The 144179-nt window shown below is 41.0% G+C and overlaps 2 protein-coding genes, 1 non-coding gene and 1 pseudogene across 7 annotated transcripts; 2 read left to right on the top strand and 2 right to left on the bottom strand.

Annotated features, from left to right (window-relative positions):
* The first annotated feature begins 24272 nt into the window (after positions 1-24272).
* On the top strand, positions 24273-67369 carry LOC134730551 (collagen alpha-1(I) chain-like). Its single transcript, XM_063605090.1, has 4 exons — positions 24273-24455; positions 24554-25263; positions 66536-66658; positions 67022-67369. The coding sequence occupies exons 1-4, from the start codon at positions 24273-24275 to the stop codon at positions 67068-67070; spliced, it is 1065 nt and encodes a 354-aa protein (XP_063461160.1). The 3' UTR covers positions 67071-67369.
* On the top strand, positions 24393-139872 carry FKBP5 (FKBP prolyl isomerase 5). 5 transcript variants are annotated; one of them, XM_055113507.2, is made up of 13 exons: positions 24402-24553; positions 32968-33219; positions 34314-34430; positions 70540-70663; positions 76198-76342; positions 93099-93241; positions 94170-94284; positions 115903-116059; positions 122115-122205; positions 126236-126319; positions 133250-133435; positions 136229-136468; positions 137521-139872. In XM_055113507.2, exons 4-13 carry the CDS (start codon positions 70559-70561, stop codon positions 137626-137628), a joined length of 1374 nt encoding a protein of 457 aa, XP_054969482.1. In that variant the 5' UTR covers positions 24402-24553; positions 32968-33219; positions 34314-34430; positions 70540-70558; the 3' UTR covers positions 137629-139872. The 5 variants fall into 5 exon arrangements, with proteins under 5 accessions (XP_034817819.1, XP_054969482.1, XP_054969484.1 ...); XM_055113509.2 differs by lacking the exons at positions 32968-33219; positions 34314-34430 and adding an exon at positions 70040-70111 and having other exon boundaries at positions 24418-24553; XM_034961928.3 differs by lacking the exons at positions 32968-33219; positions 34314-34430 and having other exon boundaries at positions 24393-24553.
* LOC112440264 (small nucleolar RNA SNORA40) lies at positions 61445-61572 on the bottom strand. The gene has a single exon (XR_003028439.1). It is a non-coding gene; the product is annotated as a small nucleolar RNA SNORA40 (small nucleolar RNA).
* LOC129397954 (large ribosomal subunit protein eL36-like) lies at positions 104569-110006 on the bottom strand (annotated as a pseudogene).
* Positions 139873-144179: the final 4307 nt, after the last annotated feature.

Here is a 144179-nt window from a genome sequence, read left to right as displayed (position 1 = left end):
AATTGAGCATTTAAGTCTGGGAGAAAGCTCACATGAGAATCCCCAGGGCAGGAGCGTTTGCTGCTCCTTGGGCCCCCACCCGCCAGCTAGCAGCTTCAGCCTCCTACACTGACTTCTGAGAGGTGCTGTGACTTAGAGCATATGTCACAGCTGTGCTGCTTGCTAGAAGGGTAGGTCTTTTAAAACCTCTGTGCCTTCATTTCCTTAACTGTCAAAGGGTGGTAGTGTCTACCTCATAAGGTTGTTGTTGGAGATTAAATTAGTGAAGGCACCTGAGACCATCTAGACCACCAGCTTCATTAAGTGCCTAGTAGACATTAGCTAATATTGTCACTGGAGCCAACGGTCTTCATAATGAGGCAAAATTCCTTTGGGCTGTCCCTCTTCTAGGCCACAGGATTTGGCCTTGGCTGCTGCCTCATTCTAGTCCTAAGATTCCCCCAACAAGTGTGGTTCCCATTGACCTGAGCCACATCCTCCTCACTCACCACATGCCCCAAGGAGTCACTCCCCTCTTTTTGCCCCACCCACTTATGCCCACTCTACTAATACTGGCTTCATGTTATAAGATTTTTTTCTTTCTTTCTTCTTCTTCTTCTTTTTTTTTTTTTTTTTTTTTAGAGACCAGATCTTGCATTGTCGCCTGGGCTGGAGTGCAGTAGTGTGATCACGGCTCACTGCAGCCTTAACCTCCAGGGCTCAAGTGATCCTCCCACCTCAGCCTCCCAAGTAGCTGGGACTACAGGCACCCACCACCACACCTGGCTTTGGGATAAAATTAGTTTTGCTTTCTGCCCACAGGACCTGAACAGGAAAGCAAAACTGTGATGAAGGTTTACTAAGTAGTTTTGGGGAGTGCCCAGGCCACAGGGCCAGCTTCAGTTCTAGGGTCAGCCCAGTTCCTGCCATCAGAAGTGAGTCTCAGAAGACAAGGCATTGGTGCCTCAGCATCTCCCTGAGGGTAGCCAGCTTACCACCCTGCATGTTGCCAGGCTTGGGAGATACCTGTTGGCGGTTTGCATGACAGGGTGAAAGCAGCATCTAGCTACGCAATGACAGTCCTTGGATCTCTGAGAACTAGGCTGGGATGGTAGACAAATCTGGCTCCTTGCTGTGAAGGGGCAGGTAGTGAGAGAATTGGCTTACAAAACAAAGCCTGGGCCCTTTCCTAGTGCCAGGCCCAACTAGCTCTTCCTTAGCAAACCATAAGGGTCTCAATGCTTCTCTTCGAACTTCCAGGCGTATCTCCCTGGAAGATACCTACCACCCCTTACCCTCCTTACCCCCTTCTGGGGCTTTCTCCTGACACCTCCCATTCTGCAAAAGCCTTCTCTAAGATTCCCCTGTAAAATGGAAACAAACAAACACCTCTGTGGCAAGGGTTGAGATGATGGAGTTGGCCTTAATAGTTAGAAATTCCAGGTGACAGGCTTAATTCACTTTGGTGCAGGGGATAAAGGGAAAAAAGAGAGCGGGTAACAAACAATTATTCGCAAGCTATTTTCTAGAAAATACAGACAGGCCAGGTGTGGTGGCTCATGCCTATAATCCCAGCACTTTGGGAGGCTGAGGCGGGAGGATTGCTTGAGCCCAGAAGTTTGAGGCCAGCCTGGGCGACATAGGGACACGCTGTTTCTACTTTTTTTTTTTTTTTTTTAATTAGCCCAGTGTGATTGTACACACCTGTAGTCCCAGCAACTCGGGAGGCTTAAGTAGGAGGATCATGAGCCAGGAGTTCAAGGTTACAGTGAACTATGATTGCACCACTGCACTCTAGCCTGGGCGATAGAGCGAGACTGTCTCAAAAAACAAAAACAAAAAAGCAGACAGAAGTAGAAACATAATGTACCAGACTAGTAAGTACACACACACACTGTGTGTTTTAAATCAACTTTACATGCGCATAATTTACATACGATAAAATGCACCCATTTAAGTGTAGTTTGATGAGTTTTGACAAATGTTTACCTGTGTAATGTCTATCACAATATAGATTAATTCCTCCACTCTAAAAGTTTCCCTGTTTCTTTTTCTTTTCTTTCTTTCCTTTCCTCTCCTCTCCTCTCCTTTTTTTTTGAAGTGGAGTCTTGCTCTGTTGCCCAGGCTGGAGCACAGTGGCATGGCCTCAGCTCACTGTAGCCTTCACCTTCCAGGTTCGAGCAATTCTCCTGCCTCAGCCTCCTGAGTAGCTGGGATTACAGGCACCCGCCACCAAGCCCAGCTAATTTTTGTAGTTTTAGTAGAGACAGGGTTTCACCATGTTGGCCAGGCTGGTCTTGAACCCCTGACCTCAGGTGATGCACCCACCTTGGCCTCCCAAACTGTTAGGATTACAGCATGACCCACAGCTCCCGGCCTTCTTTTTTTTTTTTTTCTTTTGAGACAGGGACTTTGTCGCCCAGGCTGGAGTGCAGTGGCGAGATCATGGCTCACTGCAGCCTCGACTTCCCAGACTCAAGTGATCCTCTCACTTCAGCCTCCCAAGTAGCTGGGACTACAGGTGCGAGCCACCACTCTTGGCTTTTTTTTCTTTTTGTAGAAACAGAGTTTCACCATGTTGCCCAAGCTGGTCTTGACTTCGCGGACTCAAGCCATCTGCCTACCTCAGCCTCCCAAAGTGATGGGATTACGGGCATGAGCCACTGCACCGGCTGTGTTTGTTTCTTTTTGCAATCAATCGCTACCTGGCCCAAGCAAGGGCCCATCCCTACCCGGTCCAGTCTGCTTTCTATCAGTATAGATTAGATTTATATTTTCTAGAATTTTACATAAATGGAGTCACACAGTATATACTCTTTTGTATCTTGGCTTCTTTTGCTCAACATAATGTTTATAAGATTTGTTCGTGTTTTTGCACGTATTAAGTAGTGTGTTCCTTTTTATTGCTGTATTGTATTCCACTAGATGGTTATACCACAGTTTGTTTATTCATTCTCCTGTTGATGGACATTATGGTTGTTTGTCGTTTTGGGCTATTATGAAAAAGTTGCTGTGAACACTCTTCTACAGCTCCTTTTGAGGACACATGTTTTTATTTGTCTAGGGAGCAGAATTGCTGAGTCGTATGGCAAATGTGTGTATGCTTAACTTCAAAAGAAACTGATAAACTGTGTTCCAAAGTGACTGTATGTTCTCACCAGCAAAGTATGAGAGTTCCAACTGTTCCACATTTTGACCAGCTCTTGGTATCATTGGCTTTTTATTTTTCACACCTTTTTTTTTTTGAGACAAGATCTCACTCTGTCGCCCAGGTTGGAGTGTAGTTGTGCAATCATGACTCACTATAGCCTCAACCTCCCTGGGCTCAGGTGATCCTCCCACTGAGTAGCTGGAAGTGCAGGCACACACCACCATGCCCAGTTAATTGTTTTATGTTTTGTAGAGACTGGGTTTCCTATGTTACCCAGGCTGGTCTCGAACTCCTGGGCTCAAGCAATCCTCCTACCTCAGCCTCCCAAAGAGCTGGGATTACAGGCATGAACCACTGCGCCCAGTCCTATGTTTTGAATTTCTGGTTAGGTGCAGAGGATCTCTCGCTGAAGCACACAGATGCTGCCCTGCTACCTTTTCTGAAGCTACTCTTCCTGCCCCTTGGTCTTCCACAACTGCTCTGAGCATCCTTCTGTTTCTGCATGTGCTAGGATCATTTCCTGGAATTCTCATCTTTTGGGCCTTAGCACAAATGTTGCCTCCTCAGAGGTCTTCCCTCACTACCCTCTCTAATGGAATTCTCAAGACTTTTTATCACATTACCCTGTTTGTCCCGTGAGAACATCAGCTCCATGAACAAACATCTCTTGTCTGTTTTTTTTTTTTTTACCTAAAAGCAGTGCTTTAAAGATCATAGATGCTCAATATATATTGCTGAATGGACTTGCAAGTCTAAAGTGTATGTTCAACATATTGACCTTTGGGGTCCTGGGAATGAAAGCGTTTGCATGACATCAAATCAGAAATATTTAAAGCATAAGTTATTTTTATTGTCTGGGACTGTTCTATTTTGCATGTAAATATCTTAAAATCCTGCAAATATAGAAAACAAGAAAGAAAAGAAAAAACAACCATAGTTTCATCAAACTATGTTGATTTCTAAAAAATCAAATTGTTATGGTTTAGAAATACAAATCATTTTTTAATTATTTTAAAACTGATTTTTAAAAGTTCACTTTTGAATAAGTTATATTTGCACATGGTGAAAAATTCAAACAGTATATACTTCTGGAAAATGTTGCCCATATGCAAACATAGTTATATCTTTCTGCACTTTTTCCAAAAATAGTATCATACTGTATGCATTGCTTGCACCTTGCTTTTGCATTTAACAATTTATCTTAGAAATCATTCCACATCATTATATGTGATATGGTTTGGACCCACTAGGAGGTAATTGAATCATGGGGGCAGGTCTTTCCCATGCTGTTCTCATAATAGTAAATAAGTCTCACGAGATCCAATGGTTCTGTAAGGGGGGGTTTTCCTGCGCAAGCACTCTTCGCCTGCCAATATCCATGTAAGATGTGATTTGCTCCTCCTTGCCTTCCGTCATGATTGTGAGGCCTCCCCAGCTATGCAGAACTGTAAGTCCAATTAAACTTATTTCTTTAGTAACTTGCCCAGTCTCAGGTATGTCTTTATCAGCAGCGTGAAAACAGACTAATATAGTATCTATCAGTTAAGATTAGGTTTGGCTGCTAGTGAAAGAAAATTAAAAATATCAGTGTCTTGCAAAATTAGACATTGATTTCTCTCTCTAATGAAGTCCAAAGGTAAGTGGCCAGGCAATACCAGGATTCCATAATTATCAGGGACCTAGGATCCTTCTGTCATTTTTATGCCATCTTCAACATGGGGCTTCTACCTCATGTTTCAAGATGGCTGTCTGAGCTCCTGCCATTACATCTGCATCTATCCAGCAAAACAAACAAACAAACAAACAAAAACATTAACAAGAACACAGGGGCACACCTACCAGCAAAGGAGGCTGGGAAATTTATTCTTTATTCCAAATAGCCATATACCCAGCTCAAAAATCAGAGGGGAAGAGAAGAATGGATACTGGGGCACAACTAACAATCTCTGTTACAAGTATACATAGATTTGCCTCATTAAAAAAAAAACGCTATATAGAATTCCATTGTACAAGGCCAGGCGCGATGGCTCATGCTTGTAATCCCAGCACTTTGGGAGGCCAAGGTGGGTAGATCACCTGAGGTCAGGAGTTTGAGACCAGCCTGGCCAACATGGTGAAACCCCACCTCTACTATATATACAAAAATTACCCAGGCATGGTGGTGCACACCCATCCCAGCTACTCAGGAGGCTGAGGCAGGAGAATCTCTTGAACCTGAGAGGTGGAGGTTGCAATGAGCTGAGATCACACCACTGCACTCCAGCCTGGGTGACAGAGGGAGACTCTGTCTCAAGAAAAAGAATTCCATTGTACGAATGTACCATTATTTATTTAACCAGTTGGCAGACCTTAAGTTATTTATACTCAGTACAAATGATGCTGCAAGGAACTAGATCTTTATACCTACCTACTTCCTTGGCATATATGGGAATATTTCTGCAGGAAAAATTCCTAGAAGTGGAATTATTAGGTAAAAGACTGTGTTAGTTATTGCCAAATTTCCCTCTGAAGAAGTTTCATCAATCTTTGCTCTTACCAATAATATTTTCCCACACCTTGACCGACCTACTGTATTACAGAACTGTAGGAGTCTTCTAGGGAGAAAATGATGTATCTTTCTGACAGGTATAACATGGTCTTTGTTTACATTTTTCTTATCACAAGTTAGGTCAGAAGTCATGAGATCATATCCTTTGCCAGAACATGGAGCTGGAGGCCATTATCTTTAGCAAACTAATGCAAGAACAGAAAACCAAATACCACATGTTCTCACATGTACGTAGGAGCTAAATGATGAGAACACATGGACACAAAGAGGGGAACAACAGATACTGGGGCTTACTTGAGGGTGGAGGGTGGGAGGAGAGAGAAGGGAGAGGATCAGAAAAAATAACTCTTGGGTGCTAACTTAGTACCTGGATGACAAAATAATCTGTACAACAAACTCCCTTAACATGAGTTCACCTATATTACAAACCTGCACATGTACCCCTGAACCTAAAATAAAAGTTAAAAAAACAAGTTAGGTCAAAAGTCTTTTCATGGCCGGGCGCAGTGGCTCACGCCTGTAATCCCAGCACTTTGGGAGGCCGAGGCGGGCGGATTGCCTGAGGTCAGGAGTTCGAGACCAGCCCAATCATGGAGAAACCCCGTCTCTACTAAAAATACAAAAAAAAAAAATTAGCCGGCCGTGGTGGTGCATGCCTGTAATCCCAGCTACTCGGGAGGCTGAGGCAGGAGAATTGCTTGAAACTGGAGGCAGAGGTTGTGGTGAGCCGAGATTGCGTCATTGCACTCCAGCCTGGGCAATAAGAGTGAAACTCCGTCTCAAAAAAAAAAAAAAGTCTTCTCATACTTACCAGTGATCTGAATTATGAAAGCAGTTCAAGTATCTGGTAATACAATTAAAACAATATAAAGAGAAATACAGTAAAAACGAGTCCTTTTTCCTCCCTAGATTCCCAGTCCCATCCCCTTAGTCATAACCACCATTAAGAGTTTCTTGCATATCTTTCCATAAAGTTCCACTGGAACTTTAATTACATTTAACTATACATATAAGATTTTTTAAAAGTAGAAGTGGGAGTATCCATTATACTCTGTTCTATGCTTTGCTTTTTCACCTAATATATTTTATAGATTTTTCTATGTAAGCACATAGATACATACCATATTCTTTTAAATTGTTGCATATGTTGAATGGCAAAGCCATAATTTAGTAAAACAATCCCTTGCTACTGATGATCAAATTGTCTTTAGTTTCTTGCTGTTACAAATACTGCAGAGAACATCGTTGTATATATAGTTTGGCCAACATGTAGGAGTACAGTTATAGAATGAATTCCTGGAAGTGGAATATTAGGTCATTGAGTATGTGGGTTTTAAAATTTGATAAACATTGCTAAATTGTCTGACAAAGAGGTTACACAATCTTCACTCCCACAAATGAAAATGGCTTTGCCCTGTTTCCCACATCCTTACCTATACTGTATATTATCAAACTTTTAAATCAAGTAGATACAAATGGCATATCATTATATTAAATTGCATAATTTTCATTATGAGTGAGGTGCAGTATCCTCTTATGTATTTCTTTTTTCTTTTTCTTTTCTTTTCTTTTTTTTTTTTTTTTTGAGACAGAGTTTCACTCTTGTTGCCCAGGCTGGAGTGCAATGGCACAATCTTGGCTCACTGCAACCTCCGCCTCCTAGGTTCAAGTGATTCTCCTGCCTCAGCCTCCGGATTAGCTGGGATTACAGGCATGCGCCACCATGCACAGCTAATTTTTGTATTGTTAGTAGAGACAGAGTTTTACCATATTAGCCAGGCTGGTCTTGAACTCCTAACCTCAGGTGATCTGCCCGTCTCGGCCTCCCAAAGTGCTGGGATTATAGGCATGAGCCACTGCGCCTGGCCCCTCTTATGTATTTCTAAACTATTTGTTTGTTTGAGACAGAGTCTGGCTCTGTTGCCTAGGCTGGAGTGCAATGGTGCAATCTCAGCTCACTACAAGCTCCGCCTCCCAGTTCAAGTGATTCTCCTGCCTCAGCCTACCGAGTAGCTGGGATTACAGGTGCAAGCCACCACACCTGGATAATTTTTGTATTTTTAGTAGAGACGGGGTTGTGCCATGTTGGCAAGGCTGGTCTCTAACTCCTGGCCTCAAGTGATCCATGTGCCTGGGCCTCCCAAAGTGTTGGGATTACAGGTGTGAGCCACTGCATCTAGCCAACATTTTCCCTTATATTATCTTTATAGTTTCATCTTTTACCTTCAAATCTTTGATTCATCTGGAGTATTTTTGTTGTAAGAAATGAGGTAAGGACCTAGCTCCCCTCACCCTCCTCACCCCCAGATAGCTAATCAGTTTTTCCACCATTAGTAGTGAATACTTAAATGTTTCCTCACTGCTCTGAAATGTCCATAGGTAGTTAGAACTATTTCTATATTTTATATTATTTCATTTGCATGATTTAATTAAAATATATTTGCAGGCCGGGCACAGTGGCTCATGCCTGTAATCCCAGCACTTTGGGAGGCCGAAGTGGGCAGATCATGAGGTCAGGAGTTCGAGACCAGCCTGACCAACATGGTGTAACCCCATCTCTACTAAAAATACAAAAATTAGCCGAGCATGGTGGTGTGTGCCTGTAATCCCAGCTACTCAGGAGGCTGAGGCAGGAGAATTGCTTGAACCTGGGAGGCAGAGGTTGCAGTGAGCCAACATCATGCCATTGCACTCCAGCCTGGGTGACAGAGTGAGACACTGTCTCCAAAAAAAAAAAAAAAAGTATATATATATATATAATATATATATATATATTTGTACATATATATATTTGCATTTCACATGGCAGAATCAAATTGTTTGTTGTTGTTGTTGTTGTTGTTGTTGTTGTTTTTGAGACGGAGTCTTGCTCTGTTGCCCAGGCTGGAGTGCAGTGGCGCGATGTCGGCTCATTGCAAGCTCCACCTCCCAGGTTCACGCCATTCTCTTGCCTCAGCCTCCTGAGTAGCTGGGACTATAGGCACCTGCCACCACGCCCGGCTAATTTTTTGTATTTTTAGTAGAGATGGGGTTTCACCGTGTTACCCAGGATGGTCTCGATTTCCTGACCTCGTGATCCGCCCGCCTCGGCCTCCCAAAGTGCTGGGATTATAGGTGTGAGCCACCGCGCCCGGCCAGCAGAATCAAATGGTTTTAGTGACAGTTTTGTACTATGTTATCATCTCTGGTAGGGCTATAATTCTTTTTCAGAATTTTCATAGCAGTCTTTACATGCTAACTTTTCCAAATGAATTTTAGAATCAGTTTGTCAAGGCAAAAAAAAAATCATATTGTCATTGGGATTGCAAACAGTAAGTATTTTTGTACCTCAGTCTACAAAAATATACAATTTATAAACAAAGGCCTATATGTGATATATGGTATCTATAAATCCCAAAAAACATGTTGACAAGCTATCAGGCTTTCTCCCGAGGCTCCCAGTGATCTTGGTGTCTCAAAGCAGCTTCTGCAACTGGGAGATTGTCTTAGGAGCTAAATCCAGCCACCCAGATATATTCCTGGTTTTTGAGCAATAAAGATGGAAAACCATTCTTTCCTCTTGAGGTGTCACCGGATCATCAGAAATGGTACAACCAAGTGAAGGCAGCAGGTGCCACAGTGGAGTTCAGCACCTTAGGAAGAACAGAAAGAAGCAGCTTCAGATCTGGCAGTGGTCATCCTGGGAACCACAGTGGCCAACAGACTTCTCTGGGCTCTCAATTACTTGTCTGTGAGTCTGCGGGCCTGGAGCTCCTTTCTAGATACCTGCCCCCACTTCTCTATAGAAGTATAAACTGCAGTGTGGAGGGGAGAGAAATTTCTCAAGTTTGCACAACTATTTAGTGAAAGATCAGAGACCAGAAACCAGGTGTATCATTAGTGGATCTTACAAGCAACAGAGTCTTATCTGACTAGACTGAGCAGAAAGGGGGCTTATTTCAGGTTGTTAGGTAACTCACAGAATCGTTGGGAGGGAGGAGAGAGACAGATTCCAGGCTAAGCTTCCAGGGGTAGTGTCTACAATCACATTGCAGAGAAAATGGCTGCTACCACCATTGCTGAACACTGATGCTGAGAACTTAATGTTAGCACAGCCACTCCTGCCTCCAGCACCAATGCCAAATTTGACTTCAGGAACTTGACCTTACAACCCCTGGGGAACCACTTCTGTTGCCATTGTGACCACCAAGCCTCCTGCTGTGCACTTCAGAATTGAAGTCTTTCTTGGGTGTGTGATTGGTAGAACTGGGTCACATGTCAATGTTCTAGCTGCAAGGGAGGCTGGGAATCTGAGTTCTGACTTCTAGTTTGAGAGGCAAAACCCATAATAGAGGAATTTCCCCAAGTATAGAAAGGCCAATTAGAATTGGACTAATACTTCAAAGACAACTACATATGCTAGACAAATATCTTTAAATATTTTAAAATTGATAAATAATATTAGTACATATTTATGGGGTACATGTGATATTTTGTTACATGCATGGAATGTATAATGATCAAATCAGGGTATTTAGGATATCAATCACCTTGAGTATCATTTCTGTGTGTTGGGATTTAACTTTTATTTTTATTTTTTTTGAGATGGAGTCATGTTCTGTCGGCCAGGCTGGACAGCAGCTTGATCTCAGCCCACTACAACCTCTGCCTCCCGGGTTCAAGTGATTCTTGTGCCTCAGCCTCCCGAGTAGCTGGGATTACAAGTGCCCACTACCACACCTGGCTAATTTTTTTTTTTTTGAGATGGAGTCTTGCTCTTGTTGCCCAGGCTGGAGTGCAGTGGCATGATCTCGGCTCATTGCAACCTCCACCTCCCAGTCTCAAGCAATTCTCCTGCCTCAGCCTCCCAAGTAGCTGGGATTACAGGTGCCTGCCATCACACCCAGCTAATTTTTGTATTTTTGATAGAGACAGGGTTTCGCCATGTTGGCCAGGCTGGTCTTGAACTCCTGACCTCAGGTGATCTGCCCGCCTTGGCCTCCCAAAGTGCTGAAATTACAGGCATGAGTCACGGCACCCAGCCTGAATTTAACTTTGAAAAAACCTTTTTTTTTGATAAAATACAAATTTTTAAATGTATTATTCCTTTAGTTTCATATCAAATAAATCTTTGTTTAACGCAAAGTCACAGAGATTTTCTATGTGTTCTAATAATGTTAGAGCTTTTGGTTTTGCATGTAGGTCAGGATCCATTTTTAGTTAATTTTTCTATGTGGTGTGAGATACAAATCAGTTTATATGGCTGGGCGCGGTGGCTCACGCCTGTAATCCTAGCACTTTGGAAGGCCGAGGCAGGCGGATCACGAGGTCAGGAGATCGAGACCATCCTGGCTAACACGGTGAAACCTCATCTCTAGTAAAAATACAAAAAATTAGCCGGGCGTGGTGGCGGGCGCCTGTAGTCCCAGCTACTCGGGAAGTTGAGGCAGTAGAATGGCGTGAATCTGGGAGGTGGAGGTTGCAGTGAGCCGAGATTGTGCCACTGCACTCCAGCCTGGGGGACAGAGCAAGACTCCGTCTCAAAAAAAAAAAAAAATCAAAGTTTATATTTTGCATGCCATTATCCAGTTGTTTTAGCACCATTTGTCAAAAAACTATCTTTTCTTTTCTGTCTTTTTTTTTTTTAACCTTTATTGTAGGTTCGGGGTACATGTGAAGGTTTATTACATAGGTAAACTCATGTCACAGGGGTTTGTTGTAGAGATTATTTAATCATTCAGGAATTACGATTTAAATCTTAAATGCATCAAAAACCTAATGAGATAGTGAGGAGTTATTGGACCAAGACAGAGGAAAATGTAGGAGTCCAGAGAGGTTAGGGTTGCCAGATAAAAATACAACATTCCGGCCAGGCATGGTGGCTCACGCCTGTAATCCCAGCACTTTAGGAGGCCAGGATGGGCGGATCACTTGAGGTCAGGAGTTCCAGACCAGCCAGGCCAACAAGGTGAAACCCCATCTCTACTAAAAATACACAAATTAGCTGGGTGTGGTGGCGCACACTTGTAATCCCAGCTACTTGGGAGGCTGAGGTATGAGAATCGCTTGAGCCTGGGAGGCAGAGGTTGCAGTGAGCCGAAATCATGCCATTGCACTCCAGCCTGGGTGACAGAGTGAGACTCCACCTAAGAAAAAAAAAAATATGGCATTCCTGGCCAGGTGTGGTGGCTCACACCTGTAATCCCAACACTTTGGGAGGCTGAGGTGGGAGGTGTGCTTGAGCCCAGGAGTTCGAGACCAGCCTGGGCAACATAGTGAGACCCTGTCTCTACAAAAAATAAACAAAATTAGTAGGGCATCGTGGTGCATATCTGTAGTCCCAGGTACTCAGGAGGCTGAGGTGGGAGGATTGCTTGAGCAAGGGAGGTTGAGGCTGCAGTGAGCTGAGATTGCACCACTGCACTCCAGCCTTGCAACAGAGTGAGACCCTGTCTCAAAAAACAAGCAAACAAACAAACAAAAACACAGCACTCCTAGTTAAATTCTTATCTGAATTTCAGATAATGGATAATTTTTCAGTGTGTGTCCCAGTTAAATTTGAATTTCAGATAAACACTGAATACTTTTTTCATATGCAAATTATGTTCCTGCAATATTTGGGATATACTTATACTAAAAAAAGTATTTGTTGCTTATCTGAAATTAAAATTTAACTGGACATCCTATTTTTAAATTTATTTATTTATTTATTTTTTAATTTATTTTTTAGATGGAGTCTTGGTCTGTTGCCCAGGCTGGAGTGCAGTGGCTTGATCTTGGCTCACTGCAGCCTCCGCCTCCTGGGTTCAAGTGATTCTCCTGCCTCAGCCTCCAGAGTAGCTGGGATTACAGGTGTGCACCACCATGCCCGGCTAATTTGTTGTATTTTTAGTAGAGACAGGGTTTCGCCATATTGGTCAGGCTGGTCTCGAACTCCTGACCTCAGGTGATCTGCCCACCTCGGCCTCCCAAAGTGCTGGGATTGCAGGCGTGAGCCACCGTGCCTGGCCTTTTTTATTTATTAAATGTGGCAACTCTACCAGAGAGGTGAGCCCAGCACTCGGACCTGCTTTTGCCCAAGTGCATTTGCCAATCTGAAGGAGCCATTGGAGAGGCTGAGCCATACCTTTGAAAGCTTCTTGGGATTAAGGGTATGAATTTGGAGTTCGGGGCCTACCAAGGTGGATACCCTGACAAATCACTCTTGTGATAGACTGAGCCATGGCTATGGGTATTCATATCCTGTGTATCCCTTGATTCTGGGCTGCTCTGTGACCTGCTTTAATTAATAGAATATAGTGGTAGTGATGTTGTGCCACTTCTGGCTTAAGCCTTAAGAAGGCAGCTTCATATAAAAATTAGCCAAGTGTGGTGGCACATGCTTGTAGTCCCAGCTACTTGGGAGGCTGAGGCAGGAGAATCGCTTGAACCCAGGAGGCAAAGATTGCAGTGAGCCGAGATTGCACCACTGCATTCCAGCCTGGACGACAGAGCGAGACTGTCTCAGAAAAAAATAAATAAAATAAAAAAGAAGTGGCAGGCACATAGCAGCCACAGGTCCGTAGCAATTCTGAAATCCAGCTGGACACAATTCCTTAGTTAGGTCCCTGTTCTTCAGGGTAGTTGCATTTTTTTTCTTTTGGACAGAGTCTCACTCTGTCGCCCAGACTGGAGTGCAGTGGCGCAATTTCAGCTCACTACAGTCTCTGCCTCCTGGGTTCAAGCTATTCTCCTGCCTCAGCCTCCCGAGTAGCTGGGATTACAGGCATGCACCACCACACCTGGCTAATTTTTGTATTTTTAGTAGAGATAGGGTTTCGCCATGTTGACCAGGCCGGTCTTGAACTCCTGACCTCAGGTGATCTGCCCGCATCGGCCTCCCAAAGTGATAAGATAACAGGCGTGAGCCACCGTGCCTGGCTATTTCCTCCTTTTTAGTAAGTGTCAATTATAATTTTCTCTTCCCTGCCTCACCATTGTGTGTGGGGAGTGGATAACTTGTCTCTTAAGTTCAAAGATCTTCAGATCGAGAGCAGCATCCATTGAAATTGAAGCCTCATTCGTACTTGGCTTTAATTTAGATGAGGAAAGTATGGACGTCAAGCTCAATACTAGCACATTAATGGGGTGAGACTTTGGGGGGAATTAAGGAGCAGTGAGTGTATTGTACATGTAAGAGCAAGTGAATCATTAGGAGACAGAAGATGGACTGTGATAGAGAGTAACCTTGGTCGTCCCCAGATAACTGTGTATCTGAATATTCACACCATTGTTAGTTCCCTCCCCTTGAACCTGGACTGGGCTGTAACGTGTTTTAACTAAGAGAATGTGGTAGAAGTGATGCTGTGTCAGTTACAGATGTAAACCTTAAGAAGGCCTGACAATTTCCATATTTGCCCTGTGGAGGAAGCCAGACACCATGTTCAGAAGTCCAATCACCTTGAGACCAACACGCTGTGAGAAACCCAACCTAGCTTCATGGAGAGCCCATGTGGAGAAGAGCTGGAGACCCTTGCCAACAACACAGCTAGGGTCTTACTTGCCTTCCGTGTGAGTAAGGTCAGTTTGGAAGTGGATCATTCAGCCCTGTTCAAGCTGCCCCAACCGTTGCCACATAGACTAGAGACGAGCTGTCCCTGCCAAATTCTGTTCAAATTGCAGAATCATGAGCAAATGATGTGGTTTGGATTTGTGTCCCCACCAAATCTCATGTCGAATTGTAATCCCCAGTGTTACAGGTGGGACCTAGTGGGAGGTGATTGGATCATAGGGGTGGATTTCTCATGCATGGTTTAGGCACTATTCCCTTGGTGCTGTTCTTGTGATAGTGAGTGAGTTCTTGTGAGATCTGGTTGTTTAAAAACGTGTTGCACCTCCCCGCTCGCTCTCTCTCTTGCTCCTGCCATGTGAGAGGCCTCGATCCCCTTTTGCCTTCTGCCATGATTAGAAGCAGAAGCAGAAATCACTATGCTTCCTGTACAGCCTGCAGAGCCACAAGCCAATTAAACCTCTTTTATTTTTCATTTATTTATTTATTTATTTATTGTTTTTTGAGATGGAGTCTTACTCTCTCAGGCTGGAATGCAGTGGCACAATCTTGGCTCATTGCAACCTCTGCCTCCCAGGTTCAAGCGATTCTCCTGCCTCAGCCACCCGAGAAGCTGGGATTACGGGCTCCTGCCACCAAGCCCGGCTAATTTTTGCATTTTTAGTAGAGACAGGATTTCACCATATTAGCCAGGCTGGTCTCCAATTCCTGACCTCAGGTGATCTGCCGCCTAGGTTTCCCAAAGTGTTGGGAATACGGGCGTGAGCCACCGCGCCCGGCCTTATTTATTTATTTATTTATTTTAAGATGGAGTTTCGCTCTTGTTGCCCGGGCTGGAGTGCAGTGGTGCGACCTCCACTCCCTGCAACCTTCACCTCCCAGGTTCAAGCGATTCTCCTGCCTCAGCCTCCCGAGTAGCTGGGATTACAGGCATGCGGCACCACACCTGGCTAATTTTGTATTTTTAATAGAGACGGTGTTTCACCATGCTGGTCAGGCTGGTCTTGAACCCCTGACATCAGGTGATTCACCCACCTTGGCCTCCCAAAGTGCTGGGATTACAGGCGTGAGCCAACACACCCAGCCACCTCTTTTCTTTATAAATTACCCAGTCTCAAGTATTTTATAGCAATGTGAGAATGGACAAATAACAGTGAGTAAATATGATAGTTGTTGCTTAAAGCCAGGAGTAAGCAAACTATGACCCATGGCTGGTTATTTATTCTTTTATTTTTATTAACAGCTTTATTGAGATATAATTCACATACCATACAGTTCACCCACTTAAAGTGTACAGCACAATGGTTTTTAGTATATTCACATATGTGTGCAACCATTACCATGGTCAACTTTATAATAATTTCTCAAAAAGAAATTCTGTATTCTTTACCTATCACCTTCCCATCCTCCCCTCTCCTACACCTCCAGCCTTAAGAAATCTATGTATTGTTACCTGTCTTCCCTGTTCTGGACATTCCATATGAATGTAATCATATAATATGAGATATTTTGTGACCGACTACTTTCATTTATTATGTTTTCAAGGTTCATACATGTTGTAGCATCTATTAGTACTTCATTCTTTTTTTTTTTTTTTTTTTTTTTTTGAGACAGAGTTTCACTCTCGTTGCCCAGGCTGGAGTGCAATGGTGCCATCTTGGCTCACTGCAACCTCCACCTCCTGGGTTCAAGCGATTCTCCTGCCTCAGCTTCCTGAGTAGCTGGGATTACAGGCATGGGCCACCATGCCCGGCTAATTTTGTATTTTTAGTAGAGATGGAGTTTCTCCATGTCGGTCAGGCTGGTCTTGAACTCCCGACCTCAGGTGATCTGTCTGCCTCGGCCTCCCAAAGTGCTGGGATTACAGGCGTAAGCCACTGCTCCCGGCCTTACTTCATTCTTTTTTTATGGCCAAACAGTGTTCCATTGTGTGTTCACATTTTGTTTATCTATTCATTAATTATTAGACATTTGAATTGGGCCCACCTTTTGGCTATCATGAATAATGCTGATATATACATTGGTATCCAAGTATCTGTTTGAGTTCCTGCTTTTAATTCTTTTGGATAAATACCTACGAGTGGAATTACTGGAATATATGGTAATTTTATATTGAAAATTTTAGGATTGCCAAACTGTTTTCCACAGAGGCCATACCATTTTACATTCCCACCAGCAATGCATGAAAATTCCAGTTTCTCCATATTCTCACCAATGCTTGGCACCCTTGTCAAAAATCAGTTGACCACAGATGAGTGAGATTATTTCTGGACTTTCAATTCTATTCCATTTCTCTATAAGTCTATCCTTTTCCAGTACCACACTGCATTGATTATTGCTGCTTTGCAGTAAGTTTTGAAATCAGGAAATATGAACCCTCCTACTTTGTTTTTCTTCTTAAACATTGTTTTGGCTATTCTTGGTCTAATGCAATTCCATATGAATTTTAAAATCAGCTTGTCAATTTCTATAAAATAGTCATCTCAGATTCTGATGGGGATTGCATTATATCAAAAGATCAATTTGGGAAGAATTGGCATTTTTAACAACGTTAAGTCTACTTAACATTACTTAATCCATAAACATTAACATTACTTAATCCATAAACATAGGATGTTTTTCCAATTTTTTTTTTTTTTGAGACAGAGTCTGGCTCTGTTGCCCAGGCTGGAGTACAGTGGCATGATCTCAGTTTACTGCAGCCTCCAACATCTGGTCTCAAGCAATCCTCCCACCTCAGCCTCCTGAGTAGCTGGGACTACAGTTGCATGCCACCATGCTGGGCTAATTTTTTGTAGAGCCAGTGTCTTGCCATGTTGTCCAGGTTGGTCTTGAACTCCTGGACTCAAGCGCTCCTTCCACCTGCCTCCCAAAGTGCTGGGATTACAGGCAGGAGCCACCGTGCCTGGCCAGTTTTTCCAATTATTTAGATGGTCTTTAATTTCTTTTTTAAAAAACCTCTGCATACATTCCACTAAAGACTGTCTTTTTTTTTTTTTTTTTTTTTTTTTGAGACAGAGTCTCACACTGTCGCCCAGGCTGGAGTGCAGTGGCACGATCTCGGTTCACTGCAGCTCCGCCTCCTGGGTTCACTCCATTCTCCTGCCTCAGCCTCCCTAGTAGCTAGGACTACAGGTGCCTGCCACCATGCCTAGCTAATTTTTTTGTATTTTCTGTAGAGACAGGGTTTCACCGTGTTAGCCAGGATGGTCTCAATCTCCTGACCTCATGATCCTCCCACCTTAGCCTCCCAAAGTGCTGGGATTACAGGTGTGAGCCACCATGCCCAGCCTAAAGACTGTCTTTAATTTCTTTCAACAATGTTTGTTGTTTTCTAAGTTTACACTTCTTTCATTAAATGTATTCCAATAAAATGTATTTTCTTCTTTTTGATGCTATCATAAATGAAATTGTTTTCTTAATTTCATCTTTGGATTGCTCATTGCAAGTATGTAGAAATACAATTGATTTTTGTTATTTATCTTGTATCCTGCAACCTTGCTGAATTTGTTTGTTAGTTCTAATAGTTTTTTAGTAGATTCCTTAAGATTTTCCATATACAAGGTTGTGTGTCTGTGAAGAGATAGTTTTATGTCTTCCTTTCTAGTTGGATTCCTTTAATTTGTATTTCTTGCCTAATTGCCCTGGATAGAACCTCCAGTATAACATTAAATAGAAGTGGTTGGAATGACTGTGTGTGGTGGCTTATGCCTGTAATCCCAGCACTTTGGGAGGCCAAGGCAGGTGGATCACTTGAGGTCAGGAGTTTGAGACCAGCCTGGCCAACATGGTGAAACCCAGTCTCTACTAAAAAATACAAAAGATTAGTCAGGCGTTGTGGCGTGCACCTGTAATTTCAGCTACTTGGGAGGCTGAGGCATGAGAATCCCTTGAACCCAGGAGGCAGAGGTTGCAGTGAGCTGAGATCAAGCCACTGCACTCCAGCCTGGGTGACAGAGCGAGACTCTGTCTTGAAAAAACAAAACAAAAATAAATAGAAGTGGTTGAAATGGACATTCTTCTCTTATCCTTGTCTTATTTCCTGGGGAAAGCATCCATTCTCTCACCGTTAAGTATGATATTGGCTGTAGGTTTCTCATAGATGCCCTTTATCAGGTTGAAGACGGCTGCGTGTTTTTGTAAATAAAGTTTTGTTGGGACACAGACATGCCATTTGTTTATTTATTATATGCTGCTTTGTGCTATATGGCTGCTTTGTGCTATAATGACAGAGTTGAGTAGTTGTGACAAAGACTATATTGCTTGCAAGTCTAAACTATATACTATCTGGTCCTTAAAAAAGTTGGCTGGACATCGTTTTAAGCCACTAAATTTTGGAATAGTTTGCTATGAAGCAATACATAACTAAAAAACCCCCAATCTTAGACTGGGACCCCAAAGAACTGCACAACTGAGTAAAGGGGAACCGTAAAAAACACACACTAAAAAGAAAACAAAACAAAAATGCTTCCATAGACTGTAGTCCAGCTTTGAGTCATCAGATGACTCAGAAAATCTGGAGCCCTGAAATTGAGTTAAGATGATCCCAGACTGCTGGTGCCCCTAGATGCCTGGTAGCAGCAAATGGAAATATTTCCCAGAGGAAGATATTACTATTGTTACTTAAAATGATTTTTTAAAATACAATGTCCAAAACATAACCAGGTATATGGTGACATGAGAATGAATCACTAAAAACTGATAATGGGGCAGGGAGCGGTGGCTCACACTTATAATCCCAGCACTTTGGAAGGCCGAGGCAAGAGGATCACTTGAAGCCAGGAGTTCGAGACCAGCCTGGTCTCTGCAAATAGTGAGACCTGTCTCTACAAATAAAAAAAATTAACCAGACATGTTGGCACACACCTGTAGTCCCAGTTACTTGGGGGGCTGAAGTGGGAAAATCGCTTGAGCCTAGGTGGTCAAGGCTGCAGTGAGCCATGATCACGCCACCGCACTCCAGCCTAGGTGACAGAGTGAGACCCTGTCTTGAAAATGAAAACAAAAATAGAAACTGGTTGGGTGCAGTGGCTCACACCTGTAATCCCAGTATTCTGGGAGGCCAAGGCAGTAGGATCCTTTGGGCCCTGGAGTTCAAGACCAGCCTGGGCAACATAGAGAGACTCTGTCACTATTTTTTTTTAAAGTAAAAAGCAAAAACAATATTTGACAATGGAAGCAGATTCACAGGAACTCCAGATTAGAATTATCAGTTATAGACCATAAAACAACAATACTATGTTTAAGGATGGATAAGACAAGCCTGAAATTTATAGCAGGGCACTGGGAAATACATGAAGTGGCATAGCAGATTTGAAAAAGAACCAAATAGAGGCCAGGCACAGTGGCTCACACCTGTAATCCCAGCACTTTGGGAGGCCGAGGCGGGCAGATCACCTGAGGTCAGGAGTTCAAGACCAGCCTGGCCAACATGGCGAAACCCTGTCCCTACTAAAAATAAAAAAAATTAGCTGGGCGTGGTGGCATGTGCCTTGTAATCCCAGCTACTTGGGAGGTTGAGGCAGGGGAATTGCTTGAACCTGGGAAGCGGAGGTTGCAGTGAGCTGAGATTGTGCCACTGCACTCCAGCCTGGGCAACAGAGCAAGACTCTGTCTCAAAAAAAGAAAGGAAAGAAAGAAAGAAGGGAGGGAGGGCCAAATAGAAATTCTAGACTTAAAGAGTAGAATAACTGGCCGGGCGCAGTGGCTCACACCTGTAATCCCAGCACTTTGGGAGGCCGAGGCGGGCGGATCTGGAGGTCAGGCGATTGAGACCATCCTGGCTAACATGGTGAAACCCCGTCTCTACTAAAAATACAAAAAAATTAGCTGGGCGTGGTGGCGGGCACCTGTAGTCTCAGCTACTTGGGAGGCTGAAGCAGGAGAATGGTGTGAACCTGGAAGGCGGAGCTTGCAGTGAGCTGAGATCGCGCCACTGCACTCCAGCCTGGGCAACAGAGCCAGGATCCATCTCAAAAAAAAAAAAAAAAAAGAGAGAGAGAAAAGAAAAAGAATAGAATAACCAAATGGAGCTCAATGGTTGGGTTTAAGATGAGATTTTTTTTTTTTTTTTTTTTTAGCTGAAAAGAGACTGAGTGAGCTGAAAATAGAAGAAACTTATTAGGACAAAGCATAGAAGGATAAAAGACAGAAAATACAGAATAAAGGGATGAAGTAAGAAGGTTGAATGTGTTTCAACTGGAGCCCCAGAAAGAAAGAAGAAAAAGGACAGAAATCGTATTTGAACATATAATGTCTGAGAATTGTTCAAAACTGAGGAAAAACTATTCAAAGGTGATAGGCAGCCATGAAATGACAGATATCCATTCTACCGTGTATTCTCTTCTTTTTTTTTTTTTTTTTTTTTTTTTGAGACAGAGTCTCACTCTGTCACCCAGGCTGGAGTGCAGTGGTGCAATCTTGGCTCACTGCAACTTCCACCGTCTGGGTTCAGGCAATTCTCATGCCTCAGCCTCCCAAGTAGCAGGGACTACAGGCGCACGCCCAGCTAATTTTTGTATTTTTAGTAGAGACGGGGTTTCACCATGTTGGCCAGGCTGGTCTCGAACTCCTGACCTCAGGTGATCCGCCCACCTCAGCCTCCCAAAGTGCTGGGATTATAGGCATGAACCACCACGCCTGGCATACTCTGACTCTCAAAAACCTTAATGTACAAAGCTGCCTTTAAAAGGATTCTGAAACCAAGATGAAGGTAGCTCGGTAGTAGTTGGAACAGGGCTTGCCTGGGCTGAGTTCAAGTACAAGCTCTGCTACTTCCTAGCTGTGCCACCTGGAGAAAGTTGCCAAACTTCAATTTTTTCAAGTAATAAATGAAAATAAAGAGTAACACTGGCCTACCCCATTGTGAGAATCAAATGATAAGTTCGGGCAAGGTGGCTCACACCTGTAATCTTGACAGTTTAGGAGGCCAAGGTGGGAGGGTCTCTTGAGCCCAGGGGTTCCAGGCCAGCCTGGGTAATAGAGTGAGCCCTTGTCTCTAAAAGAAAAAGGAAGACAGAAAAAGAGAATCAAATGATAAAATGCATGTGAATGAGTCTAGTGAATGCGAAGTGCTTTTAAAATGAGATGTGGTTTGAGCAGTTCCACAAGCATGCCCAGGGTCACTACCAGTGACAGGCAGGACTGGCCATATAATTTGCAGGGCCCAGTGAAAAATGAGAGTGCAGGGCCCTTTGTTGAGAAAGTACTAAGAATTTCAAGACGGCGGCAGCAGAGCATTAGACCCAGCACAGGGCTCTTCTAAGTACACGGCCCTGTGTACTACACAGGTCACATACCCATGGAGCTGGTCTTAGGTACAGACCCTGCAAAGAACCGTACTGTGCCTTAGGAAAGGGCTGCTCATCCCACATCCAGGTATCTGCAGCCATAGCCCATGTCATCTTTGAATTCTGAAGGGCAGTAGTGTTTAGGGAAAATGCAAGCACATGTGTTTCCAAATGCCAAGGAAGGCAAGTGCAGTGATCAGAGTGGTTTTCTGGGAGAGTGGGTGGGGCTAGCAAGGCTGCCATTGGAACTGTGGAACTGACTGTTCTCCACAGACTCTGGCCTAGAAAAAAAAAGAACCGTGTAGCTGTATCTACAGGGCCTGTTGTTGTTGCTGCGGTGTATTACAACACAGCCTGGCAGCCTCCCCTGCCTTTCTGTCTTCCTCCTGGAAGAGCCTGGTCCCAGACATGTGACACGTCCACACAGCCCTCTGCAGATTTGCCCACACTGCTCCTCACTGTTCCCTCAATTATTAGGCTTTTCCAGGTCTGCATGCTTTTTGCTCACGCTGTCCCCTCCTGCCTGGGAGTCCCTTTCCTCCTTGTCCACACCCCTCTGTCTGGCAAACACCTACTTCATCTTCTAAGATTCAGCTCTACTGTCAGGTGACCTCTTCAATGACGCCTTCCCTGCCTCTCGTAGGAAGAGCTGATTCCTCTTTCCTTGGCGCCTTCCACTGTGCCCTATGCAGACATCTGTCACAACCCCTGTAACATGAAGAGGAGAACTGACATGTTACGTGTATGTCACTGTCTCCTAATGAAGCCCTTGAGGGTTGGGACATATATACCCTGATAGCATAGAGCTTAATATGTGCTGTTATTTTTATTTTATTTTATTTATTTATTATTATTTTTTTTGAGATGGAGTTTTGCTCTTGTTGCCCAGGCTGGAGTGCAATGGTGCCATCTCGGCTCACTGCAACCTCCGCCTCCCGGGTTCAAGCGATTCTTCTGCCTCAGCCTCCCGAGTAGCTGGGATTACAGGCATGCGTCACCATGCCTGGCTAATTTCGTATTTTTAGTAAAGATGGGGTTTCTCCATGTTGGTCAGGCTGGTCTCGAACTCCCGACCTCAGGTGATCCGCCCACCTCTGTCTCCCAAAGTGCTAGGATTACAGGTGTGAACCACTGTGCCCTGCCTAATATGTGCTATTATTAAGCATAGTAGATGCTTAATCAATTGGTATTAGTATGCAGAGGAATTTTGATCAACTTTTTCTGCGTTAATGAACAAATACATTGTTTCAGTGACTCCCCTCGGCAACTGGTAAACAGGGAAGCTTCTAGGCACTGAGGATAGACAAATGACTGAGACAGAACCCCTGCCCTCGAGGCGGTTTCAGTCTTGGCTTTATTTGTCTTTTCTGCAGACATCATCACCCTTTTTTTTTTTTAGAATGGAGTCTCGCTCTTGTTGCCCAGGCTGGAGTGCAATGGTGCGATCTCGGCTCACTGCAACCTCTGTTCAAGCAATTCTCCTGCGTCAGCCTCCTGAATAGCTGGGATTACAGGCATGCGCCACCATGCCCGGCTAATTTTTTAAAATTATTTTTAGTAGAGACGGGGTTTCTCCATGTTGGTCAGGCTCGTCTCGAACTCCCGACCTCAGGTGATCCGCCCATCTCGGCCTCCCAAAGTGCTGGGATTACAGGCGTAAGCCACCGCGCCCGGCGCCCAGACATCATCTCTTGAAGGCAGCATGGCGATTTCTGGACGAGGCTCTTCATAAATGTTTGAATGCAGTATAGTGCAAAGAGAGCAGGTTTGGAGCCAGGAGACATGAGTTCTAATCTGGCTATGGGATATTAGGTTTCCATAGGTAACTATTAGGTCCCACGTGTAACTAGCTATGGGACATCAGGTTTCTGTTTCCTTAAAAATGAGAGAGTTGATTAGAGATTCCCTAAGGCCCAGGTGCAGCTCCTGCATCTCTATGGGAGTAACTCAGAGGTAGCCATCTGGTTGGCAGTCTACCTTTCGGAGTTGGCGGAAGAACTCAGCCGTTTTGTTTTTGTTTTTGTTTTGAGATGGAGTCTTGCTCTGTCACCAGGCTGGAGTGCAGTGGCGTGATCTCGACTCACTACAACCTCTGCCTCCCAGGTTCAAGCGATTCTCCTACCTCAGCCTCCCGAGTAGCTGGGACGGCGCGCGCCACCAAGCCCAGCTAATTTTTGTATTTTTAGTAGAGACGGGGGTTCACCATGTTGGCTAGGATGGTCTCGATCTCTTGACCTCGTGGTCCGCCCACCTCGGCCTTCCAAAGTGCTGGGATTACAGGCGTGAGCCACCCCACCCGGCCGAACTCAGCCGTAAGGCCTCTTCCTGTTTTAATCTCCTGGGATCTCCTGCTTGAAAGGTAGCAAGCCAAGAGAAAGTATGGTCTTTACAGTCACTGGGTGTCCAGAGGGAGGTGATATCTGCTAAATTGGTTCTCGAGGTGGGATTTCCCCAGTCCCGACTGGGCATCTTAGACTTAATGGGGTTGCTTCCTAGGGCTAAGCTGGCCAGCTGACCTAACAAACAGCCTGGCCTGCCCCTCTCCAGCCTCTAGGTAGGCCCTGTGGACAGATAGGAGGGGCAGTGCCTTCAGAGAGACGATACAGATGGGAAGTCAACTAGCTTGCTTAGGCATTAATTTCTCGGGAGGTAAGAGATGTGAGGGGGTGTCAGTTTCCACCATCCCTTCTCTATGGCCCCCACAAAGGGCAAGGGCCAGACACGTGGGCTGGCGTGGGGAGGTGGAGGAGCAAATGATGGGGGCGGGGCCTCATTTGCATGGACGGCGCGCGGCCACCAATCCGGACAGGCGGATCGACAGCCCGCGCGCCTTTTGGGGGCGGACTGACAGCCCCGGGGCCCTATGGAAGGCGGGTCCTGCGGCCGGCTGGGGCGGGACGGCGCCGGGCGCTGCCCCGGGGATTCGGGCCGGCTCGCGGGCGCTGCCAGTCTCGGGCGGCGGTGTCCGGCGCGCGGGCGGCCTGCTGGGCGGGCTGAAGGGTTAGCGGAGCACGGGCAAGGCGGAGAGTGACGGAGTCGGCGAGCCCCCGCGGCGACAGGTACCGGCGCCATGGCCGCGGAGATGGGGCGGCCGGCCGCGGCGCACCGGGAGCCGAACGCCCTCCTTCCAGGTCCCGCCGCGGCCGCACTCGCTGCCTCAGCTCCCACCCCCACGCGGCTTCGCAGCCCAGGAGCCGCGTGTCGCGGGGGAGCGGGGTCCGGAAGCCTCGAGGGGAGCGCGCGGGAGGCCTCGGCCCCACTGCGGCGCTCCTCGCCGCGCCCCAGGGGCCGCGGGGCCGGTGCTCCCCGCGGGAGGCGCGGAGACTAGTGGCCGCGGGCGCCGCTCTCCGCCCCCGCCGGCCTCTCCCGGCAGAGGCGAGGCGGGTCGCGCCCGCCCGTCCTCACTGGGCTTTTGTTTCCCGCCCGGGATGACAGGTCCCGCTCCGCCTCCGGTCTCTGGCGCCCGGCTCTCCCCGGACAGGCGGCCGGACCCTCAGCCGGCACCGCTGCGGGCGGGAGCCAAACTTCGCTTTCGGGTCCGGGCGCCGGGACAACCGGACCCCAGGGCGAGCCGAGCGCCGGGACGCCGCGGGCGCGGGGCGGATTCGCCCACCTGGCGGGGCTGTGAAGGGGATGGTGGCGGGGTGGCCGCGCTCCAGGTGTGGACGGGCGGTCCCCGCCTTCACCTGCCGCCTCGGGACAAGCGTTGGGGAACCGCATCGCCGCTGTCGGCCGCTTGTGGAGGAGTCCGCGCAGCGCCGTCTAACAGGTGATCCGCGTCACTCCCAGGCCATACCGAAGCGGCTGAACGCTGTGCCAGGGCTCCTTATGCTCTTCTGTTCTGGGACGTGAAAACGCCTTCCGCCTTATTGGTCGTCCAAAAAGGTGCACCGGTCACAGTATAAGAGTCAAAAACCAGTATTACCAAAAAGACACTACGAGCGTCAGGGTGTAGAGTGGCTTTCTTCGATTAACGAACCGGCAGGACCATCGTAGTCTCTAAAATCGGGTTCTGCAGTGGTGGCGAAAGCGTAGTAAGTTTCAAGTTGTAAGCGGAGATGCAGAATTGTAGATACCCTTCAGTGTGGTTCAGGACAGTGTGTTCAGCGTTTGGCCGCCGTTCAGTAAATTCTGCATGAAGCAGTTTGAGCTCGTGGTTTTGGATTTACTTTTCAGGAGTATGTTTTCCAGTGGAATAAGGCTTACTACTGAATGGGAGCTTTCTTTGCCTCTCTGAGTGTAGACAGGAGTGTTTATTTTCATTGTCTTCCCATTTTGTTAGATTGTGGACAAGGGAAAAGTTAAAGCATATTTTGGTTAAGTATTTTTAATAGTCTGGGATTCTATCCACCTCCTCCATAAGGGTTTTTACTTTAGAGAATTATAAAGTAATTCTCTAAAGGGAGCTGCTTCTCTTGGTGTTTGAATCAAAAGCCAAGAATCGACTTGAAAAAAATTCTTATTCTGGTGGGAAATTTTTATTGTCATACTTTCACTTCACCATTTTCTGTTTGTCTCTCCCCCAGCTGACCTCTGCCTGACAGTCTGCAATTATGGCCCTGACCAATTTAGAGATTCTATACAAATGACATTTTTTAAACGAGGGTTATTAATACTCATTATTTGTGAGAAACACTTTATTTAGTTACCCAGTTTTTTTCTTCTAATGTGTCTTGGTTGATATCTGTATTAGGTAAGATTTATACTTCGGAGATTAAGTTTAAGTTAAGAACAAAGTTGCTAATCTTGATTTAATTATGCTAGTTTATTATTCATTGAATGGTCATTTTACTTATTTGCCAAGGTAATTACAGTTAGCTAATAGCTGATAAGAGTTCGCCATTGAACCATCAACTCTTGAACCAATAATTGTGACTATTTTAGATTAAAAAGAATATAGTGGTCTTTATTGTTTTATTTCTCCATAACAAGCTATGAGGTCTTTGTATGTTTCTGAGTCTTTAATTCTTTTAGTTATGGGAATTTTGGGTGAATTTCTTTTTTAAAACATATTTTTAATCAGTTCAAATGAAAAACTTAAAATATTGCATTAGGCAACTTATTAAATCTTTGGTTTTCTGTTTATTCTTGGAAAATAATGCATATTTTGGGTTCAGTTTAGTTTCCTAAAGGCTTCTCTGCTTAGGATGAATTAGTCTGGAGAAGAAAGAACATCCTGTTTGTATACCTGTAGAAGAAGTTACTGCTGTTAAAAGCTAAGTTGGCTTTTTGATGCTTAGTGTGGATAGGTTGAACAATAATTCATCCTCACGTTCGGAGGGCTTATTCTATGTAAATAGTTGTAAGGAACTGGATAAGACTGTAGCTTCCATTATTTTTTATCTTTTATATAATTGCTCTTTAGTGTACTTAAATATATAAAATACTATTAATAATTAGTTGTTTATTGTCCTTATTCTGTGATGATGTATGTATATATACCACATACAGTAAAGTTGCATTTCATAAATTTATTTACATATAAGTGTATTTTAGTATTTTAACTATAAAAGTTAAAGTTTTATTAACTTTAGGTTTAATTAAAAGCCCATTTTAAAATTTAGTTTTTAGATATTTTAATTACTGATTTTTCTCTACTTTAACTTGTAATAGATGATATCATAAAATTATCAACTACAATTTCAGTTTCAAAAATTAAGCATAAGTTGAATTCTCAAATCCACACAATAAACATTGGGAGTGTTTTTAAAGCCATTTACCCTCAGGTATAACTCCTTTTGAGTTTGGAGGTGATAGTAAGCATTTTTAAATAAATGAAGCTACAGAAAACAAGGGCTTACATTAAAACAACTAATTTTGAGGCTAGATCAAATGCCACTATTATAGACATTAGTTTTGCTTTTTTTTTTTTTTTTTTTTTTTTTTTTTGAGATGGTGTTTTGCTCTTGTTGCCCAGGCTGGAGTGCAAGGGCGCACTCTCGGCTCATTGCAACCTCTGCCTCCCGGGTTCAAGCGATTCTCCTGCCTCAGCCTCCTGAGTAGCTGGCACTACAGGCCTGCGCCACCATGTCCGGCTAATTTTTGTATTTTTAGTAGAGACGGGGTTTTGCCGTGTTGGCCAGGCTGGTCTCGAACTCCTGACCTCAGGTGATCCACCCGCCTCAGCCTCCCAAAGTGCTGGTATTACAGGCGTGAGCCATCGCGCCTAGCCTAGTATTGCTTTATTTAACAGTAATATGCTTGCTGTACCTGGCATGAAGAATTCCTCTAAAGACCATTAATTAAAATAAGTTTTCATAATTCCTAAAGAATAATCTATATTATACATATTGGCACACTAAATTTTGTAATTCATGTTTAACAAATATCTGCATTTTATAATTCTGAAACTATTTGAACTTTACAACTTAGCTGATTAGTAGATTTTGTTTTTTAAGTATTTTATATTTCTAAATTTTTCTGCAGTACATTTTAGTGCATTTTAAAATTCTGACATCATATCCCCAAAAGTATAAAGAAAATTAAATCTACATTCAGTAGCGACTGGGTGGTGGTGGTATGTATGTCACATAACTATTGATTTAAAACAATAACCACTTAAGTGTAATTTAATTTGCAAATGAGATGTTTATTTACTATGTAAAAGACAGTACTGCCAAATGAGACTGGCTAAAATAATTTACAGTGGGGCCATATGTACTAGCAGGTTACTAACAGATTAATAAGGATATTTTAACAATATTTAGAACACTAAAATTCCACTACTCAAAATAATTTGTACTTCTTATAGTAGTTTGAGAACCTACATTTTATGCTTAATTTAGTATTTACTTCTAGTCTTTTTTTTTTTTGAGTCGGGGTCTTGCTTTATTGCCCAGGCTGGAGTGCTGTGGTGTCATCATGGCTCACTGCAGACTTCCCAGGCTCAAGAGATCCTCCTGCCCAATCTCCTGGTCTCAAGTGATCCTCCCATCTCAGCCTCCCAAGTAGCTGGGGTTACAGGCACACACCACCACACCTGGCTAATTTTTAAAACTTTTAATTTTTAGTAGAGATAAGGTCTCACTATGTTGCCCAGGCTGGTGTCCCACTCCTGAGCTCAAGTGATCCTCCTGCTTTGGCCTCCCAAAGTGCTGGGATTATAAGTGCGAGCCACAGTGCCAGGCCTACTTATAGCCTCTTGGAAAACATTTGGTTAATGAAAGTGAAGGTCCACCAGAGGGAGTGTGGGGTCTATATATTTGTTGTATTTGTTTTTTACCCTTGGTCTGGAATCAAAACATTTAAAAAATAAGAATAAAATTTTATTTTAGTTCTCTAAAACAATCAGTCAAAAGATATTGAAAATTGTGATTGTAGTTGTTTGGAATTGCTGTCATTTTTGTTATCAAAATCAAGGCTTAATCAAGGCTGTTTTTCTTCTTAGAAAAAGGTGGCAAGGTGCAGTGACTCACGCCTGTAATGCCAGCACTTTGGGAGGCCAAGGCGCGTGGATTGCTTGAGCCCAGGAATTTGAGACCAGCCTGGGAAACATGGTGAAACCTCCTCTCTACAAAAGTACAAAAGTTAGCCAGGTGTGGTGGAGTACACCTGTAGTCCCAGCTACTTGGGAGGCTGAGGTGGGAGGATCACTTGAGCCTGGGAGGTCGAGGCTGCAGTGAGCGGTGATTAAGCCATTGTACTCCAGCCTGGACAACAGAGTGAGACCCTGCCTTAAAAAAAAAAAAAAAGATACAATTACTGGAAAAATGAAAATGATGTATTTTCAAAGTGAAATAATGGGTTTTTAAGTAAACAGTCACACATCTGTGAAAGCTAAGGAATGTCCAAATTCTTTATTTTATTATTATTATTTTTTGAGACAGGGTCTTGCTCTGTTGCTCAGGCTGGAGTGCAGCGGTACAGTCTCCGCTCACTGCAACCTCCATTGGTTCAAGCGATTCTTCCTGCCTCAGCCTCCTGAGTAGCTGGGATTACAGGTACACACCACCACGCCCAGCTAATTTTTGTGTTTTTGGTAGAGACGAGGTTTTGCCATGTTGGCCAGGGCCAGGCTGGTCTTAAACTCCTGACCTTAGGTGATCCGCCTGCCTCGACCTCCCAAAGTGCTGGGATTACAGGTGTGAGCCACCATGCCCAGCCTAGGAATGTCCAAATTCTGATAATGTTTTATAAGATTAAAAATATAGGCCAGGCCAGGAGGTCAGGAGTTGGAGACCAGCCTGGCCAACATGGCAAAACCCCATCTCTACTAAAAAAAAAGAAAAAAATTAGCCAGTCATGGCAGTGCATGCCCTTAGTCCCAACTACTCAAGAGGCTGAGGCAAGCAAATTACTTGAACCTGGGAGGTGGAGGTTGGAATGAGCTGAGATTGCGCCACTACACTCCAGCCTGGGCAACACGGTGAAACTCCATCTCAATAAAAAAAAAAGTATATATATATGCCAGGCATGATGTCTCACACCTGTAATCTCAACACCTCAACACTTTGGGAAGCCAAGGCAGGAGGGTTGCTTGAGCCCAGGAGTTAGAGACCAGCCTGGGCAACATAGTAAGACCCCATTTCTACAAAAAATATAAAGTTCTCCAGGTGTGGTAGCTTGTATCTGTGATCCCAGCACTTTGGAAGGGTGAAGCAAGAGAATCACTTGAGCCCAGGAGTTCAGTGCTGCAGTGAGCCACCATACTCCAGCCTGGGGGACAGAGCAAGACCCAGTCTCAAATATATATATATATATATATATATATATACACACACACACACACATATATACGTATATATATACATATATACGTATGTGTATATATATACGTATATATATACACACACACACTTTTTTTTAAAGAAAGAGCTTGGGATATATATTTCTATACTTTTTTTAAGAAAAAGATTGGAAGAGACATATATATACACACACACAGATACATACATACATTTTAAAGAGATTGACGTATGTTTTTAACCTTTTTTTAAAAAAGAAATGGGATATATATATATATATATACTTTTTTTTCTTTTTTTTTTTTTTAAAGAGATTGTTTCTTGCTCTGTCACCCAGGCTGAAGTGTGGTGGCTAACTGCAGCCTCGACACAAACTCCTGGGCTCAAGCAATCCTCTTGTCTCAGCCTCCCAAAGTGCTGGGATCCCAGGCCCAAGCCACCATGCCTGGCTTAAAAATGTAGTACATTTGAATTGTATCCTTTTGAAATTGTTCATTTTTTGGAAAGAAGAATAAGAGATGAAGAAAAATCAGACTGGAAGAGGGTTGTTTTTTCCCTTTTGTAGTTGCAAATCCTAAGTGGGCAGTTGTAAATTTCTAGAATCATTTGTAGCATTCTGTTTTAATCTTGGCAATTTAAAGATGTTATAAATGAGGAGTCCCCAGAAAATGGTCATTTCATTATCAAAAGCAGGGTTGCAAATTTCAGACTGATCTTTTCAAAAGTTAGATTTGTACTTGTTTCTCAGTGTTCCTATCTCTGGAAACTAAAGAACCTCCTCCATTGTTAGCTGAAAATTGCACAGTGAATTTGAAAGTCAAGATGTCCCAGTCATGGACATAATGCTGCGATAGGTTACTTTTTGGAATGGAGAAAACATCTTAGAGATTGAGTCTGCATCAGAATATATTCTGAATGAGCATGGAATGTTCTTTACCCATGTTAGATATTAATTAATTAAGTTTTTCCATGTTTAACTTTTTTAAAAAAGCAAGACAATAAAAACAGTCTTGTAATCTGAACACATATTTTGGGTTTTGTTGCTAGCATAAAAATTATTACCTAGTGGATGGTAACACTGTTTTGAAATTCTAGCTTGGAGGAGATGTTTGTTACAAGAGAAAAGGTGTTTCACTGAAACCTAACAGGGTAATTTACATGGAGAGATACTTGTTTCTCTTTTGAGTTATTGTTAGGTTAAGACATAAACTTAGAAAAATTGAGATGCTCATCTTTCCCATCTTAGATTTACTTTCACTATGAACTTTATAAATTCTTTTTTTTGAGACAGAGTCTCACTCTGTCGCCCAGACTGGAGTGCAGTGGCGTGATCAGAATTATTCAAGCTTATGTATGTGTGTGTATTACACATATATTACACATATGTATAAATATCAAATATCTTTTTTACATTATATATAATGGTATATATGGTTGCTATATGTTTTATGTGTGTATAGCAGTATCTATCTATACTGCCTTATTTCCCAGGCATATTTATATGCGAAACTTTTTTTCAGTGAAATCTTATTGTACCAAGAGGAATAAGTATATATGCCCACAAAAAGACTGGGTCATAGCAGCTTTTTTCACAGTAGGAATAAACTACTGATTCACATAGCAACATAGATGAATCTCAGAAATACTGTTCATAGCAAGAGAAGCCAGGCACAGATGAGTATGTATAAGTGTTTATGATGCCATTTATGAAAAATACAAGAACAGGCAAAACTAAGGTATGGTGATAGAAATCAGGACAGTGGTTGCCTCTGGGTAGGGGTTGTGGTTGACTGGAAAGGAGCACAAGGAAACTTTCTGGCATGATGGAAATATTCTGTAGCTTGACTTGGGTGATGGCAATTCAGTTATATACTTTTTGGGTAACTTCGTTTTCATGTAATTTTTAACTTACAGAAAAGTTGCAAGACTAGTACAAAGAGCTTCCGTATACCTTTATCCAGTTTTGCCAATTGTTATATACATTTACTCAAACATATTGATTCAAACTTAAGATTTTATAGTATGTAAATTTTACTTTAATAAAGGAAAGAAAGCTAAAAAACGTGTTGAAAATTAGGATGATCTTGTTATCTAAAAAACATGAAATACCTCAGTTAGGAATTAACCAGTGGTTTAATAATGATGAGAAAAAGAATCGTTGACTGTCTTTTGTCTTCATGTATATGTATTTATACTGCTTTTCACTAAAGACTCATGACATGTTTCTGTTAGAAGAAACAGGATCCTCAAAACGATTCAAGGTAGAACTGCCTACAAGGAAAACCTGCTTTATTTTGTTATCCTACACATGTCACCTAGGGAATGTGACTGAAACCTAGCAATAGCTTTCTGGGAATTGGAAGTTGTGACTGTTTCTGTTAAAAGAGTTGTATACCTACAATGTGCTAGCTGTTGCAAAGACATGAACAGTTTTTACTATCCTAGAACTTAGCCAAAGAAGAGGAGGCATACAAATCTGGTTGTTGTTTTTGGGTGGTGCTATTTTTCATAGGCAGGAAAGACATTGGTGTTTGTAAACTAAACTATTCTTGATCATTGGTAAGTGGTAAATCTGTCACTGTCTACTAGATTTAATGTTCCCACAGCCTCAATAGTGTGATTTGATTTAGATTAAATCAATTTAAATCATAGCTTAAACAATAATGGCTAAAAAAATTCGACTTTCCAATTCTACTTATTTTATGTAATTTTTAGTATGTGTTCATTACAATTTAGTATTAGGCATAATTAATGGATATTGGTTCTTTTTGTTTTTTCTTTTGAAACAGGGTCTAATTCTGTTGCCCAGTCTGGAGTGCAGTAGTGCGATCATAGCTCACTGCAGCCTGGAACTCCTGGGCTCAAATGATTCTCCTGCCTCAGTTTCCTGAGTGGCTGGGACTATAGGCATGCACCACCATGTCTGGCTAATTAAAGAAAAATTGTAGAGACAGAGTCTTGCTGTGTTGCTCAGGCTGGTCTTGAACTTCTGGCCTCAAGTGATCCTCCCACCTTGGCCTCCCAAAGTGTTAGGACTGCAGGTATAAGCCACTGTGCCTGGCCTGGTTCATTTTTTTAAATCTTTTTTTTTTCCATCTACATCAGAAAGTTGTTTTATTTGGTCATATAGTCGAGTAGAAGATGTTTGAAGTAACTGGAGGGCTAACCAGATGCTTCAATAAATTAATCATTGATATTCAAGATAAACATTTATTTTGCCTTTACTTATGAAAATAATAAAGTTATGTGACCTATATATTTTTATTTATAAGTTTTTAAATTTAATATATTTTTATTTCAATAGCTTTGGAGTACAAGTGGTTTTTGGTTACATGGATGAATTATATCATGGTGAATTCTGAGATTTTAGTGCATCTGTTACCTGAGTAATACACATTTTACCCAATATGTAGTTTTTTATTCCTTTCCCCTGCCCTCTTCTGAGTCTGTAGAATCCATTATATCACTCTGTATGCCTTTGTGTACTCATAGCTTATCTCCCACTTATAGGTGAGAACATGCAGTATTTGGTTTTCCATTCCTGAGTTAGTTCACTTAGAATAATGTATCCAGCTTTATCAAAGTTGTTGTAAAAGACATTATTTCATTCCTTTTTTATGGCTGAGTAGTATTCCATTGTGTGTGTATGCCATGTTTTCTTTACTCATTTAACCTATATATTTTTCAACAAAAACATAATTCTTTGAAGAATGACAGATGTCTGATATCAATCAACATGGATAAAAGGACTAACTTCTTCCATGTAATAAACATGTTCATATTTCTCTGAAATGACAGAATAGGCCTTTTCCCCTTTTATGGTCCATTTCACTATGGTGTTTAATTGATCAGTCGAGAATGAAGAAAACATTATTTGAAAAGTATCTGCCAGAATTTTGTTTAGAATGGTCAGCCTTAACTGAAGATAGGATTTAAAAAGTATACCTGTAAGTAGACCTTTTTAGACTTTTTATTATGAAAGTTGCATACATACACAGAATCGTAGAGAATTGTCTAATGAAGTTCCATATACCTCCTCTCCAGATTCTTTAATGAACCTCCATGTACCCATTCCCCAGATTCATTAATTACTGACATTTTGGTTATTTGTATTTCATATATTTTTTTGAGACAGGGTCCTACTTGTTGCTCAGGTTGAAATGCAGTGGTGAAATCACAGCATGCTGCAGCCTTGACCTCCTAAGTACAAACAGTCCTCCCACCTCAGCCTCCACAGTAGCTGGGATTACAGGTATGCATCACCATGACCAGCTAATTTTAAAGTTTTTTTGTAGAGCCACAGTCTCACTATGTTGCTCAGGCTGGTCTTAAAATCCTGGGCTCAAGCTGTCTTCTTGCCTTGGCCTCCCAGAGTGTTAGGATTACAGGCATGAGCCACTGTGTCCAGCCATGTGCTTTTTTAAACTGTTAAATTCTCACAGAGATCATAAAACAGTGGTAGTATTGGTGTACCAATTTTTTTTCTGAGTTTTTTCCCGAAATTTTGTTATAAGTAGAGAAACATAAAAAACATTGTGTTTTAGCTCAGAGATTGACTTTGGACAAATGGTAATTATGAAACTGTTTTTGTCTTTAGCTTCTTTTTGTCAGTTCATAGCCTGGAAAAGAAAAAGAAGGATTAATTTTTATGCTTTTCATTAGAATAAATTAGTTTAAGTGCTTCGTATCTGTAGAATAAGGTACTGTTCATCTGGAAAGTTTGGTTAGTGTAATATCTTAGGAATGCAATTCCTAAGATACTGGAATTGTCTAAATGTTCTTCTTTTGCCTTTTCTTTCTCTAAAACCTTCATCATTGCAGTGCTTTAACTGCCACCTCTTTTTTAGGCCCCAAACCTACATCACTGTTTAAACTTGAGGTCTCAATATTCGTCTATGTCTTGAAATGAAATGTATTTAAATACCATCTCTGTAGCAGCTGTATACCAACATGACCCCTCCCCACTCCCTCCAGCCAAAACACTTCTCTTCCTGACTTCGCTCTTCAGCTGTTAATGACTCCACTATTCTTATTGGTCATTTTGACTTTTCCTTCTTAAACTCAGTGAGTCACTAAATTCTTTTGTTTCTAACTTTATGTCTCTTTATCTTTTTGTCCTTTTGATTTTCACTACACTTGTCCTAATTTGGTTAATGTGGTAAAGCAGGATGTTATCCCGAGTCTATAATGAACTTCATACATATCAAAATTAAGATATGCCCTCGATGTAAAATAGGACACTTTCTTCCCTTCCAGAGAAGGCCTCAGTGTGGGGGCGCGTGCCTGTAGTCCCAGCTACTCAAGAGGCTGAGGTGGGAGGGTCACTTGAACCCAGGAGGTTGAGGCTGCAATGAGCCATGATCATGCCACTGCACTCCAGTCTGGATGACAGAGAGAGCCTCTGTTTTTAAAAATTAAATTAAAAAAAAAAGGCTTCAGTCAGCCTTTAGGCAGACACATCATTTTTAAGACCTAGGTAATAATTATATTTAAACCAAGGTGATATGGAAGATTGCCAAATCACTCAGCTCAAATAACCTGGTGAATAGTGGTGGCTGGCAGTGCCCATGATTTTTCAAGGAGTTTGAGCAGCAGACTTTCTTAGACCACAGATTGTGGCCCAGGATGAATTCTCCCCAGCCCGGAATACCTGCAAGTGCTTTGTAGTAGGGGAAATGCTGAACTGAGTATATATAACACATTTTCAGGACTTTCTAGTGTTTTTACGGGAGAAAGTACAGGTCTTTTCTTTGGGTTTATTTGAAGACTCTTATCCCATGTCTCATATTTCCTGACCAAGATAGTTCCCTTTAAAAATCCACCTTTGCTGGGCCGGGCGTGGTGGCTCATGCCTGTAATCCCAGCACTTTGGGAGGCTGAGGCGGGCGGATCACGAGGTCAGGAGATCGAGACCACTCTGGCTAACACGGTGAAACCCCATCTCTACTAAAAATACAAAAAATTAGCCGGGTGTGGTGGCGGGCGCCTGTAGTCCCAGCTACCTGGGAGGCTGAGGCAGGAGAATGGAGTGAACCCGGGAGGCGGAACTTGCAGTGAGCCGAGATCGCGCCACTGCACTCCAGCCTGGGCGACAGAGGGAGACCACGTCTTAAAACAAAACAACACAACAAAACAAAACAAAAATCCACCTTCGCTGAAAATGACGTGACACTCTATTTCATTACTCTGCCTTCTCTTTGCAGGCTTCTGGAATTGGTTTGTCAGAAAGCTAGGAGCTTGAGCTTAGTTGGGAGGAGAGAAAATAGAAATGAGATTATAAGTGATCTCCTTTGTTCTTCCCACTAGCAGTTGTCTAGCTTCCAGGGGTCTTGGGCCTGATTCCTTTCCAAATGGGTGGTAGTTTTTCCTTGTTTTTGGTCAGTTTATGGAGATTTCTTTCTTATTTCTGCCCTTTTGGGAAATGTTAAAATTTCCTCCTGGTACAAACCAAGACCCAGTTTAAGTAATTACTGACTTTGGGGATAAGAGAATGAAATACTATATTGCCCTAGATAATTGAGAACATCTGATTATTTTCTCTGATGGAACTACAGATAATATAGGGATTTGGAAATGCTTATGCAGAAAATAATTTAATGATTATTAAGGGTGGAAAAAAAAGAAAAATAAACCATTCCTAGGAAGCCTGGTATGGTAGGACTAGACACTGGAATGAGATTCAGGAGTGTTGCCACTAAGTTGCTGTATGATCTTGGGCGTGTTAAAATTACTTAACCATTCCGAGCCTTTATTTATAAAATGAGTGGGTTGGATTTTAGGTAGTATCTTAAGGTCCCTCTGCAGTTCCGAAATTCTAAGATGAGTGGTTTCTCAGGAAAAAAAACTAATTTATATGCTGTTCCTAGTTAATGATTTTTCAGGGGCTGTTTCTCATACATATTTTTCTGTTTCCGATAGCGGTTAGGAGAAGAAATAATTAAAGGTGTCAGCGTTTGTAAAGTGGATTTAGATTTATTTATGTTTCTCCACTGAATTTATCCTGGACCCTTACTTTCACCTTCTATTAATATTTGTATCCACTCTCCTGCTTTTCTTGCCTTTTCTTTTTCTATTTGCTTTACACTATGACGTCAAATCCCTCTTTTTCTCTTCTTGCTGCTGCTTTTGTCCAGCTGTCCTTCATTACCCATATTTCATTATGACTGTGGAATTTATCAAATAGGCCCTTGAGTCTAAGCTATTACTGATTTAAATTCAGATGTCCCAATAGTTGTTAGGATTAATAGGACCCTTCTACTCTGTTATACAGCAACTGGAGAGAGGAGTCCTAGGGTTAGAGGGGGTGGGCAAGCCTGAGGGTAGAAGGAATGGTGTAGAAGAGAATTCCAAGGATTGTTTTGATTTTGCCCCTAAAATATAAGTTAAAATCCTAAGTTTCGATGATGATGACTTTTGCACTGATAAAAGTTTGATCCTGAAGTCATAATGGACTGTGAGAGTTTCTTGAAGGCAGAGCTGAACTTCTAATTCTGAATCCACAGCATTCAGTAATGCTGAAGTATTGCTGCTGCTAAGTGCAAGTTGAATTAAATTGTTAGGATTGATGCTTTCTTCCCTCAAGGTGTTTTGTGGTAGGCTGGGGATTAAGAGTATGGTATAGACTTGTTTTTTTGAGACGGAGTGTTTCTCTGTCACCCAGGCTGGAGTGCAGTGGCGTGATCTCGGCTCACTGAAACCTCTGTCTCCCAGGTTCAAGCGATTCTCTTGCCTCAGCCTCCTGAGTAGCTGGGATTACAGGCATGTGCCACCACGCCCAGCTAATGTTTGCATTTTTAGTAGAGACGGGGTTTCACCATGTTGGTCAGGCTGGTCTCGAACTCCTGACTTTGTGATCCACCCGCCTCGGCCTCCCAAAATGCTATATCTGTAGAATCCGTAGAATCCGGGATTACAGGCGTGAGCCACCACACCCAGCCTAGAGTATGGTATAGACTCGTGTAAGACTTCAGTGAATCTTATCACTACCACTTTGTGGTATGGGATAAGATACTTATTTTCTGTAAGTCTCAGTTTCCTCAACTATAACATGCGAGAGGGACAAAATGAGCACTTACCTCAAGGTTGTTGTGAGGATTAAATGAGACAATACATGTAAAGCACTTAGCTCAGCGCCTAGTATGTCTTCACTAAATATTAAATACTATTGTAGTTTCATTAATAAGTACTGCTGTGTTCCAGATATTTATTAAGTTCTGCTAGGTTCTAAGTAGGGTTAACAAAATGAACAGGACATGATCCTGCTCTCAGAAAAGACAGAACATATGCACAAAAGATAATTAACAACCTAGATCCAATGGTAAGTGGCAAAGGAGTGGTTTACTTAAGGGCTCAAGAGGCTAAGCAAATGAGAACTTCAGGAAGGTGACAGAACTTGATCTCAGCTTTGAAGGACTAATTAGCAAGTTGACAGTCTCCTTGGAGCCAGACTGCTTGTGTTTGAATCCTAGTTCTGCTACTGTGTCATCTTAAGCAAGTGACGTGATCTCTCGCCTAGGATTGTTGAGAGAATTAAATGAGTTAATACATGTAAAACACTTAGAATGGTTCCGTAAACATTGTTAGAGCTTGATAAATTATTATTAATAAGTTGAGAGAAGGGAGAATGCATTTCAGATAGAACATTGAGTGATAATGAAGGGGAGATACTCTAGGTTTGTTTGAAATGATGAAGCCAAATTGGTTAGAGGGATAGCTTGTTGGAAAATAGTGGATGAATATGTCGGGGCACAGTTATGAATAAGTAAGCCAAGAAGTGTGACATCTTTTCCATATGTACTGAGGGAACTTGGAAAGACTCTTGGGTTATTTGTCAACTCTTATGTGTTACAGATAATTTCCAAGTCTGTATCTCCAGCATTTCTACCTTCCTTGATTTCAAAATAACTGAAACTTCTATTCAAGCTAATTTTGATAGTAAAGCTCATAATCTTCTAAACTGGGCCATTATGCTTCTTTATTTGCTCATTTATTTTTGTAAATGTTTTTGGCTTTCTCTTTTTCTCTGTATTCTAGTTGTTTACATAATCCTCACTCCTTTTCTCCAAAGTTTAGTGGCTTTCTGCTAGTGTTTCCTCTCTGTCTTCAAAACCCCAGTCTAGATCCTAAATCATCAAGCCATAAGGTGGAAAGGACCAGAGAGAGGGAGAAAGGGAAGAAGGAAGGGAACCATCCTCTAGTCCAGCCATCTTGTTTTACAGATGAGGAAATTGAGGTTCAGAGGAAGTAGAGGCATATGCTCAAGATCCACAGCTACCGAATGAGCAGGGCTGCCCCTTTCAGGACTAGATGAAGGCTGTTTTATACTCTCATCTCAGTGTGATTCTCAGCTATCTGGGTGGGAATTATAGTAGTACAATAAATAAATTTTCTGTTATTACTATTAAGCACCAAGACAAAAAATAGTTTTATTACCAGGAACTATATGATAATAATTCAACCTTATTAATAAGCCCATGATTGTATTTCTCAGATGAGCCTCACTATTCTTAATACTTAAAACCAAGTCTCCAAAATCTGCTTTGAGAAGAGGGTTTCTTGCTTTCATTTTTAGAGTTGTAAATTATAAATATAATAGTATTATAAACATAAATAGTATTCTCAAAAGAGTGGACTTTTTGTTTCTGTTTTCTTCTTTTTTTTTTCTTTTGAGACAGGGTCTTGCTCTGTTGCCCAGGCTGGAGTGCAGTGGCATGATCAAAGCTCCTTCCCAGGCTCAAGCGTTCTTCCCACCTCAGCCTCCCAAGTAGTTGGGACTAAAGGTGCACACCACCGCACCTGGCTAATTTTTAAATTTTCTGTAGAGATGGGGTCTCACTCTGTTGCCTAGGCTGGTCTCGAACTCCTGGCCTCAAGTGATCTGCCTGCCCTGGCCTCCCAAAGTGCTGGGATTACAGGCAGGAGCCACGGCACCCAGCCAATCTCTTAGATTTTAATATATGCCACACACAACACATAATGGTATGTTATGTATTCAAGCATTTTCTTCTACATTGTTTTTCTACCTAGATGTAATGTGTTAGAAGGTATAAAGCCCTAAGCTTAGCGTCTGGCCATACCAGTTGCTCAATAAATATTCTCTTCCCTTTTTACAGGGCTGGTAATTTTTTCTCTTATATAATGTTAATTCCCAATCACCAATTCACTATCACATCACTGCCTTTTCTTCCCTGGAAACGTATGTTTAAATACATTTGCCCTCTCTGCATTTTGAACATTTGCATAATGTACAAGTACTTTTTTTCTTTTTTTTTTTTTTGAGACGGAGTCTCTCTCTGTTGCCCAGGCTGGAGTGCAGTGGCGCGATCTCGGCTCACTGCAAGCTCCGCCTCTCAGGTTCACGCCATTCTCCTGCCTCAGCCCCCCGACTAGCTTGGGCTACAGGCGCCTGCCACTACGCCAGCTAATTTTTTGTATTTTTTTTTTTAGTAGAGACAAGTTTTCACCGTGTTAGCCAGAATGGTCTCAATCTCCTGACCTTGTGATCCGCCCGCCTCAGCCTCCCAAAGTGCTGGGATTACAGGCGTGAGCCACCGCCTCCAGCCACAAATACTTTTTAGTCGCCATAAGCATAATCAAGAAATCATTTTGCAAATGGTAAGCTTTTCATGTTGTGTATTCTTTCCCATGATTAGAGAAGTAAAAAGTGGCCTGGGTTGCATAAAGATGTCGTAGACCTCTGCAATCTGCCACATTATTTCTTTAAAAAAAAAAAAAAAGCAAGCTTCTGGACTAGATTGATTTTTACTGAAATATTAATTTTTCTTTATTATTTTTAAACACTGAAGTTGAATTGTATAATTCACAAATGCCTATACAAAACTTTTTTCCATGTCCTCAATACTTTGTATCAGATTATTTATATTTCTCATGGTTTGGTTTCTTTTTCTTGTCTTCATTTTTCTGAAGGTAAAAGGGGATTTTTCCCCCCTTTTCTGATCTGTAACTTGTTTTGTATTTGGATGATTACCCTTTATAACAAATTTTATCTTCTAATTATGCTATTAAGAGAGAAGATAGTGGCCGGTCACGGTCGCTCACGCCTGTAATCCCAGCACTTTGGGAGGCCGAGGTGGGCGGATCATGAGGTCAGGAGATCGAGACCATCCTGGCTAACACAATGAAACCCAGTCTCTACTAAAAATACAAAAAATTAGCTGGGCGTGGTGGCGTAAGCCTGTAGTCTCAGCTGCTGGGGAGGCTGAGGCAGGAAAATGGCGTGAACCCGGGAGGCGGAGCTTGCAGTGAGCCGAGATCGCGCCACTGCACTCCAGCCTGGGAGACAGAGTGAGACTCCGTCTCAAAAAAAAAAAAAAATTCTTCTAAATTAGATTTTAGGGTTCTTTTGAGGGCTGAGTTTGTGTGTGTAGGTTTCTCTTAGCCCCTTCATATATTGTGTTGGAACTTCTGTTTCTATTTTTTGAATGTTTTCTTATGTTGAATTATTTTATTGCTGTTTGAAAAAAATATGTTAAAACTGTATTTATGGGTGGTTGCTAGCCTTTTAAATTTACATAGTAATAAATTTTGCTGTTAACTTCATTCTTAGAATATGAAGTTTTTTGTACTTTAACTTCTTTAGGTATTTACCCTGCAATTCTGATACCTTGAGAGAGAAAGGGATAATTGACTTTTTCACTTTCATTTTATAGATACTATTTGGCTACCTTGTTCCTTCCCTTTATTTTCATTTTATTTGTGTCTCCTAAAAGTGGGGACCTTTTAATATAATGTTAGGCGCTTTATAGGCTGTCTTTTCTTTTATAAAATGTGTTCATTTCACTTTTCCATTTTTAATATGACTATATTCTAGATTTTCTGTAATTCATGATATATTTTTTAAGATTTTGGCTAGATTTGTCAGTTTGGATTGTAGTTTCTTTTAACCTGTTTTTGTTTGTTTATTTGTTTATTTATTTATTTATTTATTTATTTATTTATTGAGACAGGATTGCACTCTCTTACCCAGGCTGGAGTGCAGTGGTGCGATCTCAGCTCACTGCAACCTCTTCCTCCCTGGCTCAAGCAATCCTTCCACCTCAGCCACCCAAGTAGGTGGGACTACAGGTGTGCACCACCATGCCCAACTAACTTTTCTATTTTTTGTGGAGACAGGGTTTGGTTTTACCATTTTGCCCAGGCTGGTCTCAAACTCCTGGGTTCAAGGGATCGTCTCACTTTGGCCTCAGAAAGTGCTGGGATTACAGGCATGAGCCACTGCACCTGGCTTATTAATTTCATTAATACTTTGCTTTTACCTCCATTTAACAAACTTTGGTATTACCATATATGAGATATTTTCATGTGTATGTGTGCATTTATATTTTTTAAATATGTGACTGAGTTTTTTCCCTTTTTCTTAGATTCCTAGACTATTTCAATATTTTTATACCTGTTGTCTACTCTGCAGCTAATGACACAGATAGCAGTATATGAGTTTTTCTTTTCTTTTCTTTTCTTTCTTTTTTTTTTTTTGAGATGGAGTCTTGCTTTGTTTCCCAGGCTGGAGTGCAGTGGCATGATCTTTTCTCACTGCAACCTCCGCCTCCCAGGTTCAAGCGATTCTTGTGCCTCAGCCTCCCGAGTAGCTGGGGTTACAGGTGCCCACCACCACACCCGGCTAATTTTTTTTTGTATTTTTAGTAGAGTCGGGGTTTCACCATATTGGCCAGGGCGAACTCCTAACCTCAAGTGATCCACCCGCCTCAGCCTCCCAAAGTGTTAGGATCACAGGCATGAGCCACTGTGCCCGCTGAGAATTTAATACACTTTATGTAAGTTAATTTTTTATGATAGTTATCTAGCTTTGCCAGACCAATTTTGTTAGTAAATTTAAAACATTAAAAAATTTTGAATCCTCCTAATTCCGTGTCTCTAATTTAGTAATTTTAAGTTTTGATCCTTGTTTCATTCTATCATTCTTTTATTTAAAAAAATTGTCATTGGCTTTTCTAAAAGTGAATCATGAATCATGTGAAATAATTAACTCTAAAACAGCAAAGATACCTTTTAGAACCTTCATTTTTTATAAATTGCATTAACAAGTTATGCAGTGATGTGAAGATACAAACTAAGGTCATTAAGTTTTCTTTAATTTATAATTTATATTAACCTATTCATTGAAAAGGATTTGATAGTTTGTGATTAAAGCAAAACAGGCAAAGACCATTAAAAACAAAGACAGAAAATGAGCATAAATCACTTGAGAAATAATGAGCAGAATGGGGGAATGGGAAGAAATCTTTATACCAGTAATCTGAGGCAAGATAGTTTCTGTGTTTGAATATTAAATTTAGCTCTGAGCTTCCTGGCAAGCAAGAGAAAAAAGGAAACAGGGTGAGTTTTATAGTTATTGTCCAGTAAAGAAAGCTTTTTCAATTTTTCAGAAGAGAGAAACTTTTTCTGAGTCATAAGTTATAAGAGGTTTGTTATGTGAATTCTTACATATGGAACATAATTTATATTTCTAATTTTGAAAATTACTGAATTTCTTCTGTTGCTGTCTTAGCCATCAGGTACCATTCTATGCATTGTAATTATATTGGTCATATTAAGTTCATGTCCACTGTTGTCAAAAGTGGAAATACCATGGCTGGGGTGTGTTTATGTATTGCCTCTAGAGCTGTGGCCACTGACGAACAGGAAACTGAAAGCTAAAAGTTCAGGAAATGTATTGTATTTAGACTGTGGAAAACATATATATGATACTTTACTGAAAACCATGCTCTTTTGAAAACTGAAATATGTATGTATTTAATTAGAGATGAATATTAAGGATTCTTATAATAATGCTGTCAGATGCTTAAATATGATAATAGATACAGTATGTGCATTGTAGGCCAGGAATATTGTGCAATGCTAGAAAAAAAGGCAACAGATTATTGTATGTATTCAGCTATATTCTTTCAAGAAACAAAACAGCTGGCACATCAATTGAATTCCTCAAGGATGTCTTATTTCCAGAGAATTCCAGAGTTTTAGTTTTAGCTTAGTTCCAAGGAAGAGGAGGTCCCTGTTTTACAGGATAGCCTATTTCAGTCTTAGGGAGTTCTAATGGTTAACTTCTGTTTTCATACACTGAATTTAACTTTGTTTTCCTGTGATTTATTAATACAGTCTATAGCTTTCTTAGAGTTGAGAAGAAAATGATTAATTGATCAAACTTTTTTTGAAAAGTTAATTGCATCTCAAGTGTTTTCTTAGATATTGTTTCATTTTAGGTTCCTTATAAAATACTTCCTACAGGAGTCTTTAGTTTTGAAGTTATAAAAAAAATTATCAGAGGAAATGTGACTAATGTATATGCTTGGTTGAGCTGCATTTTCTTACTGTTTCTATACTTAGTATTTTAACAGGATGTGATTGATAGGAATTTAACATTCTAATTCTTTAAGACAATCATGAAGTTCTGATAGTTTCTTAGAAATGGAAATTGTGTCATTATATTTTGTTGTTTTATTGTTGTGCATTTTAACAAAAGAGGTGACTTCACATGTACCCTAAAACTTAAAGTATAATAATAACAAACAAACAAAACAACACATGTACCCTAAAACTTAAAGTATAATAATACAAAAAAAAAGAAGAAAAAGAAACAACAACAAAAGAGGTGACTTATAACTATTCCATTCCAGTTTTATGATTTGAAATTGTAGTCACACAGAACATTTAGGGGCCACATTAAGTGAAAATTCCATTTATTACAAAGTTTTTAAAAGGATTTTTAGCTGTATTACATGTCACTTAATTATAATCAATTTAATAGTTTCATTAAAATTAGACTCTTTTCAGGATTGATTTTGGTTTTGGTCTGTTAGTGTTGTGTGTTTACCCCTGAACTGTTGTGGTAGCCAAAGGGATAGAAAGCACTGACTGGCAAAAAATGGACACTGGGCCTAGCCTAAGAGGGAGAAGCAGGGCTTCCCAGAGGAAAGTCCCGGGATGCTGTTTCCAGCATAAAGGGGAGTGGGCTCTGGGCTCACACAAGGAGTCTCAGCAAGGCCAGACCGTAAAGGGCTGGGTATAGTGGGAAGAAGAGTTGGATTTTATGCAGTGGCTGATCTGCTGTTGCCATAGAGGATTCTTTTTGAATAATAACTTTTACTTTCTTATTGTGTTACACACTCATTGTAGAAAAATTAAATTAGCGAAGAAAATAAAATAAAAATTTCCTATAATTTTTTTCCCTTTTTGAATGTTCTTAGCTGATTTCCCTTAAACTTCATTTAACATTTAGTTTACTTTTTTTTTTCTTTTCGAAAGAGTCTCACTCTGTCACCCAGGCTGGAGTGCAGTGGCGGGATCGCAGCTCACTGCAACATCTGCTTCCTGAGTTCAAGTGATTCTTCTGCCTCAGCCTCCTGAGTAGCTGGGATTACAGGCGCCCGCCACCATGCCTAGCTGATTTTTGTATCTTTAATAGAGAATTCTTCTGCCTCAGCCTCCTGAGTAGCTGGGATTACAGGCAGTCGCCACCACGCCTGGCTGATTTTTGTATTTTTAATAGAGATGGGGTTTCACCATGTTGGCCAGGCTGATCTCAAACTCTTGACCTCAGGTGATCCACCTGCCTCGGCCTCCCAAAGTGTTGGGATTATAGGCATGAGCCACTGCACCCAGCCAACTAGGTTACTTCTTATTTGTTTATTTGAAAGAGTGCTTGTTGAATTGTTCTTTCCACAGATTATGCTTCTAATAACTTTAAATATTAATTATGGAGGAAACGGGTTAATCATTTTAAGGATTCTTTTTGGTTGGTATAATGATTCTATTAATTAATATTTGTCTTATGGGAGCCATAAGCGTAATAGGCATAATGAGAGCACACACTTGTAAGTCAGAGTGGTTCTTACAGGGGAGACAGGAAAAATGGAGTCCAAAAGGCCTTTCTGTAAGTTCCTTGGGAGCAGGGACTAGGTCTTTGTTGTTCACCATTATGTCAGTATCAGGCACAATGCTTGACGCCTAGTAAGTGTTCCATAAATAGTTGAATGAATGGATGAGTTTCTCATTAAGCACTTTTAGTAGCTCATATTTCTTGTACTGTGGATAATCAAGATCAATTATATTCATCTAAGGTTAAGAGCCTTTGCTATACTCAGTTTTCTTTATTAATGTAAATTTAATAAACTGATTTTTTTAAAAGGCATGCATCTATGTATGCACACACACACACACACACACACACACACACACACACACAAAACAAGTGAAAATTTATTGTTTCTTCCCCTGAGCCCCATTCTCCAGAATTAGCTACTATTAATGGCTTACTATATTTTTTCTAGGTATTTTCTCTTCATATACATTTTCTTTCTTTTCTTTTTTTTGAGACAGAGTCTCGCTCTGTCGCCCAGGCTGGAGTGCAGTGGTGCAATCTCGGCTTACTGCAACCTCCCGAGTTCAAGGGATTCTCCTGCCTCAGTCTCCCGAGTAGCTGGGATTATAGGCGCCTGCCACCATGCCCGGCTAATTTTTGTATTTTTAGTAGAGACGGGGTTTCACTGTTTTGGCCAGGATGGTCTTGATCTCTTGAACTCGTGATCCGCCTGCCTCAGCTTCCCAAAGTTCTGGGATTACAGGCGTGAGCCACCGTGCCCAGCCTTCATATACATTTTCTTTACACAAATAGGATAATTATATTCTGTTCTATAAATAGCTTTTTTTCCCCTTCATGGCATTCTTAAACTTTCCATATCAATTCGTTTGTAACTGTGTCTTTATTTTTAATTGTATAATTTTCCATTGTAGAGATGTATAATAGAAGTCTATGAAGGAAATCCACTCCCCTCCCTTTTTTTTTTTTTTTTTACTATAATAGTAGTGTTTCTGCATGTATTTTTGCTTGCTTCTGTGAGAATATCTACAGGTTATTTCCGGGAAGTGATATTGCTGGGCTAAAGGATATTTGCACATAAACTTTCAGTAGATATTGGGAAATTCGCCCTTAAAAATATTCAACAAATTTGTACTCTTACTAAAGATATGAAGTGTTATTTTTCTGATAACTGTACACACTTTCATTTTGTGGATTAGAAGGATTAAACTTCTGAAAATGAATCCTTGTCATGGTAGCTTGAGATGTTCAGAAGATGATAGATTAGGTAATATATATGTTCCTTGGCTTATGGTGGTTTTACCTCCTGATAAACTCATTGTAAATAGAAAATATCACAAGTTGAAAATGCATTTAATATACCTAACCTACTGAACATCATAGCCTACCTTACACATGCTCAGAACACTTAAATTAGCCTACAGTTGGGCAAAACCATCTAATAGAATGCCTATTTTATAATGTGTTGAATGTCTCACATAATTTATTGAAAACTGAAAGTGAAAAAGCAGAATAGTTGTATGGGTGCTTGGAGTACTGTTTCTGCTGAATGTGTATCGCCTTCTCACCATCATAAAGTTGAAACTCGTAACCCAAACCATAAGTCGGGGACTGTCCATAGTTCCATTGCCTGATGTGATCTGTTGAAGTTAGGTGGAAGATAGTGTACTATGACCTCTACAGACCCATAGTGTGTATTGTACAGATTCAGATGTAGAAGATCAGAATGTTAGGTTTCTAGGTTTTTATCTTTTTAGAATGTTTAAGATAAACATTTATGGCCAGGCACGGTGGCTCATGCCTATAATCCCAGCACTTTGGGAGGCCGAGGCGGGCGGATCATGAAGTCAAGAGATTGAGACCATTCTGGCAAACATAGTGAAACCCTATCTCTACTAAAAATACAAAAAAAATTAGCTGGGTGTGGTGGCACGCGCCTGTAGTCCCAGCTACTCGGGAGGCTGAGGCAGGAGAATTGCTTGAACCTGGGAGGCGGAGGTTGCAGTGAGCCGAGATCGCGCCACTGCACTCCAGCTTGGTGACAGAGTGAGACTCCTCTAAAAAAAAAAAAAAAAAAAAAGAGGAGCATTTACTAGTGACATTCTAAAGGAGCAGAAGACCCTGAGTGCTGGTTTGAGAAGTTTAGATTTGTTGTGCTGGGGCACTATTTAAGGTCCATGAATTAGAGAGTAATGTGGTGGGTGTGCTGTGTCAGAAAGGCTTCACTAGCAGTGTATACAGAATGAGTGGGAGTGAGTGAGCCGTCTGGAGGTAGGCAGGTCCTCTGGAGAACTGTAGTAATTCACAAAGGAGAGGAAGAAAACTCAAAATGTGATGATAGCTATGGAGTCGAAAGTAAGATAAGAAACACAATGAATAGTTGGCAGGTCCTATTGATTAAGTGGAGAAAAATTATATTGAAGTTGCAAACCTAGGAGAATGGCCAGATAATACAGATTATGAAATAAATGGAGAAGGGACCAATTTTGAAAAAGTTAATTTTCCTTAAAAACATAAGGAAATAAAAGGGTCCTGAAGTGAGAGAAATCAAAGATTGGAGAAGGAAAGAGGGAGAAATTAGGCCACTTTTAATTTCAGCTACTACCTCTATTAGGATTTGGGAGTTATACTAATAGAGGTAATAGTTGAAATTAAGAGTGGATGAGTTCTGGTATGAAGTGGTTGATGGGGACAACTGTTGATTGACAACTGCATTTTAAGGAGAGGATACTGATAGTAATGGGAGATGGGATGAAAGAATGCCCAGGCAGAGAGGAAATTTAATAATTTCAGGAGTGGGGAAAGAATAAAGAGAAATGTTACTGCAGCCTACCTTTCATTCTTTTACTGTGCATAAGATACTGTATTTGCAGGATGTTTTCCTGTAGATACCACATTGTTCTTCCTCCGGGAGTGGCATGTCAGAAAATTTGATGATTATTTTAAAGATGTTGAGTTTTATTCCTGAAATTGAATATGGTAACGGAAAAAGGGTCTTGGGAAAGTAGTTTTTGGTGTCATATGCTGTGTTCCTTTTAGTTCATAAAATCTTTCATCTTGTTTGAATATCTGTGGGTCTAAAAAAAAAAACAGCTAATTTTTGGATAGGTAAAAGTCCAGATACTTTGTACATTTTAATTGATTATTTAAAAAATATTCCCTGGCTTTTAAAACTTGGCTAATACAAATTATAAGAATCACCATCTTTTTAGAAGAACATACTGTGAATTCAGAATTTTTGCTGGCTTAGTGCTTGTCAGCATGGAGCCTGTTCACAGGAAATGCTTTAGAATCAGAGTCAGAGACCTGTGACACTTCTGGGGAGTCAGTAGGTAAAATAGTTAGAGTGCAGGCTCCAGAGTCAGTCTCCCTGGTTCCACTGTTCACTAGAAGTATATCCGTGGATAGATTACTTAGCTCGTCCATTAGATTTGCTGTCTGGACGTGTCAGTAGTAACAATCTCAATGTCACACGGTTATTGAAGAGATCCATCATAGAGCTTACATTCTAGTAAGGAGAGACAGGCAGTATACAAATACTATAAATACACTGGAGGAAAACATAGTGGGGCTGATTATAGTCGATTTTTTCTCTTTTATTTCCGGTAACAGTAAAACAACTCTGATAAGAAAAGGTTTGAACATGAAGGCAGACCTGAAGCGAGTGAGGGAGTGAGCTATGCAGCTAACCAGGGAAGAGTTCCAGGTAGTGGGGATAGCAAGTGCAAAGGCACTGAGGAAAGGGCACATGGGAGGGGGCAGCAAGAAGGCCACTGTAGCCAGAGCAGTGAGTGAGGGAAAAGGAGAAATAATTTCAGAGATAGCGAGTGATCAGCATGTATAGGGTATTAAGCATAAGAAGGACTTTGGATTTTATCCTGTGTGAGATGGGAAACCATTGGAGTGCCAGAGTAATTTTTTCTTAAAGCTAGTCTGCTTGTCATTTCTTTTCTTAAAAATGCCTCAGTTCCCTGTTGCCTTTGGAATAATGTTCACGTACTTTACTTTGGCACACAAGGTCCTTCACAGTCAGGCCTCTGCCTGTTTATTTAGCATCATCTGCTTCTTTCCCACATGTACCCTTCACTTTAGCCAAGTGGGATCACATGCAGCTCCCTGGATGGGTCATGATGCTTTGTGTCTTCGCGTCTTTCTGTACCGTTTGCCGTGTGAGAAGCCCTCCCCCTCAGCTCACATGGTCACTGGCTCTGTTTTAGAGGGTCCTCTTTGTGCTCTTGCTCTCTCATCATTTCCACCCGGAGCCACTTTGCACTTAAGCTGCTTAGGCTTGAAACGTGCTGTGTTCTTTTACCAGCCTTGATTTTACTCTTGCCACACCCTTGCTGGTTGAAAGTATGCCTATCCAGCTCAGACACTGCCATCTTCTGCCTCCTTTGGACCCTCAGAAACACTTTGTAGCTCTCTTCTACCTAATAATAATTATTTGGAATTAAAATGTTTCTTTGCCTTCACAAACAATCCTTGGGCTAACTTATTTCAGTTTTCTTTGTAGCTCCTAGAACAGGGTCTTACAGACATTTCATATTCAGTAGGTATTCATGGTGTGTAGGATTCATAGTATAATTAGAAAACTATTGGCTTTCAAACAACTAAGGGCCAAAAGCAGCAAAAATGAATGCACAATTAAAATGAGTTCCTATTAACAAAACAAATTTACTGTAATTATGATAGCTAGGTAATCCTTGTTCTCTTATATATTTATATATACTTACTAGTGGCACCAAATATTAGTATACCCAGTTTGAGATGCAGTTTGTTGAAATATATTTGGACACAGCCAGGCGTGATGGCTCACATCTGTAATCCCAGCACTTTGGGAGGCTGAGGTGGCAGGATCGCTTGAGCCCAGGAGTTCAAGAACAGCCTGGGCAACATAGTGCGACCTTGTCTCTACAAAAAAAAAAAAATTAAAAAATTAGCTGGGTGTGGTTGTGCATGTCTCTAATCCCAGCTACTCAGAAGGCTGAGGTGGGAGGACCATTTGAGCCTGGCAGGTTGAGGCTGTAGTGAGCCATGACTGTGCCACTGTACTCCAGCCTGAGCAACAGAGCAAAACTCTGTCTCAAAAAAAAAAAAAAAGACACGTAAATAAATGCTCATGGTTTTTGACAAGGTCATACTACTTCTGAAAATCTTCTTAAGAAAATAATACAAACTAGCCAGCCACAGTGGCTTTTGCATGTAAATCTCAGCAACTTGGAAGACTGAGGCAGGAAGATCACTTGAGCCCAAGAATTTGAGATCAGCCTGGGTAACATAGCAAGACCTTGTCTCTATTAAAAAAATAAATAAATAAAAAAGAGAAAATAACACAAACTAAATGATAATTACAACATCTACTACTACTAATGTTGAAAGTTTACCATGTAACAGGCACTATACAAAGCCCTTTATGTGCATTACTTAATTTAGTCCTCACAATCCCAAGAGATGTTGATAACTGATAACCTTGGTGACTTGCACAAGATCATACAGTTGCTATGTTGTCAAGCTAAGATTCTCACTCAAGCAGACTGTGTTCAAGAAGCCATACTCTTTTTTTTTTTTTTTTTTTTGAGACGGAGTTTTGCTCTTGTCACCCAGGCTGTAGTGTGCAGTGGCTCGATCTCTGCTCACTGCAACTGCCTTCCGGGTTCAAGTGATTCTCCTGCCTTAGCCTCCTGAGTAGCTGGGATTACAGGCACTTGCCACCACACCCGGCTAATTTTTGTATTTTTAGTAGAGACGGGGTTTCACCATGTTGACCAGACTAGTCTTGAACTCGTGACCACAGGTGATCTGCCCGCCTCAGCCTCCCAAAGTGCTGGGATCAGGCACGAGTCACCGCGCCCAGCCAAGAAGCCATACTTTCAATTACATATGATAAAAGCTTAGGCACAAAAATGTTCATAGCAGTGTTATAGAGTATTAATAAGTTGGAAGGAATGTATATCATTCATGAATTATGGTCATCCATTGAGTAGAATAATTTTTTAGCAGCTTAATTGAGATAAAATTCACATACCATAATATTCTCCCCTTTAAAGTGTACAATTCAGGCCGGGTGTGGTGGCTCATGCCTGTAATCCCAGTACATTGGGAGGCTGAGATGAGAGGATCACTTGAGACCAGGAGTTCAAGACCAGCCTGCTCAATGTAGCGAGACCCCATATCTCTATAAATAAATAAATAAATACATAAAATAAGGTAAATCAAAAATAAAATGAAGTATATAATTCAGTGGTTTCCGGCATATTTCCAGATTTGTGCAACTATTACTGCTGTCCCACTTTGGAACATTTATAACCCTAAAAAGAAATCTCCCACTCCCCATTTCCTCCTGTTTCCCCTAACCCTAAGCAACCACCAGTCTACTTTCTGTCTCTATGAATTTGCCTATTCTGAACCTTTCGTATAAATGGGATCATATAATGTATGGCCTTTCATGATTGGCTGCCTTCAAGTGAAATTAATAGTCCTAAATATGCACCTAATAACAGAGCTTCAAGATACATGAATCAGAAACTGATAGAACTGAAAGGATAAGTAGATCTAAAATTATAGTTGGAGATTTCAATACCTCACCTGTCTCTCAATAATTGATAGAACAAGTAGACAAAAAATAATTTAGAAGATGTGAACTACATTATCAACTAACCTAATTGACATTTACATAGTATTCTACCCAATACAAGCAGAATACACATTCTTTTCAGTTGCACACAGCACAGGACATTTAATAAGATAGATCATATTTTTGTTCATAAAATAGTGTCAGTATTGGCCAGGCGCGGTAGCTCATGCCTGTAATCCCAGCACTTTGGGAGGCCGAGGCGGGAGGATCACCTGAGCTCGGGAGTTTGAGACCAGCCTGACCAACATGGAGAAACCCTGTCTCTACTAAAAATACAAAATCAGCCGGGTGTGGTGGTGCATGCCTATAATCCCAGCTACTCAGGAGGCTGAGGCAGGAGAATCGCTTGAACCTGGGAGGCACGGGTTGCGGTGAGCTGAGATTGCGTCATTGCACTCCAGCCTGGGCAACAAAAGCAAAACTCCGTCTCAAAAAAAAAAAAAAAACAGCATCAATGCACTTAAAGTGACTTAGATCATAAAGTATGTATGCTGACCAAAAGGGAGTTAAATTAAAAGTCAATAACAGAAAGATACTTGGAAAATTATTAAATATTTAGAAACTAATGTATTCCTAAGAAGCCCACAGGTCAAAGAAGAATATCAAAGATGAATTTAGAAAGTATTTTGTACTTAATGAAAATCATATCAGAATATGTGGGTTGTGGTTAATGCAAATGTTTAGGGGAAAATTCATAGCACTAAATGTCTATATTGGGTAAGAAGTAAAATCACAAATCAGTGTCCTCAGCTTTCACCTTAAGAAATTAGAAAAAGAAGGGAAAATTAAACCCAAAGTAAACAGAGGAAAAGAGTTAAGGATAAAAGCCAAAATTAGTGGAATAGAAAAAAAGAAAACTAGTAGAGAAAGTCAGTGAAATCAAAAGCTGGTTCTTTGAGAACAATGAAATTGATAAAACTCTAATCTGACTAATCAGGAATCAGAGAGAGAAGACAACTTACCAATATCAAGAATGAAAGAATTGCTAACAAAGCTCAGATTCTATAATTATTAAAAGGATGAGAGAATAATATGAATTACTTTATAGTAATACATTAGACAGCTAGATGAAATGTGCAAATTCCTTGAAAGATACAAAATACCTAAGCTCACTGAAGAAGAAACAACCTGAAAAGTCCTATATCTATTAAAGAAATTGAATTCGGCCAGGCTTGGTGGCTCACGCCTATAATCCCAGCACTTTGGGAGGCTGAGGTAGGCGGATCACCTGAGGTCGGGAGTTTGAGACTGGCCTGACCAACATGGAGAAACCCCATCTCTACTAAAAATACAAAATTAACTGAGTGTGGTGGCGCATGCCTGTAATCTCAGCTACTCCAGAGGCTGAGACAGAAGAATCGCTTGAACCCAGGAGGCAGAGGTTGCAGTGAGCCAAGATGGTGCCACAGCACTCCAGCCTAGGCAACAGGAGCGAAACTCAGTCTCAAAAAAAAAAAAAAAATTGAATTCCCACAAAGAAAACTCTAGGCCCACATGGTATTCCTGATTCTACCAAACATTTTAGGAAGTCATAATACCAATTTTACACAAACTCCTCCATAAAATTGATAAAGATGGAATATTTCTTAAGTCACTCTATGATTTTTATTATTTATTTACTTATTTCTTCCTGAGCCAGGGTCTCGCCCTGTTGCCCAGGCTGGAGTGTGGTTGTGTGATGGTGTGATCATGGCTCACTGCAACCTCCACCTCCTGGGCTCAAGCCGTCTTCCCACCTCAGCCTCTGAGTAGCTGGGACTACAGGTGTGTGCCACCATGCTCAGCTAATTTTTGTATTGTTTGGTAGAGATGGGGTTTTGCCATGTTGCCCAGATTGGTCTCGAACTCCTGGGCTCAAGCAATCCACCCGCCTTAGCCTCCCAAAATGCTGGGATTACAAGTGTAAGCCACCACACCCAGCCAGCAATATTTTTAACAAAATTTTAGTAAATTGAATCCAACAACATATAAAAACGATAAAATACAATGACCAAATAGGGTTTATTCCAGGTATCCAAGGTTGGTTTAACATTTGAAAACCAATGTCATGTACCACATTAGCAAGAGAAAGCATATGATCAGCTCAATAGATGCAGAAAAAACATTTAACAAAGTTTAACATGCCTTGCTGATGAAAACTCAGCAAACTAGGAAAATAAGGGAACTTCTCAATATGATAAAGGGTATCTGTGAAAAACAAATAGCTGAAATCATAGTTAATGCTGAAAGACTGAATGCTTTCCCTATATAATATTTAGAACAAGTCAAGATATCTGCTATTCCCAATTGTGTTCAGCATTGTTCTGGAGGTTCTTTTTTTTTTTTTTTTTTTTTTTGACGGAGTCTCAAAAAAAGACGGAGTCGCCCAGGCTGGAGTGCAGTGGCGCAAACTCGGCTCACTGCAAGCTCTGCCTCCTGGGGTTCACGCCATTCTCCTGTCTCAGCCTCCTGAGTAGCTGGGACTACAGGCGCCCGCCACCACACCCGGTTAATTTTTGGATTTTTAGTAGAGATGGGGTTTCACCGTGTTAGCCAGGATGGTCTGGATCTCCTGACCTCGTGATCCACCCACCTCGGCCTCCCAAAGTGCTGGGATTACAGGCATGAGCCACCGCGCCTGGCCAATTTTTGTATTTTTTTTTTTTTTTTTTTTAGTAGAAACAGGGTTTCACCTTGTTGGCCAGGCTGGTCTCAAACTCCTGACCTCGTGATCTGCCTGCCTCAGCCTCCCAAAGTGCTGGGATTACAGGTGTGAGCCACTGTGCCTGGCCTTATAATTTTATTACAAAATCGAGAAACCAGATGTTTTACTTGTATGTTTTCTAAATTTCTGAATGTATTTTCAGAATGATATAAAATGTTAAATTTTATTTTAGATTAGAACATTGTTATCCAACTGGATGATAAATAAAGAAAAGGAAAAGGAAAGAATGTTGTGAGACCCCCTAAGTACAAAATGGAGGAAGTCAGTGGAATTCCAAGCTTGAGAGAAATTCTTAGGATCTTGATTGGATGATGAGGTATCGGTGGTAGAGAGAATAATGGATCCTCAAAAAATGGAACTTGTAAATATGTTACCTTATAGGGCAGAAAGGACTTTGCAGATGTGAACAAGGTTAAAGGCTTTGAAATGGGGAGATTATCCTGGGTTATCCAGGTGGGCTCAACTTAATCACGTGGGTTCTTAAAAGTGGAAAACTTTCCCAACTATAGTCAGAGAGAGAGATGACTACAGAAGAATGATCAAAGAAATGCAGTATTCCTGGCTGAAGATGGAGGAAGGGGGCCACCAGCCAAGAAATGTGGGCAGCCTCTAGAATGTGGAAAAAGCCAGGAGATGAGTGCTCTCCCAGAGCCTCCAGAAGGAATGCAGCCCTGCCAACACCTTGATTTTAGCCCAGTGAGACCCATTCTGGACTTGTGATCTCCAGAACTGTAAGATGACAAATTGGTATTATTTCAGCCACTAAGTTTGTGTTAATTTTTTCTTTTTTCTTTTTTTTACTTGAGACGGAGTCTCACTTTGTCACCCAGGCTGGAGTGCAGTGGCGCGATCTCGGCTCGCTGCAAGCTCCACCTCCCGGGTTCGCGCCATTCTCCTGCCTCAGCCTCCCGAGTAGCTGGGACTACAGGCGCCCGCCACCACTCCTGGCTAATTTTTTTTGTATTTTTAGTAGAGACAGGGTTTCACCGTGTTAGACAGGATGGTCTCGATCTCCTGACCTTGTGATCCACCCACCTCAGCCTCCCAAAGTGCTAGGATTACAGCCGTGAGCCACCGTGCCCGGCTTTTTTTCTTTTTCTTTTTTTTTTTTTTTTTTTTTGAGATGGAGTCTTGCTGTTTCCCCAGGCTGGAGTGCAGTGGCACGATCTCATCTCACTGCAACCTCCACCTCCCGGGTTCAAGCAATTCTCCTGCCTCAGCCTCCTGAGTGGCTGGGATTACAGGCGCGCGCCACCATGCCCTGCTAAATTTTGTATTTTTAGTAGAGATGGGTTTTCACTGTGTTGGCCAGGCTGGTCTCAAATCTCGAACTCCTGACCTCAAGTGATCCACCTGCCTCGGCCTCCCAAAGTGCTGGAATTACAGGCATGAGCCACTTTGCCCGGCCTGTTTGTGGTAATTTCTTATGGCATCTGTAGAAAACTAATACCACATGTAAGTGGGTAAAGCTCAGCTCAGAATTCATATTTTGCCAGAGGGTTGCAATGGAAAGTGAACTCTGTATTGTTAAGATAACTTTCTATCCCTTGGAAATTGTTTTTCCGTCCACATAGCAAACCTCATTTTCCCCAAAAGTAAAACATATATTTATAAATTACTTTTTAATGAATAAATACAAAATAACAGAGTTGGAATAAACCTTAGATATGATTCTAGTCTAACCCCCGAAAAGTATAGATGGAAAAACTGAGTGAGGGCCAGAGATTCCACAGCTAGTTAATAGTAGATCTGAGTTTATTGGCCTTTTCTTCCTTCCATATTTTTATGGAATTTAAGATGGGGATTTAAGATGGCCGAGGTTTTTTATTCTTTCTACACAGACTCAAATGCTATTCTTGTACAGTTTTTCTCTTAGGCATATAATGGACTTTGGGAAACAATTTATGTAATAGTGTTTTAATGAGCTAGTACTATAAGAGGATACAGTATTACATAAAACTTTTGGGTTTTTCTGTCTGCGTCTCAAGTCTGAAACATCTCTTCCTCCAGTTGCTAGTTAATGTATACTCAAATATTGGCAGCTAGGTGTGGTCCTTTGTTCTTGACTGTCCATATTTAAACCAAACTAATCTAATTAATAAGGTAAATCTGCTATGTGTTGTGTATGCACAGACACTCTTATAATGCACTTCAGAGATAGATTTTAATTATGCTTAGGTGTTCTTAATTAGTACTCCTGATTAGAACAGAATTTTATTTTTACTTTTATAGTTAAACGCTCAGGTACAGTGTAATTCTCCAGATTAGATTTTTCAGATTAAATTTAGAGAAGGAATATACTTAGCTTGTAATGGTATTTCAGCACTGATTCTTTATGGTGTCTGATATTTTGCCATCTTTACATGGACTGTGATTTTGAAAATCGTGATAATCTCATCATTTATTGAGTAGTGCTCCTATGCCATTTACTTATACTAGGTGGTGGAGTACAAAATGAATAGGACACATTCTCTACATGTATAGTGTTTATAGACTTTTCTCATATGTTACCTTGTTGGCTCGTTCCTAGAAATCATCAGGACACTTAGAACCAAACTCTTTGGCCCTAGTGAATCACCTCAAGTTACTCTACCACTGTGGCACAGGTAGAAATTTGACTTTCTATAGAAAACCTAGACAAATAATAGGGGCTCATTCCTACTGTCTTCACCCTTATCAAAATGTAAGTTCCATGGAGACAGAAATTGTTTTCTGTTGTTTAATGCTGTATCTCCACTACAATAGTGCCTGGCACATAGTAGGTATTCAGTAGATAGTTGTTGAATAAATAAGTGAATGGCTCCTACTTATCCTTCAGCTTTCAATTAATTTATTATTATTATTTTAAATTTCTGTTTCTTTTTAGACATGGGGTCTCACTATGTTGGCCAGGCTGGTCTTGAACTCCTGGCCTCAACTGGTCTGCCCACGTCAGCCTCCCAAAGTGCTGGGATTACAGTCGTGAGCCACCGAGCCTGGCCCACAACTACTTTTTTTTGAAGAGTCAGGGTTTCACTATGTTACTCAGGCTAGACTTAATTCCTGGGCTCAAGCGACCCTCCCACCTCAACCTCCAAAGTTGCTGGAGGTTCAGGCACTTGGCACTGGACCCAGCTGCTGCCATAACTTTAACAGTGATGCCTATCAGATGTACCTTTGAGCTAAGGGGTCTCTTGTCTTGGTACAGAGCTGGATACAGCTTATGAGAGATAAGAGGCAATGCATAAAATTAGCCAGGCGTGGTGGCGCATGCCTGTAATCCCAGCTACTCAGGAGGCTGAGGCAGGAGAATCACTTGAACCCGGGAGGTGGAGGTTGCTGTGATCTGAGATCGTGCCATTGCACTCTAGCCTGGGCGACAAGATCAAGACTCCATCTCAAAAAACAAAACAAACAAACAAAAAAGGCAATGCATAAAGTCAAGAAAGAAAGTGCCAGAGAAGGATTCAGGTTGCTTCAGGGGGTAAAACAGCAGTAAGTAGTTTTATTTGAACAATGGTATGGTATGGTATTAAAAGACAATGAGGGGAATAGTACAGTAACTTCAGACACTTTCTAAGTGCTGTAGATCTTTTAAAATCCATCATAGTCTTGCTGACTTCTTTAGTGATGGTTTGCGTTTTAATTATTCAATTATGCTGCCAAAAGTACTGCAGGTTGTCAAGTATCATTTATCCAAAATGCTTGGGACAAGAAGTGTTTTGGATCTTGGAGTTTTTCAGATTTTGGAATATTTGCAAATTTCTCTAAGGGAAAAAAGATATTTTGGCATGTAATGCATAATATTTGCATAATTATAATCCAGTGTTCTAAAATGATTGTACCCACCAAAATCTATAAACAATAAGGAACTGTGGTTGTTTGCTGCAAATAACTATGATAAACCACACTGTTTGTATCACATGTATTAGCCCATTGTGACATTGTCAATTGACCATATGCACATACATGTATACATGAGATACAGTATCTTGGGGATGGAACCCAGATGTAAACATGAAATTTATTTATGTTCATATGTACTTATACACACAGCCTGAAGGTAATATTATACAATATTTTTTATTTTTATTATTTTTTTAAGTCAATAAATTTTTATTCATGGAATTCCATGTTGTGATTTCTTCCACTATCCATCAGGGCCACTTTAGATCCTCTAAAGAGCTGGAGTCAAAAGATTTATCTTCAAGTTAGCCATTTTTAATGAAACTGATGCTTATTTTAATCCACTTGTCCTGTCAGCCCATAATTCTTTTATTTTGGCTTCTGTCATCTCCTTTTAATATGGATATACTGATGAAGACTTCAAAATTCACCAAGAATCTTTGGGATCTAATTTCTTCAACCAGTGTACTTTAGGGTCCTTTTTACTGTAGGTGGTGGATCTGCCTGGTTCTCAATTTGACACCCTCTCTTAACATGAATGAATTCAAATCATATTCATTCCTAAGCGATGACACTCAAGAATAGTACAGATGTGTGGAATATGCCAATACCTTTAACTCCAGATATCATGTTCTCAAGATAACTCCATTAAAACAAAAAGCCATCATATGTATCGTCAATATGAAATTGGAATGCAAAATTAATACTGCTGAGGACGTCCCTCATATCCCATGCTGTTTAACTATCTATTCTACAGTCCTAGAATCCATCTTTTTTTTATTAAGAGACAGGGTCTTTGTTACCCAGGCTGGAGTACAGTGGTGCCATCAAAGCTCAGTGCAGCCTCCAACTCCTGAGCTCAATCCTTTTGCCTCAGCCTCCCCTTCCTGAATAGCTGCAGCTACAGGCACATGCCCCAATACCCAGCTAATTTTTAAATTTTTGTGAAGATGAGGTGTTTGTTACTTTCTTGCCCAGGCTGGTCTTGAACTCCTGGTTTCAAGCAATACTCCCGCCTCGGTGTGGGGATTGCAGGCTTGAGCCACTGCGCCTGGCCTGGAACCAACCTTTATGGCTATCAATACTCCCATCAGTTAACTGTCTCAGGTATCATAATATCCCTTCTTATCGGGGGACCTGCCCCGATAATCACGTAGGTTCTTTTCTATTTTCCTAAGCGTCAGCTGGCTTGAGAAATAAAAGGACAGAGTACAAAAGAGAGAAATTTTAAAGCTGGGCGTCCGGGGGAGACATCACACATTGGTAGGATCCGTGATGCCCCACAAGCCACAAAAACCAGCAAGTTTTTGTTAGGGATTTTCAAAAGGGGAGGGAGTGTGCGAATAGGTGTGGGTGACAGACGTCAAGTACTTAACAGGGTAATAGAATATCACAAAGCAAGTGGAGGCAGGGCGAGATCACAGGACCACAGGACAGAGGCGAAATTAAAATTGCTAATAAAGTTTCGGGCACCATTGTCATTGATAACATCTTATCAGGAGACAGGGTTTTGAGATCAACTGGTCTGACCAAAGTTTATTAGGCGGGAATTTCCTCTTCCTAATAAGCCTGGGAGCGCTATGGGAGACTGGAGTTTATTTCACCTCTGCAATCTCGACCATAAGAGACAGGTATGCCCCGGGGGGGCCAGTTCAGAGACCTACCCCTAGGTGCGCATTCTCTTTCTCAGGGACTTTCCATGCTGAGAAAAGGAATTCAGCAATATTTCTCCCATTTGCTTTTGAAATAAGAGAAATATGGCTCTGTTCTGCGCGGCTCACCGGCGGTCAGAGTTTAAGGTTATCTCTCTTATTCCCTGAACAATTGCTGTTATCCTGTTCTTTTTTCAGGGTGCCCACATTTCATATTGCTCAAACACACATGCTGTACAATTTGTGTACTTAACGCAATTATTACAGGGTCCTGAGACGATATACATCCTTCTCGGCTGACGGGATTAAGAGATTAAAGTAAAGACAGGCATAGGAAATCACAAGGGTATTGATTGGGGAAGTGATAAGTGTCCATGAAATCTTTACAATTTATGTTTAGAGAGTGCAGTAAAGACAGGCATAAGAAATTACAAAAGTATTAATTTGGGGAACTAATAAATGTCCATAAAATCTTCATAATCCACGTTCTTCTGTCATGGCTTCAGCCGGTTCCTCCGTTTGGGGTCCCTGACTTCCTGCAACACCTTCTTATATGTATCAAAACTCATACTGAACAATGAGTTCTGGGTTGCAAAAGAGGATTTATTTTTTGCACCTAACCATAAGTCTTTGTCCACAAGTTAAACAAAAACAGTGTAGTATACAGTATTTTTAATAATTTTGTGCATTAAATAAAATTTGTGTACCTTGAATCATTAGAAAACAAGTATTAGGTGTGGAGTTTTTCACTTGTGGCATCATGTTAGAATTCAAAAAGTTTCAGAGTTTGGAGCATCTTGGATTTCGGATTTTTCCAATTAGGAATGCTCAACCTAATCAGAAGTAAGACTTGGATATTAAAAGTTTGAAAGCCACGGTTTTATTTGCTTAGTAGTATATAATTGCAACAGTACTTTTTATCTTAATTATTGTGTAGAATCTGATGACTCCCCAACATATAACTGTCACCCACACTTCTCTCCTGAGCTCAGGCCTTATCTCTGATAACCTTCTGGACATCGCACAAGCACCCCTTGCTCAACATACCCCAGCCAGAGTTCTCTTGCTCTCCATAAAAAGCAATCTGAAATGTTCGAATTAAATTGAAGAGAAAGAATAAAAAGTCCTGATGAGTGGAACCATGAAATGTTTCATCTTTTTTCCCTAAGTTTAAAAATATCATGAAAGTAATACATGTTTAATGTTAAACTATTTAAATAATATAAAAATAAAATTAAGAAGTGAAAATTCCTTCTTATCCTCCCAAATCTCATTCTCCAGAGGTAACACTGTTTTAGCAGTTTGGTAAGTTATCTTTCCAAACTTCTTCTATATATAAGCAAATATACAAACGCATATATACTTTTTTCCTCTTGGAAATAGGATCATGTTACAAATCATTCTGCAACTCACCATTCACTTAATAGTACATCTTGAAAATCCATCTGTCTTTTCATGTGAGTATTAGAGGATTGTTTATGTGGAATGGGTAAGACGTCACCTGCTCCATATTAGTGATATTTTCAGAGATTAGCTGTCTTAAAGGGAAAACAGTGAAAAAGACATTTTGGCATGTAATGAATATTTGCATAATTGTAATCCAGTGCTCTAAAATGATCATACCCACCCACCCACCAAAATCTACAAACAACTGGGAACCATGGTTGGTGGCTGCAAATATATTGCTATAAATTACACTGTTTGTGCCAGGTGCGGTGGCTCATGTCTGTGATCCCAGCACTTTGGGAGGCTGAGGCGGGCGGGTCACTTGAGCTGAAGGAGTTCGAGACCAACATGGCTAACATGGCGAAACCCCATCTCTACTAAAAATACAAAAATTAGCCGGGCATTGGTGGCGCACACCTGTAATCCCAGCTACTCAGGAGGCTGAGGCAGGAGTATCATTGGAACCTAGGAGGCGGAGATTGCAGTGAGCCAAGATCAGGCCACTGCACTCCAGCCTGGGCAACAGAGCAAGAGTCTGTCTCAAAAAATTTAAAAAAATAAAAAATAAATTACACTGTTTGTGTTACATGTATTAGCCCATTGTGGCATCATCAACTGACTTTTTTTTTTTCAGTGGTCCAGATAACCAAATCATCACTGGGCACTATGCGCCATTAACAATACACTTCATTTACTACAATGCTATTCTTTTTTCCTTTTTTTTTTTTTTTTTTTTTTGACAATATCTTGCTCTGTTGCCCAGGCTGCAGTGCAGTGGCGCAACCATGGCGTGATACTCCTGCCTCAGCCTCTCCAGTAGCTGGGACCACAGGCGTGTATTTTTTATTTTTAGCAGAGATCGGGTCTCACTGTGTTGCCCAAGCTGGTCTCAAACTCCTGGGCTCAAGCCTTGACATCCCAAAGTACTGGGATTACAGGTGTGAGCCACTGCGCCTGACATTCTTTTATAATGGATGAACATTTACAAAATATTTTCCCAATTTAGTTGTTTGGATGTTTTTGTTTAGACTCTTAGCTAAATGATTCTCTACTGTATAGATTTATCTCATCCTTTTCAAAAACTGTATATTTTTATAGTATGCATTTGCCAAATTTTAGTCTAACATTCCCATGACCATCCTTTTAAGGAAAAACTTTGAAATACTTTTATTTAGCCATACGGTTAAAATTTAGCTGGAACTAAGTGATCTGTGTTTAGTTGATGAACAGATCCATGCTATTCTTGCATCATGACTTTTTCATCTTCCCTTGATTCTTTTCCCTATATGCATTTAAGCCTGTCTGGTTCTTTTCTCAAGCCTTTGCTCTCTACTCCCCTTTCACTCAAAGCATTTCATGTTTCGCCTTTATAACCCTAGTATAAGTATCAAACTTCTCACCTGTGACTTTTGCTTCTCTCTACATCTCTCCTACTTTTAACTTTCATGTTTACAATATGCTACCTTTCTCTTATTTTCAGTTCTTACCTTCTCAAACTTCAGAGAATCCCCACTGCTTAGTGTTCTTGGGAGATGCTAGAGGTTACACAAAATGCCACCTCCCAGAAGGTCGAGGCATTTTTTTTCTTTAAAAAAAAAAACCTTTTAGCCAAATTCTTACTCATAAGAAATGCTCCATTTTATTCTCAGTAGTATCTTCAGAAAGATTTCAGAGGTAATTGCATCTACAAAATAAAGACTTAGTGCTAAGAAAATGAGCAATCCGATAAGAATATGTAAAATAAAAAACATTAATACTAAATTCTTTTTTTTTTTTTTTTTTTTTGAGACAGAGTCTTGCTCTGTCGCCCAGGCTGGAGTGCAGTGGTGCGATCTTGGCTCACTGCAAGCTCTGCCTCCCGGGTTCACGCCATTCTTCTGCCTCAGCCTCCCAAGTAGCTGGAACTACAGGCGCTCGCCACCACGCCCGGCTAATATTTTGTATTTTTAGTAGAGACAGGGTTTCACCATATTAGCCAGGATGGTCTCGATCTCCTGACTTTGTGATCCGTCTGCCTTGGCCTCCCAAAGTGCTGGGATTACAGACGTGAGCCATCCCGCCTGGCCTTTTTTTTATTTTTATTTTTTGAGATGGAGTTTCACTCTTGTCCTCCAGGCTGGAGTGCAATGGCGCAATGTCCGCTCACTGCAACCTCCGTCTCCAGGGTTCAAGCGATTCTCCTGTCTCAGCCACCTGAATAGCTGGAATTACAGGTGCCCGCCACCATGCCCAGCCAATTTTTGTATTTTCAGTAGAGATGGGGTTTTTCCATATTAGCCAGGCTTGTCTCGAACTCCTGACCTCAAGTCATCTGGCTGCTCTGGCCTCCCAAAGTGCTAGGATTACAGGCTTGAGCCACCTCACCTGGCCGCTAAATTCTTTTAAAAATCCCTTGAGCACACTAAATGATATATTGAACATAGCTGATGACCAAATGGTGTTGTAAAAATTCCATCAGGCCAGGTGTGGTGGCTCACTCTTAATAATCCTAGCACTTTGAGAGGATGAAGTGGGAGGATCACTTGAGCCCAGGATCACTTCAAGACCAGCCTGGGCAACATAGTGAGACCCTGTCTCTTCTGAAAAAAATTAAAAAAAAAAACATTAGGTGTGGTGGCACATGTCTATAGTTTGAACTACTAGGGTGGCTGAAGGGGAGGATTGCTTGAGCCCAGGAATTCAAGGCTGCAGTGAGCTATGACGGTACCACTGCACTCCAGCCTGGGCAACAGAGCAAGACCCTGTCTCTTAAGAGACAATAAGAAATAAATAAAAATTCCATCAAAGAATTTCTCTTAGGGTATAAAGCCAGAGACAAAGATGAAAAATGGGAGAAATGTCCAGTGGTTCTCAACCATGTCTGACTGCACATTAGGATCATCTAACATGGTTTTTGAAAACACCATTACCCTGGCCCCACCACAGACCAATTAAATCCAGACTCTCTGGGCTGCAGTCCAGACATCAGTAGCTTTTTTAAGCTCCTCAGGTGATTCTGTTGTTTAGCCCAGGTTTAGAAAAATACTTAAGAAACCTGAAGAATAAAACCAAAATGTCCGAAGTCTATCTAATAATACTTCTAGAAGTAGAGGACAGAGACATCAAAGGAAAAGAAATAATGCTAGAAAATTTTTCTGGAGATTCCGCAAAGACTTGTCTTCAGCAGTTAAGGGCCAGAATATCAAGGCCCCTGCAGGAATTAAGGAAAGAAGACAAGTACCATGACATATCTTTTCGATGGGTCTGAACTCCAAAAATAAGGATTATTATGTCTTCCAGAGAAGAAAAGATGGGAGCCACAGTGTGCACTCTGGAGGGAAAGAAACCTACCTGGCCTAACTGATCCAAACACAGTTTCTGCTTTTTCCCCCAGATGCTGCTCTCCAGTGCATTCCCCTAGCTCACTCCTGCTTTCTGGGGCTGACCCCAGACCTAGAGCTTCTCCAGGCTCCCTGGGAAGAGCTGCTCTTAACAGTTGGTGTTTGGGAGGCAACTTTCTCTTCTTTGCTCTCTCCTTCGGTCTGACCTCATCTGCTGTGTAGTGTTCAGAAATTCCCCCAAAGTTCTGGTTCAGTTAGGAACACGTCTTGTTTTCCACCTCAGAGTTTTGCAGATTTTAAAAACTTTTTCTTGTCATCCCAGCATCTTCCTGGGGAGAGGAAGTTGATGACTTAGTCCTGTCGTTCAACCTTTTTGAGGCCAAATAGGGTAAAATCATATTAAGGGGAATAATCCTGTATTCAGGTTCATCCTTTAGTATATAATGGTAACATTTGGATAGTCTAATATTTTCTGGGGTTTTTTTGTTTGTTTTAATATAATCCTTTGCTTTCTGCTTACTTGAAAACAGTAATTTATCCAACTCAGCACTCAGTCAGGGGAAGTATGGTCTCTTAGCTTTGTTTTCTTCAGTAATTATTTGTTCCGAGAAGAAAAATAAGTTTACCAAAGAAATATCTTTCTGAAAACTCTCCTGTTAGTAGCATAATCTGAGGCAAGACACTGATATTTTAACAAAGAGAACAATACAGTAATTTACATAATATACATAGGGAATTGGTAGATATGGCTTTAAAATGACTTCTCATTTAGGGGACCTGATAGTTTAGTTATGTTAACTGAAGTTTTTAGTACACTGTTGATAAAATATTAAGTGTATTCTCATTTTTCTGTTATGTCTCAGGTGTTTGCTGACTAGCACTTTGGAGAGTGTATGCTTATCTGCCATGTCCATAACAGAACGAACTGTGTGTTCCCTTTCTGATGCATTGGGTAGCAATTTTCCGCCTTTGGACAGTTCAGCACAGTAAGCTTTATCATAGATTAATATCCATAGCTACATAGTGATTTTAAATCCAGAATAAATCTAGGGTGAGGGAAAGAAGAAAAGTCTCTCTTATAAAAACGGTGAAACTGTCTCAGTGTGTCATTACAGTTTTTAGGAATTGTCTGTCCTTACTGTCTTTTTTATGTAACATTCAATCAAGGAAAAAGTTTTATTTGTTTTGTTAGCTTACAAAAACCTATACTCCTAATGACTTAACTGGAATTAAGGGGAAATACTTGGAAAATTCAGTTTATGTCTTTATTCTTCCAGCTTTATCTGCTTTTGAAAGTTCAAAAGTTTGTTTTCTTGTTGTTTTTATCTTTGTGTTTTAATTATTCATAGTACTTCTCTTCATATGGACTCAGTACTACTGACAAGAGCCATCCTCTGAGATTACTAAGATGACTTGCATCCCTTGAAGTGTTGGAGCCAAAACATGAAGAGCTAATTCCTTTATCAAATGGGATTTAGAAAGCTAGTAAATCAGCTTATACAGGTTGCCTATTTACTTGAATTTAAACAAGCCATTGTTTTCAAAATAGCAAGGTGAGAACCAAAAGAAAATGTTTCTTTTTTTCCTCTCTCTTTTTTTTGAGAAAGAGTCTTGCTCTGTCACCCAGGCTAGAGTGCAGTGGCATGACCTCGGCTCACTGCAACTTCTGCCTCCCAGGTTCAAGCGATTCTTGTGCCTCAGCCACCCGAGTAGCTGGGATTACAGGCATGTGCCACCACGCCTGGCTAATTTTTGTATTTTTAGTAGAGACGGGGTTTCATCATGTTGGCCAGGCTGGTCTCAAACTCCTGGCCTCAAGTGATCCCACCCGCCTCAGCCTCCCAAAGTGTTGAGATTACAGGCGTAAGCCACTGTGCCCAGCCTGAAAACATTTCTTCATTGACAGTATTTTCATTTAAAAATTTAGCTGAACTCCAAATGATGAACATTCAAAAGAAAGCATTGTCTTTGGATGATTTGAAAGCAAGTGGCAGATATCATGACACCTCACCCCTAAATACTACAGCATGTGTCTCCTATGAACAAGGATATTACTCTGCATAAAACCATAATACTATATCACATTCCAAAAGGCTGACATATAGTAGTAATAAGCTAATATGCAGTCTCCTGTTCCAAGTTCTTATATTTTGTCCCCTAATCCAGGATCCAGCCAAGGATCACTGATTACACTTGGTTGTCATATCTCTATAGTCTCCTTTAATCTGGAACAGACCTCCCGTCTCTCCCTCTCTCTCTTTCTCTTTTTTTATCTTTTAAGAGATGGGGTCTCACCCTTCGGCTCAGGCTGGAGCACAGTGGCATGATCACAGTTCACTGCAGTCTCAAACTCCTGAGCTCAATCAATAGTCCTTCCATCTCAGCCACCTGAGTAGTTGGGACTACAGATGCACGCCACCTTTTTGGTTCTTTATGTTGTTAACATTTTTTCAGGAGTGTAGGCCAATGGTCTTGTAGAGTGCTCCACAATCTGTTTTTGTCTTTTCTTCCTGATTAGTTTCAGGTTAAACATTTTTGATAGGGATAGCACATAGGTGATAGCACATCTAAATCACATCACTACATCATATTAGGAGACAGAGTAATAGCAGTTTTTTTCATTATTGGTGATGCAGAGTTTGGTTATGATGCAGATCACTTGTTAAAGTGTTATCAGTCAGATTGTTTTACTTGAAAGGTCTTTTTCCTTTTTTAATAATAAGTAATCTGTGGGGTACTTTCCCAATAACCTCTCACCTGGTGGTTTTCATTTGTTCAGTGCTTTACACCCAGAGATCTATTGATGGATGTCAGCATCTCTGTGAATCCCCAGGAAATTTTTTTGTGTGCATATATTTTCCCAGGCATACAGTCCAGGACCCTCCAAATATTTAAGAGATCTTTTCCCTCTGTTATCAAGGTGCCTTTTACAAGTTTCTGTGCATCACAGAAGCATATTATAAGCAGTGGGTTTCTAGAAGCTGGGAACCAATCCCGTTCTTCTGATTTTCCTGATTATCTAGCTCACCTCATGTAGAGCTAGGTACATAATTTTTGTTGTTTGTTTGAGAACGATTGTTCTGGCCTTTCGCTTATCCTGAGCCAAACATTTGGATCTTTCATGTTTGGTATAAAGCGTACTAGAAACTAGAGCAGAGAGACTTAGCCCCTGGTTTTTGGTGTTCTCATTTGAAGATTTTGGGGCACAACAATTGGATTTGTGTCTTTGTTGAACTGAATAGTGGTCATTTGGAAATGAGTTAAAACACTACAGTATATGTTTTAGTTGTCTAATTATAGTTGTATCAATAAGACATTTTCTGCAAGTGCAGAAAGACTCTTTGACTCTGTAGACAAGAAGGCTCAGGAGATGAGTTTAGGGGGCATTAAGTTTGTTATTAGCCTAATGTGTAATAGCTGTAGGAGTGATTCCTTCTTGATTTTCCCTGCCCAAACAGGGAGCAGTGTGGAATTCATCATGGCAGTGGTTAGGTGTGTTTTGCTTAGCCCATGATTAGCCTGTTGGTTACATTGGCTTGCCTTGCATGAAAAAATGTCTGTCAGGTGACTACCAATAACAATAAGAGCTAACATTTGAATAGTATACCTTAAAAATACACATTATACCACTTCATCCAGAAGATTATCTGTGAAAACAGGTATTTTTATTCTAATCACATAGGTAAGGAAAAAAATCTTAGAGAAGTTAAGGTAGCCAACATCAAACAGCTTGTAAGGAGCAGAGGAAGAACCCCCCAAATTCCATTACAAATTCCTTGCACTTTTTGTCTTACCATTCTCAAAGGTAGAGGCATTCTAGGGAATCTAAATATGAACAAAGCATGGACCTTGCTCTGAAGGATCTTTTAAACCTAACAGGCGCATAGTCTTATGAATCTCTTACAGACAACAAATCGAGAGAAGAGCTAAGGAAGTACATAAAAGGGCAAAATGGCCTACAAATAGAGGGTCAAGTTTGGTATGACAGAAGTAGGATTTGAGAGAGGTGGATGTTTTGGAAACAAGAAAGGGAACGACCAGAAGAATGACTATGGGAAAGCACTGGGTTTGTTGTAGAGGTGGAATTGGCCTAGTTTGGCTGGAGCATGAGCTGCATGAAAGAAAGTAAAATAAAATAATGGCAGCTAGAACTCAAAGATAGATTAGGGCCAGATTGTGAAGGGCCTTGAATGCCACATGGAAGAACATTCTGTAGGTATTTTGGGCAGGAGATGAAAAATGACCCTACAGAAGGCCCAATAATGATGATAAATGGTTAAACATGTTTAAGTTACCAATCTATGCTAATCTTTTAAGAAATGTTATCTCACTGTAACTATGAATAGTGTACTGTGTCCATTTTGCAGATGAAAAATGAAGGCTCAGCAAGATTAAGGAAACTGGAAATGTCAAGAGCTGCAGCTAGGACCCAGACTTGGGTCTGTTGGATTCTAAATCCTGTTCTGTGTCTCACTGTGATTGATATATTGTCACTTCTTTTATTAAGAACTGATAAGGTCTTAATCCTCTGTCAAGAATATGGCTATAGAAAAAGGATGTTTTCAAAGTTGTGAAGGGACTGCTTCTCACCATGTTAAGGAATGTAATCACTACCCAACTTGACTTGTACTGTTCTCTGTTTTGAGACCAGAGCTAGATGGGAAATTAAAGAATTGGATGATGTTTTATTTACATGCCTGATGACATCAATACATGCTCATAGCAAATGCCTTTGTTTTCATTTTCAGTATCTAAGCTTATTGGCCCTAAGTAAATCTTAGGTTAGGTAGAGCTCAGTTCCCAGGGGCATTCAAGATTCATAAAGAAGTGATATTTTTCCCAGCTAAAATATTTTTCTTCTTACCAGGTTCTCTACTTAAAAGACAATGACTACTGATGAAGGTGCCAAGAACAATGGAGAAAGCCCCACAGCCACTGTTGCTGAGCAGGGAGAGGATATTACCTCCAAAAAAGACAGGGGAGTATTAAAGGTGAGGCCACAAAGCTGAGTGACATACAAGGAAACCTGCTGTCTGGGAAGATTATTTATAACATCTCTTTCTGAGGGGGGCTGGGGTGGATAATGTTTATTGAGGGTTACTAAGTGCCAAACACTAGAGCTAGATTCTCATTTTGTCTTCATAACTTCAAGGTTTTTTTTAAGAGTTGAGTCTCGTTATGTTGCCCAGGCTGGTCTTGAGCTCCTGGGTTCAAGTGATCTTCCCATCTCAGCTTCCTGAGTAGCTGGGATTTTCTTTTTAAATTAATTAATTAAATTTTTGAGAGAGGGCATCTCATTATGTTGCTCAGGCAAGTCTTGAAATCCTGGCCTCAAGCAATCCTCCCACCTCAGCCTTCTGAGTAGCTGGGATTATAGGCACGAGCCACTGTGCCCAGCTAGAGATTTTAATTTTTAATCCCAGATTATAGATGTTGAAATTGAGACTGGGCTAGGTAAATTAACTTGCCTAATATCATATATCTTAGTAATGCAGATTTACCTGGGGTTCAGGTCCAAGTTATATCTCACTCTAAAGGGCTATGTTTCCCTATTCTCAGAGTATACAAATAGGTTACTATTTTAATGTATCCTTTTAGTACACTAAAGCTAGCTAATGACAATTTTGAAGACTTTTTAAGGAAAGAAAAGCTAACTTGAAAAATTCAAAGGGGTTTTATTTTATTTTATTTTATTTTATTTTGAGACAGAGTCTCCCTCTGTTGCCTGGGCTGGAGTGCAGTGGCGTGATCTCAGCTCACTGCAACCTCCGCCTCCTGGATTCAAGCAATTCTGCCTCAGCCTCCCGAGTAGCTGGGATTACAGGCGCCTGCTACCATGCCTGGCTAATCTTTATGGAGACGGGGTTTCACCATGTTGGCCAGGCTGGTCTTGAACTCCTGACCTCAGGTAATCCGCCTGCCTTGGCCTCCCAAAGTGTTGGGATTACAGGCATGAGCCACCGTGCCCGGCCCAAAGGGGTTTATTTTTATATATAAATATTGTTCCTGTGTACAGTGAAGATATCTTTTGCGATTTCCTCAGAGAATATATCTTACTTTTGAATTAGCTTTCCTACTTATTAAAGCACTATACAGTCATTCACCATATAATGACATTTCAGTCAGTGACAGACTGCACCTTCAGCGGTGGTCCCATAAGATTATAATGAGGCTGAAAAGTTCCTATGGCCTAGTGGTGCCATAGCTGTTGTAGCATGGGTAGTACAGTGTATTATGTGTTTGTGGTGATGTGGGTGTAAACAAACCTACTGCACTGCAGTCACAGTTATGTATAGTACATAATACTTGATAATAAATGTTTATATTACTGGTTTATGTGTTTACTGTACTTTCTATCATTATTTTAGAGTGTGCTTCTTATTTTTTAAAAAGTTAACTGTAAAACACCCTTGGCTGAGTGCAGTGGCTCATGCCTGTAATCCCAGCACCCTGGGAGGCCAAGGCAAGAGGATCACTTGAGGCCAGGAGTTCAAGACCAGCCTGCGCAACATAGTAAGACCCCTATCTGTAGAAAAAAAATTAAAAAAATTAGCCAGGCATAGTGGCATGTACCTGTAGTTTCTACTACTCAGGAGACTGAGGCAGGAGGATCATGTAAGCCTGGGAGTTCCAAGCTGCAGTGAACTATGATCATACCACTGCATTCTAGCCTGGGTGAGAGTGAGATCCTGTCTCAAAAACAAATGAACAAACAAAAAACAGCCTTGGGCAGGTCCTTCAGGAGGTATTCAAGAAGAAGGCATTGTTATTATAGGAGACAGCAGCTCCATGCATGTTATTGTCCTGAAGACCTTCCAGTGGGACAAGATGTGGTGGTGGAAGACAGTGATACTGATGATCCTGACCCTCTGTAGGCCTAGGTTTATGTATGTGTTTGTGTCTTAGTTTTAAACAAAAAAAAGTTTAAAAAGTAAAAGAATAAAAAATTTAAAAAATAGAAAAATGCTTATAGAATAAGGATATAAAGAAAAAATATTTTTGTACAGCTGTACAGTGTTTGTGTTCTAAGTGTCATTACAAGAGTCAAAGCTAAAAAAAAAAGTTTACACAGTAAAAATGTTACAGTAAGCTAAGATTGATTTATTATTAAAGAAAGAAAAAAATTTTAAAATAAATGTAGTCTAGGTGTCCAGTGTTTATAAAGTCTACGGTAGTGTATGGTAATATCCTAGGCCTTCACGTTCACTCCCTGCTCACTCGCTGACTCATCCAGAACAACTTCCAGTCCTGCAAGTTCCATTCATGGTAAGTGTTCTGTATAGGTGTACCATTTTTTGTCTTGTATACCTTTTATTACTGTACCTTTTTCTTTGTTGAGATATGTTTAGATACACAAATACCACCGTTTTACAATTGCCTGCAGTATTCAGTGCAGTAACACAATGTACAGGTTTGTAGCCTTGGAGCAGTAGGCCAAACCACCTAACGTGGGTGTGTACAAGTAGGCCAGGCCATCTAGGTTTGTGTAAGTACACTCTGAGATGTTCACATAAGGATGAAATCATCTAAGAACACATTTCTCAGAACATATCCCTGTCCTTAAGCGATGCATGACTGTGTGTGTTTCTTCACTCTATAGTTAATCATTTTCACGTGCATTTCTTTTGTTTTGTTTCTTACAACAATGTGGTGAGACAATCAGAGCATCTCTTGATTCTTCCATCTTATAAGTGAATAAGCTGAATCTGAGAAAGATTAAGTGGCTTTAGTCACATTAAGTAGTTATTTCTCCTACACCATTGTTAACACATGTAAGTTTTGTATAGTTAAGTTTTGTTTTTCCTGAAAAGATTATCTGATGCATTCTGAATATTACCAGGATGCTGAGTTTTAATATCTCTTGTGCCAGCAGTAGCAAGTAAGAATTTTTGTTTTGTATAACTTTGCTTATGTGAAAGCCTTCTGTGCCTGGATCTCTTCTGAATATATGTGAATTGCTATTATGTGCTAAGTCAAATTTTGGAGACTTGCAGCTATAGAATAAGGGCTTTATGCTATAGATTTACATCCTATTGTCTTCTTTTAGAAGGCTTCTCAACCTTGTAGCTATAGTTACTCATCCTAAATTCCAGGAAGCTTCTAGAAACAGTGGAGACTTTGCAGGCTGTCCTCAGTATCTCCCTGCCTCTGTTTACGACTTACCCTTTCATCTTTTCAGAGTGCCCACGCCCAGAGAACATGATCCCCAACTTGCCTCAGACCCTGTTCTGTTCTAGGGAGTAAATCTAATTGCAAGATGTTTAGGCTTATTAAGAAACATTTGAGATTTGAAGCCCTTTAAATTATATCATTTATCATTGTCTAGAGCCTCGGATTTCACCATGAGGCTTTTGGTTAAGATTTAAATAGGTCTAGTAACTGTGCAAGCTAGGGCAATTTAGTTAACCTCTTTGTGATTAAGTTCCTGTTTGTAAAATTAGAATAATAATGCCATCAACCTCATAAGAGTTATTAGGATTAGGTGAAGCACTTAGCATAGTGCCTGTCCTATAGTAATCTATCTTATTAACTATTACGTATTTTTTAAAAAAGAACCAGTGCTGGTTTGGAAATTCAGTAACTATCTGAGGAAGATAAAAGATGGATTTATATTTTAAAAATTAATAGAACCTAGATTGTGTTCTTAAGGCAACTCTAGATTTAGGCACAAATTTATCTTGCTAGGGAAGCCTGAAGTGATACCATAGTACCATTTGCTGGTGTGGATGGCTCTCTGACTCTCTGGTAGCCATTCATCCCACATGCCCAGTTACTGTTTATAGTCCTAGAAATGCAGATTCCTTCCACGTGAGGCTTACAGTTGAGCATAGCCTCCCAAATACCACATGCAGTTCGTGAACATGAGCAATTGTAGAATATTGCATAATATATTTTAGATTAATGTTTTGAGACTTTTTTTTTTCTTTTGAAGTCCTAGAAGGGCAGTAATGTTTCTTTGCCTTTAAAGAATATTTGGGGCTGGATGCGGTAGCTCATACCTGTAATCCCAGCACTTTAGGAGGCTGAGGCGGGAGAATCACTGGAACTCAGGAGTTCCAAACCAGCCTGGGCAACGTAGCAAGATCTCATCTCTACTAAAAATAAAAAAATTAGCCAGGCGTGGTGGCATGTGCCTGTAGTCTCTGCTACTCGGGAGGCTGAGGTGGGATGATCACTTGAGCTGGGTGATAGAGGCTACAGTGAGCTATGATTGTACCACCGCATGCACTCTAGCCTGGGTAAAAGAGCAAGACCCCGTCTCAAAAAATAAAATAAAGATGTTTGGGCTTTTGCGTTAGGAAAGCTGTGGAATTTAAGTTCACAGTGTTTATGTGATATTTATGTTAGGCAGAGGGTATACTTGTAAAAAAAGAATTTAGGAGCAAATAATCGAATTATTTAAATAAAACTCAAAGCAAACTCCTTCCCCAAAAAGATGTTCATCAGATGTTAGCTACCATCCTCTGTTATCTACCAAAAATGATTAATTTGGCATAGATGATTAACAAATTACACCATCACACACCTGGATTTGATTTTCTTTTCCCAGAACTGACCAAATACATTAGCAGCTTGCTCTGCCAAGAACAAAATAAATACACTGGATTTTACAAAAGTTAAATACTTTACTAGAAAACAAGTTATTCAGTATCATATCAAGCAGTGCAATGATACTCATGTTTTTTACAGATAGACTATGTTTCAAATAATAGGAAATGTAACCTGTTTTACCAGGAAATTGGGCTTTCTGAAAATAAACAAGCAGAATCTAGTCAGAAGCTAATGTTTTTAGCAAAGGAGGGAAATAAAATTACACCTTTGAAGCTTTGCTTAAGCTTCTTTTTGAATATTTTAAAAGTCCACCATTCTTTCTGGTCTAAGTCAGTGTGTATATGGACTAGCTCACAAGCCTGTGTTAGAGAGTTTAGTGTCGGGCGCGGTGGCTCATGCTTGTAATCCCAGCACTTTGGGAGGCTGAGGTGGGTGGATCATGAGGTCAGGAGTTCGAGACCAGCCTGGCCAACATGGTGAAACCCCATCTCTACTAAAAATACAAAAATTAGCTGAGCACGGAGGTGCACGCCTGTAATCCCAGCTACTCGGGAGGCTGAGGCAGGAGAATTGCTTGAACCTGGGAGGCAGAGGTTGCAGTGAGCCGAGATCGTGCCATTGCACTCCAGCCTGGGCGACAGGGCAAGACTCCGTCTCAAAAAAAAAAAAAAAAAAAAAAGAGTTTACTGTCAAAATATAGGGCATTAAACCAATGAACAGGATTTATTGGTTAATTCTTTGAAGGAATAAATAGTGTGATTAGCAATAAAAGTCGATATAAAAGACAGGTTGGTAAAGGACAGTTTTCTAACAATGAGTTATTGTGAGGAATGAAGGGAGGCATTAGAAAGAATGGATAATAGTATATTTGCCTATCTGTCTGGATGTCTTGGGATGGACTGTGTGACCTTTTTATTCTCTGATTACAAGTAAAAAGTTTCACCTCCTTTTTCTTAATGTTTGTCTTTTCTAGATTGTCAAAAGAGTGGGGAATGGTGAGGAAACGCCGATGATTGGAGACAAAGTTTATGTCCATTACAAAGGAAAATTGTCAAATGGAAAGAAGTTTGATTCCAGTCATGATAGAAATGAACCATTTGTCTTTAGTCTTGGCAAAGGTAAGAGGGTATTTTTTTGAGTTGTGTTTTACTTAGCTTTATTACTATTTGTAATATATAGGAGCAGAAGATTCTGTCCTTTCTAAAAGTAAAGATATTTTAGAGTAGTAGTACTCAAAGAATGGTCTGAGAATCACTAGGGCTCCCTGAGATCTTTTTAGGGGGTCCCAAATGTCATTTATTTTCATAACAATACTAAGATATTATTTGCCTTTTTACTGTATTGACATTTATTTGCACTGATGGTACAAAAGCTGCAGTGGTAAAAAAAAATGCTGGTTCCTTAACACAAATCAAGGCAGTGGTAACCAGCTGTTCCAGTAGTCATGGTATTTTCCACTGCCACTCCTTCACTGTTTACATAAGGGAAAAAGCTAGTTTCACGTAAGAATGTCCTGATAAAGCAGTAAAAATTATTGGTTTTATTAAAACCCAATCTTTGAGTTTCACATCACTTTGATATTCTGTGACAGAAAGGGAAGCACGTGTAGAGCACTTCTGTACCCCAAAGTATGATGGTTGTCTCAAGGAAAAGTACTTGTGCTCTTGTTTTAGTTGAGATCTGAACTAACTGCATTTATTTCATGAGATACCATTTTTACTTGAAAGGACAAATCTGATTATGCAGACTTGATTCAGTATTTGGCAGGTGTTTTTCTGAGAATGAATGGAGTAAGTCTGTCACTTCAAGGAAAAACAACTGACAATGTTTTTTGCCATTAAGTTTTCAAGTAAAAATTATAGTTTAGGAGAACTCCTATTTGCCACTGTGGGCTTATTTGCCACTGTGGGCTTGACAGCTTCCGAAGACTTTTCTGATGAGATTGGTGGGTATTAATGAATGTGGTTTTAAATATACAATGAAATGTGTCCACATTTGGAAGATCTGTATAACTAAGAATGAATATTTTCTCAGTGACCAATGCAAGATGTTACAAGATCATGTGTGAATAAACAATTCATTCAAAGTTAGACCAACAGATTTTAATGTAACAGTATGAAAAGTTCACTGATACACTTTCAGTTTCCACATTGTAATTGACTTTTATGAATCTTACAAGTTGTACAGTTTTGATGTAGTATCAGATAATTATATTCACAATTATCTAAAAGGTTGTTAAAGGGCTCCTACCCTTTTCAGCTATCTATCTTTGTGGGTTTGGATTTTTTTCTCCATGTACTTCAACCAAAATTGCAACAGATGAATGCAGAAATAGATATGAGAATCTGGTTGTCTCGTGTTACAAGTCAAACACATTTCCACATGTATAACATTCTAAAACAATGACACTCGTCTCACTAATTTTTTTTTATTTTGGAAAATACAAAATATACAAATACTTTGTACAAAATTAAATTACTTATATTAACATGGGGTTATTCTAAAATGAATTATTAAATAACTACTTTTTTACTAAATCTCAGTAGATATGTCAAATAAACAAAAGCTCTTTGGAGTCCTCAATTTTTAAGATGTTAAGGGGTCCTGAGGAAAAAAGGTTGAGAACTACTATTTTCAAGTATTAAGTATGATTTTTACTGAATTATTTTCAAATGCCTTTTTTTTTTTTTTTCTTTTTTTTTTTGAGACAGGGTCTCGATCTGTCACCCGGGCCGGCTCACTGTAGCCTCGACCTCTCAGGCTCAAGTGATCCTCCCAACTCAGCCCCGCAAATAGCTGGGAATACAGGTGCGTGCCACCATGTCTGGCTCGCTCTGTCGCCCAGGCTGGAGTGTAGTAGCACCATCTCGGCCCACTGCAGCCTCCACTTCCGAGTTTCAAGCAAGATTGTCATGCCTAAGCCCCCCAAGTAACTGGGACTACAGGCGTGCACCACCACGCCTGGCTAATTTTTGTGTTTTTTGTAGAGATGGGGCTTTGCCATGTTGGCCAGGCTAGCCATGAACTCCTGACCTCAGGTGATCCGCCCACCTCAGCCCCCCCAAACACCTGGGATTACAGGCATGAGCCGCCATGCCCAGCCTAATTTTTTTTTTTTTTTTTTTTTTTTTTTTGTAGAGACAAGGTTTCACCATGTTGCCCAGGCTGGTCTTGAACTCCTGGGCTCAAGCAATCTGCCCGCCTCAGCCTCCCAAAGTGCTAGGATTATAAGCATGAGCCACCACACCTGGCCTCAAATGCTGTTAAATGTCTTTAGTTCATTTAATATTCTTATTTTTTAATCTTGTAGGAATAATAGCCCATACATCAAATTAAACTTTGTAGAACATGTGGCTTATTGGAAGTTGGTGGCTGAGTTACATCTTTTATTCTTGTCTGCCACAGACAAGCAACTGTAGTTTGTTCCTAGATTAGGGAAAAAAGAAGTATTCCCCCTATTCACCACCATGGCTATGTGTGGACTTCATTCCCTTGTCCTTCAGCTCTGTATCTAGTTGAATTGCTAACTAAGCATGGATCTGGAAAGGAAATATAGTAAGCAGGAACTGAGGAGTTACTTTCTGTCTCTTGCCACTCAGCCTTCCCTGCTTCCTGTATCATTTGTGTGCCTGGTGAATTCTGCTTCCCGTCCAGCTGTGCTCTTTCCAAGCTCCAGTTCTGGCCATGCCCCTGCTCCCTTCTCCTTTGGGTCTTTAGTAGGTTAATGGCTCATGAGATATTAATTTTTTGTTTGAATAAGATAGCAGTAAAAATCAAATACAGTCTTGTGGCAGATAATTATGACAGTTATTTTAGAATTTTGTTGTTGTTGTTGATTTAGGGATATGAACCTCCAGGGCTGCCAGAATGGATGTGGCATCATTATTTAGGTGACCTAAGAGTGACTGACCTTGTCAGACCCCCTTGTTCCTGCCACCTGCTAAATCCTTACTCTATCCTTAGAATTCTTGTCTTAAAGAAGTTGAGAGTTAAGATAACAGGTCCTTTTAGCAGTTATCTTGGTGAGCAGAATTAAGAATTGTTGAGAATTTATATTGGTATCTTCTCTACTGAGATTTTCTCAGTAAAACACTATGGTGAATGAGTTTCCTGGAATTTTAAGCAGAGTGAGAAGATTTTCTGAGCTTTTTTTTTTTTAAATACAAGTTGGGAGAAAAAAAAGAGTCAACTTTCAGTTGACTTTGTACCTCTGACACACCTGTCTAGAGTCAGTGCAGTCTCATGGAAAAAGCTTCCAGCCAGGCATTAGGAAGCCAGGGTTCCTGTCTTCCCTGTTCCTTGTGGTGTGTTAACATGAGTAAGCCACTTAATCTTACCTGCTTCTGTAAAAAGAAGTCTGTGGAGAGCCTATGTGATTCCATTCTTGTTCCTTCTGCAAAGAATGCGGGAACAAAAACCATAAAAGACTAATACCAACACAAAGAGACCCTTAGAGGCCTCCTTAAGATGGTAATTGGAAATACTAGGATAGAGCAATATACCTCTGGTAAAACATCTATAACATAATGTATTTAGTTGCCTACAAAACAAGAAACATTGGTTAGGCAGTTTATAGTTTTGTGGGGTTTTTTTTCCTTTTTTTTTTTTTTTTTGAGATGGAATCTCACTCTGTAGCCCAAGCTGAAGTGCAGTGATGTGATCTTGGCTCACTGCAACGTCTGCCTCTGGGGCTCAAGTGATTCTCATGCCTCAGCCTCCCCAGTATCTGGGACTTCAGGCGCGCCCCACCACGCTTGGCTAATTTTTTGTGTTTTAGTAGAGACAGGGTTTCACCATGTTGCCCAGGGTGGTCTCGAACTTTTGAGCTCAGGTGATCCTCCTGCCTTATCCTCCCAAAGTGCTGGGATTACAGGCATGAGCCACTGTGCCCAGACTATAGTTTTATACTTATATTTTATAGCATTAGGTAGTTTATCAAAATGAAGAAAATAATATAACTGGACAGTAGTATAAATATTATTCATTGAACTCCATTGATCCCTTATATTGTACCTCTCCCAAGGGAATAAATAGAAATATTTCAATGGAAAGTCATCTTAATTTGGGGATTCTAGTATGACTTCAATATTTAACATAGAACTATAAGAGCCTATCTGTAAAAATCCCATTGAAAAGATAAACATATCATAAAATACATAAACAAATTCAAGCTATACCTACACTTGCTTTGTATATGTCTTTTGCTTGGTGTATGTCTGTTGCTTTTATCATACCATCTTTTTCTCTTTTCTTTTTTTTTTTTTTCTTTCTGAGACGGAGTTTTACTCTTGTTGCCCAAGCTGGAGTGCAATGGCATGATCTCAGCTCACTGTGACCTCCACCTCCCAGGTTCAAGCAATTCTCCTGCCTCAGCCTCCCAAGTAGCTGGGATTACAGGCATGCGCCACCACACCTGGCTAATTTTGTATTTTTAGTAGAGACGGAGTTTCACCATGTTGGCCAGGCTGGTTTTGAACTCCTGACCTCAGGTGATCCACCCGTTTTGGCCTCCCAACGTGCTGGGATTACAGGCGTGAGCTACCGCGCCTGGCCAGCCATACCATCTTTTAAACTCTATTCTTTACTTTCTTCATCTAAGGTTATGATAATCATATATACTACATATATTATATATGATTATATAAGTATATATTATTATGTTGAGGATTAAGATAATGTACACCATCGCCTAGCATTCAGCCTAACAAATGGTAAGCACTCAGATGTTGATTATTATTGTGGCAGTGTTAGGATTTTTGACTGGTTTTATAATGGAATGGTAAAAGTTGTGTTATAACATCTTGGGTCCTGACTTCATCTGTTGACTATGCATGCATACAAACCTTTGAAACAATGCTCAGCCATCTTGCTTAGCCCCAGGAAGTTGGGAAAGACAGAATCAATCTAAGGGAACTGATTATTACTACTGTGGAATATGTTACAGAAATTAGAGTGAAGAGGTGATGATTTCTCTAACTAGGTTTTCTTAACTAAATATTAGACGTTGTGAATTATTAGAACTGGTCATAGCCCATTTAAAAAGAAGCTGAATTAAGAACGAGGATTTTCATACATACTTCTATAATAGGGGTTCTGTTCTTTTACCCTACTCCCCCCAGCAAATATATTTTCACTAAAATGGAAGAGGGCAATAGATTTGGAGGATGAAAGACTTATTTCTACCCTTTTTTTTTTTTTTGAGACAGAGTCTCGCTCTGTCGCCCAGGCTGAAATGCAGTGGCGTGATCTCCGCTCACTGCAACCTCCGCCTCCCGGATTCAAGCGATTCTCTTGCCTCAGCCTCCTGAGTAGCTGGGACTACAGGTGCATACTACCATGCCTGGCTAATTTTTGTATTTTTAGTAGAGATGGGGTTTCACCATGTTGGCCAGGATGGTCTTGATCTCCTGACCTCATGATCCACCCACCTCGGCCTCCCAAAGTGCTGAGATTACAGGCGTGAGCCACCGCACCCAGCCTCAATCTTACTATTTTTTGGATTCTTTGTACAATTAGTATAATTTAGGTGACAATCATATTAACATTTGTGTCGAAGCCACTTTGGTTTTTTTATTGAGGTATTATTTACATATAATAAAGTTTACCCTTTTAAGTATATAGTTTGATGAATTTTGATAATATTTCTGTAACTACCACCACAATCAAAATATAAAACAATTTATTTACCCTAAAAAGTATTTTTATGTCCTTTTGCAGTCACTTTCCTTCCTGGACCCTGAGCCCCAGGCAGTCACTAACTTGGTTTCTGTTACTATAATTTTGCCTTTTGTAGAATTTCATATAAACAGAATCTTGTATTATCTTTGGTGTTGACTTTCACTTAACATAATGACTTTGGGATTCATGCATGTTGAATTCCTGAGAAGTATTCCACAATTTGGGAATGCCACAGTTTGTTCACCCATTCAAAAATAGGACATTTGGTTGTTTGCAATTTGGGGCTATTCAGTTTTTCATATCCTTACTAACACGTATTGTCGATCTTTTTAACTTTAGCCATTCTAGTAAGTATGAAGTAGTATCTCACCTTGGTTTTTGTTTGCATTTCCCTGATGACTAGTGATGATTGAGGGTCTCTCTTCTTGTGCCTAGTGGGCATTTGTATGTTTTCTTTTGTAAAGTGTCTGTTCAGATCTTCTGCCCATTTTAAAACATCAGTTGTTTGTCTTACTGAGTTGTACTTAAAAGGACAAGCACTTTGGCAAATATGATCTCCCAGTCTGTCTTGCCTTTTTATTTTCTTAATTGTTCTTTGGAAAAGTAAAAGTTTTTACTTCTGATTAAGTCAGCTTTATCAGTTTTTTCTTTTATGGTTTGGTTACCTACTGTTATTAACCATTTTTGGTTTGATGTGATTTTTTGTTTACTATATTACAGACTAAGGTACAGAGAAGCTCGGTAAATTGCCCAAGGCTATACAGTAAGTGGCAGAGCCAGGATTCAAATCCAGGTAGTCTTTCTTAAGTTATGTTAGATCTTAAGGTTTAAAACATAGCCCAAACCAGGTACAGAAATGAAGTAGGTCCTGGTTAGCAGTATTTATCGAGTGCCTGATATACAGTAGAAATTTCTCTTTTTTTTTGAGACGGAGTCTCGCTCTCGCTCAGGCTGGAGTGCAGTGGCACGATCTCGGCTCACTGCAACCTCTGCCTCCCGGGTTCAAATGATTCTCCTGCCTCAGCCTCTTGAGTAGCTGGGATTACAGGCATGCACCACCATGCCTGGCTAATTTTTATATTTTTAGTAGAGACGGGGTTTCACCATGTTGGCCAGGATGGTCTCAATCTCCTGACCTCGTGATCCGCCCGCCTTGGCCTCCCAAAGTGCTGGTATTACAGGGGTGAGCCACTGCACCCAGCCACAGTAGACATTTCTTACCAGTAATGATATGTCATAGTAAGGTTTATCAAAAGCACTGGCGCTTGTGTTCGCTCTCTCTCTCTCTCTCTCTCTCTCTCTCTCTCTCTCTCTCTTCCTCTTCCTCCTCCTCCTCCTCCTTCTTTCTCTCTCGCTTTCTCTCCAGAGACTTGCTCTGTTATCGGGGCTGGAATGCAATGGTGCCATCATAACTCACTACAGCATTGAACTCCTAGGCTTCAGTGATCCTCCTGCCTCAGCCTCCCAGAGTGCTGGGATTACAAGCATGAGTCACTGCACTCAGCCAATATATTCTTAGTATCTGTTTACTTTTTTTTACATGCAGTTTAGGAGCATTCAGGAGATTTGGAAGGAAAGCTTTTAGGCTAAAATATTTAATTTTTTTAATTGTCCCCAAAAGTGTGAGCCAGAAAGACAGCAAACTTTAAGAAAGTACTTACTTTGGTTTTTCCTGGTACTTTGCGATAGAGGAGGAATGCTTCCAATTTCCACTGCTGAGTGGGTATCAGGGACGAGCTGATTTAGGCTGTGGAAAGCTGAGCAAATTTCTCACTCCATTTAAATTCGATATTACATCATGCCTTTGTTCTCTTTTTGAGTACAGTGTTGTGGTGCTATAATTCTTTGCAAAGAGTAATTAAAACATGACCCCTGCCTTCAAGTATGTAACAATTTAGTCTGGCAGAGTTGATCCTTAAGGCTGTCCCAGGACAGATAATGCTACCATATCTGTTTTCTTTCCCTGTTTTTTGTTTTTTTTTTTTTTAATTATAAGCCATGAAGGTGGGGAGAGATTATCCTGTGATTAGTTCTCTTAGTAGTTAGAGAAATGACAAAAATACAATGTAACATAAGATATGAACACTTTAAAAGAGTCTTAAACATAAATTACTGTAATCTCAGTAGTTTGGGAGGCCAAGGCAGGAGGATCAGTTGAACCCAAGGGTTCAAGACCAGCCTGGACAACATGGTGAAACCCCATCTCTACAAAAAAATACAAAAATTAGCCAGGTGTGGTGGTGCACGCCTATAGTCCCAGCTTTCTCAGGAGGCTGAGATGGGAGGATCACTGGAGCCCAGGAGGTCAAGGCTGCAGTGAGCTATGATCACATGCCTTCACTCCAGCCTGGGTGACAGAGCGAGACACTGACTCAAAACAAAATACATAAATTAATTTGTTTAATTCATGATTAGTTACTATTGGTAGGGAGTAGGGATGATTATTAGAGCCCTTTTATAGCTATTTTAAAATAAAACTAGGCCAGGCGTGGTGGCTCATGCCTGTAATCCCGGCACTTTGGGAGGCCGAGGCGGGCAGATCACCTGAGTTTAGAAGTTCAAGACCAGCCTGGCCAACATAGTGAAACCCTGTCTCTACTACAAATACAAAAATTAGCTGGTGTGGTGGCACATGCCTATAATCCCAGCTACTGGGGAGGCTGAGGCAGGAGAATCACTTGAGCCTGGGAGTGGAGGTTGCAGTAAGCCGAGATTGTGCCATTGCACTCCAGCCTGGGCAACAGAGCAAGATTCCATCTCAAAAAAACAAAAACAAAAAAACCTAAAATATATGAGGAAAAGGTACACAGGAAAAATAATTTGCTTTATTTAGTATAAAAAGAAGAAAGGATTTCTGTATTATCTATTATATGAGGTTTTTCTTATTTTTAACATAAAAATTAGCAGAATATGCAAGTAGTTAAAATAGAGATCAGAAATTGGTACTAAGTCCTAGGAATCCCTCAAGGAAGGTGAAGCAGGAATGAATCAGATGCATTTTTATTACCTGAAGCTTATTAGTGATTAACCTTAAGTGTTTGTCAACTTTTATATTTTGAAAGAAAATCTTTTACAGTTAAAATATTTACCTTTCTTGTTCTTTTCTACTCCCATATGAAAAAGTAATTTTTTTCCTGTATGATATGGTGTAGCTTTCATCCTATAGTGTGTTCAAGATGCTCATATTCAAATGTAAACATACATTTAAAAGGTAGTGATTTTTCAACAAGGGTGCCAAGACCATTCAGTAGGAGAAAGAACAGTCTTTTCAACAAATGGTGTTGGAAAAGCTAGATATCCACATGTAAAAGAATGAAATTGGGTCCTTATCTTACACCATCTCAAAAATTAACTCAAAATGGATCAAAGACCTAAATGCAAGATCTAAACCTTGCATTAGAAACCTTCCCATAAGAATATGGAGGAAGGCCGGGCACAGTGGCTCACACCTGTAATGCCAGCACTTTGGGAGGCCGAGGCGGGCGGATCACCTGAGGTTAGGAATTCAAGACCAGCCCTGACCAATATGGTGAAACCCCGTCTCTACTAAAAAAAAAAAAAAAAAATTAGCTGGGCATGGTGGCGCATGCCTATAATCCCAGCTACTTGGGAGGCGGAGGCAGGAGAATCGCTTGAACCCGGGAGGCAGAAGTTGCAGTGAGCCAAGATCACACCATTGCACTCCAGCCTAGGCAACAAGAATGAAACTATGTCTCAAAAAAAAAGAAAAAAGAAAAGATAAAGAATATGGAGGAAAGGCTTCATGACATTGGATTTTGCAGTGGTTTCTTGGCATGACATCAACAGTACAGGCAACAAAAGTAAAACAATTAAACATAAATTACTGTACATCATAAACATAAATTAGAATACATCAAAATTAAAAACTTTTGTACATCAAACAGTAACAGAATGAAAGGCAGCCTATGGAATGGGAGAAAAATGTTTGCAAATCTTATATCTGATAAGGGATTAATACCCAGAATACACAAACAACTCCTATAACTCAACAAAAACAACAAAATAGCCTAATTTAAAAATGGGTAAAGGACCAGTTGCAGTGGCCATACCTGTAATCCCAGCATTTTGGGAGACCTAGGTGGGAGGGTCACTTAGACGCCAGGAGTTCAAGACCAGTCTGGGCAACATAGCGATACCCTGTCTCTAAAAACTTTTTAAAAACTGGGCAAAGGGCTTGAAATTTCTCCAAAGAAGATATAAAAATGGACAACAAGCATATGAAAAGATGTTCAACATCACTAATCATTAGGGAAATGCAAGTCAAAACCACAGTGAAGTATTACCCTCATACCGGTTAGAATGGGTACTGTTAAAAAAAGAGAAAACAACAAGTGTTGATAAGGATGTAGAGAAATTGGAACCCTTATGCACTGTTGGTGGGAATGTAAAATAGTGCAGCTGCTGTGGAAAACGGTATGGAAGTTCCTCAAAAAATTAAAAATAGAGTTACCATGTTGATCTAGCAGTTCTACTTGTGGGCATATAACCAACAGAATTGAAAGCAGGGTCTTGAAGAGATATTTGTACACTCATGTTTGTAGCAGCATTATTAACAGCAACCAAAAGGTGGAAGCAACTGAAGTGTCCTTCAATAGATGAATAGATAAACAAAATGTGATATAAACGTACCGTGGAATATTTACGTTTTAAAGAAAAATTCTGGCAGATGCTACAACATGGACGAACCTTGAGGGCATTATACTAAGTGAAGTAATCCAGTGACAAAAAGAAAAGTACTGTCTGATTCCATTTATATGAGTTATCTATCCAGAGTAGTCAAATTCATAAAAACAAAGTAGAATAGAAGTTGCCAAAGATTAGGGAAGGAGGAAATGTTTAATGGGTATAAAATTTTAGTTTTGCAAGATGAAAAAGTTCTGGAGATTGGTTGCACAACAATGTGAATATACTTAAAAATAGTGAACTGTGCACTTTAAAATAGCTAAGATGGTAAATTCTTTTTTTTTTCCCCCACAATTAAGCGTTTTTTTTAAAACTCAAGGAGAAAACATTATGTAGTCAGAATGTTCTGAAGTGGTCACTATAGTCTTTACTATAAATGAAACTGTTAAGTGATTAAAATGTTGTATCTTAAAATATGTTATATAATTTTTTTAAACCAGAAAAAAGTGTAACATTACAGAAGGAAGAAAAAGTATAATGCATTGCTTTTATACTGGGCTTTGTATGCTTTTAAACTTTTTCACCTGCCTATAGTTACATACGTATAAAAAGCATTTAAATTTAGTAATAGCCATATTACACATTTGTATACATATATATTCTTGTTTTATATTTTATTACAAATGGAATAAGACTCCTGAAATTGATAAATTGTGTGTAAGCTAGTAAAATTGAAGTCCAGATCAAGTGTAAGAATAAATTGACGTGGCCAGGCACGGTGGCTCACGCCTGTAATCCCAGCACTTTGGGAGGCTGAGGCAGGCGGATCACGAGGTCAGGAGATTGAGACCATCCTGGCTAACACGATGAAACTCCATCTCTACTAAAAATACAAAAAATTAGCCAGGCGTGGTGGCTAGCGCCTGTAGTCCCAGCTACTCGGGAGGCTGAGGCAGGAGAATGGCGTGAACCCGGGAGGCGGAGCTTGCGGTGAGCAGAGATAGGACCACTGCACCCCAGCCTGGGCAACAGAGCGAGACTCTGTCTCAAAAATAAATAAATAAATAAATTGACATTATGTATTCTTGGTGTTTTTTTTTTTTTTTTTGAGATGGAGTCTTGCTCTGTCGCCCAGGCTGGAGTGCAGTGGCGCAATCTCGGCTCACGGAAAGCTCCGCCTCCCAGGTTCACGCCATTCTCCTGCCTCAGCCTCCCGAGTAGCTGGGACTACAGGCGCTCACCACCACGCCCAGCTAATTTTTTGTATTTTTAGTAGAGACGGGATTTCACCGTGTTAGCCAGGATGGTCTCAATCCTCTGACCTCGTGATCTGCCCACCTCGGCCTCCCAAAGTGCTGGGATTACAGGCCTGAGCCACCGCACCGGCCTATTCTTGGTGTATGTTACCTATGACTGAGATCCTGAAGATGAAGAATCTTTAAAATGTTTATGCTTTGGGGGTTGGGCATGGTGACTCACACCTGTAATCCCAGGACTTCGGGAGGCCGAGGTGGGCAGACCACTTGAGGTCAGGAGTTTGAGACCAGCCTGACCAACGTGGTGAAACCCTGTCTCTACCAAAAAATACAAAAATTACCTAAGTGTAGTGGCACGTGCCTGTAATCCCAGCTACTTGGGAGTCTGAGGCACGAGAATTGCTTGAACCCAGGAGGCAGAGATTGCAATGAGCCAAGATCGTGCCACTGCACTCCAGCCTGGGCAACAAAGTGAGACCCTGTCTCAAAAAGAAGAAAATATTTATGTTTTTGGTCCAGTAATTCTACATCTAGGAATTTAACCTAAGGAAATGTGTAGAAGCTTGCTTAACCCACTCCAGGCTAATTGATGCTCTCCATTCTGTTTGCATATATACTGAGTGATACAACTGGTTTCTTGTTCTGTGGTGTGGTCTCACACACTGCTCCCGTCAGTGAGTGGGCCTTGTCAGTGCCCTGCAGCCACAGACCACTAGGAACACACCTATAGTTGAACACGTTGGTTCATTACTTGTGAGGGAGGATGCACACCATGCGAACTGTGGAGTATCTCAGTAAGAGTGTTAGAAGGAATATTTTATAGGACTTGTGCTTGTATTAGGTGATTTTGGGGAGTTTAAGAAAGCAGAGCTTTCTCGATTGGATACTGTTAGGATGTGGGGTGATTGATGTTTGGGTATCTTAATAAATCTTATTAGGACGTGGGCCAACTAGAGTAGAGTGAGACCAAAGCTAGAACTGGTAGAGAAGCAGCAGTCACTCATATTAGCCAGGAGAGGGGGATGTTTGGTATTTTGTAAAAATACTCAGTGACCTTGTTTTTTTCCTCTGGGCTTAGACAAAAAAAATTTTTTTTTCTTTTTTGAAATGGAGCTGGGGTGCAGTGGCGTGATCTCAGCTCACTGCAACCTCCACCTCCCAGGTTCAAGCAATTCTCCTGCCTCAGCCTCCCAAGTAGCTGGGATTACAGGCGTGAGCCACCGTGCCCGGCCAGACAAAATTTTGAAGTATTTTTGTTTTGTCTCACTTGAACACAGTCTCAGAGTGACCTTGTCTCATGTTGATATTTTGCGAGACTGTTTATGTCCCACAGGAGAATAATATGGCCTCCCTATGATCCCTAGGCCAGCTTCAAACAGCACTGAGGTCCAGCTGTAAGTGTTCAAGCAGTTTCCAGATGTTGGGGAGGCTACTTTTTCTTTCTCAAACTCTTGTTAAGAATCAGTTGAAGCCAGGTGCCTGTAGTCTCAGCCACTCAGAAGCTGAGGTGGGAGGATCACTTGAGCCAGGAGTTTGAGTCCAGCCTGAGCAACATAGCAAGACCCTGTCTCTTAAAAAGGAAAAAAACTGGGCTGATGCACTGGCTCACACCTGTAATCCCAGCACTTTGGAAAGCTGAAGCAGAAGTATCACTTGAGGCTAGGAGTTCAAGACCGACCTGGGCAATGTAGCAAGACTCCATATCTACAGAAAATCATGGTGGTATTCACCTGTAGTCCTAGCTACTAGGGAGGCAGAGGCAGGAGATTCACTTGAGCCCAGGAGCTCAAGACCAGCCTGGGCAACATGGTGAGACTGTCTACAAAAAAAAAGAAAAGAAAATTAGCCCAATGTAGTGGTACATGTCTGTGGTCCCAGCTACTTGGGAGGCTAAGGTGGGAGGACCGCTTGAGCCTGGGAGGTTGAGGCTGCAGTAAGCTATACTCACATCATTGCACTCCAGTCTGTGTGACAGAGCAAGACCCTGTCTCTTAAAAAAAAAAAAAGTGATGTAGCCATTTCGTAAAGACAGTGGGGCAATAACTATCAAATTTAAAATGCATATCACCTTTGCACTTCCAGGAATTTACACTCCAAATATACTTATGCAAAGCAGGCAAACATACATGGACAAGTAGTCTCATTAGATTACTGTTGGTAATATATGCATCAATAGAAGATTGTAGTATTATACACCCATTAAGAATGAGGTAGGTCTATTTGCATTTATTATGATGATGATGTCTTTCCTTTATCAAATACATATTATGTGCCGGGCACCGTGCCATGCATTTGATGTGTTTTATCTAATAATTCTTAATTTATTTTTTTTTTTTTGAGATGGAGTCTCGCTCTTTCGCCCAGGCTGGAGTGCAGTGGTGCGATCTCGGCTCACTGAAAGCTCCTCCTTCTGGGTTCACGCCATTCTCCTGCCTCAGCCTCCCGAGTAGCTGGGACTACAGGCGCCTGCCACCATGCCTGGCTAATTTTTTGTATTTTTAGTGGAGGTGGGGTTTCACCGTGTGAGCCAGGATGGTTTCAATCTCCTGACCTTGTGATCCGCCCGCCTCGGCCTCCCAAAGTGCTGGGATTACAGGCGTGAGCCACCATGCCCGGCCTTATCTAATAATTCTTAAAACAACTATTAATATATGGCAAGTATGGTTATTATTTACATTTTGCAGGTGAGGAGACTAAGCACAGAGATTAAATAACTTGCACAAGTTTACACAGATAGTAAAGGGCAAACTTGGTATTCAAATCCAGGTATTCTGAAGTTAGAGTATGCTGCATTTTTGACCTCTAAAATGTACATCCTCCTTTGTACTGATGGAGAAAGAGGATGAAGATATATAATAAATGAAAAAGTAGTTTAGAACTGAATGTCTAGTTTGCTGTCATTTGTATTTTAAATTTTTAAAAAAAGTGACAGCACACAGTAGGATACCAAAGAAACGTAACAGTGACTTATAAGGAGCAGATGGATGGCCTTTCAGCTCTCACTTTCCATCTCTTTCATGGGTGTTTTAATAATAGGCATGTATTACTTGATTTTTTTTTTTTTTTTAAGAGACAGGGTCTCGCTCTGTCACCTAGTCTGGAGTGCAGTGACATAATCATTGCTCACTGTAGCCTCTTACTCCTAGGTTCAAGCTATTCTCCTGTCTTAACCTCCAAAGTAGCTGGAGCTACAAGCATATGCCACCATGCCGCACTAATTTTTTAAATTTTTGTAGAGATGGAGTTTCACTATGTTGCCCTGGCTGGTCTTAAAACTCTTGGGCTCAAGTGGATGCTCCTGCTTGGCCTTCCAAAATCTGAGATGAGAGCTATGAGCCACTATTCCTGGCCACTTACATATATTTTTAACTGAAATAAATGTAGCTGACATTTTGAAAAGTTGTAATATTTAATGAAGATTAAGCTAAGGTCATGAATGAAAAATGGTTTATCTATCCCTGCTTACATACTGTTATGTAGGGTTTCCCTTGTCCTAATATCCTACCACCAGCTCACTTCAAATTCACTTCCTCTGGGGTTCATCTCTTATCTGATCCTACTTTGAATACTTACATTTTTGTTTTTGTTTTTTGAGACAGGTCAGGGTCTCCACTCTGCTGCCCAGGCTGGAGTGCAGTGGCATGATCTCAGCTCACTGCAGCCTTGACCTCCTGGACTCAAGTAGTCCTCCCTCCTCAGCCTGCTGAGTAGCTGGCAAGCACCACCACGCCCGGCTCATTTTTTAAATATATTTTTTTGTGGAGATGGGGTTTCACCATGTTGCCTGGGCTGGTCTCAAACTCCTAAGCTCAAGGGATCTGCCCGCCTTGGCCTCCCAAAGTGCTGGGATTACAGCTGGGATTATAGGCGCGAGCCAACGTGCCCAGCCCCCAGATACTTAATATTTTTGATTGACAGAGTACCTCATTTGTCATTTAGCCTTTTTTTTTTTTTGGAGACAGAGTCTTGCTGTGTCGCCCAGGCTGGAGAGCAGTGGCATGATCTCTACTCACTGCAACCTCCGCCTCCCAGGTTCAAGCAATTCTCCTGCCTCAGCCTCCTAAGTAGCTGGGATTACAGGCACGCACTACCATGCCTGGCTAATTTTTGTATTTTTAGTAGAGACGGGGTTTCACCATGTTGGCCAGGCTTGAATTCCTGGCCTCAAGTGATCCGCCTGTCTTGGCCTCCCAAACTTCTGGGATTACAGGCGTGAGCCACCATGCCCCACCAAAATGTAATTTAGCCTTTTAAATTGCCTAAATTTTCTATTGTTTCCGAAAGGACTTGATACTGCTTACAGTAAGATAATGATGCACATCATAGGAACTATAAACATTGAGATTACAATTATATAGCCTAATATAGTTCTACAATTGAGCAGTAAATTTAACTTAGTTTCCTGGAAGTAGGCAAAAAATAAAATATTTTAAGTTCTGTAGTTGTGGTTTGACAAAAAGACACATATGTTTTTGTTTAAAGGAACATTTTTCTGATTCTAAATTTTGAGAAGAAATGTGTTTCATGGACCCTTTTATGCAATTTATACTGTTCTGGTTACTTCTTGTTTTGTTGTTTTTTTTGTCTACCCAACTAAATTATAAGCTTCCTTAGGACAAACTATTTTTCAATACTATTTTTGTTCTGTCTCTGCCTAGAAAATGTGCGCTTATTATAGTTGAAATGATAAATTAGGCAACAATTGCAACATAGCCATATTTCATGGATAATGTTACCACCAGTTTTCAAAGACTTAATTTTTGAGTAGTTTAGGAATTTATACTACTTTCATCCCTTTCAGCAGGGAATCCTTTTTGAGACAGGGTCTCACTCTGTCACCCAGGCTAGAGTGCAGTGGCATAATCATGACTCACTGAAGCCTCAATCTCCTGGGCTCCCAGGCTTAAGCTGTCCTCCCACCACAGCCTCTGGAGTAGCTGGGACTACAGGTGTGCACCATACCCAGCTGTGTTCTTTGGTTCTTTGGGGTGTTTTTTTTTTTTTTTAGAGATGAGGTCTTGCTGTGTTGCCCAGGCTGGTGTCAAATTCCTGGACTCAAGCAGTCCTCCCACCTCAACCTCCCAAAGTGCTGGGCCGATCAACAGGGAATTTTTTATGATAGCCTTCAAAAAAAAATTATTTATTTATTTGTATGTAGCACTCTGTCATCTTGTAGCCCATACTTTCTAGCTGAGTATGTAGTATGAAAAACTGGAAATTAGAACTTTTGTTTTATGAAAGTTAAATCTTTTTAAATAGGGCTTATAGCTTTCAACTACCTTTTCCTTTCTCTTAGGCCAAGTCATCAAGGCATGGGACATTGGGGTGGCTACCATGAAGAAAGGAGAGATATGCCATTTACTGTGCAAACCAGAATATGCATATGGCTCAGCTGGCAGTCTCCCTAAAATTCCCTCGAATGCAACTCTCTTTTTTGAGGCAAGTATGTGTGTGATGTTGCCTTGTCAGCATCTGCTCTACAATAGGAATGGCTTTGAAGCAACAGGCAGTGGGAAAAGGAGCTAAGCTTGCTATAGAGAATCAGATCCAACTTACTTATTTTGGAGCATGGCTTCTTGAATTGTTTCCCACAAACCCAAGGGTGCGCGTGCCAGTGCTTTCTTAGAAACGTGTTTCTAGCACAAAAAGGTCATATCCAAATAAACAAAAGACACTACACTTAGAAATAAAGATTCTGGTCCATGGTGTGAGTGTGACATACTCAAAATTGACCAGAGTACAGGATGGAAATGTTGGCAATAAATGTTGAAATATGCCTATGTCACGTTGCAGGGTATTTACATATTATAAAAATTTATATGTCACAGATCTCACTTCTCTAGAAGCCATTGGTGGTGATAAAACATTATTCATCCTATGTTGAATTACATATATTTGGCAAAACTTGATTTTTAAGAACCACCCCAGCTAGGTAAAATACACCTTTAATCAGTCGTAGGTCACATTCATGAGATTTATTCTTACATTTTGAGAAGGGAACTCCATAAACCCAGGATGGGAAAGTTGTGGCCTCAAACAAAATAGTTCTACACCAGCACCTTGTAGCTCTGGCTTTTTGCCCACAGGGTAGTTTTCCTAGTATTTCCTGTCTTTGCACTGCAGTCCCTTAGGATATAGTTCTAGACATTAGCATTACATGAAGTTCTTTCCAAGTATGGAAAAGTATAGTGGGTTTTTTTTTTTTTTTTTTTTGCTACTTTTCCAATAATTAAGATGCATAGATGAATGTATATATTTTAAAACAGCTTTATTTTGTAAAATGAAATAATTGGTTGCCCTTGCCTTCACATATGTTCAGTTGGCTTTATTTGGTCTTTTCTCAGCTGAATTCCTTTTTTCTTTCTAGATTGAGCTCCTTGATTTCAAAGGAGAGGATTTATTTGAAGATGGAGGCATTATCCGGAGAACCAAACGGAAAGGAGAGGGATATTCAAATCCAAACGAAGGAGCAACAGTAGAAAGTAAGTATTAAAGTAAGAGGGAACTAGTCCTTAAAAGTTGGGCCATTTATGTGGACGAAATGGAGACTTTAAAAAAAAAATGTTTGTAGAAATGAATATATCGGCTGTGCGCAGTGACTCACGCCTGTAATCCCAGCACTTTGGGAGGTCGAGGCAGGTGGATTGCCTGAGCTCAGGAGTTTGAGACCAGCCTGGCCAGCATGGCGAAACCCCATCTCTACTAAAAATACAAAAAACTAGCCAGGCGTGGTGGTGCACGCCTGTATTCCCAGCTACTCGGGAGGCTGAGGCATGAGAATCACTTGAACCCGGGAGGCGGGGGTTGCAGTAAGCCGAGATGGTGCTACTGCACTCCAGCCTGGATGACAAAGCAAGACTCTGTCTCAAAAAAAAAAGTATTGAATATATCTCAAAGATAGTCTTAGCTGGGCACAGTGGCTCATGCCTGTAATTCCAGCACTTTGGGAGGCCGAGGCAGGAGGATCTCTTGAGCTTAGGAATTCGAGACCAGCCAGGACAGCATAGTGAGGCCCCATCTCTACTAAAAAGCATCAAGAGAATTAGTCAAGTGTGGTGTCACGTCCCTGTAGTCCCAGCTACTTGGGAGGCTGAGGTGGAAGAATCACTTGAGCTCTGGAGATGAATGCTACAGCAGAGAGCCGTGATTGTGCCATTGTGCTTCAGCCTGGACAACAGCAAGATTCTGTCCAAAAAAAAAAAAAAATAGTTTCAGGTTCAACATTTATTTAATAATTTTATTTAGTAAATATTAATTCAACATCTACGTGTCAGGTATGCTGCCAGCCTCTACAAACTCAAAAATGAATACAAAGTAATTCCATCCACAAGAAATTCTCAATCTGTGGACTCTCTGGTGTGCCAACAACTATATTAGTTGCCTGATATGTTTGTTCATTTATTTCTCACAACCTTAAGAGGTAAAATTTCTTGTCCCCAGATGAGAAAAGTTAATTCAGAGATGTTAAATAAATTGCCCAGGGTTACAGAGTTACTAAACAGAGCAGTAGATTATAATCCACTTTAGGACTCAAATACATCTCATCAGCTGTCATCAAGATTAAAAAATAGTTCATCATTTAGATCAATATTGGATAATAATGTTCATTCTATTCCATATCAGGAGACCTAGGTTCAAGTCCTGCTTTGGTGTTTATTGAGTAACCTGAAGCTATTCCGTTTCTTCATTTGCTAAGTGGGAGTAGGGGCAGCTCTGAGGACTGAGATAGCTAACTCTTCTTCCCTCCCGGAGCAAATTATATGTACCACTGTGTATACTACTTGTCCCTTTACATTGTAATCAGTATTTGCCCATTTCTCCCAGTATACTTTGAGTGCTTGAGGACCAGAATCTTTCTTCATCCTTTTGTGTTCAGCATTTCCTGCAGTGCGTGACACACATTTGGTGTTCAGTAAAGGCTTTCTGCATGGATAAGTGCTTGAGAAGTGTCATTAGTGAGCTGAAATCCTTCAAAAGAGAGTTGTGAGAAAACAGAGAAATACTTCCATTAATAACAAAAATCAAATCATTCAACAAGGATGGGAACATGAACTATTATTATAAAAGGTCTGTTTAAAATAATGATTTCAAAAGCCAGGTGTAATGGTGTGCACCTGTAGTCCCAGCTACTTGGGAGGCTGAGATAGGAGGATCACTAGAGGCCAGGAGTTTGACGCTATAGCGTGCTATGGTTACACCAGTGAATAGCCAGTGCAGTCTAGCCTAGGCACCATAGTGAGAACTTGTCTCCTTAAAAAAAAAAAAGTAAAGAGTTCATTTAAACAGAAAACAAGAATAGCTGAGTTGCTTTCTTTTAAAGTATATACTATTTTCAACCCATATTTCATTTCTACGAGTCTGGCAAATCAGTTTAAATTCTGTTGTTTTGGGAAGCAGTTACAAATATTATTTATCCCAAATTGCCATTTGGGATAAGTTTTTGAATACATGAAGAGCTTTAAATGTAGAATACCAGGGAAATAGCTCCAGACTAGGAGTTGGGAGATAGGGTTCCAGCCTCAGCCCTGGCCTCAGGCTGGCTTCAACTAGACTTCACCTCTGGGCGTTAGCTTCCTTCCTATGCAGTGAGGCAAGCTTGAACCTCTTGATTTTTAAGGTCCTACTAGCCCTAAAACTCCATCATAGAATTCTAAATATTTACAAAAGTTGTAGGAATGATAGAAAATCATCTTCACTATATTAGTAAGCACTTAAGCTTGTCTATAATGTGTATTTTAAATTTTTCTTATGAAAAATTTCAAATGTATGTACAAAGGTAGAGGTTTACTCCTATGGATACAGGCACGCCCTAGATTCAGTAATTTATAATATATATTTTTAAACTGGAGGGTTTTGTCAACTAAGAGGAAAAACTTTTCCCAATTATAGACAATATCACAAAATTACCACTGTGGAGATGACTTTAGAGCAGACTAAATTAAATCAGATCTTGCTTTTGGTAATACTTGCGATGGGAGTCAATTTTTTTTTAACTTTTTGTTTTGAAATAAATTTAGAATTACAGAAAAGTTGCAAAACTAGTATAGAGCGTTCCCTTATATGCTTTACACAGCTTCCTCTAAATGTTAACATCTTACCTAATCACAGTACATTTATCAAAATCAGGAAGTTAACATTGATGTAGTACCAGTAACTGTTTTCCAGATCTTATTTGAATTTCACCAGTTACTACACTACTGTCGTTTTCTGGTCTAAGATCAAACTCAGGATCCAGCATTGTATTTACTTTTTTTTTTTTTTTTTTTTTTTGAGATGGAGTCTTGCTCTGTCATCCAGGCTGGAGTGCAGTGATGCTATCGCAGCTCACTGCAACCTCCACCTCCTGGGTTCAAGCAATTCTCCTGTCTCAGCCTCCCAAGTAGCTGGGACTATAGGCGCACACCACCATGCCCGACTAATTTTTGCATTTTTATTAGAGACAGGGTTCTAACATGTTGGTCAGGCTGGTCCTCAAGCTCCTGACCTTGGGTGATACACCCGCCTCAGCCTCCCAAAATGCTGGGATTACAGGCATGAGCCACCGCACCCAGCCTACTCTACTACTTTGAATACAACTGACCGTTTTGTAGAATATCCCTCGATTTGGGTTTCTGGGATGTTTTTAGATTGAGGTTATGCATTTTTTGAAAATACCACTGAAGTGATGTTGTGCCTTTCATCATTATCAAGAGGTATATGATATTGATGTCTCATTACTGGTGATGTTACCTTGGAACACTGGGTTAAGGTGGGAAACCATGTTTCACTACTGCAACGTTACTATTTTCCCTTTGTAATTAAAAAGTATTAGGAGTGAAGTACTATCTTGTTTTGTATCACAACTTTACACACTCATTTTGACATTTGTTGATTTTTGCTTGCAACAGTTATTACTGTGGCATTTGACTAATGGTAAATTTTCTATTGCTGTTATTCTCTCTACATTAATTTGAATCCTACTGTATATTTATTCAGTTTATTTATATCATTATGGACCTGTGTATATTTATTCCATAAGTTATTATTCATTACTATTCTTATTTATTTTGTTGTTCACATTGTCCCAGATTTGACCATTGGAAACTCCTTTAAGTTTGTTTTTGTGTCCTTTCAATATTATCCCCCTTTTTTTTAAGTGCTTCCTTATTTTCTGGTACCACAAGACACTCATGGCTCATCTTAAAATTTTCCTGCCCTAGACCTGGAAGCAACCATTTCTCCAAAGAGCCCTGATTCCTTTTATTGGAGAAAGGCATTTAGAAACCAAGATCTGAGTGCTAGGTTTGCTCCTGCTATGGGATATCATCATTCCTAGACCCCCTTAGCAGACAGAGAGATAGAGAATATATGGACCTCAACATACATACATATACATCTATATGTATTTCTACATCAGCCTCTGTGCGTGTGTGTGTGTGTGTGTGTGTGTGTTGTTGTTGTTGTTGTTGTTGTTGTTGTTTGCGACAGAGTCTCACTCTGTCGCCCAGGCTGGAGTACAGTGGTGCAATCTCAGCTCACTGCAACTTCCGCCTCCCAGGTTCAAGTGGTTCTCCTGTCTCAGTCTCCGGAGTAGCTGGGATTTACAGGTGCCTGCCACCACGCCCAGCTATTTTTTGTATTTTCAGTAGAGATGGGGTTTCACCATGTTGGCCAGGCTGGTCTCGAACTCCTGACCTCGTGATCTGCTTGCCTTGGCCTCCCAAAGTGCTGGAATTACAGGAATGAGCCACCGTGCCCGGCCAGCCTGTATGTATATGTTAAAAACCAGGGATACTCACTGGCAGTTGCAGTTCCAGTTCCAATCCAACACCACAAGTTTACTTTGCTCATTTGAAACTCCATTCTCCAGAAGTGAGAAAATGCTCTCATTCTCCACAGCATACTCATTGCTCCCATCCTAGTGTATATGTAAGGTGGTTTTAGAATTGCTAACCTAGACCCCTGTGACAAACTGACTTTAGGAAATATTTGTGTATAGTACCTTTTGTCATCAGTCTTATAGTGTATATTCAAAACACTTGCTTTCCAACTGAGGTAACTTCTTTCTTCCTCTCACCCCCTTCAATGTGATTGTGTTACTCAATTGTAACAAATTATTCATTTGTTACCCTGTATATTCCATTTTGGGTTCCTGCCATGCTCTAGTTAATTTTAATTATTCGTTTTATTTTGGATATGTGAAACATTACCATGATTTTAAACTATATAAAAAACGATATACTCAAAAGTGTCATTTCCCCCTCATCCTTATTAACCTGTTCCCACTTCCCCATTATTTCCACCCTATTCCAGTCTCATTAGTTATATCATTAGATCCTGGTTTTTCTTCCTGTATTTTATTACATTTTATGTCATTTTATTTTTTTCTGTTTCTGTTAACAAAGGGAGCCAGGCGTGGTGGCTCACACCTGTAATCCCAGCACTTTGGGAGGCTGAGGCAGGAGGATGGCTTGACCTCAGGAATTTGAGACCATCCTGAGCAACATAGAGACCTTGTCTCTGCAAAAAGTTTAACATTTAGCCACATGTGATGGCACATGCCTCTAGTCCCAGCTACCCAGAAGACTGAGGCAGGAGGATCTCTTGAGCCCAGGAGTTCAAGGCTGCAGAGAGTTGTGATCATGCCACTGTACTCCAGCCTGGGCAACAGAACAAGGCTCTGTCTCAGTTTGAAAAAAAGAGAGAAAGAACAAAAGAAAGGGCAATGACTAATCTTTTGTCTTTCATCTTGTTAGAATGTACTTTCCTGGGAAATTTTAGATTAAATGGTTGATTTTACTTTTTCACTCAAAAGACCGTCTTGGTTTTCTGGAACAAATCTATTTCATAGAAATTTATTGTGTTATACTTCATTTATCAAGGTTAAAATGTCCTGGTTTTTCCTCCTTTAAACAAGTTAGCTATCTGGGGGAGGAGAAAAAAGATTACCCTAAAGGTGGTCCTGTTCAAAACCAAGATCACCTTGTTCTTTTTGAAATCTTCTCAGTCTTTACTGGTTTGCCTTTTCTTTATAGCATCACCAAATACACTTAGATGTGAAACCAGATATAAAACCTGGAACTAGGCCAGGTGCGGTGGCTCACGCCTGTAATCCCAGCACTTTGGGAGGCCGAGGTGGGCAGATCACATGAGGTCAGGAATTTGAGACCAGTCTGGCCAACATGGCAAAACCCCATCTCTACTAAAAATACAAACAATTAGCTGGGAGTGGTCATGGGCACCTGTAATCCCAGCTACTTGGGAGGGTGAGGCAGGAGAATTGCTTGATCCTGGGAGGTGGAGGTTGCAGTGAGCAGAGATTACGCCACTGCACTCCAGCCTGGGTGACAGAGGGAAACTCCGTCTCAAAAAAAATAAATAAATAAAATAAATAAAACCTGGAACTAAAGCCGGCTATAGAGTGAACAAGAACAATAGACACTGATCACCCATTACAATATGTTGTTATAGATACATGATTTACTAAATTTCTGTCATTTCTGTGTAAAGAGACAATGAAGTGGTATGGAGGAGGGGACAGATAGACTTTGTAAGTGATGGACTTGAGTTTTGAATCTTGGAATTGCTACCTGATACTTTTATGACTTTAGACAAGTTACTTAACTACGTGGAGCATTCAGTTTTTTTAATCTGTCAAATGGGAATAATTTTCACTCCCACAGGTTGTGTGACAGTGATAACGGTTTGGCTGTGTGCCTACCCAAATCTCGTCTTGAATTGTAGTTCCCATAATCCCCACGTGTCGTGGGAAGGACCCAGTGGGAGGTAACTGAATCAGGGGGGCATTTTCTCCCATGCTGTTCTCATGATAGAGTGAGTTCTCACGAGATCTGATGGTTTTATAAGGGTCTGGCAGGGAAACCCTGCTGGCTCTTGCCTCTTCTGCTGCCATGTGAAGAAGGGTGTGTTTGCTTCCCCTTCTGCCATGATTGTAAGTTTCCTGAGGCTTCCCCAGCCATGTGAAACTGTAAGTCAATTAAACCTCTTTTCTTTATAAATTACCCAGTCTCAGGCAGTTCTTCATGGCAGCGTGAGAACGGACTCATACAAACAGTTACGAAGAAGAGTGTCAGACATTTAGTGGACACTTAATTTCTTCTACCCTATATATTGTGTTTCACTAATTTGTTTTGCTTCCTTTTAATTGATCTAAGGAAAAAGATTCTTGACTCCTCTTTTTCTTTTTCTGTTGCCCAGGCTGGAGTGCAGTGGGCCGGGCTGGAGTGCAATGGCGCATCTTAGCTCACTGCAACTGCTGCCTTCCGGGTTCAGGTGATTCTCCCACCTCATCCTCCCGAGTAGCTAGGACTACAGGCATGTGCCACCACACCCAGCTAATTTTTGTATTTTTAGCAAAGACGGGGTTTCGTCATGTTAGCCAGACTGGTCTTGAACTCCTGACCTCAGGTGATCCACCTACCTTGGCCTCCCTAAGTGCTGGGATTACAGGCGTGAGCCACTGTGCCTGGCTGACTCCTCTTTTTCTTATCTCCTACATGTCATCCATCAGCAAATCCTCTTGGCTCTACCTACCATGTTTATTAGAGACCTAAAATTGTCTCTAATAACAGTCTTCAAATTAATCATATATCTTAATAGTAATCTTATCTAAATCATATTTCTCAAGGTTCTGGGGGAAGAATAACATTATGGACTCAAAAAGGTTTTTACTGAATTGTAAACTTTTACTTCCTTTTCATAATTTGTCTCTGTGTGGAAGAGAAAACTTAGGTTAGTTTGATGGGATTTATTCTTTCTCAAGGAAATTTTGATTTTTACTCTTTATATGAGGATCCTAATGGTTACAAATCAGTTTTTAGAATCTGTCCCCCTACGCTTTTTCTTGTGTCAGTTAAGATGACCATCTTGTAATTTTTATTCAAAGTTTTTCTTTCATTTAAAAAGTTACTGTGTTCTAAGGTACTCTAATTGATATGATTATGATGACTGATACTTCAGTCTTTAAGTTTAATTGCAGGTCGTGGCTACATTGCTACTTTTCAGCTTTGCTTTCTTAGAAAATCAAATCTGACTTACATAAGGTTCTAAATAGCTACCAGTTACTCTTCCCCCATCCCCCAGTCTCTCACATCATCTGATTTGTCAACTTTAGTGGTTGGAAGAGGCCCATCAAAATGCTGGCTGTATGTGGTTCTCTCGCCTCTCAGTACTTTCAGCCACATTTGAATGCAAAGAATGCAGACAGTCAGCAGTATTTTTAAATGTGAAATTTTCAACAGTGTTCTACAGGTTCCAGTTGTTGGCGTACCTCCTTTCCCTCTCCAAATCTCACTGAAATGATAGATGGAGGGAACAAAGATTTTCAAAAGAAGAAGAAGAGATCAATAATAGTGCTGGAAAGGAGAGGAATGTAAGAGTGGATCAGAAATTATGGAGAATTTCTGGAATATGTAAAGTTGATGAAGTTGAACCAATGGAAACTAGTCTCAGCAAATCCAACCCGAGACAGGTGTAAAGAGGACTTAAGCAGAGGTACACACTGTTCTTCTCAATAGGCTTAGGCGGAACTCCAAGCTCATGGTCATCTGGTGTGAGGGAGCCCAAGCAGGCTATGCAGCAATCATCAGGGTTGTTATAAAACAAGATGGAACAGCGGGGCCAGTAAACCTCCAGTGCAGTAGTTCTCAACTTTTCCTGAATTTAGAATTACCTAGGGAGCTTTTAAAAATTCTGACACCCAGACCAGTTAAATAAGAATCTCACATCTCAGAAGATGGAACTCCAGGCACAAGTATTTTTTTTTTTAACTCCCAGATTATTCTAGTTTGCAGGCAAGGACTGAAAACTACTAGACTACGGTCTGACTGTGACTTTTTCTCCCAAGCTAAAACCAGTAAGGCCAGGTTCTAAAATAAAATAGAAAAATAATAAAATAAATTTAAAAATAAATAATAAAATGTGCCTCAAAAGACTCCAAGTGTTAGGACTTCAACTAGGGAAAATGAATGTATTTTTTGAAACTTTTTTTTTTTTTTTTTTTTGGAGACGGAGTCTTGCTCTGTCACTCAGGCTATAGTGCAGTGGCGCGGTCTTGGCTCACTGCAAGCTCCGCCTCCCGGGTTCACGCCATTCTCCTGCCTCAGCCTCCTGAGTAGCTGGCCACGCCAAGCTAATTTTTTTTGTATTTTTAGTAGAGATGGGGTTTCACCGTGTTAGCCAGGATGGTCTCGATCTCCTGACCTCGTGATCCACCTGCCTCAGCCTCCCAAAGTGCTGAGATTATAGGTGTGAACCACCACGCCCGGCCTTTTTTGAACTTTTAAAACAAATTTAAAGGGGAAAAAAGTGTAAAGACAGCTTTTCACAGTAAATAATGCTAAAGTGTTCTGCTCCTAAAGTCAACTTTCCTGTGCCCATCATGCCCAGCTCATAGTAAATGCTTAATAAATATTTGTGAAATCTTCACCCTTAGATCCCCGCAATCAGCCCATCCTTTTGCAGAAAGGCCTGCCATGGAAACATATCCAACTGCTTAGAAAAACGGTGCCAGCTAACTATAGTCATTTGATCATCCCGAATCCTTCCTTTATAATACGGCCAGACAGCAAAGAATCATCAGCAAATATCACGAAAAAAGCAGCACTAAAATGGACTAACAGAAGAAGTAGAAGAGAACCTTAAAAATACTAATTATTGTCTTCAGAAATTGTTAACAGGACATCAAATTCATAAGTCAAAAAGCCAACTTCCCTGAAAAAGGAAAGGGAGGACAAGAAAGTTTCTGGAAGTTAGAGCATGATTAATCAAAACTGAAACTCAGAGGAAGGGTTGAAGAGCAAAATGGACAGTCCCTGAAATCAGGTGATCTGAAAGATAGCCAAGGATTTCTCAGAACACAAGAAAAAAGAGGGATGAAAAGTGAAAAAGAAATTAGAAGATATGGATAATAAATCCAGGAGAGGTAATATGCATCCATTCAAACATCTAATAGAAAATTTCCTACAGGGAATAAAAGAAAAAGAGTCTTAAGATTGAAAGGGCCAGTTGATAGTGGTACCCAGGAGGAAGGAGTGGTTTTTCACCCAGATATATCCTGGTGAAATTTCTGAATTCTGCAGCTTACAAGAAAATTCTGAACTCTTCCAGGGAAGAACAAGCTATGTACAAAGGAATAAGAATCTTATTCATTACACTAAAGACAATGCTTTTGATCATTGTCTATAGCTATGTGTATTTTGAACCTAGAATTCCGTACTCAGCCCAACTGTCATTTATGTACGAGAACAAAATTAACTTTTTGGAATTTGCAGACTCATATTCTTTTCGAAAAAAATACTGTGGGATGTACCAAAACAAAAAAATAAGTCAAGAAGCAACAACTCAAGGCATAAGAAACAGTAGCGAGAGAAAAAAAATAATTTCCATATTGGATACATTTATCCTGAAAGATCTCTGAAGCAGTAGAGCTGTAATGTTAAAAGTAATATTAATAATGAAACAGTCTTGGCTGGGCACAGTGGCCCACACCTGTAATCCCTACACTTTGGGAGGGCATCACTTGAGGCCAGGAGTTCAAGACCAGCCTGGCCAACATGGCAAAACCCCATCTCTAGTAAAAATACAAAATTTAGCCAGGCATGATGGCACATGCCTATAATCCCAGCTACTCAAGAGGCTGAGGCAGGAGAATCACTTGAACCCAGGAGACAGAGGTGGCAGTGAGCCAAGATTGTACCACTGCCTAGGTGACAGAGGGAGACTCTGTCTCAAAATAATAATAATAAAACAATAATAACAGTCTGGATTCTGGGTTATTTTAACAAAAGGTGGTGAGGATAGGAAATGAAGAGGGGAAGGCAAAATTGTCTAAGATTATTTTCTTTTTTAAAACATTTTTTGGAGATGAGGTCTTGCTCTGTTGCCCAGGCTGGCATGCAGTGGCACAGTTGTGGCTCACTGCAGCCTCAAATTCCTGCCCTCAAGCCATCCTCCCACCTCAGCCACCGGAGTAGCTGGAACTGCAGGTGCACACCCAGCTAACTTTTTTTATCCTTTTAGAGACGGGGTCTTGCTATATTGCTCAAGCTGGTCTTGAACTCCAGGGCATAAGCGATCTGCCTGCTTCAGCCTCCCAAGTAGTTGAGATTACAGGCTCGTGTACTACCACAACCGGCTGCCTTAATTTCTTGTTCCAGGGGAGATTATGCTGATTAATTCTTTTATTTTAAGATTCAGGGGGGACATGTGCCAGTTTGTTACATGGATATATTGTCTGTAATGCTGAGGTTTGGGCTTCTATTGAACCCATCATCCAGATAGTGAACATAGAATATAGCCCTTGTACCCCTCCATCCTTTTTTGCTTTTGGAGTCCCCAGTGTCTCTTGTCCTCATCTTTATGTCTGTGTATACTCAGGGTTTAGCTCCTACTTATAAGTGAAAACATGCAGTATTTGGTTTTCTGTTTCTGTGTTAATTCACTTAGGTTACTGGCCTCCAGCTGCATCTGTGTTGCTGTAGGGGACATCCTTTCATTCTTTTTTATGGCTGCATAGTATTTCATGGTATATATGTACCACATTTTCTTTTTTTTTTTTATTTCAAGTCTGTCAAGCTATTCTTTATTTCGGAGAGAGGGCAGGGCAGAGTGCTCAGTCCTTGGCAGCGGCTTTTGTCATGGTGGCCAGGACATGGCTCAGCTCCTCCCGCTTCCTCTTGGTGCATCCCCACCCTTGTCTTGATGAACTTGAGGGCCCATTTGTCCTTGGAGACCTTCAGTAACTCCATGGTGCACCGCTCGTATGGGGTGAAGCCACACAGCTCTCAGATCATGTCCGGCACGAACTTGGTGTATTTGGTCAGGTGCCTGCAGCAGCAGCTGTGCCTGGGCGTCCTCATGTTCTCGGTCACCTTGTGGCCCTTGTTGAGGCCCATGGCCATAGGGCAGCACAGAGCCATGGCCGCTGCTCTCCAATGGTGGCCGTGGCAGAAGGAAGCCCACATTTTTATCCAATCCACTGTTGATGGACACCTAGGTTGACTCCGTGTCTTTGCTATTAAGAATATAACTGTGCTTAAGAGTAAGTGCTGTGTGTGGCTCATGCCTGTAATCCCAGCACTTTGGGAGGCCAAGGTGGGATGGTCACTTGAGCCCAGGAGTTTAAGACCAAACTGGGCAACATAGTAAGACCCCATTTCTACAGGAAAAAAAAAAAGGCCAAGCATGGTGGTGCATCCTGTAGTGCCGGCTACTCAGGAGGCTGTAGTGGGAGGATCATTTGAGTCACATTTATACCACTGCAGTCTAACCTGGGCAACAAAGCGAGACCCTGTCTCAAAACAAAACAGGCTGGGCGTGGTGGCACATGCCTGTAATCCTAGCACTTTGGGAGGCTGAGGTGGGTGGATCATTTGAGGTCAGGAGTTCAAGACCAGCCTGGCCAACATGGTGAAACCCTGCCTCTACTAAAAATATAAAAATTAGCTGGGTGTGGTGGTGGGCGCCTGTAGTCCCAGCTACTTGGGAGGCTGAGGCAGAATTGCTTGAACCTGGGAGGTGGAGGTTGTAGTCAGCTGAGATTCTGCCACTGCAGTCCAGCCTGGGCAACAGAGTGAGACTCTGTCTCAAAAAACAAACAAACACACAAACAATGCTGCAGTAAACATGTCAGTGTAAATGCCAGCTATCTTTCTGATAGAACGATTTATTTTCCTTTGGTTGTATACCCAGTAATGGGATTGCTGGGTCAAATGGTACTTTGATTTTTAGTTCTTCGAGAAATTTCCAAAACTGCTTTCCACAGGAGCTGAACTAATTTCCATTCTCATCAACACTGTTTAAGCATTCCCTTTTCTCCACAACCTTGCCAACATCTGTTCTTTTTTGACTTTTTTTTTTTTTTTTTTGAGACGGAGTCTCATTCTGTTGCCCAGGCTGGAGTGCAGTGGCGCAATCTCGGCTCACTGCAACCCCCGCCTCCCAGGTTCACGCCATTCTCCTGCCTCAGCCTCCCGAGTAGCTGGGACTACAGGCGCCCGCCACCACGCCCGGCTAATTTTTTAAAATATTTTTAGTGGAGACGGGGTTTCACCGTGTTAGACAGGATGGTCTCGATCTCCTGACCTCATGATCTGCCTGCCTCGGCCTCCCAAAGTGCTGGGATTAAAGGCATGAGTCACAGCACCCGGCCTTGACTTTTTATTAATAGTCATTCTGACTCAGTTGTGAGATGGTATCTCATTGTGGTTTTGATTTGCATTTCTCTGATGATTAGTGATGTTGGGCATTTTTTCATGTTCGTTGGCTGCTTCTTCGTGTCCTTTGCCTACTTTTTAATGGGGCTATTTGTTTTTTTCTTGTTGATTTGTTTAAGTTCTTTTCTGGATATTAGTCCTTTGTCAGATGCATAATTTGCAAATGTTTTCTCCCATTCTGTAGTTTGTCCATCTGCTTCGTTGATAGCTTATTTTGCTGTGCTGAAGCTCTTTAATTAGGTCCCAACTGTCAGTTTTTCTTTTTGTTGCATTTGATTTTGGGGACTTAATCATAAATTATTTGCCTAGGCAATGTCCAGAAGAGTATTTTCTAGCTTTTCTTCTAGGATTTATATAGTTTCAGGCCTTACATTTAAGCCTTTAATCCATCTTGAGTTTGTTTTTGTATATGGTGAGAGGTAGAGGTCTGGTTTCCTATTTGGATGCCTTTTATTTCTTTCTCTTGCCTGATTGCTCAGGCTAGGACTTGCCGCATACTGATTGCTGTGGCTCAGTACCATGCTGAATAGGAGTTGTTAAGAGTGGACACCCTTTTTTTTTCCAGTTCTTAGGTGGAATGCTTCCAACTTTTGCCCGTTCAGTATGATATTGACGGCTGGGTGCAGTGGTTCACACCTGTAATCCCAAGACTTTGGAAGGCCGAGGCAGGAGGATTGCATGAGCCTAGGAGTTCAAGACCAGCCTGGGCAGCATAGTGAAACCTTATCTCTACTAAAAATAAAAAAAAATTAGCCACACATAGTGGCATGCACCTGTAGTCCCAGCTTACTTGGGAGGCTGATGCAGGAGGATCACTTGAGCCTGGGTGATAGAGGCTTCGGTGAGTTATGGTTGCACCACTGCACTCCAGCCTGGGCAATGGAATAAGACCTTGTCTCAAAAAAAAAAAAGATATTGTCATAGGTGGCTCTTATTATTTTGAAGTATGTTCCTTTGATGCTTAGTTTATTGAGGGTTTTTTATAATGAAGGGATGTTGGATTTTATTGAATGCTTTATGCTGATTGATTCTGAACATTGATAAAGAGATATATATATATATATCTTTAAATGATTTGTTCAGACTTTAATGGAAAGTACTAGTAAGAATAGCATGTAGAATTTCCAAATCACCCCATGTGGAGTGGGGAAATAGAGGAACAAGGAAAACTTCATCAATTGAGCAAAAATTGTTTTAAAAAATAAGAAAACACGGGCCGGGCACGGTGGCTCATGCCTGTAATCCCAGCACTTTGGGAGGCCGAGGCACGCGGATCACGAGGTCAGGAATCGAGACCATCCTGGCTAACATGGTGAAACCCTGTCTCTACTAAAAATACAAAAAATTAGCTGGGCATGGTGGCGGGCGCCTGTAGTCCCAGCTACTTGGGAGGCAGGAGAATGGCGTGAACCCGGGAGGTGGAGGTTGTAGTGAGCCGAGATCACACCACTGCACTCCAGCCTGGGCAACAGAGCGAGACTCCATCTCAAAAAAAAAAGAAAACACTGTGTAGAAAACCAAAGACAAGAATAAAACCACTCATATCAGTGATTACAAAAAATATGAATGGGATAAAGTCACCTATTAAAGGCAAAAGGTCTCATAAAGTGAGAACAACAACAGTATCTAGCTATGTGTTCTTTATAAATGAAACACTAAAATCAAAAAGGTACCAAAAATTGAAAATAGAGGAAAGATTACGTCTGCCCATATTGAGATCTGATGGAGCTGTGAGACTTTACATTTTTGTTTTTCATATGCTTTTGAAGTATTTATGAATGTCCTGGGATATAAGTCTAGGAATAGGAGCAAATTCTTGAAACCATTTTATTATATGTTTTCACAAAATAATGTAATATGGTACTTGGTCTAAAGTGGCCAGTGTTTATTCTTTCAAATATTTTGGATTTATATAATTTCTTTCTTCCAAAAAGTTATCTTCAAGTCTTCAGGTAGAATAAAATCATAGTAGAAAATAAGTCTTTCTGGCCAGCCATGGTGGCTCACGCTTGTAATCCCAACACTTCGGGAAGCCAAGGTGGGAGGGTTGCTTGAGGCCAGGAGTACAAGACCAGCCTGGCAACATGGTGGGACCCCATTCTTAACAACAACAACAAAATAGCCAGGCGTGGTGGTGTGTGCCTATAGTCCCAGCTACTAGGGAGGCTGAGGAAGGAGAGTAGCTTGAGTCCAGGAGTGTGAGGCTGCAGTGAGCCATGATCACACCACTGCACTCCAGGCTGGGCAACAAAGTGAGACCCCCAACTCAAAACAAAAAAAATAAAGAGGCCGGGCACGGTGGCTCACACCTGTAATCCCAGCACTCTGGGAGGCTGAGGCTGGAGGATCACTTGAGGTCGGGAGTTCAAGACCAGCCTGGCCAACATGGCGAAACCCCATCTCTACTAAACACACAAAAATTAGCTGGGCATGGTGGTGCGGGCCTGTAGTCCCAGCTACTCAGCAGTCTGAGGCACAAGAAGTCCTTGAACTCAGGAGGCAGAGGTTGCAGTAAGTGAAGGTTGTAGTGAGGCAAGATCACGCCACTACACTCCAGCCTGGGCAGCAGAACGAGACTCTGTCTCAAAAAAAGAAAGAAAACAGTCTTTTGTTGCTGCTGCTGTTGTTGTTGTTACAAAAAAAAAAAAAAATTCCAGCCAATTGGCCATTTATTTTAGAATAGTATTAAAAAACAAAGTTTCCATATCAATATAAAATTTGTATAGCTTCCTAGAATTTATTAAAATAGGAATACTAATAGATGCAAAAAGGAAAATTTGTATAAATTAGTGAAAATTACCGCCCTGTCCTTAATGCCCTATTTTAAGATTAGTCATTAAATAAATATTTACTTGCTGGCCCTGAACTCTGTGCTGGGTACTGTGAGGCACAAAAGAAGTACAAGATACTGCCTTTGCCTACTAAGAATTTTATTCATACTTTGACAGCTTTCTGTGTTGAACCATTAAATGTTTTCTTACACAGAGCTCTAAAACATGTTTAATCTGGTATAATTTACCACTAGGCGCAGGAAAATAATTATAGCTAACATTCATTTAGTTTGTCTCTGTATATCCACACTTAACAACAGCATTTTCACATGATAGACACCCTGACATATGAATGAATGAATGAATGAATGAATATCAGGTGCTAGATTAAAAGCTCTAATTCAGTATCTAATTTAATCCTCTCAACAATTATCATTTAGCTAGTGTATTATCCACATTCTATCAGTGAAGAAACTGAGCTTCAGATCACTTTAATTACCTTGCCCAAAGTCATAATTGAAGTGGCAGAATGGGACTGGAATCCAGGTCTAACTCAAGTGCTATAGTGGTGTGAAGGGAAGAATGGTAAGTGTTGGTGTTCATGGAGAATTTGTTGCTGGGTGTATACTTCTTGTTTAGATTTCCTGTTTTGAAAACATTCAAACTTGATCAACCAAAAGAAATCATTTGCATAAATGTTATTCAGTTCCAGGAGCCAGGTTCCACACCTGTTAGCATCTGTCCATCAGTTCTGTAAGCAATCTTACAGTGGTGTGCGTTCATCCTAAGTAGTACAAAACAGTGCAGAGGAGGAAGGGGGACAGTTTAGGGGAAATCTGACCACCATGCATGTTGGAAGTATTTCTCTTGTTCTCCTGCTTTTAGAAAGCCATCTCTGCTTGCTTTTTCAGGGGGTTATTAAGATCCTACTCTCTTGGATACTGTGCTCTATTAGGCAGGAGACACAGGCAGAAAGAAGCTCACTTGGCATGAATTAGGCAACAGAGAAAACTCTTGCTCAGTGGGAGTAACCTGTCACAACCTGATTTTCTCTGGCCAGATAACCAGTCTTGTCGAGTAGTAATGCCATTACAACATTCCCATTCAGATCCTCATGACCCAGTAATTGTTTTGAGAATGAGTGCAAAGCTATCAGACACCAACTACTATAATTAGAAAAGGGAAAAATAGACACTTACCAGAGCTAATGTCTTTAGGCTGGAGCATTTACAGCTTTTTGTTTTTTGTTTTTTAAGTTATGGAGCCTCTTTCTCAGTTTTGCTTCCTAAAATACAAATTGCATGGTTTAGGGGTTCTTGCATTTCATTTTTGTTACTGCTGTGCACTCTCTTTCCTTTTTTCCCCCCTATTTTAATCGGAGTACAAATTGCTGTCAGCACATCGAGTTCATGTGCCAGCCACATTCAGAACAGGGTGTTCTGTGCTCTTCAAAACAAAATTGCTCTAGGGCAGTAAGAGAACAATAAGTCAGAGCTCCAGTTTAAGTGATGTTTTGCAGCTCGCTTGATGTGGTTACACTCCGATTGCGCAGCTAAGCTTGGGTAATTTGGTTTGGTTTGACTTTGTGGGGATTTGGAGGACCTCCCTCCCCCTTTAAGTTACATAGTCTTTAAGTCAAGAAAAAAATGTTGTCTCTTTTTAACTTGTTTATTTCTTTCTCTACCAAAAAAGCCCTAAGTAGAAGCATCCTGTATGTACTTTTATTCTCTTTGGGCACGTCATAGATGATTTACTTCCCGTAAATCATGCTGGTTGGGATTAGCAACAGACCTCCTGAGCCCTACAGGCTGCACTCCCAGTGAGTCACGATGGTTATTATTAAATATTTATTAAGTTAGTATTTGCACTAAAAGATGCCAGGTCAAAAAGCAACCACAGGGCTTCCACAGCCAGAGCTGCCATGGTTTTTGTTCTGTTGTTTTGGTAGCAATTTTTAAGATAACATTAAAAGGAGTAAGTGGAGCTATAGGAGCTAGGCACATCTGCATCTGTTACCGCAATCGGGGCCCCTACTGTGGCAATCAGCAGTCTTTCCGTGGCTCCAAGTGGTGTGTGAGTTCTTGTCAGCAGTCTCGTAGAACTTTTCACATCAGTGTTCCAAGTTTAGAAACCAGTTAACCCAGAAATGCCCTTTGCTACTTATAGATGTAGAGGATCAATGGGCTGTATTCACCATGAGGCTGTGATACCTCCTTTTACTCTGACATTCTGAATGTTGTCAGTATTACAAGGCGATGGTTTTGGTTTTTTATATAAACTGGGGTGTATATGTCTGGATGTATATCCGTTTAAGATTTTATAGTACTGCAGGGTCCAATTGTGAAGGGTTAGATTTACCAGGAAAAAAAGATTAGTCCACATGTAAAGTAGAAAATATTTATAAGAGCTATCACAAATGTTTACTGTCCTATTACAGCATCAGACACTAGTTCTGTCATTTATTGTCTCTCTGAGAAGACTAGCTACAATGAATGTTTTGCTTTCTTAATTATGCCTTTGTTACAGTTTGACTTTTTTTTTGGCATGGTTACTTCATTTATCTTTCCCAACATGTTTATTAGTAGCCAATCTTTTTCCCTCACTAATGATGGGTTATCACATCTAAAGAGAACTTCTGAAATTACTCATTTAATTTTAATATCAAGTACATACATCAAGCTGAAAAACAGCCTAGGAAACTAACGCACAGGCAGGAATCCTTGCAGAGTCTCTGGATTTCCTGTTTTGAAAACATTCAAACTTGATCAACCAAAAGCCACAACAAATGTACTGATAATTTCCTCCCCCACTAAATGTACTCTCCTTAAGGGAGGAAGATGATACTTCCAACAATAAACTTCAGACAAAAAAAATCTGTTAACTAAGTTGTGAGCTACTAGGACAATAAATCTCTATACTTGAGACAGTCCACAATACATGAGAAATTTACTTTGCTCAGCAAATCTTTTTTTTTTTATGAAAAGTGTTATTAGTCTAAATTTCTTGGGCAGAGTTTTAAATATTTAGAAATGCAAACTTTTTAGAACTCTTAACCTCCTTAGAAACATCAATTTTTACTCCAGTAAAAATATCTTTTTTTTTTGAGACGGTCTCACTCTGTCACCCAGGCTAGATTACAGTGCCGCAATAACAAGTCACTGCAGCCTGGAACTCCTAGGTTCAAGCAATCCTCCCACCTCAGCCTCTCAAGTAGCTGGGACTTACAGGTGTGCGTCACCACCCTCAGCGAATTCAGTAAAAATATCTTAAGCCTCAGACTCCCTGTAGAACCTCTCTAGTATGCATGTACAGTCATATGCTGCATAACATTTTGTTTAACAGCAGATTGCACATAGGACAGTGGTCCCGTGAGATTATAATTCCATATCTTTACCTTCTCAATGTTTAGATACACAAGTACTTACCATTGTGTTACAGTTGCCTACAATATTCAGTACAATAACATGCTATACAGATTTATAGCCTAGGAGCAATATGCTATACCACTTAGCCGAGGTTATAGTAGGCTGTTCCATCTAGATTTGTGTAAGAACATTCTAAGATGTTCCCACAGTGATGAGAATACCTGATGACACATCTCTCAGAATGTATCCCCATCCTTAAGTGAAGCATGACTGTATTTGAAAAATTTTAAAGTTGAATTTATTTTTTAAATGTTTTCCAATTCAGAATGAACTTTCAATTTGCTACAAGTTAATTTTATCTAGAGCATTCTAAAAGTAAGTCTAACAGAAGGAATTATCAGCATTTATGAGTGTGGGACATAAACTAAAATGCCATATGCCAGCTCTACCAAGCCACTCCAACTCTAGCCCTTGTTTGGAGGAGCTGACTCAAGAGTTAGGCCCTTTCTAGTTTGGCCCAAGTTTCTTAGACCCCATTCTGTGTCTGCGAGGGGAACACGTCAAGATGGTATTAATACTGGTGAGTTAAAAAAGAGTAGTGAGTACTCACTTCGGCAGCACATATACTAAAATTGGAACAATACAGAGAAGATTTAGCAAATCGAAAAAAGAGAAGAAAAGGGTAGAACGCTTTAGAGCATAAATGTCCAGGGGACATTTCGGCCCCTAGTGTCTACACCATTTCTGTTCATTCTTCAGTTTTTCTCATTTCTCAGGCCTGGGCTAGGGGTAATTCAATTAAATTATTAACCGCAGGAATTAGATTTGAAGCTGGTTTCTGGGCTATATTGATATTGAGAGTGATATTACCAGGTCATAGAATCATAGAATTTTAGAGCTTCATTGAGATCATGTAGTTCAAAAGTAGAATAAGTTAGATTTGAATTTTTATTTGGAAGGTAATAGTTGTTTTATTGGGCATGGAATGAGTATAACAGAACGAGTGATTTTTAGTCTCTCTACAAGTTGTTGATCTAAAGTAGATCAGCCAGTGTTAGAAAAGAAGCATTTTAGGAAATCTCTAGATTTGAATATAGGCTATTACGTTACAGAAGTAGGAATAAAGGATTTTCTTTCTTTTTTATTCTTATTTATTTATTTATTTATTTATTTTGAGATGGAGTCTCCCTCTGTTGCCCAGGCTGGAGGCTGGAGTGCAGTAGCGGGATCTCGGTTCACTGCAACCTCCGCCTCCCAGGCTCAAGTGATTCTTGTGCCTCAGCCCAAGTAGCTGGGATTACAGGCACGTGCCACCACACCTGGCTATTTTTTGTATTTTTAGTAAAGATGGGGTTTTGCCATGTTGGCCAGGCTAGTCTCAAACTCCTGACCTCAGGTGATCCACCCGCCTCGGCCTCCCAAAGTGTGGGATTACAGGCGTGAGCACCGCGCCCAGTCAGGATTTTCTTATGAAATCCAAATTATCATATTGCTTGGTGACTGTTATGCTGTCATACCAGCCATCCATTTTTCTTATTACATCAAAAACTTAAAATAGAAAGAATACCCTTAATATTAAAAGTAGTTGTAAAGTTTCAGAGAATTGTTTTTCCTAGAAATAAAGAGTCTAGGCCAGACCTGGTGGCGCACACCTGTAATCCCAGTGCTTTGGGAGGCTGAGGCGGGTGGATCACCTGAGGTCAGGAGTTCGAGACCAGCCTGGGCAACATGGTGAAAACCTGTCTCTACTAAAAATAACAAAATTAGCTGGGTGTGGTGGCACACACCTGTAATCCCAGCTACTTCGGAGGCTGAGACAGGAGAATTGTTTGAACCCAGGAAGTGGAGGCTGCAGTGAGCAGATATCGCGCCACTGCACTCCAGCCTGGGTGAGACAGAGCAAGACTGCGTCTCAAAAAAGAGTCTAACTCATCAAGAAAAAATAGATATATGTATGCATTTTTTCTATTTTGTCTTAAAATATGAGAAAAAGCCTCTTATTTTAATATGAAATTACTCTGGGAAAGAGCTTGGTAAATTGGGGTGGAACAGGGAATTAGGCCTCCCAAAATTGACCTCCTAATATTTCAGGGGAGGTTATTAAGTAATTTGATTTGTGAAGTTATAGTAGACTATTGATTCTTTCACACTTTACATTTATTATTTCCAGTAAGGGATATAGCTAAGATAGTTATTGATGTTGTTGTCTTTGGATTTACCATTTTTATTCAGATATATTTGTGAATGAGATTAGGACTCTTAAAGAAGAAGGAGCATCTGTATTCATTTAACCTTTGTATATCATTGGAGAAATAGCCATTTAGTTGGCTTTTTGGCCCAAGCATCTGAAGCCAAGATGCAGTTACAGATGTTTATATATTTGATATTAAATTTGTGGCATTTGATAACTTTATTAAATAATCCAGCATTTCTTGACTTTGTATTATAGGTGAGGAAACTTCTGTCACGTAGTAGGCTTAGAATAAACCTGTGTTTCTGGTTTGTTACCTACTAAACTGTCTTATTGATACAAATATCAGTAATTACAAGTTTAATTTAGAAATATGGTTGCTCCTAAACTTTCAGACTGGGTAGACTAAGCTTCACCAAGACACACTGTGTGTGTCTCTTGATGAAATGAGAAAGGGGAAATGGTATTTGCTACATTGTCGACCACTCATTTATCACTTCACTGAATTAGTCAGTCCTAAGAAGCAGCTTTGTTGACTCTCCTGTCTCCTTGTCCTCAGTCCACCTGGAAGGCCGCTGTGGTGGAAGGATGTTTGACTGCAGAGATGTGGCATTCACTGTGGGCGAAGGAGAAGACCACGACATTCCAATTGGAATTGACAAAGCTCTGGAGAAAATGCAGCGGGAAGAACAATGTATTTTATATCTTGGACCAAGGTAAGCAGCATACCAGTTTGGAACACAGTGAAGTCACCTAAAGGACAGAGATATGCTTGCTTTTTCATTCAGTGTTTTGGCATTTTCAGTGAAGTTAATCCAACAACGGAAACAATTAAATCAGGCTGCAGTTAGTCATCACGTAAATTAATGGGCCTTACAATATCATAGAGGTTTGTGAGCATGTTTATTTGATTGATATATGTTCAGAACACGTCTTACAGCCACTTTTTGCTTTTGTGATGATTTGTTTTGCCTGCAGTATTGCCAAGACAGGCAGCTATGGACCCCTCTCATATGTGGTTCTCTTACCCCCTCTTCCCTTTTCTCTAAGTTAGGCAGGAGGCAGGAAAACATGGGGGTTGGGAGTCAAGGAAGCATTTGGATGATTTACTACCACTTGAACTTGTGCCACTTGTTCTTATACAGAGTCCCTGAAAAAAAAAGCACATTCTTCCTGGATCTAAAGGCAACGGAGATGACTCATTTTTTGCCTAAGTTTTTCCCATCATAAGGATATCCATTAGCACTTCCAAGCTTAGAACCATCAGACACTGACAGTCTCTCTTGTGAAAACATGTTTAGTATTATTTTTAGATCTAAAATTATACCATGAATCCAACTCTTCTGTCTTGAGAAACAGACCCCTGAGAGAACCCGGGGTGTTTTGATTTTGTCTGCATGAGAGTGCATCTGCTTATCTAGTGTATCCTCCCTCCGGCTCCATGGATTTCAGACAGTGGGATTCTGAGTTACTGAGAATCTTGATGACCTGCACTTGCCAGTAGGTGATGTTAAGCCTTTTGTGGTGTCATTTTGTAGACTCTGTAGTAATCCAATGGCAGTTTACCTTTGCCCCAGCACTTGATCCATAATCATATATATATATATTTTGAGATGGAGTCTTGCTCTGCCACCCAGGCTAGAGTGCAGTGGCATGATCTTGGCTCACTGCAACCTCTACCTCTGGGTTCAAGCAATTTTCCTGCCTCAGCCTCCCGAGTAGCTGGCATTACAGGCACCCGCCACCATGCCTGTCTAATTTTTGTATTTCTAGTAGAGACGAGGTTTCACCATTTTGGCCAGGCTGGTCTCAAACGCCTGACTTCAAGTGATCCTCCCGCCTCGGCCTCCCAAAGTGCTGGGATTACAGGTGTGAGCCACCACGCCCAGCCCATAATCATATTTTTGAGGTGATCTAGCCATGCAACTACCACTTGAAAATCCTTCCAAAGTGCTCTACCTTGAACTCTTCATAGCCGTCACTGAGGCACCCTTTGTATAATGGCTTCTTTTTCTCTACCTGGTTCCTCTTTCCACTAACTATAGCCCCCACTTCAATGTGTCTTATTTATATTAATATTTACTCTATATTTGTAGTTTATTCTTAGGTGAAACTAATTCTGTTTCTAGGAGATACTCCTTAAGATTCAGATAGAGCATAGAAAAAGCTATCTCTTCCATATCCAAATAATCTCTAATTACTTTTTTTTTTTTTTTTTTGGTAACAGGATCTCACTCTGTCGCCCAGGCTAGAGTGCAGTGGCACAGTCACGCTCACTGTAGCCTCAACCTCCAGGGCTCAGGTGATCCTCCCACTTCAGTCTCTAGAGTAGCTGGGACTACAGGTGTGTGCCACCACACCCGGCTACTTTTTGTATTTTTTGTGGAGACAGGGTTTTGCCATGTTGCCCAGGCCGGTCTCCAACTCCTGGACTCAAGTGATCCGCCTGTCTCACCCTCCCAAAGTGCTGGGATTGATTACAGGCATGAGCCACTGCACCAGGCCATCTCTGATTACTTTTAATCAGCATTTCAAAATTACAGTAGTTCTAAACTCAGAGAGGTGGATTTATGTGTAATGTATATTTTCAAAATTTAAGCTCCCTTAGGATAAATGCTGTATGTATTATGACAACATAATGTTATAGGAACCAGTTTATATACATTTTAGCCTGGCTGACAAGGCAATTGTGGGGACAGATGTCTCAAGTTTAGTGACAAAGAAAAATAGAAATTGTCTTTATATTTTTTAACGCAGTTATTTTCAGATTTAAACTGTTTGTTGTATCATTAGTGGTTACACTTTGCTCTGTGCGCTTGGCCAAGGCACTTAACCCTCCTAAGCCTCAGTTTCCCCTCTGTAAATGGGGATGACAGTATCCACCTCATAAAGTTATGGAGAGCTAAATAAAATCCTGCACATGTAGGGCACACATGAGCCCACAGTGTGTGAGCTTTTGTTGCTATTGTGACGGCTCACCTTCTCTTCCATTTTACCCTCGGACCACAAGAAAAAGGAAATCCTGTTTAACATGAGATCAGTCTTTCAGATCTTTTCAGGCATAAAAGTTGTCAATAGGTTTTCATAAATTTCTAGGTATAAAAGTTTATGAGTTTTATGGAAATAATTTAGCATATTTAGAAAGGAACATTATTTTTGTTCAAGGTGTTAGTATGTTGAGGAATTATGTGAAGTGCATTCTCTGTAATATGAGACTGCTGCATATGCATTGCGTAGTACTACATATATATGTAGAAAACCCCTACATGCTATATATGTGTGTGCGTATGCATACTGTGTGTATAGAAAACCCCCTACATGCTATATATGTGTGTGTGTATGCATGCTGTGTGTGTGTATAGAAAACCCCTACATGCTAAGCATGTTTTCAGTGCAGGCAGTGAATTTACTTGTTTTAGTCAGCTTCCCACTTTCATAAAACATTGCATCTAAATGTTGCTATAAGTATGGCTGTTGCAGAAAATATCTGCACATAGCTCTTAGTGTCATCTGTATTTCATTCTCCAGAAAATTTCCAAGGCAGACCTTCTCTGTGACTCTGATACTCTGATAGACTCGGGAAGAATGTTTTCTTTCTGTCCCTCCCCCACCCCCCGAGACAGGGTCTCACTCTGTCACCTAGGCCTGGAGTAGGGTGGCATAATCTGTAGCCTCGAACTCCTGGGCTCAAGGGATCCTCCCACCTCAAGCTCCTGGGTAGCTGGGACTACAGGTGTGCTCCATCCTGCCTGGCTGATTTTTTTCATTTTGTAGAAACAGGGTCTTACTATGTTGTCCAGGCTGGTCTCAAACTCTTGGGCTCAAGCAGTCCTCCAGCCTCAGCCTCCCAAAGTGCTTGGGATTACAGGTGTGAGCCACCACACCTGGCCTAGAATGTCTTCATAATAAGAAAGTCATAAAACATTTCCAGACAATCCATTTTTCTTTCTCCTCATTGGGACAATATCTTCCTTTTGTATTGTTTTAAATACTGAGACTAATAAATCTTTTTTGTTTTAGGTTAAGTGTATATAGTTTTAACTTTTTTTTCCTTCCTTATGTTTCTGTCACGCATGAACCCCAAACAAAAACACAGGCTATTGGTCAGGCAAGGTGGCTCACACCTGTAATCCCAGCACTTTGGGAGGCCAAGGCGGGAGGATCACTTGAGGTCAGGAGTTCATGACCAGCCTGGCCAACATGGTGAAACCGTGTCTCTACTAAAAATATAAAAATTAGCTGGGCGTGGTGGTGCATGCCTGTAATTCCAGCTACTCGGGAGGCTGAGGCAGGAGAATCGCTTGAACCCAGGAGGCGGAGGTTGCAGTGAGCTGAGATCATGCCACTGCACGATGCCTGGGGTGACAGAGTGAAACTCTTGTCTCAAAAATAAAAATAAAAAAACAGACTACCAAGAGCCATAATGTCTAGTTATGAGGCAGTATGAGTCAAAAAAAACTGATTTTCTGGGGACACACAGGGTCTGAATTTAAACCCTGGCTCTACCACTGCCTGTGTGTGTGACTTCTCAGGAAGCACTCTGTTTCTTTATCTGTAAAAAGGGAGCAATTGATAAGAGCTTGTAGTCCAAGTGCTTCTTATATGCACATTAAGGCTTAATGGTCATTCATAGTCATTATTTGTATCTCTATTCTCTGGAGGAAACTCTTAATTCAAGGGCATTAACGCTGAATTCCTTCTGTTACTATAGTCTAGATTATCTTTTGGTTAGGTCTTGGGATTCCTCTTGTGGTGTTTTGTTTTTCAGTCAGATGAGTTGGGTGCCCTGGTTCCTTCTTCACCCAGGCTGACAACTTTCTGTGTAATATGGAAGTCAGGGTAGGTGCTGCCAGAATATCTTGGCGTGGGCTTCCACCTCTGTAGGATCATGTGCGCCACACGTATCTTGACTGAATCGCTTCATTTTAACCTGGGAGAGATTGTAGAAATAATATTTTTCTTTAGTCTTCTTTAATCCCATCAATAATAGGACACTTGGTGCCTCCCTTGATACAGCCCCACATTCCCCACCCACCTTCCTCTAAGGCAGATTTTCTCATCCTCAGCACTGTTGACACTTTGGGCTTGCTAATCCTTGGTCATAGGGGGCTGTCACGTGCATTGTAGAATATCCGGCAGTATTCCTGGCCTCTTCCCACCAGATACCAGTAGCACCCCCATAGTTGTGACAACCCATAATATTTCTAGACATTGCCAAAGGTTTCCTGGAGGGAAGAGGAGTTAAAATCACCCTGGTTGAGATCTGCTGGTCTAAGGCAAATGCCAGATCATTTGTTGCATTTGTAACTGCTTAGCACAGGACTCCAAATATAACATGCTCTCAGAAAATATGTGCTTAGCAAGGACTCACCTACCTACCTGGGTAGTTAAGGAATTTTTTTTTAATTTATTAGATGGCAGAAACAAGATAGTAGGTATATACATCTAAGAGCTCAAAGTAGAAAATTAGGCATCACTTCTTAAAATTGGTCACTGGTAATTATGTCCTTTTTTATGTCTTAGTGGAAGATACCCTTTGCCCCGCTCCTCATTCCTACCAGCTCTCGTATCTCTATTCCTCTTTTTGGCTCCAGCTTCCATTTTCTGTGTAACAGTGGAGGTGAGTGAGTAAGCATTTTTATTCCTGGAAAATCCAGGCAAAGGGTAAAGAAAGTGGTGCAAGCAACAAAATTTGAGTGTTCCCACTCTAGTCCCTTTGCCCCAGAGAAAACTGGAGGTATTAGATTAACTCGGTTTTGACATCTTTCAACCTGTACATTGAAAGCTTGAGTTTACTAAGTTTTTTGTAATACCATTTCATATATTAAAGAACAGCTTTGCTTGCAACAAATGGGAACAGAATATATTTCAGTGAACACTTGACTAATATGCTGGGCCTTGTTCTAAACACTGGGAAACAGGTGAACCAGACAGAGCTCTGCTACAGCTCCCATTCTAGTAAATATCTGCTTCCCGAATACATTTAATTTGCTGGAGATCTTACATGATCCCAAGAAAACAAGTGTATATGTCCTCAGTTATTTTTTTCAGTAAGTTTTGGCTAAAAGGTATAGAATCCTACACTCTGATAGCTATAAGCCATAAGAATATTTCTCTAGAGGAGGTGTCAGAACTTGCTAGGGCAGCTATTTTTGAGTATATCATTATGTTATTTGTGTTTCTTCATGTGCTTTTAAAAAAACTTAAATAGTGTGAAAACTTTTCTCTCCTGATGTGTGAGCCTTTCCCCTTCACTTATGTGACTGGAAGTGGTACTACTAGAAGTGACAGCACTTTAAAGTTAAAAGCTTATTAAAACATACCTCCCATGAGTACCACTCTAACAATTACAGTGGCTGTGTCTTCTCTGTCCTTTTTGCTGATAAAACTTAGGGGAAAATTCCTGGCAGCTAAATCATGGCCATTTTATTAAAAAAAAAAAAAAAAAAAAAAACTAGATATAAAATCAAGTAGAGAAAAAGACAGTGACATTTAAAATCCCATGAATCAAGCTGCCCCAAGGAGTACAGGTGTTGCATTACATGTGAATGTGAAGGAGAAAAGAAAACTAAACCTAGCCTGGTTTCTAAGAAAACTGTAGCAGTGAAGATAGTTCACACTGTATCTTCTGGTCAACATCTGGTTTGTCTTCAGGGTCTCTGACACATGTAGCTTGCAAATGATAGCTCTGTTGATGCCTCAAAATACTGAAGGAAGTGCCTGGAAATACACCAATCCTTTTAAAGTTTTATTTTTTACTCTCCATTTCAGATATGGTTTTGGAGAGGCAGGGAAGCCTAAATTTGGCATTGAACCTAATGCTGAGCTTATATATGAAGTTACACTTAAGAGCTTCGAAAAGGTGAGAAAATACCAACTTCCTTAAAATTATGGTAGGTTTCTTCTCCATCCACTTCCTATAAATCAGTATCTTATCTTAGTAGGTGGTATAGATAGATGGTGTTTATTCATTATCAAGTTTGTCTCTTGCCTCCAACACTGCTGCTGAAGAATAGAACAACTGACATAGCACAGCTGATATACAACGAAGGAGCTCCGTGTTCTTATTTTGTTCCTATGTGTCAGCTTTTTTTTTTTTTTTTTTTTTAACTTTTTTGGGTAGAATCCAAGACTTGTTCCCTTATTTGTTCCTAGACTTGTTCTTTTTGTACTTTTTTTTTCCTGGGTTGAGGACAGCAAGGTTCACGTTCTGCCAAGTGGCTCCTTGGGGGAGTGGGGTGCAGCTTTTCAGAGCTGAACGGATTGTACCCTTCACAGGAGTCACGAAGAGGCCTGCACTGTGGCTCCAAGTTGTTATCCCAACTGCAAGTCCTCGAGGGCCACTAGGCTCTGTGACCAGAGATACAAGAAAGAAACCAGCTAACCCGAAGCCATTTTTTTTTTATACTTCTCCAAGTAGGGAAGAGAGAGAATTTGTCAGTTGCCTTGGATTCCAGAAACAGCATGCCTCCTTGAACATATTTCCATCTCAGTTTCACTCTGGAGGCTCCCAGCAGCAGCCGAACTGGACACACACAGCATATACCTGAGCTAGGTATGCTGTTGTCTTCGGCCACATGCCCCTGGCATTTCCAAAGCCCCACCCTTTGTGGAGCTCAAGGACTGCATTTGTGTTCCTTTTTTATTCCTGCACAGTGCTACCTCCACGTTCTGTACATTAAACTTTTTTTTTTTTTGAGATAGGGTCTCACTCTTGTCACCCAGGCTGGAATACAGTGAGCACGATCATAGCTTACTCCAGCCTCAACTTCCTGGGCTCAAGCAGTCCTCTCACCTCAGCCTTCCAAGTAGCTGGGACTACAGGCACACGCTACCACGCCCAGCTAATTTTGTTTATTTTTTGTAGACATGGGGTCTCACTGTGTTGCCCCAGCTGGTCTCAAACTCCTGGGCTTGAGCCATCCTCCTGCCTTGGCCTCCCAAAGTGCTGGGATTGTAGGGGTGAGCCACTGTGCCTGACCACATTAAGCACATTAATATAAATGGAAACATGACCATTTATATTTTGTTAGATTCAGAAAAGAAATCATTGTCCTGTGGGCCTGTACCTTTGGGCTAAGAAAGTGAGGGGAGGCCTGCTTTGGGATTCACCCCCAGTAGTGACATTCCTAATCATACCCTTTCCACTTCATGTTCCCCCAAACAAACATATGTCTGGTTATGACCACTGATTGTTGTCATGTAACCTCTTCTGAAGGCCTGCTAGCTCAGCACTGATCCCCCAATGCTGTCGTCATAGCATATGGTGTTTTTTTATTGTTAAAGAGAGAGAAGATAATCTTTAGCATGTGGTTATTTAGACCTATGGCTTTACTATTTCCATTTTTGTAAAGCAGCCTCTTGCCCCTTCCTTCTCGTGGCCCAGTGAACATTGCTTATTTAGGAGCACTCTCCCAGTGGTGTGCCACAGCAAGCCTGTGCTCTGTCATCACTCCAAGAGTATATTCATGCACTGCTGCTTGGTATATTTGAAATCACATGAAGGTATATGATGTTGTTTGGGGCAATGTGATTTAATCCTCTGCCTTGTTAAGAATAGACTAGGCCAGGCTGGGCGCTGTGGCTCACGCCTGTAATCCTAGCACTTTGGGATGCCGAGGTGGGTGGATCACCTGAGGTCAGGAGTTCGAGACCAGCCTGGCCAACATGGTGAAACCCCATCTATGCTAAAAATAGAAAAATTAGCTGGACGTGGTGGCAGGTGCCTGTAATCTCAGCTATTCGGGAAGCTGAGACAGGTGAATGGCTTGAACCCAGGAGGTGGAGGTTGCCGTGAGCCGAGATCACGCCACTGCACTCCAGCCTGAGAGACAGAGCAAGACTCCGTCTCAGAGGAAAAAAATATATATATATATATATAAATATATATATATATAAATATAAATATATATAAATATAAATATATATAAATATAAATATATATACACACACATACACATACACACACATACTTATATTCCAGGCATGGTGGCTCACACCTATAATCCCAGCACTTTGGGAGGCCAAGGCAGGATTACTTGAGCCGAGGAGTTCAAAACCAGCTTGGGCAACATAGTGAGACCCCCCTTCTCTGCAAAAAAATTTAAAATTTTCCTGGGTGTGGTAGCACGTTCCTGTAGTTCCAGCTACTCAGGAGGCCAAGATAGGAGGATGGCTTGAGCCCAAGAGTTTGAGACCAGCCTGAGCAACATAGTGAGACCCCCGTCTCTACCAAAAAAAAAAAAAAAAAAAATTAGCTGGACATGGTGGCACATGCCTGTGGTCCCAACTACTCGGGAGGCTGAGGCAGGAGGATTGCTTGAGCCTGGGAAATCGAGGCTACAGTGAGCCGTGATCGTGCCACTGCACTCCAGCCTGGACGACAGAGCAAGATCCTGTCTCAAAAAAAGAAAAAATAAAAGAGTATCCTGTCTCAGAAAAAGAAAAGACAACAGAGCAAGATCCTGTCTCAGAAAAAGAAAAAATAAAAAAAAATTCCATAAAGACTGAAGCCAACCTAAGAAATACAAAGAGACTTATTAACTAGGTGTTCTTTGTTTTTGTTTTTTGGGTGCTAAAACCTGGAATTGAACCATAACTAGGTTTTTGAGTAATTTGAGCTACATTATTAGGAAGCAGAATTACATGAGTTGCCAGAAAGATGAGTAACCCTTTTATTATTCACTTTTAAAAAGTAGAGGATAGTCGCTGGGCGCGGTAGCTCACGCCTGTAATCCCAGCTGAGGTGGGTGGATCACCTGAGGTTGGGAGTTTGAGACCAGCCTGACCAACATGGAGAAACCCCATCTCTACTAAAAATACAAAAAATTAGCCGGGCATGGTGGTGCATGCCTGTAATCCCAGCTACTCTGGAGGCTGAGGCAGGAGAATCACTTGAACCCGGGAGGCAGAGGTTGTGGTGAGCCAAGATCACACCATTGCACTCCAGCCTGGACAACAAGAGCGAAACTCCATCTCAAAAAATAATAATAATAATAATAAAAGTAGAGGATAGCAGGGGCTGTGACACCAGGAACACACACTTGTTATCTTTTGAATAGAGAGAATTTTAGTTACCCATTTAAACTTCATAATTTATATGCAGTAAATAGCACTGACCACACCCACTGTCACTTTTCCTAAAGGCTCCCAGATTGTTCTCTTGACTCTGGTCCTTCTAAATCCAGCTTGTAAATGGCAAGTGCAGTTATTTCTGGATTTGTATCTGTAATGGTGGAAGTAATAATACACACAATACAAGCTAGCAGATGATAATGAAGTCATTTATTTATGGCTCTAAAGTGATATTTTTGCATGAACTTTACTCCCAATTATGTTTTGCTTGAAGTCCCCCCCAGTATACATCTGCAAGTTGATACAATTTAGCAGTATTATTAGTATATCTGGTTGTTTTAGAGTGGCAAGACAACCTGACCCAGAATTTTGAAAATTATGAATATACAAACTACAACTTGACTACAGTCATGTTCCCATTTTAGAGTTGAAAAACAGGCTTGAGAGAAACAGCCTAGTGGAGAGGTTTGCAGAGGGAGATAAGGCATGGCCTTAACTTTGTGTGGCTTCACCTTGTATTTCTAAAGATTCACTTTGTAGCAGTGCTTACCAGAGTAAGTTCCTTACTGTGTTTTTGCGGCTCCTCTCTCTTGAGCAACATTGTTCAAGCTGCAGCTTGGTCATGATGGAAAGTGAGTTCTTCAAACAGCATGAAGAAGCACTGGCCTAGCAGTAAATTGGCACTGACACACAATTTCAACAGCCAGAGTGTTTTCAGTTTGGAGTATCTTCTAGAATTAGCTGCTCTTTGTTCCAATAGGCCTCAACTGATGCTTTTCTCTCTGTTCATCTAACCATTGTCACAAATTTACACACAGGCCAAAGAATCCTGGGAGATGGATACCAAAGAAAAATTGGAGCAGGCTGCCATTGTCAAAGAGAAGGGAACCGTATACTTCAAGGTGTGTGAGTCCCTATACAATCCTTTCCATCTCAAAGAATTTATTCAAGTGTCAGTGAATTGTGCTGATATTCCCTACTCTGAATTTTATCAACACTGCTTGGTAAGAATAAGCTGCAATTTTTATAAATCTGTCATTTTCAATATGAAAAATGGTGAGAAAACAATCATGCGGAAAAAAAAAAAGTACAGATTCTTCTTTTACACATTCTGCTCTAGATTGTAACCTTCCATACAGGCAGACCAGGTCTGGCATCCCCACCCACCACAGTATCACTCACTCCTAAAGCATCTTGCTTGGTACATAGTTGGCACTCAACAAGTGTTTTTGGAATGAAAAAAGAATGAATAGAATAATTGTTAGCAAAGAATGGAATTCATAAGGGTAAGTTTCACATCATTTTTCTTTCTTCCTTTTTTTTTTTTTTTTTTTTGTATGAGAGACAGGGTCTCCCTTTCTTTCCCAGGCTGGTCTCAAACTTCTAGCCTCAAGCAATCCTCCCACCTCAGCTTCCCAAAGTGCTGAGATTACAGGCGTGAGCCACTGCACTGGGCCCATCTTCCTTTAGACTGTCTTGATGAAGTCACTAGAGCATATGATAAAAGGAGAGAGGACATGCACAAATTTCAAAACAAACTGACAGGAGAGTATTGATTGCTTCTAACGGCCAAGATGATTCCTGCACACTTGCTTTTATGAGGAATCTCTGGATATTCCTGAATGATGTTCATCATAAATTGCTTCTCAGAAACCCTTCTTGGAGCAACTAGGAGTGTGATATTTTCTCACTTAGATCTTAAACCTCTAGATGTAAGAAAAAAAGAAACCGCCCTTCATTCTGTTTTAATCAGTGTTCTACCCATTGCTTCCCCACCCCAAATATATGCCTTCTCCATGTCAAGCAGAAAGGGCTTAGTGATGAGAATTAGAGGGAGAATGGGAGTTCTGTCAAGGTTTCTTTCGTTTTCTGCCACTGCAATACAGAAATTAGATGTTTTTCAGCAGTATAAAGCAGTGAGGCATAAGTGTACTTTAACAAGTCTTTATGGGGCATCTGCTATAAGACATGCTATTATTAAGTTACAACCTTGTCAGGAGGGAGGAGTGGCAATGTTAATCCAAATGAAACAACTAGAGAATTATGTAAGAATATATAATCAACCCAAAATTAACACAGCCAGAGGGCACCATGTGTTTTCAGAATTTGAGCTGAGACAATATTGGGTCATGAAATCAGTTTTGTGGAAGTGTATTGCAATATGTTATAAGGATCAGTTTTGTTGCATAAAACTTTGCTTGTGTATGAGTAAGTACTGGATTGCATATTTCTTACTGTGGGTGGTATTCAAACAAATTTTAAATCATGGGTTTAGATAAGTATAAATATATAAATATGTTATTTATCATTATTTACTATGTATACTAAACTCTTATGGATCACCAGAAAGCATTGGGGTATGATAGAATAAGCTCAGAATTGGGAAAAATGGGCTTTATTGCTCTTCAAATGATTTAGTCATTTAAGGTCCAAAGAGGTTATATTTTCAAGTGAAAAATAGGGGAGTTAGAATAGATGTTCCCCAAGTTTCTTTCCAGCCTGAATTTCTGTGAGTTTCTAAACTCTCAAGAACAAGTGTTATTTTTTTGGTTTTGTTTTGTTTTTAATTCTAATTGAGGTATATTGGATACTTCTAAACTATTCAAGTAAGATTCCAAGTGGGTTATTTGTATATCCAAATACATAATACACTAGAGTGAAAAATGTTTCTACAAAATTTCTTAAGATCGTGAGTCCTTAACGGTATTTTCTGTATTTCCGAAGTCCATAAAAATCCTTAACTATATTTTATATATTTCTCAATACTTCTAAATAGAATATTAACAGTTTGGGAAGATTTGAGGCTTTTGGCCTTTGACTAGAATTATATCGATTCAGTGTAGTAAAACAGCTCAGCTATTCAGAGGCTCTAATTGGTGCTATGATACAGAATTTTGGAGAACATTATTGGTAATGAAATAATGTTATGAAGCCATGTGTCATATAGCTGTGTTCTGAATATATACAGAGAGATGGCCAGAATTAGTGATCAGTAGCAGAAAGCAATGAGTGTCTGTACAGTTACTTAACTTTGTTGCTTATCAGCATCACAACTGCAAGAGTGATACTATTATGAACCTACTTAAAATTACCAATCTTTGGATAAAATCTGGATCAGCAGTCACACACATGGAAAAAATTATTTTTAACATGGAATTTGATAGGCAAAATTTTTCAAAACATTACTCCATTGGGGAAAAATTAATGAAAGGTTCAAAACCACTGACCTGAGACTTTTCTCCCAGAATGTCTCTGAACATTTTGTACCACTAAAAACTTCCCTGGAGGCACCTTTATAATTATAGGTAAAAGATCCCAGCAGTAGTCCTAGCTTTAGCTGTAAAACTTCAAAATGGTTAGTAGATAGTTTCCTGTACATATTCCCTTCCCAACTCAGGGCAGGTTTCAATCTGCCATACTGCCCTCCCGGGCCTTGTCTTTCCAGGGTGTCTGACTTGGCATGTTATACATTTGCACAGAGTCCAGATGTGTAGGTGAGAGCAGAGATGGGCTGAACTAAAGATCTGTATTTCATGCCATCTGCATATTGGAATTCTGTTTCCATTGATCTGTTGGTTTGGTTTATACCTAAATGGGTAAAGCCTCTCTCCTGAGTAGGATTGAATTGTACTCAGCTTTTAAGTGGGAATGATTTTGCCATTGAAGATGTAAAGTCCTCATTTCAACCTCTGAATACTAAAGAGAAGAAAAATAGAGAACTCTATTTGGCTCTGAAAATAATTATTAAGTACAGGTAACAGCATAATATTAAGCCAGGCATTGTGCAAGCGAGTTAAACAGACACGATTTTTGCCCTCATAGCTGACAGTGTTCTGCAGGACAGGAGCATTAACTCACACCTGGTCAGTGTTTTTCTTTTTTCTGACTTGGCAGCAGAGTGGCAAGAAGGCTAAGAACACTGAAGTGATGTGGGATTCTTGCGCCCCCTTGTGCTTCTCCTGGGAAGAAAGCATTTCTAAAACAAACTAGTTGAGAATTGTTCAACCTCTAAACTCTTCAGATAAATCGGGCTTTGCTGTATTTTCACCACCCTTGCTGTTCCAAGATACCAGTAATGTGATTTAGAAACAAGCCGTTTATGACTCTAGGATTTGATGTTTTAAAAAAAATTCCTAAGAAGAGTCCACCCTGTCTTTTATCTCTTTCCTTTAGTGCAGAATTTTTCAGCCTCAGTACTATCAACATTTGGAGTGGGATAATTCTTGATTGTGTGGGGCTGTCTTGTGCATTGTAGAATATTTAGCAGCATTCCTGGCCTCTGCCCATTAGATGCCAGTAGCATCCTACCCAGTTATGACAACTAAAAATGCCTCCAGACCTGCCAGGTGTTCCCTGGGGGGCAAAATCACCCCCCAGTTGAGAACTGCTTTAGTACCTCAGAAGCAGGGAGTACAAGACAGACTTTTCGCTAATTGGAAGTTGAAGTCTAAATAAAGTTACATGATATATATGCAAGAGCTTTCAAAAAATTAAAATGCCCTATAAATGTAAAGGAACTATTAAGAAGTCTAATACCTGTTTTTTGTGTTTTGTTTTGTTTTACCATAGCCTTCTACCATTCTGATTATTCAGAACTTATTGAAATGTTAAGATCTAGGTTTTTGTCCTCCCTGGCTCTTCTTTTCTTTCTCTATACAATATATTAGGAGATAATCAGAAAAGTTAATCGATGCATTAGAGAGGGAGGAGGAGAGAGGATGAAGAAATGAGGCATGACAGGGGAAATGCCTGTCCTTCCTATCTCATCTCAGTGAAACAACACTTTTCATTTCCACCCACACATTTTTTGCTCCCAATGATAGCAAAAGGTTTTGTTGTTGGTATTGTTTTTAGAGAGAGAGGGTCTTACTCTGTCACCCAGGCTGGAGTGCAGTGGCACAAGCATAGCTAACTGCAGCTTCGAACTCCTGGACTTAAGAGATCCTCCTGCCTCAGCTTCCCAAAGTGCTGGGACTATAGGCGTGAGCCACCACACCACTTTAGGAAAAGTTTTGATTCCATATTTACATTCCTTTGATTTCAATATTTACTCAACAAACCTTTATTAAAGACCTCTTGGTGCTAAACCCTGAATATTCCAAAAGGGAGAGGACAATGCTGCCTGTCCTCAAAGACCAGCAAGAGAAAAGGCAGTGACAGAAAGAAAATGCCGACCTGAAACTGGTGAGGACTTTATTCTTATTTTTTTGTAGCATCCAAAAAAGGAGTGGTAGGCCTAAGACTATGACAAAATGTAAGTATTGTCTTAGCTTGGGCTGCCACAGTAAAATACCATACACTGGGTGGCTTCAACAACAGGAATTTACTTCTGGAGATTGTAAGTCCCAGATCAAGGTGTTAGCAGGGTCAGTGTCTGGGGAGGGCCTCTCCTCTGGTTCCTTGTAGCTCCCTTCTTGCTGTGTTCTCACATGGCCTTTCCACATGCACGTGAGTGGAGAGAGGGCAGAGGGCAGCAAGCACCCGAGTTTCTTCTTATAAAGGCTCTAATCCCATCATGAGGCCCCACCCTCATGACCACATCTAACCTAATTCCCTCCCCAAATGCTCCATCTGCAAATATCACATTCGGGGTGAGGGCTTCAACATAGGAATTTAGGATGGGGGACACAATTCAGTCCATAGCAAATCTAATTTCCTCAAGAATTTCAGCATTTAAAATAAAATGCCCTGGTTTCGTGTTCTTATGAATAACCTGTATCACACACTTCTGAGGCAGAGAGGGTGACAGACTTTGATTTTAGTGCCAGTCTTCCCTCTCCTAAGTGAGTGACTTGGGAAGAAGGATGTTCGAGGGATGTAGCCTGGCCCTCATTCACACCCAGGCCCTCCAGCTGGAACAGGTCTGCCCCATCTTCATCACCAGAAAATCCACACCAGGGCTTCCTTTCTACAGGCAGAGCTCGTTTCTTACGTCACCCACTTGAAGTCCTGTATCACAGGCATGTCCTCTTAGACCTGCTCTATGGTTTTTCTCTTACTCAGACTCCTTGGGTGAGGGTTGGAGTATTTGTGGGGAGAGACAACTCGGCAGTGAGATGTACGCGCTGCTTAGACTGTGGTAAATCCTAGTAACATGGTCTTAACACTGTTGGTCAGGCATTGAATTTAATGTCCTAATAGATCTGGCTGCTCCTCTGCCATCTGGCAGGATGTATCATCTGTGGTTTTGAGCTTATCACCTCCTCAAAGGAGAATCCCCACTTGCACTCCTGTTTCTATTTGCGTATTTACCAGCGATTCCCCAGTGCTTTCATTCACCTTAAAATCACAGTGGACACATTGTCTCAGCCCTGGAGGGGTTTTGTTTTGTTTTTGAGGAGTCTCGCTCTGTCACCCAGGCTGGAGTGCAGTGGCATGATCTTGGCTCACTGCAACCTCTGCCTCTTAGGTTCAAGCAATTCTCCTGCCTCAGCCTCCTAAGTAGCCGGGATTACAGGCATATGCCACCACACCTGGCTCATTTTTGTATTTTTAGTAGAGACGGGGTTTCATCGTGTTGGCCAGGCTGGTCTCGAACTCCTGACCTCAGGTGATCCACCTGCCTTGGCCTCCCAAAGTGCTGGGATTACAGGTATAAGCCACTGTGCTCAGCCCCCAGCATTTCTCATATAAGCATGTATGTGTGTGTGTGTGTGTGTGTGTATATATATATATATAAAATATATATATATAAAATATATGTTTATATTTATATTATATATAATATATATAATTAATGTGATTTTTTTTAATTGTTAGAATTCTAAATCTAATCAGGTAAGCACAAAAATAGGAGGAGAAAGATTTTTCTCACATAGCTGACAGACCTTTCTGATGTATATTGTTTTATAGTTGTTGTTTATGTCGTATGCTACTATCCAACTATTCATATTCCCATTGCCTATAGATCAGGGGTCAGCAAACTACAGTTTGCTGGCCAAATCTGGTCCCTGCCTGTTTTTGTAAGTACAGTTTAACTGAAACACAGCTGCACCCATTGATTTACATACTGTCTAGAGCAGCTTTTGCACTACAAATGATAAGAATTTAGTAGTTGCAACAGAGACTGGTTCAAATAGGATTGGCTGTGTTTGGAACTAGCACTTGCCAGAATGTAGTATTTGCTGTGAAGTGCTGAAAAGAAAAGTAACTTCCTCTTCATTTTTTTAGTGGCATAGTCTAAAACTGCTCACAATCCTTTTGAAAGACTAAAGAATAGGCCAGGTGTGGTGGCTCATGCCTGTAATCCCAGCACTTTGGGAGGCCAAGGCAGGCGGATCACAAGGTCAGGAGTTCAAGACCAGCCTGGCCAACATAGTGAAACGCTGTCTCTACTAAAAATACAAAAAAAAATAGCTGGGCTTGGTGGCGGCCACCTGTAGTCCCCAGCTACTCGGGAGGCTGAGGCAGGAGAATCGCTGGAACCCGGGAGGCGGAGGTTGCAGTGAGCTGAGATGGCGCCATTGCACTCCAGCCCTGGAGACAGTGCAAGACTGTGTCTCAAAAAAAAAAAAAAAAAAAAAAAAGACTAAAGAATATTAGCACCCAAAGAACATAGCCCAGAAGCCTTGCTGTACTACACCTGCTGAAGGGACGGATGGAAATGCTGCAGAGCAGCACTAGGCAGTGCTCAGGCACTGCCCCAAACCAGCCCACAGGCCATTGAGGCCTCCAAAGGAGTGGGAAAGGTACCTGGAGAGCCATCTCCAGAAGGAAAGAAAGAAACCAGCTGTACCAGGGTTTGCTGGAGGGGTTGCTTCACTTTGAGGATTTGCTTTTCTTTTGTACCCCCTCAAGAGCTGAGTACAAGTAATGACGCTTTTTTATCCTAGGGAGGCAAATACATGCAGGCGGTGATTCAGTATGGGAAGATAGTGTCCTGGTTAGAGATGGAATATGGTTTATCAGAAAAGGAATCGAAAGCTTCTGAATCATTTCTCCTTGCTGCCTTTCTGAACCTGGCCATGTGCTACCTGAAGCTTAGAGAATACACCAAAGCTGTTGAATGCTGTGACAAGGTAACATCGTGTCTCCTGTGAGATGGACTTTAGATACTCCAGATCTTTTCTCCATCTCTGTCTTTTGCTTCCTCTCAGCCAAAGGTTGCAGGATTTTTCATTTTGCTTTTTTTTAATTTATTTGAATGTTTGGGATTATTTGTTTCTCAGTATGAATTGGGAAATTCAGCAAGATTTTTATTACAGTCAGACTTTTATGATACCTAGACTGTTTATCATAATGCATTCTGAAGAAAAGTTTTGATTAAAATTAAATAATTATTATCCACGACCTTCCTTATAACTGTAGTATTTATATCAGAGTAGATGTATAACTCCTCAGGTTCAGTTTAATAAGAGCAGATTTAACTTAAGCTTTTCTGGACTTTAACAGACTGCAACTGTTCATATAAAGCATATATATAGGTCAATTTTTATTATAATCATTTATTCACTGATATGCATAAATAATATGAAAGGTCCACAGAGCATCCGCAGCCTTTTTATTTTTACATTTGTCTTATTAATACTATCTTTGGTCTTTTGAGTGCTTACACACAGTACTCTATAACAGTGGTTTATCATCTGTATCGTTATGTATCGTTCTGATATATTTATACACCAGCCGATACTATTTTAGGTATCTGGTCTCAGAGTGAACAGTATATATTATACTGTGGGTAAAAGTAAAAACTAATCATTGGATGTATCTTAAAGGTAGACATAAAAGGATAAGAAAAGCAAGGCAACTATTTTGTACATTCTTTGTGAGATTATTTTTGAATTTTGTGGATCAGTGTTTCCTATCGCATCCTCTCTCCCAAGACCAGTTATTAATTTTATATGTATTTTTTCGTTTTTTTCATACAGAGCAGAGAGAGAGAGAGTGTGTGTGTGCACGCGTGTGTGTGTTTTGTTTGTTTTAGAGACAAGTTGTTGCTATTTTTCCCAGGCTGGGGTGCAGTGGCTATTAATACGCATGAACATAATGTACTACAGCCTCAAACTCTGGGGCCCAAGCTATCCTCCCACCTCAGCCTCCTGAGTAGCTGGGACTACAAGTGCATGCCACCACACCCTGCTAATTTTTAAATTTACTTTTGTAGAGATGGGGGTCTTCCAAAGAGCTGGGATTAAAGTTGTGAGGTACCACACCCAGCACAGCCTTGACTACATTATTTTCCTGTCTTCTATTGACAGAAGCAGTCATATAGCATCACTATTAACCCTATCTTTGGCAATAGGAAGCCTGTTCTCCTTATTTTCCTCTTTTTTTTATTTTTGGAGATGGAGTCTTTCTCTGTTACCCAGTCTGGAGTGCAATGGCACAATCTTGGCTCACTCTAACCTCCACCTCCCGAGTTCAAGCGATTCTCCTGCCTCAGCCTCCCAAGTAGCTTAGACCACAGGTGCCAACCACCACGCCAGGCTAATTTTTGTATTTTTAGTAGAGACAGGGTTTCACCATGTTGGCCCGGCTGGTTTCCAATTCCTGACCTCAGGTGATTTGCCGCCTCAGCTTCCCAAAGTGCTGGGATTACAGGTGTGAGCCACCACAACCCAGCAATTTTCTTTTAGCTTTGTTGATTGTATCTTTCTCTTTAAAGAAGGTTTTAATGTTTATGTAGTCAGATTTGTCGTCTCCTTTCTAGTTAGAAAAGACTTCCCCACACCAAGATTATAAAAATAACTGAAGCCAGGCACAGTGGTTTACACCTGTGACCTGTAACCCCAGGACTTTCGGAGGCTGAGGCGAGAGGATTGCCTGAGCCCAGGAGATAGAGGCTGCAGTGAGCTGTGATTGAGCCACTGCCCTCCAGCCTGGGCGACAGAGTGAGACCCTGCCTCAAAAAAATAATGATTAGATTTTACATATTTTAAAATAAAAAATAATTGAAACATTTTATGGTTTTTTTAAATATGTAAATATGATTGATCTAGAATTTATTTTTGTGCTTACAATATGAGGTAAGAACTTTTTTTTTTTTTTTTGGAGACAAGAGTCTCACTCTGTCACCCAGCCTGGAGTGCAGTGGCACGATCTCAGCCCACTCCAACCTCCACCTCCCTGGTTCAAGCAATTCTCCTGCCTCAGCCTCCCAAGTAGCTGGGATTACAGGCGCCTGCCACCATGCCCAGCTAATTTTTGTATTTTCAGTAGAGACAGGATTTCGCCATGTTGGCCAGGCTGGTCTCGGACTCCTCACCTCAGGTGATCACCTGCCTCAGCCTCCCAAAGTGCTGGGATTAGGGTGTGAACCACTGCACCCGGCCTTAACTCTTATTTTCTATGTGGATAGCTGCCATCCTGGCCCCGTTTATTTTAAAGTTAACTCTCCACTGATTCACATTACCACCTTTGTCGTTTTCAAATGTTTTTATATGCAGACACATGACTGTTTCTGAATGATTCGTTCTGTTCCACTGAGCTGTTTGTCCACATGCTAGTAACCAAACTGTCTTAATTTCAGTAGTTTTAAAGTTTGTCTTTTTCTCTGGTAAGACAAGTGCCTCTTATTTTTTTCTTTTTTCCCAAATTTTTTCAGCCATTCTTGGGCACTTATTTGTTCCAGTGAACTTTAAAATGAACTTCTCAAGAGCCCCCTCTCAAATCTCCTTGGGATCTTTCTAGAAATTGCATTAAATGCAGAAAATAATTTGGGTAGTAAATTTTGATCGGTAGTATGTAATTATCTTGAGCCCCATTTTTTTAAATACACTTTTTCCATCTCCTTTGGCAAGAGAACTTTGGTAAGCTGTTTACTGAATTTATTAAAATTCGTCCTTTCTAAAATATAGACCATCTATTCCTAGGCCCTTGGACTGGACAGTGCCAATGAGAAAGGCTTGTATAGGAGGGGTGAAGCCCAGCTGCTCATGAACGAGTTTGAGTCAGCCAAGGGTGACTTTGAGAAAGTGCTGGAAGTAAACCCCCAGAATAAGGCTGCAAGACTGCAGATCTCCATGTGCCAGAAAAAGGCCAAGGAGCACAACGAGCGGGACCGCAGGATATACGCCAACATGTTCAAGAAGTTTGCAGAGCAGGATGCCAAGGTGTGTGCAGAGCCCGATGACTGCAGGTGGATCGAGAGCCTGACCATGCCCCTTTGATTTTAGGGGACAGGAACAGTTAAACAACCCAAGAGGCTCAAGAGTAGGGAAAACGATTTCCAATCTAATCTGAGGCTGCTTTGGATCCAAAGGTCGAGTAGGGCAGTTCCAGTCACCAAAGGCACGCGTCATGAGAGATGAGAAAACTAAATTCCCTTCAGATGTATTAGATTGGTTCAAAAGTAATTGTGGTTTTTACCATTACTTTCAATGGCAAAAACAGCGATTTTGCACCAACTCCCCCCGCCCGCCCCCCGGGCCCCTGCCCGAGTCAGAGTCTCACTCTGTCACCCAGACTGTAATGCAGTCGTGCTGACATGGCTCACTGCAGCCTTGACTTCTCTGGATCAAGTGATCCTCCCACCTCAGCCTCCTGAGTAGCTAGGACAAGCACACTACCACACTGGGCTAATTTTTTAAAATTTTTTGTAAAGATAGGGTTTCACTTTGTTGTCTAGGCTGGTCTCGAACCCCTGGCTTCAAGGGTTCCTCCTGCTTTGGTCTCCCAAAGTGCTGGGATTATAGACATGAGCCACCATGCCCAGCCCTTTTGTCATTTTTGAAAAATTGTAAACCCATCAGGATTTTTTTTTTCAAGTAAGACTTATGATTTTCCCAGGAAATGGGATGTTATAGGAGCCCCATCATCACACCTGTTATCTTGAGGGTCGGCAGCCAGCCTGACAAATGTGGCAGGAGAGGTCTGTCTGCAGAGAGGGCGGCCTCCCTACAGCATAGTTGGCATTCTGGTCCTGTCCCCAGTCTCCAGGAATGCCCAGACTTCATTATCCCACAGCTGTCCCATGTGTCAACCAAAGAAAGGTGAAGCTCCCACTCTAACTATTGGTAGCACAGCCCTGACCTACCCAGCTAGATATCCTAGAGAAAATCATTGCAATACCTCGTGTTTGGGACCTGATAGACAGTCTGGAGGAGCCAGGAATTATTTCACTTCTTTATTCTCTAACCTTCTTGATTGCTTATTTCTTCCTTAGGAAGAGGCCAATAAAGCAATGGGCAAGAAGACTTCAGAAGGGGTCACTAATGAAAAAGGAACAGACAGTCAAGCAATGGAAGAAGAGAAACCTGAGGGCCACGTATGACGCCACGCCAAGGAGGGAAGAGTCCCAGTGAACTCGGCCCCTCCTCAATGGGCTTTCCCCCAACTCAGGACGGAACAGTGTTTAATGTAAAGTTTGTTATAGTCTATGTGATTCTGGAAGCAAATGGCAAAACCAGTAGCTTCCCAAAAACAGCCCCCCTGCTGCCGCCCGGAGGGTTCACTGAGGGGTGGCACGGGACCACTCCCGGTGGAACAAACAGAAATGACTGTGGTGTGGAGGGAGTGAGCCAGCAGCTTAAGTCCAGCTCATTTCAGTGTCTATCAACCTTCAGTATCCAATTCAGGGTCCCTGGAGATCATCCTAACAATGTGGGGCTGTTAGGTTTTACCTTTGAACTTTAATAGCACTGCAGAAACCTTTAAAAAAAAAATGCTTCATGAATTTCTCCTTTCCTACAGTTGGGTAGGGTAGGGGAAGGAGGATAAGCTTTTGTGTTTTAAATGACTGAAGTGCTATAAATGTAGTCTGTTGCATTTTTAACCAACAGAACCCACAGTAGAGGGGTCTCGTGTCTCCCCAGTTCCACAGCAGTGTCAACAGACGTGAAAGCCAGAACCTCAGAGGCCACTTGCTTGCTGACTTAGCCTCCTCCCAAAGTCCCCCTCCTCAGCCAGCCTCCTTGTGACAGTGGCTTTCTACCACACACAGCCTGTCCCTGGGGGAGTAATTCTGTCATTCCTAAAACACCCTTCAGCAATGATAATGAGCAGATGAGAGTTTCTGGATTAGCTTTTCCTATTTTCGATGAAGTTCTGAGATACTGAAATGTGAAAAGAGCAATCAGAATTGTGCTTTTTCTCCCCTCCTCTATTCCTTTTAGGGAATAATATTCAATACACAGTACTTCCTCCCAGCATTGCTACTGCTCAGCTTCTTCTTTCATTCTAATCCTTGCTATTAAGAATTTAAGACTTGTGCTTACAATATTTTTGACCTGGAGTGGATCTATTTACATAGTCATTTAGGATCCATGCAGCTTTTTTTGTCTTTTTAAGATTATTGGCTCATAAGCATATGTATACTGGTTTATGGAACTTTATTTACACTCCTCTATCATGCAAAAAAATTTTTGACTTTTTAGTACTAAGCTTAATTTTTAAAAACAAAATCTGTAGGGTTGACAAATAAATAGTTGCTCTTCTACACTAGGGGTTTCACCTGCAGGTTTGACACGCAGTTGCTCGCTTTTCCTGCCCTGTCAAGCTTCTCTGTTCTGGCGTGAGTTGTGAAAGAGTTGAAGACAGCTTCCCATGCCGGTACACAGCCAGTAGCCTAAATCTCCAGTACTTGAGCTGACCATTGAACTAGGGCAAGTCTTAAATGTGTACATGTAGTTGAATTTCAGTCCTTACGGGTAAACAGATTGAGCATGGCTCTCTATTCCCTCAGCCTAAGAAACACTCATGGGAATGCATTTGGCAACCCAAGGAACCATTTGCTTAAACCTGGAACATCTCACTTTTTTAAATCTTAAAAAACACTAGCAGTTATATTTTAAATTAGTTTTTATTTTTATGGTGGTTTTATCAAAAGACTTTTATTATTAGATTGGGACCCCCTTCAAACCTACAAATCAAGTTATTTCCTTTTATAATACTTTTCTTCCCCATGGAACAAATGGGATCAATTTGTGAGTTTTTTCCTTTAATGATAACTAAAATCCCTCTAATTTCTCATTTATGCTTTTGTCTTTTTTATGAAATATTTCTTTTAAAAGCCCCAGTCTCACCTACGAAATATGAAGAGCAAAAGCTGATTTTGCTTACTTGCTAAACTGTTGGGAAAGCTCTGTAGAGCATGGTTCCAGTGAGGCCAAGATTGAAATTTGATACTAAAAAGGCCACCTAGCTTTTTGCAGATAACAAACAAGAAAGCTATTCCAAGACTCAGATGATGCCAGCTGTCTCCCACGTGTGTATTATGGTTCACCAGGGGGAACTGGCAAAAGTGTGTGTGGGGAGGGGAAGGGTGTGTGAGTGGTTCTGAGCAAATAACTACAGGGTGCCCATTACCACTCAAGAAGACACTTCACGTATTCTTGTATCAAATTCAATAATCTTAAACAACTTGTGTAGAAGTCCACAGACATCTTTCAACCACCTTTTAGGCTGCATATGGATTGCCAAGTCAGCATATGATGAATTAAAGACATTGTTTTTTAAAAAAAAATCATTTAGATGCACTTTTTTGTGTGTTCTTTAAATAAATCCAAAAAAAATGTGACTTCCCATTGTTTTTGGTTTTGCTTAAGTGATTTTCAGGGAAAGCTATATTGGTTAAAAAACCATGGTGGGGGCCAACTTGAAGAAATTAGACATCAGAGAGGTCAGGCGTAGTGGCTCATGCCTGTAATCCCAGCACTTTGGGAGGCCAAGGCAGGTGCATCACCTGAGGTCAGGAGTTTGAGACCAGCCTGGCCAATGTGGTAAAACCCTGTCTCTACTAAAAATACAAAAATTAGCCAGGTGTGGTGGTGCACACCTGTAATCCCAGCTACTCAGGAGGCTGAGGCAGGAGAATCACTTGAACCTGGGAAGTGGAAGTTGCAGTGAGCCAAGATTGTGCCACTGCACTCTGGCCTGGGTGACAGTGAGACTTGGTCTCAAAAAAAAAAAAAAAAAAAATCAGAAAATCGGCAATGGACAGTATCATCCTACACTTTGCTCTAAGGTGAACCTGAAACCAACATTGGGGTGAAAGTGGCAGAACAATGCATCATTGCTAAAAAGAACCAAGTAATCGGAAAAATAAAAAGGTTTTGTTTTTTCATTAGCCAGCGGATATTTCACCTTTTTAAGCTGATTTTAAGGTAGGCTCGACTTGCAAAATAAAATTTAATTGTGCCCTTTAATAAATATATGAAACATAAGTAAGCCTATCTAAGGTGGTGGTCCATATTGAGCATGCATTTTCTTTCTTAAGTAGCATATATCATCAATACTCATCATCACAGACTCTCAAGGCCTAAGGAGATGTCACATATACTGCAAATCCTCATTTTCACACTGCAAAAGAAGGTGGCACAGTGCTGGAAGGTACTTAGTAGGACCTCTGAGGTCTACAGACAGGTTGATGCAGGTTCTAGGCACCCTTTATTCCCTCTGAATTCTTGGCTTCATCTCTGGATTTGAATTATATTTCTCCCTCCTCCCTGTTAAATTATTTATTAATTTATATAATTATATATATAAATATATAATGAAATAAATATGAAATTTTTTTTCATATTTAGGTAATGAAATAAATTCCTAGCTAGGTGCGGTTGCTTATGCTTATAACCCCAGCACTTTGGGAGGCCGAGGTGGGCAGGTCGCTTGAGCCCAGGAGTTCGAGACCAGCCTGGGCAACATGGCAAGACCCTGTCTCTACAAAAAGTACAAAAATTAGACAGACATGATGGTATGCACCTTTAGGCCCAGTTACAGGCTGAGGTGGGAGGATCACTTGAGCCCTGGGAGGTTGAGGCTGCAGTGAGCCATGATCATGCCACTGCACTCCAGCCTGGGTGACAGAGCAAGACCCTATCTCAACCATAATAAATTCCCTTTATTTGCGTGCTTTTTTTCCTAAGAAAATAATGATCACCCTAGGGATCTTGAGGATGAGCCAGAGAAGATTCCTGGCTGTAAATGTGTGATCTCAGAAATTCAGAGGCAGCTTGCACAACCTCCAAAACGAGGACTGCCAGTGAAGGGCTTTGTCTATACTTACTTGGCCTTAGCAGCACACTGAACTCCACTTTTAGTATGGTACATGTGAAGCCTGTATTCTCTGGGGCTGGAGACTATCTCCAGTATTGGTGACAAAACGCATTGAATTTGAGCCAGTTAGTCAAAATCCTGAAACTCAGAATTCCCCAACCCAGCTGTGTATTTTTTCCATCAGCTGGCTACTTATGCATTTGAATGACAGTGACTGACAAAAGTACATAAAAGGACATTCTCTGATGGCTTGAAAAGTTTTGGTAGACCTTCAGTACTTCCCTTCAGATTTTTCTCTACTACATGTCTGACGTGGAGATTTCTGTGGGAGGAGAAGGCACTATCTGTAATTGCCCAGAATCTCCACGTGTGACCTTAATAATACACGGCAAGAAAGAGACAGCGTTAAATACAACTCTTAAGATTTTTGACAGCATCTTGTTTGGGTAACTGCAGCCTATAGTTAGAAAAATTAAAGCACAGTTTATAAGGCAGGGATTCTTTGTCTTCTAAAGATGAGGGAACCTTGGAGAATCAAGAATATGGGGAGGACCCAGAATGGTGATGCAGCCCGCCCATGGCCGTCAGGTCACCTGATGCCCTTGCACCATTTTAAAATAGGTCTTTTTCTAGTATGATGAGTGATGCTCTCGGTGTATGGAAGGAGATGTTGGTACTTCCTTAGAATTCCCACATTTGGTGGAACTGAAATGGCAGCAGAGCCATGGGCCTCATAGTCTACTTTGGAAGAAAGCTATGGTGGGAAGCTTGCCAACGTGTTAAGCAGAGGCATCTTTTTAAAATACACTTTAGGGGCCAGGGATGGTGGCTCACACCTGTAATCCCAGCACTTTGAGAGGCTGAGGCAGGAGGATTGCTTGAGGCCAGGAGTTCAAGACCAGCCTGGGCAACATAGACCCCATCACTACCACACACACACACACAAATTAATTAGCTACACATGGTGGTGCATGCCTATAGTCCCAGCTACTTGAGAGGCTGAGGTGAGAGGATACTTGAAGCCATGAGTCGTAGGCTTCAGTGAGCTATGATCACGCCACTGCACTCCAGCCTGGGCAACAGAGTGAGACCTTGTCTCTAAAATTAGAAAAAAAAAATGCAGCTGCTACATTATTTCCACCTCTCAAATCTCCACAAGGTCATTGGTCCTTGCTAACCCAGAACTAAGCAGGGAAGGAATTCTGGGACATGTGTTTCCAACTTGGCTTAGTTGACACATTGCAAATACAACATGTGGCTAAGGCTTTCTTTTTTTTGTTTTTGAGAGGGAGTTTTGTTCTTGTTGCCCAGGCTGGAGTGCAGTGGCACAATCTCGGCTCACTGCAACCTCTGCCTCCAGTATTCAAGTGATTCTCCTGCCTCAGCCTCCTGAGTAGCTGGGATTACAGGTGTCCGCCACCACACCCAGCTAATTTTTTGTATTTTTAGTAGAGATGGGGTTTCACCATGTTGGCCAGGCTGGTCTCGAGCTCCTGACCTCAGGTGATAAACTTGCGTCAGCCTCCCAAAATGCTGGGATTACAGGCGTGAGCCACCGGGTCCGGTCTGTGTCTAAGCCTTTCTTGAGGTATTAAATATTTCCAGCCTGGGTCTGCTCTGGGATAATGTGTTTTCATAAGATAACTCCTTATTGTGGGCATTGTTCTTGGCTTAAAGTTATCTCCTTAAAGCTTCTGACTAGGGAAATAAGTGGTAAGAATAAACAGTTGATGAGTATTTGGGGATGCAATGACTAATTCTAGTTACTCTAGTTCTAATGAATGACTTGATGAGTTTGTATTGTATCTGCTCACAACCATGTTTCCACACTAAGGACTCCTGAATTTTTTTGTCTTAAAAACTTAAACCCGCTGGGTGTCCTGGCTCACACCTATAATCCCAGCACTTTGGGAGGCCGAGGAGGGTGGATCACGAGGTCAGGAGATCAAGACCATCCTGACTAACATGGTGAAACCCCGTCTCTACTGAAAATATGAAAAATTCGTCAGGCTTGGTGGTGGGCGCCCATAATCCCAGCTACTCAGGAGGCTGAGGCAAGAGAATGACGTGAACCCAGGAGGCGGAGCTTGCAGTGAGCTGAGATCGCGCCACTGCACTCCAGCCTGGGCGACAGAGCGAGACTCTGTCTCAAAAAATAAAAATAAAAAACTTAAACCCATGTGTATCCTATTGCCCTTTGTGGATACCAGAGTCTTCCTAACATGACACCAGCCTTTACCTGTAGTTAACAACATGTGATTCCCCTTCTCCCACTGAGAGATCAGGAACACTGCCTTACTCATCACCATCCTCAGCACCCAGTCCATCATCCCCAAACTAGAACATAGTAGATACTCAGTAAGCTGGCTTTGTCCCTCCTCTGAAGGCAGCCTCTTGTCTGTATCCCAGTGGCCCTTCACTCCTGTTACCTGAGATGTGGAGGCCAAAGCCCCATGATACTCTGGTTGTCCCTGCAGCCTGATTTTGTGTCTTGAATTCTTTTCCAAGTGGTGAACTAGCAGCAACTTGAATTTTGGGAGCCCAGAACTGTAAAATGGGTCCATCGTCTTCAGGCTACATTGATCTTATATCTATTTTTAGTCACAATTGATAACTCAGAGTTCACCAAATACGAAGATCAAATGTAAAATATTTTCCTTAAAAGTATTCTAAAACCACCCCGCCCAGTCTGGTGCCCTGGTCAGCCAGCCCCCAAACATTTACGGCCCATCTGTTGTGAACCGGGTACTGTTCCACTGAGGTGAAGGATGGGGCCCCCTGGGCTGAGCGACTCGCAGGCAAGTGAAAAATGAGGCATGCAGATGGCTG

Source organism: Pan paniscus, chromosome 5 (genome assembly GCF_029289425.2).
Source record: "Pan paniscus chromosome 5, NHGRI_mPanPan1-v2.0_pri, whole genome shotgun sequence".
Lineage (NCBI taxonomy): Eukaryota > Metazoa > Chordata > Mammalia > Primates > Hominidae > Pan > Pan paniscus.
This window is presented reverse-complemented; position numbering and strand designations above follow the sequence as displayed.

Coding starts and splice junctions, on each gene's coding strand:
- FKBP5 (XM_034961928.3), top strand. CDS start 70,559: ATGACTACTGATGAAGGTGCCAAGAACAATGGAGAAAGCCCCACAGCC. Junction 122,206..126,235: donor CACTTAAGAGCTTCGAAAAG/GTGAGAAAATAC, acceptor ATTTACACACAG/GCCAAAGAATCCTGGGAGAT. Junction 133,436..136,228: donor CTGTTGAATGCTGTGACAAG/GTAACATCGTGT, acceptor ATCTATTCCTAG/GCCCTTGGACTGGACAGTGC.
- LOC134730551 (XM_063605090.1), top strand. CDS start 24,273: ATGGACGGCGCGCGGCCACCAATCCGGACAGGCGGATCGACAGCCCGC. Junction 24,456..24,553: donor GCTGCCAGTCTCGGGCGGCG/GTGTCCGGCGCG, acceptor CCGCGGCGACAG/GTACCGGCGCCATGGCCGCG. Junction 25,264..66,535: donor CGCGCAGCGCCGTCTAACAG/GTGATCCGCGTC, acceptor GTTATGTCTCAG/GTGTTTGCTGACTAGCACTT.